The sequence below is a fragment of the Schistocerca nitens genome, chromosome 5 (assembly GCF_023898315.1).
Source record: "Schistocerca nitens isolate TAMUIC-IGC-003100 chromosome 5, iqSchNite1.1, whole genome shotgun sequence".
Lineage (NCBI taxonomy): Eukaryota > Metazoa > Arthropoda > Insecta > Orthoptera > Acrididae > Schistocerca > Schistocerca nitens.
Window position 1 is genome coordinate 433,396,497 of NC_064618.1, and position 144,179 is coordinate 433,540,675.

At 42.3% G+C, this 144,179-nt stretch overlaps 1 non-coding gene across 1 annotated transcript; it reads right to left on the minus strand.

The window, feature by feature from the left end:
• Positions 1-32,782: 32,782 nt before the first annotated feature.
• Trnap-cgg (transfer RNA proline (anticodon CGG)) lies at positions 32,783-32,857 on the minus strand. The gene has a single exon. It is a non-coding gene; the product is annotated as a tRNA-Pro (tRNA).
• Positions 32,858-144,179: the final 111,322 nt, after the last annotated feature.

Sequence of the window (144,179 nt, forward strand, 5' to 3'; positions counted from 1 at the left end):
GAGCGAAGTTCTCCAATGTGCAATGTGCAGTGTATACTAACATCGTCGTCGCTTTTTTCATAATTATATATAGGGAAACTCCTGAAACTTCCGTCTGTACCTACTTTCACACAGTTTTCTTAATTTGTCAGTAACGATAAAACAGTATTGTGTGTGACTGCAGCAAGACTCCATCTCTTTACAAAATCACTGAATGAGATGTTGGTTCTTACATGAGCCTGGTAAATGCGTTTTAAATTCAAATTGTCTTGTTTGAAAGCTATAATGAGATTGTTTTAAAGCCATAATATGATTTGCATTACCCCTCACCAACTGTTTCAGGATTCTGGAATATGTCTGACTCAAATAAAATACTTCAATTCACATATGACGACCAAAACAATAATATCACAAAATTTGAGTTGGTTTTCCACAGAAACATCGTCAAATATGAACGCTGTGTTTGGCTATAGTTTTTCTGTAGTGGGGATTTGATTGCTTTGATTGCATGTCGAGTATGTTGCACCGTTTCCACCCTGCAGTACATTTTGCACTAACTGATACTTTGGTTGAAACAGCATTTTTGAAAATATACATACATGGTCAAGGCGGACTCCCACCAGGTGTGTTAGTAGTGACATGAGAACATCTGCCTTGCTACAGTTGGATGGATTTAAAATTATTGCTCATATGTTATGAGGTAGGAGTATCCCATTCTTCTTCTTCCAGTCTTCTTCTGCACCATCACAGCACCAGTCACTTACAACAAAGTTAAGCTGCTACACCAACCCTGCCATGATACCGAATACATCAGGTTTTGATGTGCAATGGACTTGTATAGAGAAACGAACACTTGTAATAATAATATGTGTAGCCACTATAGCGCAATCATCTTACCAACTGAGCTACAATGGCTACACCGTACATTATGTAATGACAGGGTAGCTATATAAGAACAACAACAAAGATTTGCAATAATATTTTTTTTTAATTTACATAGTAGTGGTATACATCTGTAAGAATTCACTGGCTCTTTCTTCACCGCAACACAGCATTTTGAAATGAAGTTTTCTTGCACGCACAGAACTCAGCGTTTATTTCCCTCGGACTAATGGATGTCCTTTGGCTTCCTCTTTTGACACCGTATTGATGCAGTGTTCTAAATCGTCTCGTGGACACTACACTTACAGGGACAGTTAACAATGTCTCTATACACTTTTTGAACACATAACAGCCCGCAGTTCAGTCTTTTCCTCAAAGGGGTAGCACAGATTTGTGACGGTCGAGTGTTGCACATAAATGGATCATCCTCCAGATGTCACCATCAGTGTCACGCCGTAGTACAATGATGTTATAGACAGCGTCAGGGCAACACAGTAAATGTCTAGAGATGGAGAATACTTGGTCATCTGTTGATAGATATAGGGTTCTGCACAACACAGATTATCCAATTTCAACTCCGTAAACTGCACTTTAACACTTCTTGATGCATTTTCAATCCCTGGCGCAACACACCATTCACTTTCTAGCGATGCTTCTATACCAATAATGAAGCGTTTTGAACCACTAGCTGATAAATCATAATTTGAAATGAAAGGCATTAGAGCACTGTAAGGAACTGGCAGCTTCTCATCCAGCACATCAACACTCTTCTCTTGCAGCAACACCAGAATGTTCTGGGATGCTGCATGCATCGGAGACCAGTACTGATCTGCACTGTGTGGTATAGACCTCCCAGAACAGTTCTTCTCAGGCTAGGGGCTGGCTGGGTGTACTCACCAACGAGTGGCTTGGTAATAGGTGTTCACTGTCCTGCTCCACCATGCTGGTCTCATACACTACCGGATTCCATGGCGATCCAGCTGCTGACCCAACATAATGGATTTCGCTACAGGCCCTGAAGACCGGTGCTGGTTGTTGCCTGTCCAGACACACTGAAGGTTGCAGGAGGTCCGGATACACTGGAGGCCGCTGAACAAAGAAGAAAAAACAATAAGCATCCACAGACAAAGACATGTATTTGAACAAAGAACTTGACAAAGAAGAGGAAGAACCGCTATATGCAGTAATAGTAGCAAAAGCTCATAATGAGTGCTTACTTTTACACTTCGTCTGCAATGCAGAGGCAGATGAGGATCCCAGTTGCTGTTGTCACTTCGTGGGTCCACCACTGACTGACTGTGCATGAGAGCACGTCCGTCTTATGTCCCTCAAAGTCACAATCACGTTCCTGCATCCCTATTAGCTCCCACCAATTCTCATGTTGGGGAGGGAGTGAATGCTGTTTCCCTGTTTGTTCCCCAGGGGAAGTGCTGGGAGCAAAAAGAAACCGTTCCAGAGCCCTCTGCGACAGATTTTTAAACTAGTTCAGTCAGGGCCCATACATTAAGGTGAACACCTCAGGTTCATCCTGTCTGGGGGAGTGGAATAGGACGAAGTTGTCTCCTGCACTGTGGGCCAGTCCTGTGTGCAGTCCTGTCTCCCAATCAGTAAGCACCTATATATTCTAGGCGGTCGGCGCATCTGGCCTGTGGTCAGTGCAAACACGCTATTGGAAGGTTCTTTCGCCACATATTTGTTGTGGTGGTGGACAAGGATGCTTGTGTAATCATCTGTTGGTGCATATCTCAGATATATGAGAAGTGTTTTTCCTGAAAATTGCAACATATGAGACATTTTTCACCAAACATGCAAGCAGTCAAACAAAAGTGCTTCAATATTTGCGGGGAACCGATCGATTGTGGGATCAGTGCAGTAAAGATCTGACTTAAATTCACCAGTGTCCACCAATAGGATGTGAGGAGACAGCATAAGAGTGGAGGTACCTCAACTGAGTTAATTCCCACCTGGGAGGAGACTTGTCTCCCACAAATAGATTAAATAAAGAATATGCAACAATATATTAGTGACACTGATTTGAATTTTGTGTCGTGATATCCTTCCTCTCCAGCACAGAGTGAGTACTTTTCTCACCTATTCTCAGGTAGGAGAGGGTATGGGGGTAATGGAAGGGAGGGCTGGAGTACTTCCCTGGAAGGGGAAAAATGGCTCAGAACTGGACAAATGTCTCTTTTCCCAGAGGAGTGGGGAAGAAGGTGGAGGCTGAGGGGTGGGGGTTTATCAGAACTGATTATTCCTAGGTGGTCATAAATCAACCCTCAGGGGGTCATAGGCCGGCCAGAGTGGCCGAGCGGTTAAAGGCGCTACAGTCTGGAACCACACGACCGCTACGGTCACAGGTTCGAATCCTGCCTCGGGCATGGATGTGTGTGATGTCCTTAGGTTAGTTAGATTTAAGTAGTTCTAAGTTCTAGGGGACTTATGACCACAGCAGTTGAGTCCCATAGTGCTCAGAGCCATCAGGGGGTCATACCATGGGAGAGGGAGGGTGGATGGCTTAATTGATAATTTAATTAATTAGCATATCAATTTCATATCAAAAGTGTGACAGCACCCACTTTATCCTACTACTAACAACCTCATGTTGTGTAAAACTGTTCAAATGGCTCTGAGCACAATGGGACTTAACATCTGTGGTCATCAGTCCCGTAGAACAGAACTACTTAAACGTAACCAACCTAAGGACATCACACACATCCATGCCCGAGGCAGGATTCGAACCTGCGACCATAACAGTCGCGCGGTTCCGGACTGAGCGCCTAGAACTGCTCGGTCACCGCGGCCGGCTGTAAAACTGTTGTTTTGAAATATAAACTTATTTAATTCTTGCACAAAGTATTTAAAACGTTGTGATATATAATACTGTATGTGTGTTGTAAAACTATTGTACTTATATTTAAATAAAATATTCCTAAAATCATTCATCTGCAGCAATAAAAGTAAACAACGCACTCTATGCGCTTTCTTTGAGAAATATTTGTACAAGACGAAATATTGAGATCGGCACCCACTTACTTATTAACTCTCCAAACTTGCACAATAATTCCTAACACTGTCACACGGGCGGAAAACACGTGTCAGTAAGTATTGCGGAAGTTGGGAGGGTTGTTAAGTGAGTGGGTGCCATGCTCTAATCCCAATATTTCGTCTTTTGCAAATATTTCTCAAAGTGAGCACACAGAGTGCTTTACTTACTTTGATACATGACGGTATTAAACACTTCCTTACACAATCTTTCTTGATGTCCCTTCGACAAGGATCTTAAAGTCATCGTCAATTAAATGGGTCTCCAGTCCTTCGGTAGCCCAAATGCAGTTCTCTGTATGCATCCTAGTACGAACTTAACGGTCTATGTAACATTCTAACTATTAGGAATGACAGCTGATTTTATGAACACAACGGGGTGTGTTTCACGTTGTTCGAGCGAAAATGTTGTGAACTGTCTTGGTCTGAGCTTGTTTTCCTAAATGCAATATGGTGGAAACATGGTATCATCCTCGCAGTCTGTTGTATATGGGCTTGTCCGTTCGTAGCACACGCATTGCTTTTGTTGATGTGACTGCCTTTGGAAGATACCGTAAACTGAGGTTACTTGGACCCAAGAAGTGAAATGTTTTGTGTATTTAGTACCACATGATAGTCTAAAACCATTAACTATGCCGATATCCTAAATTCTTTTATATTTGTGATATTTTTCTAGTAGTTTACATCTGTTTCAGACAAAATTATATTTTTTGTATGTGAGTAAAAAATTATTGAAATTTGGGTCCAAGTAACTACAGGCTTTGGCTAACATGAACCCACGCATTATTTTCCTTGTAAAAACCAGTTTATAGGTGCATCCGGTCCAAGTAGTATCTGGGCTCTGGAAATAAAGACATTTACAGATATTTTGGTGTGAAGAATGGTAATTTAATTTGGCATTTAATTGCAAAATATCCAAAAAATACATAATAAATTGTATTTACTGGTTTACACTGTTGTAAATATTCATAATAATAAATTATGGTGCACAGTAAAGTTACTTTATTGTCACTGAAAACAAACCCCTTCTAATGAAAGTGGGTGTGTTAATTTTTCTTTTAATGTCTCACCACTTGTAGAATAAAATGTCCTTTTCTGAAGGCCATGCCCAGGCTTTCCTTGTCGGTGTCATGCGGTCAACAATGGCACCGTTGTCGTAGACGGTCATTACTTGACTTGGAAATAAAACATTATTCCAAGCCACAAGAACAAAATCGTGCTCTTGTAAGGAACCTTTTAGCATTTCATCGTCTTCTTTATTTTTGTTCTTTCGGAGATTACTGCGAAGGGGTAGCATACAAATTTCATCTTCAGAAGAAAGTAAGTCGCTTTCTCCGGAGTCCCTGAGACTATAAGCTTCCTCGTCCTCAGATGTTGACTCGTCACATGATTTTTTCGTGGAGTTTCGTTTTTTCTTCGAAGACGCTTTTTTCTCTGCAGCTGTTTTTATTGTACGTTCATTTTCTCTTCACCTTTTAGAAGATGAAGTTTCTGCTTCTTCAGGCTGAATATCAGAGACACGTATGCTTTCCCCTGGTGAAACTTGGATTTTTCTTTTCCTAGCCTGGGGCTTTACACACTCACACCTCTTTTCTTGAAGGTGAGCTAAGAACGCGTCTCCAACAAGGTCTAAGTTTACTGATCTATCTTGTTTCGGAAAAGGAGATAAAAGCTCATCCTTATTTGTGAGGACAATGCCAGTTTTCTTAAAACCTGCTTTCAAATTGCTTGGCAACTTAGGCTCTAACTCGTTTAATACAGTTTTTAGTAAAATGGTGAATTGATTTTTGGCAAAGATGCTGATTTCTTTCCAACTTCAGACTGTTTCCTTTTGGTTAAAACCTCTCTCCATTTAGCTTTCAAAGGCTTAAAGTAGGCTACATCGAGGGGCTGTGTCATATGTGAGGAGTTCGGTGGCAGGTACACAAATTTTATATTGTGCTCTTCACACAGCTTAACAACATTTAAGCTGATATGAGATCACAAATTATCTCCAATTACAATCTTACTGCCTTCTTGTTTCTTCAGCACAGGCAATAGATGGACGATAAACCAATCTTCAAATATTGCATGGTCAATCCAACCATGCTTACTTCGGTTGTACCTAGCAACAATTGGTCCATTTTCTGTCCATGTTGTCCAAAGGTGTTCTGCTTTATACAAGGGGTCCCAGCTATCTTGTCCACCCAAAATATCTCTGGAACAATAACAATGTAGGGCTGGGGCCATCAATGTACATATTTAGAAACATTCTAAAACGAAAGAATATGTGTTTTTAACACAAACTTATGTTTTTTTAAATGGACCTCCTATATTTTTTCTTCAGCAATCCATAGCATGAAAAAGCACATACACAATGGCGTTGATTGCATCGCAATATTCCCATTACATCCCGAGACACTGAGACGCGAAGTTGACGCTTGAAACACCCGACATGCGCTGCTAGCGCACGTCCTGAGGATCAGGAGTGAACCCCATGCTGCCCGTAATCGCGATGTGATTGACATGTGTAATCACACCTCCATACTTATCAAGAGGTCCGAAACGAATAATACGGTCTGCTGCCATCAACTCTCATAAGCACATAATGGTTTCCCTCTTGCACGTTTTACGTATCTACGTACACAATATGAACCAGTACCGATCGGTGTACACCCGTCAGGTTGTCTTATTTATCCTGCACACCCAAAATAAGGTTTATCTAATGCGTTATATGACCCATTGTGCCTGTCGCGCAGGGCTGTCTCTACCTAGTCAAGTGTCCAACGTAGTTCCCACTACTGCCACAGTTACCACTTCGCCTAGTTTATGATTTGCGACCCATGCAATCTCCTGTACTCCACCACCCTCCGAGCATCCCATTTGTTGTTGCTTTGGCGTGCAGTACACCGCTTGCCAGTGTAGTCGTGCATCAGAGTAATCTAGTGACGGCACGGAGGTAGTACACATTGTGAACAAACTTTGTGTTGTGGAACTTATACAGTACAGTATAATGTACACACATGAAGATATGGTAGAAATGATGCTGATCTATGGAGAATGTACGTTGTTGGGAAATACGTTATGAGATTGCTTGTTTGTTGATAGTACTGTTAGCGAACATTATGATTATTAAGTTAATATGTCTGTTTTCTGCCCTACTCTACATATCTGTACTGTACCCTGTTGTAGGTGGACGAAATGCTGTTCAGGCAGAACGACTGTACAGAAGACGATTCCCTAACAAGCCATCGCCTTCGCGCCGGATGTTTGGTCGTCTCACATCTCGTCTACGTGAAACGGGAAGCTTAAATCCAAGACCTTGACATCGTCCTAGAACACGCACAGATGAACGTGCTGAAGTTGCTGTGCTCGCTACCATAGCTGTGAATCCTCAAATCAGCACACGTCAAATTGAAAGTGAAGTTGGTGTGTCGAAATCAAGTGCACAGCATATTCTTAAACGTCATAAATTTCATCCTTATCATGTTCATTGACACCAGGATCTTCATGGAAATGACTTCCGCAATAGGGTAACATTTTGTCGGTGGACTCAGCAAAAACTTCTGACTAATCCAAATTTTTTTGCAGATGTTCTCTTTACCGACGAGGCATCATGCTCCAACAAAGGAATTGTCAGTATGAGGAATATGCATTATTGATCCGCAGACAATTCAAAATGGCTCCGTCAGGTAGAGCATCAACGTGCGTTGAAAGTTAATGTTTGGTATGGGATTATTGGAGATACCATTATCGGACCTTTCTTTATAAATGGCATCCAAAATGATAGACAATACTCCAGATTTATACGACACAATATTCCTGTTCTCTTGGACCCGTACCTCTGAACCGGAGAATGGTCATGTGGTATCAGCATGACGGATGCCCTGCACATAACGCCTTACGAGCACGACGACTTCTGAACCGTAAGTTCCCTGGTAGGTGGATTCGACGAGGTGGCCCAGTTAGGTGGCCTGCCCGATCTCCGGACCTCACACCGCTGGATTATTTTCTATGGGGAGCAGTGAAGGATGCTGTTTACCAACATGAACCAACAACACCAGAGGACATGAAGCAACGCATTATTGATGCTTGTACAGCCATCAAAGAGGAAACATTAGCAAGAAGTAGGGCATCCTTCATCCGCAGAGTGACCCTATGTATGCAAGCCAATGGGCATCACTTTGAGCATGAGATGTTTAGTATGTAGTGCTGGTATCACAGTGGAAGTTTCTACAAAGGGCCATTTTACCCAGTGATGTTAAGAAACATTTGTTTGCAACAATTTGTCACTTAACGTATTAGATAAACATAACATTGATAATTACGTGCTAATAAAACTAATTGGTTAAACATGTTTACATTCATCTTCTATGTCCTACCTGAACTTCCCAAATCAAAATTTTTTTATCTAAACAACGGTAAAACTTTTAGTCCACTTGCTCGTTTCACTAAAACCATCAACATGAATGATTAACTGTCACTTGCGCTAGATCTACAGTAAAGTAAAGTTTTAACGTTGAACGGCATTACCTTTTTAGTAACGGATTAACGATAAGCGAAGTTAACTTTGTGACTAACGTTGGGTACACAGATATGTTACAGAACCGCATCACCCCTAGCCTATGGGATAAATACCTGCTGGAATGTACGACGTTAATGCAGGATGGCAGCAGACCGTATTATTCGTTTCGGACCTCTTGATAAGTATGGAAGTGTGATTACGCATGTCAATCACATCGTGATTGCGGGCAGCATGGGGTTCACGCCTGAGCCTCAGGACGTGCGCTAGCAGCGCATGTCGGGTGTTTTAACCCCGTCAACTTCGCGTCTTAATATCTCGGGATGTAATGGGAATATTGCGATGCAATCAACGCCATTGTGTATGTGATTTGTCATGCTATGGATTGCTGAAAAAAAATATAGGAGGTCCATTTAAAAAAAAATAAGTTTGTGTTAAAAAAAAAAAACGTACGCTTTCGTTTTAGAATGTTTTCAAATACGTACATTCATGGGCCCCAGCCCTACATTGGTACCGGTGAAAGTCGTTTTCCAATACCTGTTATTGTTCCAGAGATATTTTGGGTGGACAAGATAGCTGGGACATCCTGTATATTACGTAAGGAGGGAGAGACGATCCTGCAGAATTGCCACAAAACATGACAGTCACGTTAGTCTTTGTGGAATTTATTATCCTCTCTGGATATTTGCTACCTCGGCGACATATTATCTTCTTCCTACCAGGATCATCAGACATGCTGGTTTCATCGTAATTGTAAATGTTATCTGGTGGAACGTCTTTAGTCAAAGCACTCAGGTTTTCAAAATACTTGGCAATTACTGATTCATCGATGGCAGCACGGGCTCTTTTTATGTTGTTTGCAAATCTGACATATAACTGGGGAAACCTCTTAAAAACAATTTTACCCACTCAGGGCCAGGGCGGTTGTTTCGGAAACATTGTACTGTTCTTCCATGCATTGCGAGGCACGACTTGACAATAAAACGTAAGTCCATTTCATCCATGGGAAATCCGAAATCACAAATTTTTGTCTATGTGGCTTGCGAAAGCCTGCTCTTGTTCCATAAAAACACGGGAGAACTGCCGGATATCAGTAACGTCCTGCCACGATATTTCGGCGCAGAGTCTTCTGGCCATTTTCAGATGATTGCCACTGTATGGAGCCTGCTCTTCTTCATAATTAAAAATGGTTGGATGTCCTGGTTTATTCATACGGTCATTCTTCAGACTCCTTTTTATCGTAGACCTACTTATTTTGAAGTGTGCTGAAACCACTCGTTGGGTCATTTCTCCAGACCTTACAGCATTTAAACATTCTTGCAATTTTTCTGTTGTGAAATCCGCATACGTTCTGCTCCCAGGGGATCTTTTCTAATTTCGAGTCATTTTTTTGGCTCCGGATCTGCAAATAAATAAACATCAACAGTGTACAAATGATTTAATCAAATAAATTGACAAAACTTAATGATATACATTATTTTGCAGTGAAATTTAGGAGTGTGTAATTTAAATATAACGCTTGGGGCTACTTGTACCCACTGCTGGGCTGGGGTCCAAGTAACCCCATTATTAGGTTATAAGCACACTGTTCCACAAATATATCAATGTTACTGGGCGTTCTTTATCTACTTAATTAGAACAATAGTTATTTTGTTAAAGAATGTGTATAAAACGTCAATTTTACTTTACCTTGCATGCAAATCCAGTGGAAAGCGCGGTGAACATGGAAGTTTTCCAGCAGCGACAATCCTTGGTTTCACTACACAACAATGTAACGTTAGCTGTGAGATGGCAAGAAAAGCAGAGGCAATGCAGAGGGCACAGAGCGCTAGCTAGTGGTTCTACCTGCCGACGAAATGGTCAATCAGGTGTGTACGTGCATTACAGCACACCCAGGACTGATTTAAAACATTTTTTTTGTTTTGGGTCCAAGTTACACCCTAGGGCTCAAGTAACCTCTGTGTACGGTACTCTATCGTTCTCGAAAATATATGGGCCAGGTATTCATGAGTTCGGGGTGCACAGATTTCGTCTCTTTATTCAAATTATTCACGTAATCGACGTGACCAATATTAAATTCTTCTTATCGTTTTCCCACAACATTGTAAATGAACGCGTCTATGTTCCTTACATGATTTCGGTGCGCCCTTCCGATTTTGCCATTGTACATTCGATTATATTTGTTCTGCTTTTGTTTGTGTTCTTCACATATCCTCCTTTTAAGACATTGTACATTCCATTCAGTCGCTCTTCCAAGTCATTTGCTGTCTCTCACAGAATTACGACGTCATCAGCTAACCTCAAGATTTCTTTTCTTCCCCTGATTTTTGATTCCTATTCCAACCTTTTTTTTTGTTTCCTTTACCGCTTTCTCAATATACAGAGTGAATAACACTGTCGGTAGGTTACAACCCTGCCTCACTCCCTCCTAAACCATTGCTTCCCTTTCGTGCCCCTCGACTCTTATGGCTGCCGTCTGTTTACTGTACATGTCGTGAATAGCCTTTCGCCCATGTATTTTACCCTTGCTACCTTCAGAATTTTAAAGAGAGCATAGCAGAGTTGTCAAAAGCTCTCTTTACAAAAGCTATAAATGTAGTTTTGGTTTCGTTAACCAGCCTAGTAAGATAACCCGTAAGGTCAGTATGGACTCACGTTCATGGAGGGTTGGTGGATGCAGTATGATTCTTGTGTGTACGATTCTTGGCTGGACATGTTACCGCCTCCCAGGCTGTAACCTCTGCTGCTAATTTTGGTCCCAGACCTACACCTCCATGACACCACACCTTATGTGGTATGCTGCTGGCACACACCTAAGCGCACTTGTATCTTTAAGTGTGCTGAGGCAGGCCGCGTGACTTCCTGGTGAACCACGGTAGGCTCTTATGTGCAGACTCCTGATCAGCATACCCTTACGATATCGCTATTAGCTCCTGCCCTGCAAATCTTGTGTCCACATTTCTTGTTGTACTCGAGTGTACGATTGAGCATTCCTTCTGCTTCAATGAAGAAGACAGTCCATACTTGAAGATGGCGAGCAATAAATATGATTCCAGACAAAGCTGTTTAACTGACGACTTTGAGCATAATACCTACACTACCTCCTGAGCTAGACCTCGAGCCCCAACAGCATCACCACCTCACCTGCTCACCTTACACGCCCTCTAAAAGGCCCGCACGAGGGTTGACGTCTACAGTATAATGCTCGCGAGTTAAGAGATATTAAATTTTACACATGCTGAGACTCAAGTTAATAGACACAAAAGCTGAAGGCATGTACCTGTGTCAAATAAGAACAAAGCAATTTACGTTCACTTAGTTTACAGTAAATGCAGAGGAATTACAAGGCGAATAAAATCAAATTCATATCCCAAAGTTTAAGTGAAATAACTCAATGAACCCTAAACAGAAAGAAACCATTAAATCTAACACAAAAGAAATCTTACCAAGCGATTGTAAACATACAGGTTATGACGTGACTAGAGATGTGAAAAGTGGTCCTGTTGATCTGACATAGTTAATTGCTGCCCTCCAGACTGATGAATAAGGAAGTCATTATCTACCAAATTAAACAAGAACCACAATTAACACAGTTTATCATCAGGTTACCTTCCATTCGGAAAGTGGGTACACTCAGCGACTGTTATGTGGCTTATAAATTATAGAGTGCAGCAATCAGTCGTCCTTTGTTATGTTTTATTACGCGAATCCAGATTTCGGCTAATGGCTAGTCATTCTCAATGCACTATTTTCTATTCTCGATGCATGTAAGTCCCTGTTGTCTAGGCGTCAGTCACATTTCTTTGAATACTAAATGTGCATGATAACATCACCTGACATACATTGACAAAGCTGAACTAATAGAGCGGTGAGTCTGATTAAGGGATCTGGAGTCTGATTCTAATAATTACATAATATTATAAAACAATTACGTTACTGGCTGAAATGAAGGCAGATAGGGCTAAATAAGGGTATACGTTTGCATCTGTGAGTGAAACTGAAAGCATATTGATCATAGTATCTGTAAGCAGGTTTTCATAATGTAGCCTGAAATGATTGAAACTCAGTAAAAATGTTCTGACTGCTCCTACAGCTCATTTCGCTGCATAGCTACATCTAACAATGTTAATCCACAGGTGGAGGCTGAGCTGGCTGCAAAAACCACTCATTGGTTTCACGCCTTCAACTTGCATCTGTGGCTAACTCATCGAAGTGCCCTATTGTCTGCTTAAAGTGGTGCGTGGCAGCAGAGATGTTCGACTGATAAGGTGAGGAGAAGAATTCTGGCGAAGACGACCCTAGTGTAGAAGAAATGATATTGCACTGTCTGCTTCCTAAGAGGAATACATGTGTTTTCGCATATTTCATTCGTCACATCATTTAGGTTGACGGAACTATGGATATTCCAATCACCGACCTGTAAAAAGATGTCTTAAAATAAGTTGGTCCCCTTCTCTGATTCTTGTTTCAGGAGGTTAACCAGTAACACACCTCCTAACACCTGGTGTGCAAAACTGTGCCCTCCTTTCTTTCTGTCTCCGTCTGCGGCCAAAGAGGTTAGAGCTCAGTCGCACAGTCAAGTTTCTCTCTCCGACTTTTAAATTATTTATTTTAACCAGTCCTGGTGGTTCTTAAATTGTGTTAAACATTAGGTTTTTGTAGTGCGTGCACAGCTCCTCCTTCCACATGCAAGTTCCTAAAACAGACTCTGCTGGTGCCCTTGAACTATGGAAGACCGTGTTTATACCGTGACTTCTGGCAAATGGCGCTGAGGGGCGACTCCTCAAAGCAAGGACTGTCCTCACCAGTGACATTGACCTCCACAGCTGCCGGCGAGCCCTTCTAGGTGGCCTCCCCTGTTGGCTAATGTGACGTGCTGCTCATCCGGTTGCTTACAGTCCATTTCAGTATGCTTACATAGTTGCCTCTTCTTTATGCGAACCATACTATTCTGTACGCAGTTGTTATTTACATCAATTAAGTGCTGGAAACCACTGGTACACATATCAACCTCATCTTCTTAATTCTGATTATATATCACTTTCGGGAGAATTTTGAGAATAATAGTCACGTAAAATCAACCATTCCCGATTTTCTAAATTTATAGTAGTGCAATTGGACTCAAAACATGTTAAACTGGAAGTGCACCAAAGAAATTTGACCTACATGGCACTGAAGTTGTGATGCTCTTTTCAGTCACTGTGTGTGATTAGAATTTTACCAAGGCTGCATATCAGTATTTTATTATATTGTAAAAAGAGAAAAACACTGTTTGAACAGGCCTTGAGGGCCCCACAGTACGGATTGGCTGCCGTGTCATACGGCAGATACATGCAGATACGGAGGGGCATGCGGTCAGCAATATGCTCTCTAGGCTGTTGTCAGTTTTCGTGAACGGTGTCGGTACTTCTCAGTCAAGTAGCTCCAGAACTGGCTTCATAAGTACTGAGTGCACCCCACTTGCCAATAGCACTTGGCAGACATGAAAGGTCACCCATCCAAGTGCTAACCAAGCCCGACAGTGCTTAACTTCGGTGATCTGACAGGAACAGTTGTTACCACAGCGGCAAGGTCAGCGGCCTTATTAGATTTTACACTAACTTAATAAGCCACCATCCATTCACTCTTTTACTTTGGAGGCATAAAGTTGATGTCTTTAACGAAACATTACATGTTTATTTAATGCACAAACTACACTCCTGGAAATGGAAAAAAGAACACATTGACACCGGTGTGTCAGACCCACCATACTTGCTCCGGACACTGCGAGAGGGCTGTATAAGCAATGATCACACGCACGGCACAGCGGACACACCAGGAACCGCGGTGTTGGCCGTCGAATGGCGCTAGCTGCGCAGCATTTGTGCACCGCCGCCGTCAGTGTCAGCCAGTTTGCCGTGGCATACGGAGCTCCATCGCAGTCTTTAACACTGGTAGCATGCCGCGACAGCGTGGACGTGAACCGTATGTGCAGTTGACGGACTTTGAGCGAGGGCGTATAGTGGGCATGCGGGAGGCCGGGTGGACGTACCGCCGAATTGCTCAACACGTGGGGCGTGAGGTCTCCACAGTACATCGATGTTGTCGCCAGTGGTCGGCGGAAGGTGCACGTGCCCGTCGACCTGGGACCGGACCGCAGCGACACACGGATGCACGCCAAGACCGTAGGATCCTACGCAGTGCCGTAGGGGACCGCACCGCCACTTCCCAGCAAATTAGGGACACTGTTGCTCCTGGGGTATCGGCGAGGACCATTCGCAACCGTCTCCATGAAGCTGGGCTACGGTCCCGCACACCGTTAGGCCGTCTTCCGCTCACGCCCCAACATCGTGCAGCCCGCCTCCAGTGGTGTCGCGACAGGCGTGAATGGAGGGACGAATGGAGACGTGTCGTCTTCAGCGATGAGAGTCGCTTCTGCCTTGGTGCCAATGATGGTCGTATGCGTGTTTGGCGCCGTGCAGGTGAGCGCCACAATCAGGACTGCATACGACCGAGGCACACAGGGCCAACACCCGGCATCATGGTGTGGGGAGCGATCTCCTACACTGGCCGTACACCACTGGTGATCGTCGAGGGGACACTGAATAGTGCACGGTACATCCAAACCGTCATCGAACCCATCGTTCTACCATTCCTAGACCGGCAAGGGAACTTGCTGTTCCAACAGGACAATGCACGTCCGCATGTATCCCGTGCCACCCAACGTGCTCTAGAAGGTGTAAGTCAACTACCCTGGCCAGCAAGATCTCCGGATCTGTCCCCCATTGAGCATGTTTGGGACTGGATGAAGCGTCGTCTCACGCGGTCTGCACGTCCAACACGAACGCTGGTCCAACTGAGGCGCCAGGTGGAAATGGCATGGCAAGCCGTTCCACAGGACTACATCCAGCATCTCTACGATCGTCTCCATGGGAGAATAGCAGCCTGCATTGCTGCGAAAGGTGGATATACACTGTACTAGTGCCGACATTGTGCATGCTCTGTTGCCTGTGTCTATGTGCCTGTGGTTCTGTCAGTGTGATCATGTGATGTATCTGACCCCAGGAATGTGTCAATAAAGTTTCCCCTTCCTGTGACAATGAATTCACGGTGTTCTTATTTTAATTTCCAGTAGTGTAATACCTCATTCATCGCTTACTTTGAGACACGTGCACACTAAATGACTTTATAAAACAATGTAATATTACGTTTGTAACGTTACATGCATGGAGGTGAGCTATTTGGCCACCTTGAGCTGGTAGGAGGCAAGATGAATCTGCTCATGGAGCCCCGTGGATCAGGGTACTGCGTGGCCACCCAGCCGAAGCGCCACAGCTGGGAGAGCCACAAAGCCATAGCATCTGCTAAATGCCAGTCAGGCGTAGAGAAGAGCAGAATCCCTGGAAATGAGTAAATCCCAAAACTGAGAATTTGTATGGCTCTTCCTAGCATGACCTTTCTGCAGGAGATCACCAAGAATGACAAAGCGTCAGACAAACTGAAATATGGCTTCTTATAATTCTTTGAGAATCTATAATACTTTATAGTCCAGTGTTAAAGAAAATCTAAATACATCTGCAATCTCATAAAAATAAGGGGCATCCAGCGACATAATAGTAATTTCAGTATCTTTAAAACAACAAAAGTTAATAGTAAATGGTGACAAAATGTTTTCACAATGAACTTCTGAATCAACAACTTGCAGATGCTTAATGCGATTTCAACAAATTATATCTCAGATGATAGCATTACGCAATAGCTATCGTCCCTGAAAGCTACTCATCTGTATGTATTTTATGTGTTGACCTATGTTGTCTTTTATAACTTTTTTATCATGCACATGTTGTTCAGAACATCGTATCATCTACAGTTACACAGTATTTGAATACTGCATGTGTTGTAACTGACAATTCGAACGTTTTTACAACACAACTTTTATTGACGTGAGTCTACATGGAAATGACTGAATAACAACGAAAAGTCACAATCACGAAGTCAGTAAGAATTTCCTACTAGAGGCAACAAAAGATAACTTCTAAGTTTCCCACAAGAGTCCGTTGTAACACACATACACTTCATTCCAAGTCCTACTTCGATGTCGAAGACGTAGTCTTCCGTGGAGACGTCCTAGAGGTCGGTATTCGGCGACAACTGGCGTCCGGTGCTGGTTCTAGCGTTTAAATAGTATTGGCCAGCCAATCAGATCTTTGACTAGTAATACCTCCTGCAGGCCATCTCGAACTCCCTCTGCAGGAAGTAGTACGTGGAATGTCTGTTTCCAAAACAGCCAGTGTTTACCATTGCTTACGCCTTTGGGCATAGGCAACCTCGGTCCTGTGTCGTGCTAGATGTGTTACCGGCCAGCAGGGGCTACCTTGGCGACGGCTTAACAGCATGAAGACCTCATATTTTGTCATAAATGTGTATTTATTTAATGAGAATTTCACTATTTTATCAGCAACGTTCTTCAAATGATGATGGCAAGAGCTCAGTTAACAATGACCAGTCGCAAGTGCTAACAGTAATTACAATCGAAAAGAGAACCGAAATATTCTTCTGTCAAGAAAGCATAGATGATTCTTTAAATAAAATTTACCGAAAATTCGTTGTCATTTAATGTGAGTGCACTTGCACAAGAATACTAGCTTATTTATTTACGAACAAACCTTTATTTGTATTTACTGTGAATGATCTGAGCGTGACCCAATAATTATAAAATGTCTGCATTTAAATATTGCTGTAATATATTAGTTTAGTCCGATAAGTGGTCATGTTGAGTCAAATCATGTCTGTAGAAATGAAGAACGATATATTTTTGGTGGGAACGGCCATCAGCCAATAGTACCAGCAGATAGTACTGGAACATTACGGATTTGAGTGGAGACTGGGACTTTTCGAATGAAGAGCTCAAGGGAGCGAGTCTGGTCACCTTTACATTTGTGTTGGAAGAAGAAAGACCTGTCTATGGGAACGTGCCTGATTCAGATGTATAAGTGACAGATTTGGGCAGTGAACAGCCACTGTGAGGCCTTAATTTTAGAGGACACTTATCGATTACATCTCTAAGGGGTACTTGGATGTCCGTTCTGGAAGAAGGCAGTGGTATCAAGTGGTTTTTGATAGAGTGGGCGATAGCTTCCTAGTGGTTAACGGCCGCTATCTTACTTTCATTTCCCAAGGGACTTTATTTTTCGAGAGGTCTGAATGTGTTTCAGAGTAGGAGTCTAAGATTTCCCGCTTGTATTTGGGAACTGAGGGTAGAGTATGAGTTAATATGCTTTGTATCACGTGTATTAATCTGTAAATCATCATGCTGAACTGTAAACAGTTTTGAGCGGGTAAATATCATGCGTTTTGTGATTACGAAAATGATTTAGTTTTCCGTGTATATCTGATTAAAATTTAGTTTAGGGATTTTCCTGTCATTCTTGTGACACTCTCAACGTAATGTTATTGTATTTTTGAGGCTATTTCCTGTCCGTATTTAAATTAAATATCGTAGGACCTTTGCTCATTTATTTGAGATGTCCTTTCTTCAATGAAACCTATTCATCATAACTATTTGTCGTCTGCATCAATTATAGATGTTAGAATATAATCCTTGTTATTAAGCTATTCACTTAAGTTAGATTTCTTTCTATGTATATTATTAACAGACAACTGTAGCCATTTTGTAGACTGTTTCACTGCAGGATCACAGCTACAGATTATTATTTGCGGCGAATTAGCTGCAGGGCATGAAAACAAACGTGTGCGGCTCTACCCTACGACCACATCGAGCTATTCTTTTTAAACAGAGCCGTGCGTAGTCCAAGCACCTAAAGTACGCCTAATCACTCGTACGGGATGCTGTGTGGCCACCCAGCCGAAGCGCCACAGCTGGGAGAGCCACAAAGCCGGAGCACCTGCTACATGCCAGCCAGGCGTAGAGATGAGCAGAGTCCCTGGAAATGAGTGAATCCCAAAACTGAGAATTTGGATGGCTCCTGCTAGCATGACCTTTCTGCAGAAGATGCACGAAGATTCACAGAGCGTCAGACAAACTGAAAGGGTTATAAGAGTTGCACATTAGCTATCGTCCCCGTAAGCTACTCATCTGTATGTATTTTATATGTTGACCTATGAAGTCTTTTATAACTTTTTTATTATGCAGATGTTTTTCAGAACATCGTGTCATCCGCATTTACACAGAATTTGAATACTGCATGAATACCTCGTACGAGGCCTGTTCAGAAAGTAAGCTCCGATTGATTGCCAAATTGAAACCACAGTGAACATTAGAAACGTTTTACTTGTAACAATTAGCTACACCTTTCAGCTACTTCTCTACGTAGTCGCCGTTCTGACTTAGCCTTTTGTCATAGCGTTGTACCAACTTTTCAATAGCCTCATCATAGAAGGCAGCCGCCAGTGCTTTCCGCCAATTCTCCATGCTGACCTACACCTCGTTGTCTGTGTCAAAATGTTGTCTTCAAAGACAGCGGTTAATGTGACCAGAGATGAAACTCAGGGGGAGACAATTGCGGACTGTATTGTGGGTAATCTCACATTTCCATTTGAAAACGATGCAGGAGCATCTTCATTGCCCCTGCAGAATGCGGCTGAGAATTGTCTTGAAGAAGAAACAGCACGACAGTTATGTATTGTTAGCTGCATAGCTTCAGGCGAAATTTCTCACCAGGCCCTCTTACTTGGCGGCAGACACTATTTTCTAGACATCTTTACGCACTCACTGCGAGCTCAGAAATGAGAAGAGCGACGTGATGCTAACTGGGGTTATACTAGAGACACTACCCAACACATCTGTGCAAAGCTTTATCGGATTTTCATAGTCGTTTCCATTTCGCGACCGATCGGAGCTTACTTTCTGAACGCCCCTCGTATTTTGTCATAAATGTGTATTTATTTAATGAGCAGTTTACTATTTATCAGCAACGTTCTTCAAACGTTGATGGTAAGAGCTGCTAAAAGACACACACACACACACATATATATATATATATATATATATATATATATATATATATATATATATATATATATATATATATATATATATATATATATATATACTTGTCACAGAACAGTGCAGAACTTTAAACACATAGAAAGTGAAGGCTGTAGTGAAACAAATTAAGCATACAGAATACCAAATTCAGTTAATCCATACAGCGGTCACATTTGTGTCACGGAGCATAAAATTGTGCACACATCTCTAAATAATATTTAAAATTTTAAGCAAATAAGAATACACACCAGTGGAGTTAAACAATACTATATATAAATTCTCCTCATAAGTTCATAACATACACAATTTCAAACAACAAAAGTTTACTCACATCATCAGTAAAGTTCGTACTGAGATCTACAACTTTCAGAATTATTAACCATGAAAAAGAAGTACTCAAGAGTTTTCTTCAGTTTCAGGCACAAAACAAATTTGTCACACAAGACTGGCAAAGTCACTGGCTTGGTGCGAAAGGTACATGATTAGTTTGAGTGTTCAAGGTTCATGGAAGTAAGTCGGGTTTGTTGTAGCTCATTGGCCTAAGTTTGACAGGAAGGTGAACTGTTTGCGATCCAAGATCATACTTAGTATAGAGTTTTTCTTTATTGTCTTTTTCGCAAACACACATATGAAATCAGAACTTCAGGTGCTCTTACATAAATCTAAGTCTGATCTGATCACGGCTATGCACATCAGTTGTTAAGTACAGAGAGAGAAATAAGTTCGAAACAAAGCCTCTTCCTTCCTGAATAACGTCGCATTATACACCGGTATTGAAGATTAGTATCACTTCACTCGCCAATCATTGAGAATTTTGACTAGTGTTCGTCTGAGAAGCGACCAGTGGTCTCCGCACACTTCACAAGTCTCACTGTCCGTTTGGTATAAGAGTAGTCTCATTGTTCATTAAGTATGAAGACAAAGTACGTTTACCATCTGGACAACATGCAGTGGTAAGTTGAAAGCCCCACATGACATCATCACCTACGTATGTAAACAGGGTGGTTGGCACTCGCCTTTTTGATAGTAGTGAGATCTCAGGAAATCCACTTGTGTGGTCGTTCTCACGGCGAAACCAAAATGCATTCCGGGACGTCCCTCGGGAGCGCTGCCTGCGTGACGGTCCCATTCAGTAACTCGCAGGTAACTGTGAAGCGTATTTTCCCTGCAGTAAAGTGTGTCGGCTGGTGGGAAGTAGCCTCGGGCACAGGCCTCAGCTGTCCCACCGCTGACCACGTTTTGCGAGCCGTGTGTTTGCCTGACGTCGGCTCGGCCGTCAGTCGCCCTACGTGTTCCAGTCCTCTTGTTCCGTCTACCATTGGCACCACGCTCATGCCTCGTTCCTACGTGTGACTGGTGCGATCTCAAACAATTTATAAAACATTTATCAATAATACAATCCACATAAATACAGATACATTCTGCTACTTTTTGAGGCAATTAAAGTTATCGTAAATTAGATAAATGAAGATAAGAGCTAGAAAACCATTTATCGTGATGTCCAGATTACCATTTAATATCGCAAACTAGATTAAATATATCGACATTGAAATGCTTCCCCTGATGCTTCCAAAACTGTTCGTTACTCTCACCATCTTGTACTTTAGTGGTAATTACACTACTGGCCATTAAAATTGCTACAACAAGAAGAAATGCAGATGATAAACGGGTATTCATTGGACAAACATATTATACTAGAACTGACATGTGATTACATTTTGATGCAATTTGGCTGCATAGATCCTGAGAAATCAATACCCAGAACAACCACCTCTGGCCGTAATAACGGCCTAGATACGCCTGGACATTGGGTCAAACAGAACTTGGATGGCGTGTACTGGTACAGCTGCCCATGCAGCTTCAACACGATACCACAGTTCATCAAGAGTACTGACTGGCGTATTGTGACGAGCCAGTTGCTCACCAACCATTGACGAGACGTTTTCAATTGGTGAGAGATCTGGAGAAGGTGCTGGCAGGGCAGCAGTCGAACATTTTCTGTATCCAGAAAGGTCCGTACTTGACCTGCAACATGCGCTCGTGCATTATCCTGCTGAAATGTAGGGTTTCGCAGGGATCGAATGAAGGGTAGAGCCACGGGTCGTAACACATCTGAAATATAACGTCCACTGTTCAAAGTGCCGTCAATGCGAACAAGAGGTGACCGAGACGTGTAACCAATGGCACCCCATACCGTCACGCCGGATGATACGCCAGTATGGCGATGACGATTACACGCTTCTAATGTGCGTTCACCGCGATGTCGCCAAATACGGATGCGACCATCATGATGCTGTAAAGAAAACCTGGATTCATCCGAAAAATGATGTTTTGTCATTCGTGCACCAAGGTTCGTCGTTGAGTACACCATCGCCGGCCGCGGTGGCTGCGCGGTACTAGGCGCTGCAGTCCGGAACCGCGGGACTGCTACGGTCGCAGGTTCGAATCCTGCCTCGGGCATGGATGTGTGTGACGTCCTTAGGTTAGTTAGGTTTAAGTAGTTCTAAGTTCTAGGGGACTGATGACCTAAGATGTTAAGTCCCATAGTGCTCAGAGCCATTTGAACCATTTTTTTGAGTTCACCATCGCAGGCGCTCCTGTCTGTGATGCAGCGTCAAGGGTAACCGCAGCCATGGTATCCGAGCTGATAGTCCGTGCTGCTGCAAATGTCGTCGAACTGTTCGTGCAGATGTTTGTTGTCTTGCAAACGTCCCCATCTGTTGACACAGGGATCGAGACGTGGCTGCACGATACGTTACAGTCGTGCGGCTAAGATGCCTGTCATCTCGACTACTAGTGATACGAGGCCTTTGGGATCCAGCAGGGCGTTCCGTATTACCCTTCTGAACCCACCAATTCCATGTTCTGCTAACAGTCATTGGATCTCGACCAACGCGAGCAGCAATGTCTCCGATACCATAAACCGCAATCGCGATAGGCTACAATCCGACCTTTATCAAAGTTGGAAACGTGATGGTACGCATATCTCCTCCTTACACGAGACATCACAACAACGTTTCACCAGGCAACGTCGGTCAACTGCTGTTCGTGTATGAGAAATGGGTTGGAAACTTCCCTCATGTCTGCACGTTGTAGGCGTCGCCACCGGCGCCAACCTTGTGTGAATGCTCTGAAAAGCTAATCATTTGCATATCACAGCATCTTCTTCCTGTCGTTTAACTTTCGCCTCTGCAGCACGTCATCTTCGTGGTGTAGTAATTTTTGTGGCCAGTAGTGTATTATTCTCCTCTTCTGACTTATTCGATCTAAATCTTCGTTTAGATTTACAGATCTTATCCACAGAGAAGTTTCTTCAGCTCAATGTGCGGCTCCTTATTTCCTCCTTCAAGCTAACCACGCACACTCCGTAAAGTTGGCTGCTGAATGTCTGTACCATTTGCAAATATAACATAGCATAGGTACTGAGTGCTGAGTGGTTGCGCGGTGTGCTATGGCTCGTTAAACTGCAGTGTCCACAGAAAACAAGATATGGTCGGATCCTTCTGCCTCACGTATATTTCCCCGTACTCTGATAACTCTAAATCTGTCTTCCTGTTTCTAGAGGTACTTTGAATACTGGGGACCTCGCCACGACTAATAATTCAGAGCTAAATTTTCTGCTTAACACACAGTACATACAAATATAAAACGAAACACAAGTCCTATCCCTTCCAAGAGCTCAACGATGATTCTTTAGCTGGACAGCAAGAGACATACATCATCCGCACCTCACGAATGCAAATATCTAAAAGGTTACACGCCAAGAACCTATAAGTTAGTTATTAGTTTAGTGAATTTAATGATTTTTGAGGTAATTGACGCATATCCTCCTGCCGCGTCAGATCACATGTCGACGAATCCTGTACAGGAATCGCCAAAATGTAAGTGTACAGATTGGGATGTTGGCCGTAGGTACTCAGAGTGGCCCTGTTGATCTGACATAACTAATTTTTGCCCCCCCCCCGAACTAATGAATAAGGAAGTAATTATCTACGAAATTAAACAAGAATCACAATTAACTCAGTTTATTAAATAAAAGTGCGCGATAAAATAATCTGACGTACATTGACAAAGCTAGACTAATACCGTAGCAATTCTAGTTGAGGCGTCTGGGTCTAGGTTGGTGGGTAAGTTCATAACGTTTTTACGTATGTTTTATAAACACAAGAGATATACATATCAGAGATTTTAGGCATCAATAATATGTTCACCTTCACTGTTTACAACACCTCTGCCAACGCTGTGGTAACTTTTCGAGACCACAAGTGCAGAAATTACGCGGTTTTGAGGCGAAGACATGTTCGGAGCGCGTTGTCATCCAAAAGAGAAAGTTCCTTGAAGGTTGTTTGATAGAGAGCGGAGAAAATGAAAATCTGAGGGCACGAGATCTGGTGAATAAATCGAGTGCGGAATGACTTCCCAACCTGACTCATGTATAGTGTTTTTTGTCATTCTAGTAGTACGCGGGCGGGTGTTATCTGGAAGTAGTATCTCTTCATGCAGCTTTCCTGATCATTGTTCTTCGATTGCGCTTGCAAGAAGTCCCATTTGCTGACAGTAATGTCAGCATTGATAGTTACACCTAGGGAAAGCAATTCGCAGTACACCACACCGTCGCTGTTCGACTAGATGAATAACATTATCTTCCGTGGATGTGCACTGGTCTCTGTATGGATAGTTGCTGCTTTGTTTGGGTTAAACCATTCCTTTCTTTTCCTTATCCTAGCGTAAAGACACCATTTCTCGTTACCAGTAATGATACAAAATAGGGATGGTAGGTGTTGTCCATGACAAGCAAACTGAGATGCACATAACACCACCGACTGACTTTTGCGATATATTGGTTTAGAGTATACGGTATTCATACATCCGATTTTTGGACTTTCACCATTGCATGCAAATATCGCACGATTGTGGAATGATCACAGTTCGTTACATTTGCACGTTCTCGAGTACACTGACGTTGATAATTTTGGATTAATACTTTTACACGAATATCTTCCGGAACATGGAGAGTCACTAAAATCAAAACGATCCCCCTCAAAACGGGCAAACCATTTTCTTGTTGTGCTCTGTTCAATGGCATTATCACTACACACGGCACAAATGTTTCTGGCTGCCACCGATGCTATCACCACTCTATTGAACTTAAACAGAAGAATGTTCCGATTTATCCACTTGGCACTCCGTTTTCTAGGGTCCATAGCTCTCCAAATGACAAAATAGCCCTACGTAAACTCAAATAGTAGCAGTGAACTAGAAATATATAAAAAAAATAAGAATAGATAAATAAATCCATAGCAACCGGAATACCAATACGCAAAGAAAAAACTCTATGAACTTATCCACCAACCTAATATTTCTATATCAGTATAAAACAATTATATTCAGAGGGTCGTACTATGACTACCAAAATGTTAGTATTAAAAGGCAGATAGTCCTAGACAAGGGTACACGTTTGCATCTGTGCCCGGAGTTGAAAGCATGTTGATCGTATTACCTGCAATGAAGTGTTCAGAATGATACTTGAAATTATTGAAACTGAGCAAGATTCATTACACTGCCCATGCAGTTCACATGTCTGTCACGCGTAGATCTCACCATCTGCAGGTGGAGGATGAAGTGGCTGCAAAATCAGTTATTCGTTTCGTACCAAAAACTTGCATCTGCAGCTAAGTTCAACTTAGCCAGAAAATTTTTTAGGTCCCCCGCTCATCTGCTCAAAGAGCTGCCTGGCTCAGATTATGAGGTTGCGGAGAGGAATACTGGAGAAGGACCGTGGTGGAGGAGAAGTGTGGTGGAAAAGTGATTTTGTTCTGCCTGCTTCCTAAATGAAAAAAAACGTGTTTTCACATTTTTAGTTGGTCATATTACTTAATTTCGCTTAACTATGGATATTCAGAATGCCAACCACCAAAAAGATGTCTTAAAAGAAATCAGTCCCCTTCCCAGTTAACCAGTAACACACTTTCAAGCACGTTGTGTCCTCGTTCTTTCTGTCTGCGTCTGTGGCTAGTGAGGTTGGACCTCGATTCCACAGTCGCGTTCTCTCTTTATAAGTTCTGAATTCTTTATGTTACCCATAGCCAGTACTGGCTGTTCTTATATAGTGTTCAACACTTGTTTTTTTAGTGCCTACTTTCTGTGTCCTAGCGTGCCTTCACAGGTGTCCTAACTTTGAGGTTCTCACGCCATGTTCTGATGTTATCTACAGCAGTCGACGCATTTCGAAGAAATCTGCTTTCTACGTTCTTTTTTCCGGCCAGGGTGGCCGAGCGGTTCTAGGCGCTACAGACTGGAACCGCTAGACCGCTACGGTCGCGGGTTCGAATCCTGCCTCGGGCATGGATGTGTGTGATGTCCTTAGGTTAGTTAGGTTTAAGTAGTTCTAAGTTCTAGGGGACTGATGACCTTAGGAGTTAAGTCCCATAGTGCTCAGAGCCATTTTTACGTTCTGTTTACGATATCGTTCTTCAAGGCCTCGTCAAACACGACATAGCTCCTCCTTCCTTCTGGTGGCCCTGCACTACGCTAGACCGTATTTACATTACGACTTCCGGCAAGCGGCACCCAGGGATGGTTCTTTAATGCAAAGACTGGCATTACCAATTGGCACCGAGAACTTCAGCTGCAGGTGAGTCCTTTCGGGAACTCTTCTGAGGGTGGCCTCCTCTAGCTGCCTAACGTGCCCCACTGCACATCAGCTTGCTTGCAGCCCGGCCCAGTATGCTTAAATAGTGGCCTTTTATTAATGTGACCATGCAATTCGCATGAAAATGCAATCTACTTTAAGTAGTGGCAATACCTGGGGATACACTTCTTATTTTAGCGTGGAGATTAATTAATCCGATTTTATTGGCCTTTTTAACACTGGGTTTATGTGAATTATAGGACAGTTTAGGAAAAATGGTCATGTAACACCATGTAGAAGAGAATAAACTCATGCTCGCTGCATTGTGGTGGATTCCAGAGTAGGCCAATAAAGAACTGTCCAATGGCCATTGCCAATGGACCATTTTATTTCTTTTGTTGATCAGAATGTGGGTGCAGTCCTTCAACTACCTGCATGTATGAAAAGAGTGGAAAATCTCTGGACTGAGAGGTAAGTACTTTGCCACATGTCTTTGGAGAATCTCTAAAAGTTGGCACTACTGTACATGAGTAAAAAGATACTCTCTGTCTCACGGCTGCCATATTTGAAACTCATTCGCTCACACATTCACTTATACAGATACCATAATGGAACAATGTGAGGACGAAATCAGGTTACAGGCTATCAAAATGAATTAAACATGCTCGTATATATTCCCTTACGAAGTACTTTATGAAATAGCAGGGAATAAATCTGTGCAGATAATAACAAGGAAAGAGAAATAGAGAAAAGTGAGAAAGGACTAAAAGAGCAGCCTTGCATAATCTATGTAATAAAATTTACGAATTGGATTAGATATTTGACCAACACTAAAGTAAGCCAGTCCGGTTAGCCGTTCGGTCTAACGCACGGCTTTCCGGTTAGGGAAGGAGCGCCTGGTCGCCGGCACGAATCCGCCCGGCGGACTTGTGTCGAGGTCCGGTGAGCCAGCCAGTCTGTGGATGGTTTTTTGGCGGTTTTCCATCTGCCTCGGCGGATGCGGGCTGGTTCCCCTTATTCCGCCTCAGCTACACTATGTCGGCGATTGCTGCGCAAACAAGTTCTCCACGTACGCGTACACCACCATTACTCTATCACGCAAACGTAGGGGTTACACTCGTCTGGTGTGAGTCGTTCCCTACGGGGTGGGGGTGGGGTGGTCCACCGGGGCCGAACCGCACAGTAATCCTGAAAGAGTGGTTCGTTGTGGAGCGGCTGAGGGGAGAAGTGGACTGCGGCAGTCGTCGTGGGGTTGTGGACCAGTGCGACTGCGGCGGGAACGGAGCCTCTCCGTCGTTTCTAGACCTCCAGTTAACATACAGAACAATACAACACTAAAACATGTAAAATGCAAATAACCAAAACTTCTTATATAATAAATCACTCTCAGCAGACTTGTGCTAATTATTTGATTGGATTTTTTATATCTTTGCCTAGAGTACCACATTTAGGCTTTTAGAAATTGTCAACATCGTCTTTTTTCATGGACGAGGGAATGTTATAAAACTTTTCTTTTACTGTTGGTCCTCTGTGGACGGGATTCTGGGAACGTGAAAATCTATTTTCAATAGTAAAACACAGCCGATGCAATATAATTTTCTTTACCTTTTGTTATTTATTTTGGTCAAGCATCAGAATCTGATAATTCTTTACTAAATAATAGGAAATATTTATGCCAGGTAGTTTAATATTAACCATGCTACTTGCAGTGGTGGATAACGATAAATGGCCGAGGTTTTTGTAACTGCGTCAGTTTCTTTCTACTGCTGAACGCGAGCTAACTTCCTTTGGTGTCGTCTCCATCTTGACACAGAGCTAATTGAATATACTGACAGTAAAATAATTCTTTGCTCTACACATGGCGGACACCACCATCTATACAGAACTGCGTGTGGATGTAAATCTTGCTACGTTGGAGGTGCAAACTAAAACTGAAATACTACGCTGCGGATGGAGAAACATCGAACGAAATTCTGGTATCATTCAGAAGGGGACCGAAGTGTAGTACTACCCGCATCTCGCAGGAACAAGGGGCGCCTTGTGGCAAAAATTCTCATCGCTACGGCGAGTACTGCCGTCTGTTTGAGATGGGTGGTGTCACATGCGCGGAACACCTTGTACAAAGAGAAATCATCCATAGCAGCATCTGTTATTTACTACTGAAACCTGCTGTAGGCTACACCGAAGAGACGTGTCATCTCCTTTACGTATGAAATTCAGCACTGTGTTGAAGGTGTAAAATATTTACGTTTAGGCAGATTTGCATCCCGTTGACTCGTATACTAAGTTAAAGATTTCTTTTGCGTCTTTCAGTGAAGAGTACGTAAGAGAAGCGAAGAAAGAGGATCACTCTCAATTTATTTATCTCGGGTTCGAAAAATAAATTCAGCCTACAGACTAATTTATTGCAGGTCGTTGTTACTCGTTTCAGGCGCCATTGTACATTATCAAATGTCAGGGAAATTTAGCTTTCAGTAGACACGTGTATAATACAGAGCAAATATGAGTGGATGAAGAACGACTGCCAACGCAAAACAAAACTAAAAGGAAAAACCCAAAAACTTAACTATTTCAACAACCAGAAGAACCATGGGGCATCTGCAGAAGGGCACCTAACAAGCTGCACGCCTGAAACAAGTTATTATGTGCTTGTAATACGAGCGATGGGGTTGACAAATTATTCACAAGCTGTCTGTGTTAACGATAGATTGTGTATCAGTACTTTTTCTTCCGTATTTTAGAAGGGGAACTATCATAGAAAGAAAATAATAAGGTATCGTAGTCGGAGATTCACTGGAAATACTGCATTGCTTTGCAGGCAGAACGTTCTTCATAATCGGCCAAGGAGAAATTCAATCGCAGATCTGAAGAAGAGGAAGTCCTCATTAATTCGGAATCACGAAGTAGTCCGTGACATTCAACAGCGGATGAACGATCGATGTCGAAAGACGACGAGGAGGTTGTTGCATCAATTTCGAACAGTGTTTGTGCATAATGAAATTTCTGGAGTTGAAACCATATCGAACAATGTGTTCATGTGCTAAATGAAAGTGATAAGGAACGATGCATTAATTTAGTACTGTGCCCAGTTGGTTAACATACGTTTTACTAGAGAATTTTTCAATTTACTGTTGTGATTTACGATTGTCGAAATTTGGTTTCATTACAAGGGTACGCGAATTCTTTAAATATGCAGTCATCCAATCATCCAAGGATAGAGCAGAGAATAGCTATCCGTTGTTCTTTGAATTAACCATGACTTCAGAGATGTATCTTGTCAACGTGAAGTCATGTTAAGAGTCACTGGCACCGAAGGATAAGCGGGTGCTGCTAACTGTAATGCATTCAGGCAACCTTCCATACGCCCTTGAGTAATGTTTTCGACCTCTAAAATTTTTTACTGAAGAGTGAACGATCAACAAGAGGCTTTTGTAAGTACATGTGGGGAATGTGTAAGAAATTCTACATCTACAACTACATTTATACTCCGCAAGCCACCCAACGGTGTGTGGCGAAGGGCACTTTAGGTGCCACTGTTATTACCTCCCTTTCCTGTTCCAGTCGCGTATGGTTCGCGGGAAGAACAACTGCCGCAAAGCCACCGCGCGCGCTAGAATATCTCTAATTTTACACTCGTGATCTCCTCGGGAGGTTTAAGTAGGGGAAAGTAATATATTCGATACCTCATCCAGAAATACACCCTCTCGAAAGCTGGACAGCAAGCTACACCGCGATGCAGAGCGCCTCTCTTGCAGAGTCTGCCATTTGAGTTTGCTAAACACCTCCGTAACGCTATCACGTTTACCAAATAACCCTGTGACGAAACGCGCCGCTCTTCTTTTACCTTCTCTATCTCCTCCGTCCACCCGATCTGGTACGGATCCCGCACTGATGAGCAATATTCAAGTATAGGTCGAACGAGTGTTTTGTAAGCCCCCTCCTTTGTTGATGGACTACATTTTCTAAGGACCCTCCCAATGAATCTCAACCTCGCACCCGCCTTACCAACAATTAATTTTATATGATTATTCCACTTCAAATCGTTCTGTACGCATACTCCCAGATATTTTACAGAAGTAACTGCTACCAGTGTTTGTTCCGCTATCATATAATCATACAATAAAGGATCCATCTTTCTATGTATTCGCAATACAATTACATTTGTCTATGTTAAGGGTCAGTTGCCACTCCCTGCACCTAGTGCCTATCCGCTGCAGATCTTCCTGCATTTCGCTGCAATTTTCTAATGCTGCAACTTCTCTGTATACCACAGCATCATCCGCGAAAAGCCGCATGGAACTTCCGACACTATCTACTAGGTCATTTATATATATTGTGAAAAGCAATGGTCCCATAACACTCCCTGTGGCACACCAGAGGTTACTTTAACGTCTGTAGACGTCTCTCCATTGGGAACAACATGCTGTGTTCTGTTTTCTAAAAACCTCTTCAATCCAGCCACACAGCTGGCAGCTGGTCTGCTATTCCGTAGGCTCTTACTTTGCTTATCAGGCGACAGTGCGGAACTGTAACGAACGCCTTCCGGAAGGAAAATGGCATCTACCTGGGAGCCTGTATCTAATATTTTCTGGCTCTCATGAACAAATAAAGCGAGTTAGGTGTCACACGATCGCTGTTTCCGGAATCCATGTTGATTCCTACAGAGTAGATCTGGGTTTCCAGAAATGATATGATACGCGAGCAAAAAACATGTTCTAAAATTCTACAACAGATCGATGTCAGAGATATAGGCCTATAGTTTTGCGCATCTGCTCCACAACCCTTCTTGAAAACTGGAACTACCTGTGCTCCTTTCCAATCATTTGAAACCTTCCGTTCCTCTAGAGACTTGCCGTACACGGCTGTTAGAAAGGGGCAAGTTCTTTCGCGTTCTCTGTGTAGAATCGAATTCGTATCCCGTCAGGTCCAGTGGACTTTCATCTGTTGAGTGATTTCAGTTGCTTTTCTATTCCTTTGACACTTATTTCGATGTCAGCCATTATTTAGTTCGTGCGAGGATTTACAGAACGAACTGCAGTGCGGTCTTCCTCTGTGAAACAGCTTTGGAAAAAGGTGTTTAGTATTTCAGCTTTACGCGTGTCATCCTCTGTTTCAATGCCATTTTCACTCCAGAGTGTTTGCATATGCTGTATCGATCCACTTACTGATTTAACCTAAGACCAGAACCTCATAAGATTTTCTATCAAGTCAGTACATCGAATTTTACTTTTGAATTCACTGAAAGCTTCACGCATAGCCCTCCTTACGCTAACTTTGACATCGTTTAGCTTCTGTTTGTCTGACAGGTTTTGCAGTAAAGCTCTCTTTGCTTTCGCAGTAGTTTCCTAACTTTGTTGTTGAACCACAGTGGGTTTTTCCCGTCCCTCACAGTTTTATTCGGCACGTACCTGTCTAAAACGCATTTTACGATTGTCCTGAACTTTTTCCATAAACACTCAGCATTGTCAGTGTCAGAACAGAAATTTTCGTTTTGATCTGTTAGGTAGTCTGAAATCTGCCTCCTATTACTCTTGCTAAACAGATAAACCATCCTCCCTTTTTTATATTCCTATTTACTTCCATATTCAGCGATGCTGCAACGGCCTTATGATGAATTAATCCACTTATCCAGTCTGACCTTAAGACGGACATCGCCAGTGTTATCTGCAATATCTCAAAACGTTTAAATTTACTGTGATGTTTGTTTGTCCAACTATCACAAAAAAATTGTTCTTTCATTGTGTGAGTACTAATGATAGGATAGCTGTCAGTGTTCTTAACCAACACTCGAGCAACTACGTCTACCTTTGCTACTGCCCCAACAGAATAGATCGCAAACAATCTGTTCGTATTTAACTGTAAATGATACAGAAACACCAATGTAAAGCCACGCGGGGTATCCACGCGGTCTAGGGCACCTTGTCGCGGTGCGTGCGGCTCCCCCAGTCGTTGGTTCACGTCCTCCCTTGGGCATGGGTGTGTGTGTTGTCTACAACGTAAGTTAGTCTAAGGTAAGTTAAGCAGTGTGTAGGCTTAGGGAGCGATGACCTCAGCAGTTTGGTCCCATAGAACCTTACCACTAATTTCCTAATTTCCATCAGTATAAATTGCCAGTAACAAAGTTAGTACTGTTGGATTCATGGTCGAATATGTCAAGTGCAGTCCTTCTTTACCATAGAGATATAATGTTATAACTGACCTAATCTCCAAACAAAGTTATGTTAACAAGGAGATAGAAATTAGCAGCAAATCACTTTCCTCTTCTCTTTCAAGTAAAGATGGTTTTCCTACTTGAGTCTTATACAGTAAAGCTAACAAGTGAGTAGCATCTTAACTTTCTCTGTGATGCTCCTAATAGAAGATATTTAGTTTTATTTAGCTATCAAATTCCGGACTAACTAATAACACTCTGATGCATTTTGCTGCTATACTGAAATGTTATCAATATGGTGTTTTCAAGCTCACATACATACACTCACTTCTGTGTATTGTGAAAATGGTTTCTGCAGAGGTGAACAGTTTTTCTCCTCAACTTTTAACACTGTTATCGTTATTACCTGTAATGGTCTTATCTAACTTCTTTGCCTTGTTTTACTTAATGTGATTTCTGTACAACTATGATCTTTGATGTAACATCCAAGTGTTTTATTGATTATTTATGATAATTTATATCATTGTAATTAAGCAATGGATGTGATGTCAAAAGTAATGTCCTGTAAAACAATAGAAATGTTGAAACTTCCTGGCAGATTAAAACTGTTTGCCCGACCGAGACTCGAACTCGGGACCTTTGCCTTCCGCGGGCAAATGCTCTACCAACTGAGCTACCGAAGCACGACTCATGCCCGCTACTCACAGCAGAAGTACAGCTGTGAGTACCGCGCGTGAGTCGTGCTTCGGTAGCTCAGTTGGTAGAGCACTTGCCCGCGAAAGGCAATGGTCCCGAGTTCGAGTCTTGGTCGGGCACACAGTTTTAATCTGCCAGGAAGTTTCATATCAGCGCATACTCCGCTGCAGAGTGAAAATCTCATTCTAATAAAAATGTTATATTCTACTGGTTCGAGCGTAGGGAAAGTATGTTTGTCATCATGTAAAACTTGGAGGGAATTCCCCCGGCAACGGAACTGGCTACGCGGGAATAGAAAAGGTGGATGCGGCAGTCGAACTGCGAGGTTCTTGTGTGGAATGAGTCAATCTTTGGCTAGCAAGCAATTTGCGCGCATCTTATGAACTGAAAGCAGAGAGAATAACTGTAATATTATGTAATACAGCCTCGGATGCGGAAGTAATATAGCGTATTACTCATGGCATACTCTGGTAATCTCTGTGCTATGAAAATCCCACGCTGAGGAGAGAATTCTCAGAGCCGCCTTTTTTAAATTGCATATTAGATCGACGCTGCCTAATTTCGTGTTCTGTTAACTCTGTGTTGAAACACCGTATTTCATCTTTAGTCATTCACCTAGACAGTGTCCTATCCCAAGTGCTACGTCGAATCCGAGTATCCTATTTTCCCTTAACAAAAGTTAGTAAACGTCGTCGACTACAACAACGAAAAACCAGTCCTAAGTTGCAATTTTTTTTTTACTCTTTTGTTCACTAGATGACTAGTTTCGGGCCAACACCCTTTTCAAATCATGTTAACTTAGTCAAATAGACCTCGGTCGGACTCCAGTCACCGAGTGAATAAAAATAAAGTAAAATTTGCAGCTTTGGACTGGTTTTTCGCTGTACAGATTAACAGCTACTCCGGCATGACGGAAGTTCGTAAACTTTGTTAGAGTTGTAAAGTACATAATTATTTAGTGAGCGTAAGTTTTGAAATACTCTATGTAGTTTTCACAAATGGACGGTTAAAGTATTTAGTTCAAAGTTTCTTTTACTGAAACAATAGTGTTTGCAGTTTCATGTGTTACGTGATTAACAGTGTTTTCCATATTGTGTTGTGACTAAAGTGTTCAGCGATAAATTAGTTTCTGGGTCCTCATGCTAACTGTTCAACCAAATTTAAATATCATAGAACAATAACGGCATTCAAGAATAAGCAACTGGCTACAATTATTCAAACTATACTTTATCCACATATTTCTGCGTGACTCTCCCAGTCGGAGGTTCTAGTCCTCCCTCGGGGATGGATGTGTGTGTTCTCCTTAGCGTAAGTTAGTTTAAATTAGATTAAGTAGTGGGTAAGCCTAGGTCCCATAGGAACGTACCACAATTTCCACATATTCCATTTGAGCTAAGCAATGTAAGGTAGTGACTATTCCTTGATAATGCAAATAATAATCAGTACAAAAGATACAATACAATTACTTCTTAACCATTTCAGTATTAGTAATTTCCTATAATAAAACTGACAGAAGAACCTCTTGGCCATATCAGTAGTGATCTACCATTAGTAATCATTTACCTGTAATTATCATTGTCTTCCTACTGTAATGTACAGATAGTAACTGTTATTGAAAGTCAGTTGTCGCCTATACGCATTAATAATCCTCCTATGTAGTTCGAATCAAATCACTGGTATATTACTTGCTAAATTATGCTACTGTCTCGTATATTATCAGCAAAACAGGAGTTAACTTTCTTTATGAACCACGCTATTACTGGGGTACAACGTTGCCTAATTATGCTGGCAACCGTTTCTTTTCACGTAATTACAGTTTACTAGGTAAGTAATAGAACCTTGGCTCGATTCCTGTTTACCTTGCTACCACTTTGTTTCAATAGAAATCTTTAGGGAAACAAAATTAGTCCGATGCCATGCTACGGCACACCGTCAAGGTGTTCACAGGGGTAACATTATCGGAATATTACTATTTTGGTAGTAGCCGGTAGTGTTATAAACCGACACTGTAACAATGGCGACAGCTGAAAAAAAATCACTGATTCCTGGGTTGGCAGACGTTTCTCTTTAGTGGAAAACTGACAATATGGCGATGATCAATTTCGTAAATGAACAATTTAGTTGAAAAATACTATCGACTCGAACTGCAGCTTTGTAACACAGTCCTGCTATTAAAACTTCTTTAATACTTTCGATGGGATTCACGGTTTTCATCAAAAACACGCATTGTTTCTTAATCACAACAATGGATGCGCACACAAGACTTTATTTACAAGGTATGGCGTCAGTTTACTTATAACTTCCAGTTTCCGACTAACGTGTCCTACAGTCTCACAATAACTGTTCAGGTTTATCTGCACAGTTCGGCTTTGGCTCCCTTTAGTGTAAAAGTTCTCATAACAGTCATTTTCCAATTTATACTGTCCATTTATTCGCTATAGTTCACTGTCTCTCCCTTCTTGGCAGCCTGATACCTCCGTAATACACAGTCACCTCTGTTTTTCCGTGCACTGAAATTCCTTCGATGAGAATTTGTACAGTTCCTGTTCTCCTGATGATTTCTTCATTCATTGATGATCTTCAGCGTTGATTGTCTTGACACATCTTGTGCATCGGTAAGCATTAGGCTTTCTGTTTTCTATGTAAAGTCTTCTCCCTTGTCAGGTCCACTTCTCCATCGAAACTTAAAACCACGATGTGTCGCCGTAAAATTTCTGTAGCAACGTCTTCATTGCGCACGTCGCTAAAACTCCTGAACTGCTTCCTACTCTCTCAATACTTCGACTCTGGCCTCCATATTTTACTATCCGAAGTTAACACAAAGAAACAACTTCCCTTCCACAAAAGACAGCTCATTTCTCAACTAACGAAATGCAATGTTCTCTCCGTCCATCTTTCCACTTCACACTCCCATTGTCAACTGTGTCACCCTCCTAGTTCAAATCAGTTGAGGTATGGGCGGATTAAAGTCGTTTAAACAACATATGCACGTTCAAGCTTTCTGGGTCTACGTGAATCGCTAGTAAACGCACTTCTCATGGCTATGATGTAACTAAAACCTAGCTAGACCCGCAATGAAATACAGATTTCTTTGCGACTGATTGCTATATTCATCTGATTATAAAGTGCAACATTAATTGTTGAGATGTACGTAAAGTCCCAGCAAAAGAAACTCATTGTCAAGTTACTGGATCTTAATATTACCGATACACCAGTGTATTTGGTATTTCGTTTACCCTATACATAAGCACTCGTATTCCTTCGAGTAAAGATAGTTTGTTGTTGTTGTGTTGTTTGGAGAAGGAGACCAGGCAGCGAGGTCATCGGTCTCATCGAAATAGGGAGGGATGGGGAAGGAAGTCGGCCGTGCCGTTTCAAAGGGCATTTGCCTGGAGCGATTTAGGGAAATCACGGAAAACCTAAATTAGGATGGCCGGACGCGGGATTGAACCGTCGTCCTCCCGAATGCGAGTCCAGTGTCTAACCACTGCGCCACCTTGCTCGGTGAGTAAAGATAACGCTGGCTATATAAAATAAGTAAGTAGAGAAATTGTGTTTCTCTCCACGCTTCGGTGGGAAGCGTTCTACAGACTGCGCTCGAGAAGGAATGGCATCGGGTCGCAATGCTTGCAGTTCCTCTACTTGCTTAATTGTTCACGTAATGTTATAAAAAAACTGTCTGGATTTTCTGTGGATCTCGTGCAACGCGCCGCCGACTGGAGTAAAAATCGTTGCCAAATGGGTTTAAGGCACAGGTGTATGGGACTGTGCTGACATGTTACGTATGTCCAATATTTGTCACCCTAACACTAAGAATTCTAGTTTTTCTTCAGCGATTCTGTGCAGATGCAAATGTACTGTTGTGAGTCATTGATGCGGAACATCCCTTCCTCTGTATGCCGCACACACGTACACGCATCGACGCCCTCTGCACAAGCAAACACACACATACTGAAACATACTGCATCATTCCTTGCATGTAACTAACACTGTCCCAGAACCTAAGGTAAGACTAAGCAGTATACAAATGGCTCTGAGCACTATGGAACTTAACATCTATGGTCATCAGTGCAGTATACAACTGAAGGCTGTGGACGAATAGATGACACGAGATTTCACTGCGTCGTGGACAGAGGTATTTCTTTTCAAGCATTACACGCTATCTATACTACCGGAATTCGCTCTAATGTTTATCTGCAAGAGGGCCAGAGACGATCAAATAACAAACCGATGTACTTACATAGAAAAGAGAAAAACGTAACTTGGCTGCAAGGGTTCGTAATTACAAAACAACAAACGTCCGGATCCTCCGTAAGTTTGAAGATCGAGTTCGAAGTCACTCTGTGTACAGCGCCATATAATACCTTAGACAGAAAATCAGAAAGTTACCTTTTCGAATACTCTGCGGATTACAAAATAGAAAAGCGCACTGTAAAGGTGATGCATTTCTCGTAAAAGGTAAAATTATCTATGAACAGCATAAACCTTATATTTAAAAGACTACAGCTGCTGCTTAAGTGGTTAAAACGAAATCTAAAGGCGTGTAGACCAACAAATACCAGGAATAAAAACAAAACTGATAAATTTCTAAATGTAAAAAAGAGACAGCAGTGCACCTGAGCAGCCATACCATGAAGGATACATGACAATACTAACATATGAAGTATTGTTGGGTTTCACTGATGAATTCTTCTCGGGTTATCAGCCGAGTGGTGGCGTCGTCTTGACGCAACGTTTCTATGAGTTTCGTTCCCATCATCTTCTGGCCATGGTCATGGCCATGGTGGGTACAAAACTCATTGAAACGTTGCGACAAGAATTCATCAGTGGTATACGCCGAGAAAGACTGCGATTGCATATATTGTTGGGTTCCAATTTTGATTTACTGAAAAGTGACACTAATTTGCTTACGTTGCTCCTCTGTGAATAAGAACTAAAGAAGCAGCCATCAGGTAATAACTTCTTTTGCTGTAAATAGCAGTATTTTCCTGTTCCAACTCTGTGAGCAGGAGAGTAAAATCAATTGCCTTTCATTGCCCATCCTTCGGTAATCTGTAATCTAAGGAAGAAGCTGCATTAATATGAAACACCTTGCTCGTTTGTGTTGCAGGTGTGGTGTCACCGCCAGACACCACACTTTCTAGGTGGTAGCCTTTAAATCGGCCGCGGTCCGTTTGTATACGTCGGACCCGCGTGTCGCCACTATCAGTGATTGCAGACCGAGCGCCGCCACACGGCAGGTCTAGTCTAGAGAGACTCCCTAGCACTCGCCCAGTTGTACAGCCGACTTTGCTAGCGATGGTTCACTGCTTACATACGCTCTCATTTGCAGAGACGATAGTTTAGCAGAGCTTTCAGCTACATCATTTGCTACGACCTAGCAAGGCGCCAAATTCAGTAATTAGAATGAATTCTGAACAGACAATATTATGAATCATGTACCGTCAAGAGCGACGTTCATCATTAATGGATTAAAGTTAAGTATCTAACTAATTATGTCCGCTTTCTGAATTCTCATTCCTTGTCATGTTCCAGATCTCACGTCAGTATAGTTCTTCCCTCCTCACGCCAGCCTGCTCTTCAGCCAACACAACAGCAGGTATAAATATCACCCGTGAAATTAGAGAAGAAAGCCCTAGGTTGAAAGTACAACGCCACCAAAAAATTTTCAAATTAAGGAGCTACGTATATGGAAACCAAAACGGTGGACTTGAAAGTGATAGAAGAACTGCATAGCTACAAGAACAGTTTCAAATTCGAATGGAGGCAGCCTCGTCAGTTGCTAGATAGTGTCACTGCTTCGTACAACGGATGCCACGGTTTCTCGGGTCGCCTCGGTTATGGGCGTGAACTAAACATTTGTCGTTATCGAGTGTGACCTTTATAAACCAGTTATAATTTAAAGTTATGCACTGAAGCACCAAAGAAATTGGTATAGGCATCCGTATTCAAATACAGAGAAATGTAAACAGGTAGAAAACGGCACGCCGGTCGGCAAAGCCTATATAAGACAACATGTGTCGGGCTCAGTTGTTGTATCGGTTACTCGTGCTATAATGACGGTTATCAAGATTAACCTGATTTTGAACGTTGTGTTTAGTAGGCGCACAAGCGATGCGACACAGCATATCCGAGGTAGGGGTGAAGTGGGGATTCTCTGGTACGACCATTTCAAGAGGGTACCGTGAATATCAGGAATCCGATAAAACATCAAATCCCCGACATCGCTGCGGCCGGAGAAAGATCCTGGAAGAACGGGACCAAAGACGATTGAAGAGAATCGTTCAACGTGACAGAAGAACAACCCTTCCGCAAATTGCTGCACATTTCAGTGCTGGGCCATCAACAAGTGTCAGCGTGAAGACCATTCAACGAAACATCATCGATATGGACTTTCGGAGCCGAAGGCCCACTCGTGTACCCTTGATGACTGTACAACACAAATCAAAAGCCTCGCCAGGACCCGTCAATATCGACATTGGACTGCTGATGACTGCAAACATGTTGCCTGGTTGGACGAGTCTCGTTTCAGATTGTATCGAGTGGATGGGCGTGTACGGGTAGGGAGAGAACCTCATGAATCCACGGACTCTGCAGGTCAGCAGGAGACTGTTCAAGCTGGTGGAGGCCGTGCAGTGGTGTGTGGTGTGTGCAGTTGGAGTGATATGGGACTCCTGATATGTCTAGATACGACTCTGTCTGATCACCTGCATCCATTCATGTCCATTGTGCGTTCCAACGGACTTGGGCAATTCCAGCAGGACGATGCCACAACCAGCACGTCCACAATTGCTACAGAGTGGCTCCAGGAACCCTCTTCTGAGTTTAAACACTTCTGCTGGCCTCCAGACTCCCCAGACGTGAACGTTACTGAGCGTATCTGGGATGCCTTGCAACGTGTTGTTCGGAAGAGACCTCCACTCTCTCGTGCTCTTACGGGTTTACGGACAGCTCTGCGGGATTCATAGTGCCAGTGCACTCCGGCACTACGTCAGACGTTAGTCGAGCCCATGCCACGTCGTGTTGCGGCACTTCTGCATGCTCACGGCGTCCGTACACGATATTAGGCAGTGGTACCAGTTTCTTTGGCTCTTCAGTGTCTATACATGTGTGCTACAGTTGTGTAAAACAACATTAGCTTCCTGGTTAAGATCTAGTTTGCAAAATACGATGGATTTGAACTCTGAAACTTGTAAACAAAGTCCACAGAGAAAATGTTATTATTTCAACATTGATTGGTCATAGATAACGTGGAACATGGCCACCTTAATGGCTACAACTTAAAACCCATATTATTTATTTTAAAGAGGCGATCTGAAACACCTGATTAGTGTGAAAAAGATGGCTGCTTCAACCACCGACGGAGAATATGATATGCCTGTGAGATTAAACGAATTGCAACTGAGTATAACAATAATGGACGAGATCAAAATAATAACGTATATTACACGCACGTTGCACAAACACTCCAGGACTAGCTGGAGTTGTGTAGTGTTTTTGCAATCATGGTGACCTGGATCACCGTATCATTGATCCAGTGGGACTAACGACTGTCTTTGTTTTACTACTCGTCGATTTTTTTCAAGATACGAATTGCGTATAGGCAATAAATAGATTTCTTCCCAGTGTAGATGGTCCGCCAATATCTCGAGATCTTTTCCTCGCTTTTGACAGGGCAACTGGAAACCATCAAGGAATACAGAAGAAGCTGTTTCAAAAAAATGTTAGCTGATCAACTTTCGGCGCGGTATCAGGACCAAGTGTTAACATACAGGCTGTGTCCACAGAGACAATGAACGTGATTTTTGTGTGATATGCCAGGAACAATGTTCTCAGCCTCTGCACTGTATTGTTTTGATACAGCTGAGAGCTGTTGTGTGTTCATATGTTATAATGCGATCCATTGTAACTATTGTTCGACAGAAACTCCACCACAATAAACACAATAGAAATGCACAGATATTTATACGGTTCCTTCTTCTTTTTCTATGCCCGTGGGTACTAGCTCTAACGAACAATGCTACACTCGGAGTAACAGGGACAGAGCGGAAAAATGGTACTATCTTTGCTCGGATTCAATTGCACATACTGTCCCAGGACGTCATATATCTTAGACAATCATCTTTAGCTACGATAATATCCACTAGCTGAGCAGTCTTGCCACTCTCTTCTTCTAGCTTATGAAACCGATTTTACGGAATTCAATTACGTTGCGATTTGTTGACATATGAACACGGGGAAACAGTTTAGCCTTTGTAGCTCAAAGTGTGGCGAGTGAAACGAAAGCTTTTCCGCATTTGTAGCTATGTAGCAATGGCTGGAACCAACAAAGTACTATTCGTTAAGAAATCAAATCCGCACAGCCATAATAAAACATGCGCACAATTTAACAACGTTTCTGGGGATTTTTTTCACTTTTCACTTTATTACTTCGCAGCAGACAACAATGTGAGGAGTGAAATTCGTACCGTTGCTTCACCCAGTTGCAGTCAGTATCATCAAGCATCCTTTTTTCCTTTTTAGATAGTCAAATGAAATCAGCATCAGACTCGGAGCTTTACGGCAGCAATTTGCATAAGTTAGCATTACCGCTGCTGGCGGTACAGAGTCGGGGCGCGAGCATGCGATCAGTTTGCAAGGAATGTGTGTGTGTGTGCGCGCGCGCGAGTCGACTGGACGGCGGAAATTAAATTACCTTTGTAGCGACGCATGCGAACAGATTCGCCGAAAATAAATTTTTCTTCCGCCGTAATGTATTCACCGCCCTGCCCAATCTGTTGAACCTCTCTGTACGCTCCCGCGCGTGTGTGTGTGCGTGTGTGGCGACGATCGCGATCGCGAATGCGATACGGTTGTGTAAGCCTAAGCCTAAAGGATAGATTGACTCTGTGTGCGGAAGGGCACGCGGTTTGTGTTTGTCTGCGGCAAACATACACACTCTTGGATGCTTACGCACACGTTCACGCGTGCGGGTACTCACGCATGCACACACACACACACACACACACACACACACACACACACACACACACACACGTAGAGAGAGAGAGACAGAGAGAGAGCACAGTAAACACACACATATCTAAGCGAATAGAAGCATGCAAAGCTGGGAATTGCGCGAGGAATGGTCACAAAAAAAGAAATATGCTGCAAAAAAACGGGGTGGTAGTTTTGTGTGTAGTGGGGTGGACGGGGTGGCTATGAAAAACGCCGCAGATCGGACTAATAAATAACGGACGTGTGGGTGCGCCCGGCGTCGGCGGTGTGGCGCGCTCGCGGAGAACAGGCAGGCGCTGGTGCGCGGTTGCCTGGCGACGAGTGGCCAGCCGCGTGGCGGACAAAGGAGTCCATTGTTGGGAGTGCGAGACACGGCGCGGGGTGGGGGAAGGGGTGGGGGCGGTCGGGCAGCTGCTGATAGCGGAGCTGGCGTGGCGTGGAGCCCGTCACGGGACGGCTGCGCGTTTCGCGGGCGTTTCAAGTACCCGTGATAAGGGGATGCTGGGCTGAGGGGCACGGCACATCAGCAGTTGCTTGTCACTGCAGTTCCTTGGCATTCAGTCTTCGTATTATTTTGCAGCACCTCCCGCCCCCACCACTCCTCCCCCCCCCCTACTGCGTCCGTTAACAGCCCTAGGAAGACATGATAATTACGTTACCAAACCACTTCAGCAAAACAAACAGAAGTCAAGCACACTTGTTACATTCGTAATAAGTAGAGATCGGATTATATGCATTTTTATATGTTGCATATGCATTTGCATATGTGGCTCCTTTTCACTGGTTTTTCCATATTTTAACTAAAAACTAGTGACGATGCGTATTTCAAAAATTCGTATTTTAAAAATTTTGACGGGCGGTCTCTCGCTTGATGTATCCTACTGGCCATTAAAATTGCTACACCAAGAAGAAATTCAGATGATAACCGGGTATTCATTGGACAAATATGTTATACTAGAACTGACATGTGATTACATTTTCACGCAATTTGGGTGCATAGATCCTGAGAATCAGTACCCATAACAACCAACTCTGGCCGTAATAACGGCCTTGATACGCCTGGGCATTGAGTCAAACAGAGCTTGGATGGCGTGTACAGGTACAGCTGCCCATGCAGCTTCAACACGATACCACAGTTCATCAAGAGAAGTGACTGGAACATTGTGACGAGCCAGTTGCTCGGCCACCATTGACCAGACGTTTTCAATTGGTGAGAGACCTGGAGAATGTGCTGGCCACGGAAGCAGTCGAACATTTCCTGTATCCAGAAAGGCCCGTACAAGACCTGCAACATGCGGTCGTGCGCTGTGCTGCTGAAATGTAGGGTTTCGCAAGGATCGAATGAAGGGTAGAGCCACGGGTCGTAATACATCTGAAACGTAACGTCCACTGTTCAAAGTGCCGTCAGTGCGAACAAGAGGTGACCTAGACGTGTAACCAATGGCACCCCATACCATCACGCCGGGTGATACGCCAGAATGGCGATGACGAATACATGCTTCCAATGAGTGTTCACCGCGATGTCGCCAAACACGGATGCGGCCATCATGATGTTGTAAACAGAACCTGCATTTATCCGAAAAAAAGACATTTTGCCATTCGTGCACCCAGGTTCGTCGTTGAGTACATCATCGCAGGCGCTTCTGTCTGTGATGCAGCGTCAAGGGTAACCGCAGCCATGGTGTCCGAGCTGATAGTCCATGCTCTGCAAACGTCGTCGAACTGTTCGTGCAGATGGTTGTTGTCTTGCAAACGTCCCCATCTGTTGACTCAGGTAAAGAGACGTGGCTGCACGATCCATTACAGCCATGCGGATAAGATGCCTGTGATATGAGGCCGTTGGGATCCAGCACGGCGTTCCGTATTACCATCCTGAACCCACCGATTCCATATTCTGCTAACAGTCATTGGATCTCGACCAACGCGAGCAGCAATGTCGCGATACGATAAACCGCAATCGCGAAAGGCTACAATCCGACCTTTATCAAAGTCGGAAACGTAATGATACGCATTTCTCCTCCATAAATGAGGCATCACAACAACGATTCACCAGGCAACGCCGGTCAACTGCAATTTGTGTATGAGAAATCGGTTGGAAACTTTCTTCATGTCAGCACGTTCTAGGTGTCGCCACCGGCGCCAACCTTTTGTGAATGCTCAGAAAAGCTAATCATTTGCATATCACAGCATCTTCTTCCTGTCGGTTAAATTTCGCGTCTGCAGCACGTCATCTTCGTGGTGTAGCAATTTTAATGGCCAGTAGTGTAGTTTTGATGTCTCACAGATTGATGCGCTACCTAGAACTGCGTGCAATCGCTAACCCAGAGGTCACTGCCTAAAAAAAAAAAAAATTGTTCAAATGGTTCTGAGCACTATGGGACTCAACTGCTGAGGTCATTAGTCCCCTAGAACTTAGAACTAGTTAAACCTAACTAACCTAAGGAAATCACAAATATCCATGCCCGAGGCAGGATTCGAACCTGCGACCGTAGCGGTCCTGCGGTTCCAGACTGTAGCGCCTTTAACCACACGGCCACTTCGGCCGGCGGTCACTGCCTAGCGAAATCATTACAGAAAAGGAATAGGAACAGGCAGACAGAGTCAATGTTCCTGCACTAGCGCCACCCGTTAATCACCTCCGCTGTCATACCGTACGCGTCGGCAACTGTTAAACTATTCTACGCAAGCTTTTAGCCGCACGTCCATTGTTCCAGTTTAACTTTCTATTTACTTGTACACAGTTGAACGTGTTTACGACGTGTAGTGTGCAGCGTGTTGTGCGCCACGCTGCCCGAAAAAAGAAACGTCGGTTCGTGGATAGCTGAACATCCTGGAATATTTACATACGACGGAATCGTATTATATTGTCGAGTTTACGAGAGAAACGTTTCGTGCAAAAAAAAAAAAAAAAAAAAAAAAAAATTCCAAATAGACCAGCATGCCAGAGAAGTCTTCATATTGTAGGAATGCAGAAGAAAGTACAACGACATCAAATTCTGACAACAGCAAGTTCCAGTAGCAGGGATTTATCCACAGGTAACCAAAAAGTCGCTTTAACGCTGATCTATGTCAAACATTCATTGTAATCAATATTCCTCTTCACAAACTTACAAACCCTATCCTCAAAGGCCTCCAGCGCAAATATTGCTTAAATCAAAATAAATCAGATGAATCAACACTACGTAAAAATCACATACGGACAATTTATGTGAATGTTCTGGAGGAAATACGCAATGAACTCAAGGACGCCGGCCGGAGTGGCCGTGCGGTTCTAGGCGCTACAGTCTGAAGCCGAGCGACCGCATCGATCGCCGGTTCGAATCCTGTCTCGGGCATGGATGTGTGTGATGTCCTTAGGTTAGTTAGGTTTAATTAGTTCTAAGTTCTAGGCGACTGATGACCTCAGAAGTTAAGTCGCATAGTGCTCAGAGCCATTTGTACCAACCAACTCAAGGACAGAATCATCTGGATTTCAGTTGACGAAACTATAGACACTTGTGGCCGTTACATTGCAAATTTAATTCTTGCTGCTTTCAAAGAAGAGCCTTCTTCTTCCTATTTAACGGCCTGCAAAGAAGTTGATAAAGTAAGTCATTCTACGATCGCCAGATTTGTGAATAAGGGTATTAGAAAATTATTTCCAGAATCTTCTGCAGATGAAAGAATGTTTGTCTTTATTACAGATGCTGCTGCTTATATGATCAAAGCAGGAAAAGTCCTCAGAATATTTTATTCCAATTTTATTCATGTGACATGCTTTGCTCATCGAGTATATCGCCTTGCTGAAGAAGTACTTTTCATATTTGCGAAATGTAAAAAAAAAAAAAAAACTGATTTCATCCACAAAGAAAGCGTTCCTAAAGGCTCCTGCTCACATCAAGACCCACAAACAAAAATTACCAAATGTGCCTTTATCTCCCGAACCAGTAGTAGCTCGTTTGGGTACGTGGGTGGAAGCTGAGCTGTTTTACAATGAACATTTCGAGGGCATTAGGGAGGTAATAAACCACTTCGATAGTGCAGAGGTTTTGGCAGTTTGCCAGTGCAAGGAAGTTTTAATGATTCCGGTATTACAAAAGACATTGCTGGGATTAGCACTCATTTTTCCCATATACCGGCAAGTATTAAAAAGTTAGAAACTCAAGGTCTGGCATTGAACGAATATATTAGTTAGTCAATAAAATAATTCTAGTGATCTCCTCATTGCCGGAGGTATTCCCAAGAAGACTTAAGAAAAGGTTGTAAACATTTCAAACAGTAACCCAAGCTTTGAACACTTTTGCCAAATTAATAGTTTTATTAGTAGGACGGGTGAACCAGAAACAATAAGTGCCAAGATAGCACCCAAATTCAAATACTGCCAAGTTAGTTGATGTAGAGCGGTCCTTTTCTGCTTATAAAAATGTTTTGAGTGATCCAAGACACACTCTTACTATCAAATATTTGGAACAGTTTCTGGTCGTTTACGTTTACGTAGTAGAAAAATGTAAAATAAATTGTAAATGATGCTTTGATGCAATAGTATCAATTAAAAGTTAATGCTGTTCAAAAAAATTCATGATTGTATGTTGTTTTTTAAATAAAATATTACAGAGTTTTTGAGCATGCCTCTGCGTGCGATATATCTCGAAGTTGGTCCTGTACATATCAACTGTTTCGCTGCTACTCACACGCATTCGCTCGTTACCGAAACAATAGCAAAGAGGGACCAATTGTTGAAACACGGTATGCGTCTCCATTCCCAAATTTTTAGAATATAATCCCAGAAATGCCCCCTTCTTAACCTCTAACAGAAATTATTCAGAAAATGATATCAGCGTTCTAAATGTACCGATTTTTCACGTGTACGGCGCTCCTCCTCGTAACTGATACGCAGAGGTTCGTCTTTGAGATAATAATGCACGCAGTAACTACCATGTTTTTTTATTATTTCATCTTGCATATATCGACACTTTTCATGCATTTTTAAGCATTTTTCGTGCATATTTGCATGCATGTTTTAAGGATTTTATGATGCATGTAATCCGGTCTCTAATTATTACTGTTACTCTTTTGTAACACCCCACCCACATCCCACCCCATTCCTTCCCTAGGTCTCCGAGGCGACGTAAATAACGCTGAGAGAAGTAATTTGATGTAAGGCACATGAGGTCGCAAATGTCGGGAAATACCCCAAATGTTGAATTTTTGACGTCACCAGATGAAGTACCTCGCTTCACATTCAGCTATAAATCTGTCGCACCTGATCATCCCAACACGTACAGTTTTAATGTGTCGTAGAATCTGTACAAAGTGACATACTTTATTCTAGTTTGTGGTATTTCATTCATCAACTCCTCAAGTTTGACTCCCCTGTTGTTGACAGGTCTGCTTGACCTTCAGACGACACCAGTGCTGTTTTTCTTCCTCTGTTCACTTAGTTCAGTCCAAGCGTTCGTGGAGTGCAGTGCACAGCAACTCAGCAACAATGTGTACCCCGCAACAGAAAACGCAATGTGTTATTTGGCTTGTGAACGGTTAATCGTCATAATTACAGATTTTTGGGGGCAGAGCATCCATATGAAGTCATTCAGCATCAACGTGATTCTCCCAAAGTTAATGTCTGGTGCGGTTTGATGGAAGATCGGGTGATTGGTCCTTTCATTTTTGTAGAAAAACCAATAAACGGGGACGTTTACTGTGACATGTTGACAGAGTACGTCTTCCTCCAAATGGATGATAATGAGCTTTTCCAACAAGATGGCGCCCCACCTCATTACTGTAACCATGTGCGTGCGGCTCTTGACACTCGCTTTCCAGGAAGGTGGATAGGCAGGGCTGGCTCAATGCCTAGGCCACTACGAAGCCCAGACTTAACTCCACTGGACATTTACTTTTGGGGCCACATAAAAAATGTTGTGTACAGCGAAAAGATCAAAGACATCAATCATTTACGGAAAAGAATCGTCGCGGCTGTTGGGACAGTTACACCTGAAATGATGGTGAATACGTGGCGAGAAGTGGAATGTAGTCTCGACGTGTGCAGGGCAACAAATGGATCCCACGTTGTCATCTACTAACATTAAACAAAACTTGAAAGAATTCTCTTTCATGACAAGTACTAATTAACGTAATTTTTCATTAATTTCCTGATTAAATTTATACTTAAAACTAGTTCCTTTTCAAACACCATAAAGCATACAGCTGAACTGCAGTGTCGTCCCTGGCAAGCACAGTCCCTCTCCCTCGTCCCTAGAGGAGTTAGAAGAGGTTCTGATAAAAGAGTGGCATAAAATTCCACTGGACACTATAAATCATTATATGCCAAGATTCCAAGAAAAATCGCAGCTGTATTAGGTGCAAATGGGTGTCCAACACCTTATTAATAAACCATTCCCAAATCAGTACAGTTGTTCACATTATTTCGCCTGTCACCTGAATTCTTATCGCGCAAAGCTCTTGATCTCGGCATAACCGCTGCACCGTATATCCAACGACTGTTTGCTGCTGACAGACATTGTGTGGACTACTGCATCTGAGATGCGCCCTATGTGAAAGCTTCATTAATGAGTCGCCTGATCCCTGATCTGATTACTCACGCAAATATTACAGTTGCCATATTTTCTTTCTCAGGTGGAGCATATTTCAGGTCCAAAATTACTAAAAATATGTATTCACATTATTTTATAAATAAAATAATTACCCACAATACATTAAACATGTCTTATTTCAGTAATAAGAACGTTAGTGACTTTCACCATACATGACAGCATGTATGTCGTACGCGGACGCTACACATTGTTGAACTCCAAATTAAATCCAATAATAAGAGCCCTCCCGACTTTCAGAAAGATTTGGCGTTTTGTGACATCCGTACATCATAACTTCTAGTTTCAACGACGAAAGAAATTGATCATACAATGTAAACTTTCACGGCCGGTATTGACTTCACTTAAAACTTCCGGGCTGATAGGCCGTGGTCGAACTATAAAACTGTCTCCTAACGTTTCGTCTCCGACTGCGGGAGACATCATCGGAGGTAAAGCGGCGAACTGCGAAGAGGACTCGAGGAGGCGTTGATTATATAGGCAGTACAGAGGGCGCCACTGTCGATCACGTGGCGTCGGCTATGAGATTGTCTCTGGTAATGCCAACATTCACGACTAAAAGTAATCGATCGTCACGCTTGCGGTGCAACGCTGACATCCAAATTTTATCCAGTTTAACACCTTCGTCTTTCCTGTTAAAATTATTACGATGTTTATCAATCTCGATAGCCTCTCTATACAAGCGTGCATAATAATGCGAGGTTTTTGATATGACGCTCGTCTCGCTGAATTTTATTTCATGATCACCTTCCTGGTAAACATGTTCCGCTACGGCCGATTTATCCGTTTGACCTAGGCGGCAATTCCTCTTATGTTCGACAAGACGGGTGTTCACACTTCTCTTTGTGGTACCGATGTAAACCTGCCCGCAACTACAAGGAATTTTATATACCCCCGGTGTAGCCAAAGGGTGCCGTGCATCTTTTGCCGACCTTAAGAATTCTTTTATTTTCCTAGTAGGTCTGAAAATAGTTTCCACCCCATACTTGCCTAAAACTTTCCCAATGCGATCTCTGACCTTGCTAATGAACGGAAGAAAAACTTTGCCCCTGGACGACTGTTGTTCGTCGTTACTCCTGATTCTCTGCCTAGAGCGAAGTGCTCGATCTATATCCTTGCTAGAAAAGCCATTCTTCACGAAAGCTGACCGTAGATGTTCAATCTCACCTTTCAAATAAACAGGTTCACAGAGTTTGTGCGCCCTGTCTACCAAAGTTTTCATTACACCTCTTTTTTGTCTAGGGTGGTGGTTTGAATCTTTGTGTAGATAACGATCAGTATGTGTGGGCTTTCTATACACCTTATGGCCCAACGTTCCGTCCGGTCGTTTAATCACAGACACATCCAGGAAGTTCAATTGCCCCAAAACGTACCCACAGAGGATATTGTAGCAAATATTGAGGCCGGTATCCGTCAGCTTCCACAGCAGTCCGCTGACGTAATTAGTATGGAAACGGCTAGGATTTTACGCACATGTAAGCCACCTAAAAGTAATCTGTCGCAGGCTCAAAGGAAGGCGCTGAGGGATATAAATGGAGGTAAAAACATTATTGTTCTTAATGCAGATAAGGGTAATGCCACCGTCATACTGAACAGTGAGGACTATCATGGAAAAATCAATGATATGTTGGTTCCCCCCAATTACAAAAAACTCCAGAAAGATCCGACTATGAAGATTTTAAGAATGACAAATCGACTGGTGAAAGCGTCTTCATTTGGCTCCGACGATAAGAAGCTGCTTTGTAAAACAGAAGCGTACCCACCTAGACTTTATGGCTTACCCAAAGTTCATAAACCTGGGATTCCGTTGAGGCCAATTGTCAGTGCTATAGGCGGACCAACACACGAGTTAGCTAGACACCTTGCCTCAATGCTGCAGCCTTATGTTGGTAGGACGGACAGTCATATTAAAAATTCAGCTCACTTCATTGACAAGTTAAAGGAAACGAGCGTGGGCCCGGATGATATCCTCGTCAGTTTTGACGTAGTGTCGTCATTTACCATGATTCCGGTAAACGAAGCTATCTTATGCATAGCGGATATTTTTCCCACCGATATAGTGGCATTATTCCGACACTGCCTCACCACAACCTACTTTCAATACAATAGTGACTTTTATGAACAGATAGACGGGGTGGCTATGGGCAGTCCTCTCAGTCCTGCTGTGGCTAACTTATTTGTGGAGACTTTTGAACAACGGGCGTTGCAGACGGCCAGTAAGAGACCAGCCAGATGGTATCGCTATGTCGATGACACGTTCGTAGTATGGACACACGGAGCAGAGGATCTGGATGCCTTCCTGACACATTTAAACAGCATTAATCCGAAAATCCAGTTCACTATGGAGACAGAAAGGAATGGGCAATTGAACTTCCTGGATGTGTCTGTGATTAAACGACCGGACGGAACGTTGGGCCATAAGGTGTATAGAAAGCCCACACATACTGATCGTTATCTACACAAAGATTCAAACCACCACCCTAGACAAAAAAGAGGTGTAATGAAAACTTTGGTAGACAGAGCGCACAAACTCTGTGAACCTGTTTATTTGAAATGTGAGATTGAACATCTACGGTCAGCTTTCGTGAAGAATGGCTTTTCTAGCAAGGATATAGATCGAGCACTTCGCTCTAGGCAGAGAATCAGGAGTAACGACGAACAACAGTCGTCCAGGGGCAAAGTTTTTCTTCCGTTCATTAGCAAGGTCAGAGATCGCATTGGGAAAGTTTTAGGCAAGTATGGGGTGGAAACTATTTTCAGACCTACTAGGAAAATAAAAGAATTCTTAAGGTCGGCAAAAGATGCACGGCACCCTTTGGCTACACCGGGGGTATATAAAATTCCTTGTAGTTGCGGGCAGGTTTACATCGGTACCACAAAGAGAAGTGTGAACACCCGTCTTGTCGAACATAAGAGGAATTGCCGCCTAGGTCAAACGGATAAATCGGCCGTAGCGGAACATGTTTACCAGGAAGGTGATCATGAAATAAAATTCAGCGAGACGAGCGTCATATCAAAAACCTCGCATTATTATGCACGCTTGTATAGAGAGGCTATCGAGATTGATAAACATCGTAATAATTTTAACAGGAAAGACGAAGGTGTTAAACTGGATAAAATTTGGATGTCAGCGTTGCACCGCAAGCGTGACGATCGATTACTTTTAGTCGTGAATGTTGGCATTACCAGAGACAATCTCATAGCCGACGCCACGTGATCGACAGTGGCGCCCTCTGTACTGCCTATATAATCAACGCCTCCTCGAGTCCTCTTCGCAGTTCGCCGCTTTACCTCCGATGATGTCTCCCGCAGTCGGAGACGAAACGTTAGGAGACAGTTTTATAGTTCGACCACGGCCTATCAGCCAGGAAGTTTTAAGTGAAGACGAAAGAAATTATCTGAGAAACAGCCATTTACTACTGTGGCGGAGCGCCATTCATCGCCGTAAATATCTTACGACAGTTAATAGCATCACATAGGCTATGTGAGGCCACTTTGCGATAACAGATGGTTTGGCGTACACCAGACTATTATCTTACTGACAACGTAATATAAAGTACACTATCATAAATTAAATTCCACCTGTGCTATAACTCAAATGGGGCAATACTTTGTAAGCGGTTTATAATGTTATGATGCTGCTAGTAACTAGCATCTATAATAATTTTATCCATGCAGCTACTGTAATTTCAGAGATACACAAAATCACACAAAACAACAAATTTTTAATTTTCATAAGTTCATAAGTCAACAGTGTATGAAGCATTTTGATGAAATTTCTAGCTTTCCAGTAGTGAGGAAAAACACCTGTCGGTAAAACATTATATTTTTCGTAATTGTTTTCGATTTTGCTCACATTAACATTCTTGGTATTACCAATTTTATATATTTACCCTGTTGAACAAAGGAATAAATGTGATATGACACTTCTGAAGTGGTGATTCTTGACTTATTTTAACTTTCTGATTTCTGATACATTCACTCAGTTTCAAGTTGGCATCATTATGGGAGATCTTTCACGATAGCTTGCGGTACCTTGACCTTATGCCACAGTGTAGGTGCCACAGAGCCGAAGGGCCGACATACTTAAGGTACCTGGATGTAGGACGTAATAGTCACCCTTTTTGAGGAGTTTCTTAATTGATATTCGAATCCGTTCCCTAAGAAGCAGCATGTGAAGTTCACTGAGGGGGTCCTGGATCCGGGCCCAACTAGGTGCACTGTGTATGGCCCGAAAGAACCAACTCTGGACTGTCTGGAGGAGGCGTAACGATGAGGGGCAAACTGCCCCATGTCGAGCAGCCTTAAAGAAGCTCCAGGAGCATTATTGCACAATAAAGGCAGGGCCTCGATCTGATCCGTAGTCCTGTGCTGGCCAGTATGAGGTAGATCTGGTGGAGAAGGTGTAGCAGCTTGACTCGTTTCTCTCGTACAAGTGCGTTAAAAAGTAGTTTCCTATAAAAGGATAATACCAAGGTATTTAACTCTGTCCGTCTAGTTCAGTGCTCGACTATGGAGACTCAGGCAGTAGCCGACGGCAGTGACTCGTCGGCTACTCATCAACAAAGCCGTGTCATCAGCAGATTGGGCAAGCACCACTTGCGGCAGAACGGGAAGGTCGTTATTACAGATGACAAAGAGAATCGGTGACAAAACCGATCCCTGTGGGATGCCTTCTGAAAGGTATTTGACACTGGAGCGTTGTACTTCGGTCTTAGCCGCTATCTTCCTGTCCTGAAGAAAGCTTATGATCGACTTGATGCAGTAGTCAGGAAGGTCGTGAAGGTCATACAATTTGGTGGTCAGTTTGTCATGCAAGACCGAGTCGTTCGCCTTCTCTGTATCCAAAAAGATGGCGGCAGTGTAATGAGACACATTTTCAAATAACAAGCGACATATTCTGAGATCCGTAGAAGTAGTAATTCTGCTGGAAGCCGAGGCTGAAATGCGAACTGATCTGGTCTTATCACATCCTGTTCCAGGATTATATGTCGTATTCTGTACAGTAGCAACTATTCAAGGATTTTGGACATTGTTCGCAAGAGACTTATTTGTCTATGATTGGAGGGTTGGCTTAGATCTTTTCCAGGCTTAGGAATAGGCAAAACCTGAGCGAACCTCCAAGATTGTGGTAAGTATGCCAACGGTATGCAGCTGTTGTAGATACATGTGAGCAAAGTAAGTGGCTTCAAGGGGCTTTGCTTAAGTTGGTCATGAGTGACGCCATGTGGTCCCAGGGAAGAGTGAACACTAAGGTTGCGAATTATTCGTCGGCTTTCCGATGGGATCGCGAGAAGTGGTCCTGCTTCCTGGACAGTCTGTCTGATTAATTTTACTCGCTGTCTGATCCCATCTGCGTCACCATCACCCTCTGGGGTGTCCACCTCGTTCTGAGTTTCGTAAGATGAAGCGAAAAGTTCTCCTTTGGCGAGTGTGTCGTAGGCGAGTCCTGAGAGACCCTGGAGTTCTCGATTCAGTGGTCGTGGATTCCGTAGTATGCGATCAAGACTTCACTCGTTTCGTGAATGGAGCAGTAAGGTGGACGTTTTGTCTTCCCATGTTCGATGTTCTAAGGCCCGTCGGCCAAGTTGGCCTGAGAGGTGTTTCATCTCCCTCCGATTTTCGTGGTGGCGATAGCGCTGCTAGCGACGCCTGGCCCTATTCTTGAGAGTTTTAAAATCTTGGACGAGTGGAGACAGGTACTCTCGATAAAGCATGTGGTAGGTGGTGGTGAGTGATTCCTGTTTGTATTTCTTAGAATTTGCCCAGTTAGTTCCTCAGCGACTTCATCAATATGGGCTGCAGATGAAACGTCTGCAGTGGGTCAGGCATTGTTCTGAAGCCACTGTTCAAACTGGTCTCTATTCGTTGACGTTTGTGAAGGGTGTCGCATCAAGTTCAAAGCAACTGTGATCGTGCCCAAGACGGATTGGTTGTTGGAGGTCAAGTCGTTGATCGTTTTCAATTGCAAATCCACCCTCAGATTCTTAAGCGTGGCCACGTCCAAAACATCTGGTCAGAGATGGGGTTCGATGGAATGTATGCTGTATCCTTAGGCGCGAACGTGATACTATCAAGTCCTTCCTCCAAAGCATAGAGTCTCTCGCCCGTCGGATTGTTGCGTCGAGAGTGCTTTGCATTGAGGTCACCACACATCAAGATTTTCTCAAATCGGTCAACTATCGACAGGAAATACCCTTCAATGAATTGCTTGTATGGGCTGAGGTGCACAGAGATAAGCGTTATAGGGCTGTAGGAAGTAGATGGCCATGGCTTCAAGAGTTGTTAGTGCTGGGAGAACCGGTGGTGCATGTGTGATGGAATTCTTGATAAAAATGACAGTACATCCCCCGTGGCCATTGGCACAGTCTATCCTATAGCAGGCCACTTTGTGTAAATTAAAAGTTTGTGTAGGATGGAGGTGTATTTCAGTAACAAATAGAATGTCCACACGATGACGAAGAATAAACTCTCCCAATTAGATCTTCTTGTTTAAAACTTCATTGGCATTAAATAAACAGAGCGAACTTCAAAGAGGACCATCAGTTTGAAGACGATTGTTGGTGCATCGTTAAAATTCTTCAAAGTAGTCGTAATTATGGCAAAGATGTTCCGTTATTGTAACTTAGAGAGGAAGACAGAAATGCTTGAGAAAGTCTTCAGATGTTCTGTGCAGTCGAAGGAGGACTGTTCTTGTGGAGCTGCCGTTGGTGGTCGTCGTTCTCGTTGCCATGCCGACCGTCTTGTCGAGGAGACCGGTGGAGCTTGTCAGGAAATCCTACGAAGTTCTTTACACTGATTAGAGTCAGTGGTGAAGGGGTTTTCGCCGCTCGCGGTTCTCGTAAACGTGCGGGTTGGCCTTGGGCCGTGTAGGTGCGCCGAGTTTGTTGAAATGTGCTGCAACCTCTCCAAAGTTTGCACAAGTTGTTTCTTGCGTCAGAGATTTCGTGCAGTTTTGCGCCTTATGGGGTTCTCCACATCTGACGCACCTTCCGGGAAGTGAGCAGTAGTTTGCAGTATGTAAACAACGCTGGCAGCGTTTACACTATGGAAGACCCTCCTTAGGTTTGTAAGTTTCCATCTTCAATTTTGTGTCCATGATATGATGGATATTACAAATCAAGTCACTCGTTGGGCCAGCAGTGAGTGACACACAGTAGATTTGTTGGGCTATTAATGTATTCGACTTGGTGTCCCTCATCTTGTACTGGTGCACCACAGCTTGTGTAAAACCAGTGGCGTGTAACTCGGTCTCAAATTGCTTCTGTGTGATTTCGGCTGGGAGATATTTAACGACGACCTTGATCATCGTATCACTGGAATTTCGCGAGTATAGAACGGAATTTTTGCGTTCTGAAAGAACTGCAGTGCTGTCAGTTGATCCGCTATCGTTCCGAAGTGATAAGTGATCGATTCCTCTTTATAGATGGCCTTCATTGGTCCAGCCACATGCCTCTTCAGTTCGGTGTTTACGGAAAGATATTTGCCCTTGTACAGTACGGTTGTTGAAGGAATTTTCGTCGGTGGAAATTTAGGTGGCTATCTTGCACCTGAGGTGGAAGGTTGGTGTGCGTCCATCGTTCCTTGGTAGAGGCGTCGCTTTCATTGATTCACCCTCCACCACTTGCAAGGCGGTGAATTAGTTGGAGATTGGTAGAGGAATTTGTGGCTTAGTGACATCAACGATGTTTTCCGAGTCGGCCGTTATGGCTGAGCGGTTCTAGGCGCTTCAGTCTGGAACCGCGCGACCGCTACGGTCGCAGGTTCGAATCCTGCCTCGGGCATGGATGTGTGTGATGTCCTTAGGTTAGTTAGGTTTAAGTAGTTCTAAGTTCAAGGGGACTGATGACCTCAGATGTTAAGTCCCATAGTGCTCAGAGCAATTTGAACCACTTTTTTTTATGTCTTCCGAGTCCTGCCCCTTACCTCCAGTTCATTTGTTTCGGAAAAGTTGGAAACCTGCCTCTTTGTCGTTGTCCGACGGATGAGGAAGTTTTGAATGAGATTCAGAGGCTGGTACTGATACGTGGTCAAAATCAGAAGACTCATCGTGCCTTGGTGTGATTTCGGCGCGTCTAGCGGCCATATAACTTGCCATTTGGTCTCGTCTCCTTCGATCGCCGTCTATTATTCGCTGTCCGCCATCGTCTTCCGCTGGTGGAATGTTGATAGGTGGTGGGGTGTGAGTACCCAGCGTGACCGCCCTTCCCGTGGAGCTGTGGCGTGTTCCAGACCTAGATCGTTGACGTGGAGGACGCAGGCTTACCGGTCGAGGCCGGGCTCAGGTCCTCCGTTGTTGTCCGTTCGCGCCATTCCAGAAGTTGCCGCGTCTACAGCTTTAGTCTTCGTCGCCGAATTTCTTTCCTGCGTGGACATGCTCGTCGTAGACGGAGCAGCTGATAGGGCCACTGGGGGAGCAAGTACCGCCAGACAGCGATCAGCCAGCCCCCTGTGCGGCACCGTTTTCTCCGACGTCGCATATTCGACGCTGAGGCGCGAAGACTGAAACGCGCGCCAGTGGAAAGCAACACCTCTTGGAAGACGGAGCGCCCCCTGTCAACGCTAATTTAACCAACTACCCATCGCTGGTCGGGCCAGTTCGGTGGCAGACTTCGAGAGCACCAGTACTGGATAACAGGAAGACGTTACTTAGCCTGCGTTCTGCAAGTAGTAATAACGAATAACGTAATTGCATGTAGGAGGCACAGCAGGCACAGCAGGCACAGGAATCACGACAAGTTATGTTTCTTCCCTTAATAGAAATGAAGTTTCTATTAATTTGAAAGTGTTTTGTATAAAAGATTTAGGATTCCTCCCACCGGCCACCGCAACTTTTCCCCTTTCTGGTTTGTGTCAGTGCTGACTCCCACAGTAGCCGACACAACATCTGACGACGAGGATTACAGGACCAATGCAGATTCCTTGACTTGCGCCATAGGGTGGTGGGGTTTCGGGTTCCGCTGAATAGGTCAGGAGTTCACTAAGCTGGCGGCTACACGGGTATCGGAGGCTGTGTGGCGTGGACTGGGCGGTTTCTTAGGTTAGAACGCCTCGGGAAAGTACGGGGTGGTCTGCAATCACAAAGGGTGCATGGTAAATGCAGGACGTGCTTGGATCAAGGAACAGTCGGAATTGTAGTTGTAAATTGTTGGAGTTGTGCTGGGAAAGTCGCTGAGCTTCAAGCGCTAATAGAAAACACAGAAGCTGAAATCGTTATAGGTACAGAAAGCTGGCTAAAGCCTGAAATAAGTTCTGCAGAAATTTTTACGAAGTCTCACACGGTGTTCAGGAAAGATAGATTAGGCAGAATTGGTGGTGGAGTGTTTGTGTCTGTCAGTAGTGGTTTATCTTGTAGTGAAGCCGAAATAGATACTCCGTGCGAATTGGTATGGGTGGAGGTTATACTTAACAGCCGACCTAAGTTAATAATTGGCTCCTTCTACCGACCCCCAGACTCTGATGATATAGTTGCTGAACAGTTCAGAGAAAATTTGAGTTTCGTAACAAATAAATACCCCATTCATATGGTTATAGTTGGTGGGGACTTCAACCTTCCCTCGATATGTTGGCAAAAATACTTGTTCAAAACCGGTGGTAGACAGGAAACATCTTCCGAGATTGTCCTAAATGCTTTCTCCGAAAATTATTTCGAGCAGTTAGTCCACGAACCCACGCGAATTGTAAATGATTTCGAAAACACACTTGACCTCTTAGCCACAAACAATCCAGAGCTAATAGAGAGCATCATGAGTGATACAGGGATTAGTGATCACAAGGTCGTTGTAGCTAGGCTCAATACCGTTTCCTCCAAATCCACCAGAAACAAACGCAAAATAAGTTTATTTAAAAAAGCGGATAAAGTGTCACTAGAAGCCTTCCTAAGAGACAATCTCCATTCCTTCCGAACTGACTATGCAAATGTAGACGAGATGTGGCTCAAATTCAAAGATATAGTAGAAACAGCAATTGAGAGATTCGTACCTCATAAACTGGTAAGAGATGGAACTGATCCCCCATGGTACACAAAACAGGTCCGAACGCTGTTGCAGAGGCAACGGAAAAAGCATGCAAAGTTCAGAAGAACGCGAAATCCCGAAGATTGGCTAAAATTTACAGACGCGCGAAATTTGGCACGGACTTCAATGCGAGATGCCTTTAATAGGTTCCACAACGAAACATTGTCTCGAAATTTGGTAGAAAATCCGAAGAAATTCTGGTCGTGTGTAAAGTACACAAGCGGATAGACACAGTCAATACCTTCGCTGCGCAGTGCCGATGGTACTGTTAGCGACGATTGTGCCGATAAAGCGGAGTTATTGAACGCAGTTTTCCGAAATTCCTTCACCAGGGAAGACGAATGGAATATTCCAGAATTTGAAACACGAACAGCTGCTATCATGAGTTTCTTAGAAGTAGATACCTTAGGGGTTGCGAAGCAACTCAAATCGCTTGATACGGGCAAGTCTTCAGGTCCAGATTGTACACCGATTAGGTTCCTTTCAGATTACGCCGATACAATAGCTCCCTACTTAGCAATCATATACAACCGCTCGCTCACCGATAGTTCTGTACCTACAGATTGGAAAATTGCGCAGGTCGCACGAGTGTTTAGTAAGGGTAGTAGGAGTAATCCATCGAGCTACAGACCTATATCATTGACGTCGGTTTCCAGTAGGGTTTTGGTGCATATACTGTAATCAAACATTATGAATCACCTCGAAGGGAACGATCTATTGATACGTAATCAGCATGGCTTCAGAAAACATCGTTCTTGTGCAACGCAGCTACCTCTTTATTCGCACGAAGTAATGTCCGCTATCGACAGGGGATCTCAAGTTGATTCCGTATTTCTAGATTTCCGGAAAGCTTTTGACACCGTTCCTCACAAGCAACTTCTAATCAAGCTGCGGGCCTACGGGGTATCGTCTCAGTTGTGCGACTGGATTCGTGATTTCCTGTCAGAAAGGTCGCAGTTCGTAGTAATAGACGGCAAATCCTCGAGTAAAACTGAAGTGACATTAGGTGTTCCCCCGAGAAGCGTCCTGAGACCTCTGCTGTTCCTGGTCTATATAAGTGACCTGGGTGACAATCTGAGCAGTTCTCTTAGGTTGTTCGCAGATGATGCTGTAATTTACCGTCTAGTAATGTCATCCGAAGACCAGTTTCAGTTGCAAAGCAATTTAGAAAAGATTGCTGTATGGTGTGGCAGGTGGCAGTTGATGCTAAATAACGAAAAGTGTGAGGTGATCCACATGAGTTCCAAAAGAAATCCGTTGGAATTCGATTGTTCGAAAATAGTACAATTCTCAAGGCTGTCAATTCAACTAAGTACCTGGGTGTTAAAATTACGAACAACTTCAGTTGGAAAGACCACATAGATAATATTGTGGGGAAGGCGAGCCAAAGGTTGCGTTTCATTGGCAGGACACTTAGAAGATGCAACAAGTCCACTAAAGAGACAGCTTACATTACACTCGTTCGTCCTCTGTTAGAATATTGCTGCGCGGTGTGGGATCCTTACCAGGTGGGATTGACGGAGGACATCGAAAGGGTGCGAAAAAGGGCAGCTCGTTTTGTATTATCACGTAATAGGGGTCTAGGGGTAGCGTCTTTGATTCATAATCAAAACGTCTCCGGTCCCGGGTGCGATCCCCGCCACTGCCTAAATTTTGATAAATAATCAGCATTGGCGGCCGAAGACTTCCGGCATAAGAAGTCAGCCTCATTCTGCCAACGGCCTTGTCAAAGAGGGCGGACGAGCGGATAGAGGTTCAGGGCACTCTCTTGTCCTAGGGGTGGGAAATTGCCCCTAAAGGCGGAAGAATCAGCAATGATCAACGACATGAGGATGTAGAAGGCAATGGAAACCACTGCATTAAAGACACGTAACGTGTATCCACAGGACATGTGGCCTGTAATTGAAGTAAGTGTCATGATGATCTCTCCATTGGCAAAAGATTCCGGAATAGTCCCCCATTCGGATCTCCGGGAGGGGACTGCCAAGGGGGAGGTTACCATGAGAAAAAGATTGAATAATCAACGAAAGGATAACGTTCTACGAGTCGGGGCGTGGAATGTCAGAAGCTTGAACGTGGTAGGGAAACTAGAAAATCTGAAAAGGGAAATGCAAAGGCTCAACCTAGATATAGTAGGGGTCAGTGAAGTGAAGTGGAAGGAAGACAAGGATTTCTGGTCAGATGAGTATCGGGTAATATCAACAGCAGCAGAAAATGGTATAACAGGTGTAGGATTCGTTATGAATAGGAAGGTAGGGCAGAGGGTGTGTTACTGTGAACAGTTCAGTGACCGGGTTGTTCTAATCAGAATCGACAGCAGACCAACACCGACAACGATAGTTCAAGTATACATGCCGACGTCGCAAGCTGAAGATGAACAGATAGAGAAAGTGTATGAGGATATTGAAAGGGTAATGCAGTATGTAAAGGGGGACGAAAATCTAATAGTCATGGGCGACTGGAATGCAGTTGTAGGGGAAGGAGTAGAAGAAAAGGTTACAGGAGAATATGGGCTTGGGACAAGGAATGAAAGAGGAGAAAGACTAATTGAGTTCTGTAACAAGTTTCGGCTAGTGATAGCGAATACCCTGTTCAAGAATCACAAGAGGAGGAGGTATACTTGGAAAAGGCCGGGAGATACGGGAAGATTTCAATTAGATTACATCATGGTCAGACAGAGATTCCGAAATCAGATACTGGATTGTAAGGCGTACCCAGGAGCAGATATAGACTCAGATCACAATATAGTAGTGATGAAGAGTAGGCTGAAGTTCAAGACATTAGTCAGGAAGAATCAATACGCAAAGAAGTGGGATACGGAAGTACTAAGGAATGACGAGATACGTTTGAAGTTCTCTAATGCTATAGATACAGCAATAAGGAATAGCGCAGTAGGCAGTACAGTTGAAGAGGAATGGACATCTCTAAAAAGGACCATCACAGAAGTTGGGAAGGAAAACATAGGTACAAAGAAGGTAGCTGCGAAGAAATCATGGGTAACAGAAGAAATACTTCAGTTGATTGATGAAAGGAGGAAGTACAAACATGTTCCGGGAAAATCAGGAATACAGAAATACAAGTCGCTGAGGAATGAAATAAATAGGAAGTGCAGGGAAGCTAAGACGAAATGGTTGCAGGAAAAATGTGAAGACATCGAAAAAGATATGATTGTTGGAAGGACAGACTCAGCATACAGGAAAGTCAAAACAACCTTTGGTGACATTAAAAGGAACGGTGGTAACATTAAGAGTGCAACGGGAATTCCACTGCTAAATGCAGAGGAGAGAGCAGATAGGTGGAAAGAATACATTGAAAGCCTCTATGAGGGTGAAGAGTTGTCTGATGTGATAGAAGAAGAAACAGGAGTCGATTTAGAAGAGATAGGGGATCCAGTATTAGAATCGGAATTTAAAAGAGCTTTGGAGGACTTACGGTCAACTAAGGCAGAAGGGATAGATAACATTCCATCAGAATTTCTAAAATCATTGGGGGAAGTGGCAACAAAACGACTATTCACGTTAGTGTGTAGAATATATGAGTCTGGCGATATACCATCTGACTTTCGGAAAAGCATTATCCACACAATTCCGAAGACGGCAAGAGCTGACAAGTGCGAGAATTATCGCACAATCAGCTTAACAGCTCATGCATCGAAGCTGCTAACAAGAATAATATACAGAAGAATGGAAAAGAAAATTGAGAATGCGCTAGGTGACGATCAGTTTGGCTTTAGGAAAAGTAAAGGGACGAGAGAGGCCATTCTGACGTTACGGCTAATAATGGAAGCAACGCTAAAGAAAAATCAAGACACTTTCATAGGATTTGTCGACCTGGAAAAAGCGTTCGACAATATAAAATGGTGTAAGCTGTTCGAGATTCTGAAAAAAGTAGGGGTAAGCTATAGGGAGAGACGGGTCATATACAATATGTACAACAACCAAGAGGGAATAATAAGAGTGGACGATCAAGAACGAAGTGCTCGTATTAAGAAGGGTGTAAGACAAGGCTGTAGCCTTTCGCCCCTACTCTTCAATCTGTACATCGAGGAGGCAATGATGGAAATAAAAGAAAGGTTCAGGAGTGGAATTAAAATACAAGGTGAAAGGATATCAATGATACGATTCGCAGATGACATTGCTATCCTGAGTGAAAGTGAAGAAGAATTAAATGATCTGCTGAACGGAATGAACAGTCTAATGAGTACACAGTATGGTTTGAGAGTAAATCGGAGAAAGACGAAGGTAATGAGAAGTAGTAGAAATGAGAACAGCGAAAAACTTAACATCAGGATTGATGGTCACGAAGTCAATGAAGTTAAGGAATTCTGCTACCTAGGTAGTAAAATAACTAATGACGGACGGAGCAAGGAGGACATCAAAAGCAGACTCGCTACGGCAAAAAAGGCATTTCTGGCCAAGAGAAGTCTACTAATATCAAATACCGACCTTAATTTGAGGAAGAAATTTCTGAGGATGTACGTCTGGAGTACAGCATTGTATGGTAGTGAAACATGGACTGTGGGAAAACCGGAACAGAAGAGAATCGAAGCATTTGAGATGTGGTGCTATAGACGAATGTTGAAAATTAGGTGGACTGATAAGGTAAGGAATGAGGAGGTTCTACGCAGAATCGGAGAGGAAAGGAATATGTGGAAAACACTGATAAGGCGAAGGGACAGGATGATAGGACATCTGCTACGACATGAGGGAATGACTTCCATGGTACTAGAGGGAGCTGTAGAGGGCAAAAACTGTAGAGGAAGACAGAGATTGGAATACGTCAAGCAAATAATTGAGGACTTAGGTTGCAAGTGCTACTCTGAGATGAAGAGATTAGCACAGGAAAGGAATTTGTGGCGGGCTGCATCAAACCAGTCAGTAGACTGATGACAAAAAAAAAAAAAAAAGGGGAGAGAGTGTGGCAGATATGATACGCGAGTTGGGATGGAAGTCATTAAAGCAAAGACGCTTTTCGTCGCGGCGAGATCTATTTACGAAATTTCAGTCACCAACTTTCTCTTCCGAATGCGAAAATATTTTGTTGAGCCCAACCTACATAGGTAGGAATGATCATCAAAATAAAATAAGAGAAATCAGAGTTTGAACAGAAAGGTTTAGGTGTTCGTTTTTCCCGCGCTCTGTTCGGGAGTGGAATGGTAGAGACATAGTATGAGTGTGGTTCGATGAACCCTCTGCCAAGCACTTAAATGTGAATTGCAGAGTAATCATGTAGATGTAGATGTAGATGTAGAATGCTGCCTTCGCACTTCGCCACTCCGTCACAGTGAGTCACTAATATTTCTTGCTGTGTTGGCAGAAGAGCCAACACCGTGTTGCTAGAGGAGGCCGAAATGCACGCGTTTAATTACACGCAGACTGGCGTGAGGTCTGGAACAGTTAAAGGAGTTGAGTCTAACAAGAAAAGACCGTAGTTCTTGGAATACTTAACTTTAATCCATAATTGGTGTACATCGCTCTTGACGGTACAGGTTTTTTAATTTCAATATTAACTGGTAATGGCGCCTTGCTAGGTCGTAGCAAATGACGTAGCTGAAGGCTATGCTAACTATCGTCTCGGCAAATGAGAGCGTTATTGTCAGTGAACCATTCCTAGCAACGTCGGCTGTACAACTGGGTCGAGTGCAAGGACGTCTCTCTAGACCTGCCGTGTGGTGGCGCTCGGTCTGCAATCACTGACAGTGGCGACACGCGGGTCCGACGTATACTACCGAACCGCGGCCGATTTAAAGGCTACCACCTAGCAAGTGTGGTGTCTGGCGGTGACACCACATTCCTCCCACGCAGATCGGCGTACGGTCGTGTTATAAGACTTCCGCCCGCCGTGGGGAGGACCCCATGTTGACGTATGCGACGAGGTGGGGAGCCTAACAACAGGTGAGGCTGTGCCACCCGCTCCCGGCCATTCGGTCCGAGGGGAGCTAGGAAACGCCTGAAAACCTAGTCCAGGGTGCACGCCAACATGCGGTGTATGCGCCCTTAGAGAGACAGGAGGGGCCGAAGGCTCGACCTCCATCGCGTCGGGGTGCCCGACGGGCGAAGACGACATCTGGTCCGGAGCGGGCAAGAGTTCCATGTCGGAGGACAGCTGGTCACGGGAAGCGATCGGCGACGCGTGACCCAGGGAGGCGCCCGGCGGCTGAAGCGACGCGTCCACTGCGGGCGGCGCCGGCGGGAGGACCGGCGGCGGCGGCGGCGCGTCGCCATGGGGCAAAATGGAAGGCATCGTCGGTAACACCTGGGGATGAGGCGAGCCAGTAGATGGTTCCCCAGGGCGCTGACCGGACGGCACCGTCGCTGACAGCAGACGGGGAGCGGCAGAACCCGTGCGACGACAGGCGCAGCTGATTGAGATGCCGACGCACCTCACCAGAGGCCCCCAAAACCAGATACATAGTGCGGCCGAGGCAGCGAAGAATGCGCCCTGCGAGCCAACGCCTTGAACCTCGATAGTTGCGATAGTATACAACGTCACCTGGAGCAAAAGCAGGCGTCTGCCGCTGCACAGGAACCTGATGCGGCGGATGCAGCAAAGACATCAAGGTTTGATGAGGACGACCGTGGAGCAACTCAGCCGGCGAGCGACCATCTCGGGGCTGAGAGCGATACCAGGACAAGAAGAGCAATAACGCGCCCTCCCGAGAATGCGACTCTTTCAGCTTCAACATCTGTGACTTGAAAGTCCGGACCAATCGTTCAGCGGCACCGTTTGAGTGAGGCGAAAACGGCGCGGATGTCAGATGTTGAATACCATTGGCCTTGCAGAATGACTGAAATTCTGCGGACATGAATTGTGGGCCATTGTCGGAAACAATAGTCTGCGGAAGACCTTCAATGCAAAAGATAGCGGATAACGCTTGGATGGTGGCAGATGACGTCGTGGAAGGCATCCAGACAACAAAAGGAAAATTACTGAAGGAATCGACCACAACCAACCATCGAGCATTCCAGAATGGACCAGCAAAATCGATGTGCAAGCGTTGCCAAGGGGAAGTGGCTTTCGGCCATGCAAAGAATTTCCGCGGTGGTGCGGATTGTTGTTCAGCACGCGCCATACAAGAAGAGCACATATTCATAATCGCAGCATCGATTCCGAACCAAGTACAGTGCTGACGAGCAAGTTGTTTCGTTCGCACTATACCCCAATGACCTTGGTGGAGAAGCCGTAAGACAGAGGACTGTAACGAACGTGGGACCACGACCCTGGACTGATCACTATCAGAACGCAACAGCAAAACACCACGTCGAACAAAAAGTCTCTCCTTGTGAGCAAAAAATCGGCGAACCAACGGATCCTCGATCCGTTACTTTGACAACGGCCATTACGTAGCAACAAAACGCAAAACGGTAGCAAGGACAGGGTCAGCAGCTGTGGCAGTAGCTACACGACGAAAATCAATCGGAAACGATTCGACTATGTCATCGGTTTCCGAATCAATGAACATGCAAGCAAGTTCGGAGGAATCGAATGCTCTATCCTCAGCAACAGGCAAACGGGACAACGCATCAGCGTTTCCATGCTTAGCAGTGGACCGATACAAGATATCGTAGCGGTACTGCGAGAGGAAAATTGACCAGCGAATAAATTTCTGCGCTGTACGTGGAGGTACAGGCTTGTTTGGATGAAAAAGCGATGTCAAAGGTTTGTGGTCTGTGATGATGGTAAAGTGACGACCATACAAGAAATCATGAAACTTTGTAACACCAAATACGAGAGCCAAAGCTTTTTTCTCGATCTGTGAATAATGTCTTTGCGCAGACGAGAGCAATTTGGACGCAAAGGCAATAGGGCGATCATGCGATCCATCTTTGTGCGCAAGCACAGCACCGATCCCGAAATCCGATGCATCTACCATCAACAAAAGGGGTTTCTGGGGATCGAATGGCGTAAGGCAAGTAGTGGAAAGCAACGCCGATTTCAACTGGCGAAAGGCGCGTTCGCATTCCGTCGTCCAGACGAACGGAACACCTTTACGGCATAAGCGATGAAGCGGAGCTGAAATGGAAGAGGCATGTGGAACATATTTATGATAATAGTTGATTTTTCCCAGCACACTCTGCAGCTGCTTCAAATTCTGCGGCGAAGGCACGTCTTGTATGGCACTGAGGTGCTCGGGACTGGGATGTATGCCCTGAGCATTGATGACATGTCCCAGATAGGATAAGTCACGAGCAAAAAACACACATTTGTCCTTCCGCAAGCGAAGACCATTTTGGCGCAAGACCTGAAATAATGTTCTGAGATTGGCTAAATGTTCTTCTTCCGTCTTTCCGGAGATCACAATATCATTCAGATAGTTTGCTGCCGTAGGGACCGAGGCACAAACAGTTTTCAGATATTGCTGAAACAATGCAGGGGCGGATGCACACCCGAATGGCAGTCTTTTAAACCGATACAAACCAAGATGCGTGTTAACCACCAAGACGCGCTGGGATTCGTCGTCCACTGGTATTTGCAGTACGCATCTGCTAGGTCCAACTTCGAAAAATATTTACCCGGGCACAGTTTGTCAAAAAGATCTTCCGGGCGGGGTAAAGGATAAGTGGCAATCACTAGTTGTGGATTCACTGTTGCCTTGAAGTCCACACAAAGTCTCAATTTACCGGAAGGTTTTGGCAAAATTACTAAGGGCGATGCCTAGAGAGAAGCCTGCACACGGTCAATCACACCTTTTGATTCCAAATCGTGTAATGTTTTTGCGACCTCATCACACAATGCGTGGGGAACATTGCGCGCTCTGAAAAATTTCGGTTGCGCGTTTACTTTCAGTTCCAAATGTGCTTCATAGTTCTTAGCGCAACCAAGGCCCGGTGCAAAAATGTCTGCAAATTATTCACATAGACGAGAAACACTGTCTGAAGGCACAGTCTGGTTCACGGAGAGGACCTGATTGACTATAGACAAGCTAAACAACTGAAATAAATCGAAACCAAACAAGTTCACTGCAGAAGAAGAACGAAGTACGTAAAATGACACAAGTTTTGTTTGTCCCTTGTATGTTGCAAGAAGGCTGCACTGTCCTAACACAGGCATATTCTGACCGGAATAGCTAGTTAACTTAACACTTGTGGCATGCAACGGAGGTGTGCCCAGTTGTTTGTACATGTCTTTATTGATCAATGAAACTGCAGCTCCGGTATCGAGCTGGAATGGTATGACCTTGCCATGAAAGTCCAAATCTACAAAAAGTTTATTGTCCTGCTGACGACAAGAGCGACTGTCTCGTGCAATGTGAACTGACGCTGGTACAGAATCACTTGCGACTTGACGGGATTTCCTGCGACGTTGACGCACACTTTTTGTGGGACGAACACAGTCACTGTTAGAGAGAGTGGCACTGGGCTGAGTGGAATGAACTACATGAATGTCCATGGACGGAGGCTCACGAGCCCGAGTATTCTTGGTTCGATTCCGGCGCAAAGCAAAGGGCCTGGAATGGTTGGGAGCGTCCGATCTAAGCTTTTTCTGGCAAACACTTTGAACATGTCCTTTTTTATTACAGAAAAAGCAAATAGCTTGGCGTGACGGGCAATTCTCACGCGAATGTCTAGTAGCACACCGCGGGCATGACTTTAGCACTGCATTTGCTTGCTGGCGCGGCAAACGTAGCGGGGAGCTTGGCGACAGCTGCGCGGACGAGCGCGAGGGCTGTTTACTGTTCCGTGCAGCTCGCCCGGCGGGCCGGTTAACGTGACACACAGCTGGCGAAGTTGCAAATGATTCCTGAGCAAAGTCAAGTGTGTCCTGCCGATCCAATATGTCCATCACTTGTTGAAGGGAGGGATTGACTAGTTTCAAAATCTGTTCCCTTATACGAACATCAGAAACGTTCTGTGCAATCGCATCATGCACCATAGTATCTGAATAAGGGAGTCCACATTCACACTCAAAAGCACAATCCCTAGTAAGCCTCGCAAAGTTGCAACCCACTCCCGATTAGTCTGACCGGCTGTACGTTTTGTACGAAAGAACGTATACCTTTTTGCAACGACATTGACTGATTCTTTGAAATATGCATCTAATGACGACAAAATTTCTTCGTAGGACAGAGTTGCTACGTCGCGTCGGGGAAATAATTTCACTATCACTCAGTACGTGGAGACGCCGACGGAAGAAAGCAAAAAAGGCTGCCGCTCATTACCTTGAATACTGTAGGCGGCGAGATGGAATCCAAATTGTCGTGACCACTCCGTCCAGCTTTCCAGTGCCGCATCAAAAGGACGAAAAAGTGGTGCAACTGCGTGTTGTGGCTGTGGTAGCGGTGTAGCGGCGGCTGCCGCATCGTTTTGCAGTGCACGTTGACCCTGGACGAGCTGTCCAAGGGCATCAAATAAGGCCTGCGTCTGCTGATTCTGCAAGCGATAAAATTCGGACAGTACATCTGGAGATTGTCGCGAAGCCATGACAAGTAAATTAGAGCAATACGAACGCTAAATCCTCGTTGCCATGTGCTGTGTTGGCAGAAGAGCCAACACCGTGTTGCTAGAGGAGGCCGAAATGCACGCGTTTAATTACACGCAGACTGGCGTGAGGTCTGGAACAGTTAAAGGAGTTGAGTCTAACAAGAAAAGAACGTAGTTCTTGGAATACTTAACTTTAATCCATAATTGGTGTACATCGCTCTTGACGATACAGGTTTTATAATTTCAATATTAACTGGTAATAGCGCCTTGCTAGGTCGTAGCAAATGACGTAGCTGAAGGCTATGCTAACTATCGTCTCGGCAAATGAGAGCGTTATTGTCAGTGAACCATTCCTAGCAACGTCGGCTGTACAACTGGGGCGAGTGCAAGGACGTCTCTCTAGACCTGTCGTGTGGTGGCGCTCGGTCTGCAATCACTGACATTGGCGACACGCGGGTCCGACGTATACTACCGGACCGCGGCCGATTTAAAGACTACCACCTAGCAAGTGTGGTGTCTGGCGGTGACACCACATTTCTCTCTCTTCTTTCAGAAGCGTATTGCTTCTAATTGTGATCTTCACCGCAGACTAACCGCAACGCTTTCGCTATTTATCTCTAATTAATTTGTTGAGGCACTCCTTTCATTAAAGTAGCCCCTTACACCACCTGCGCCGACGCCTCCGCTTGCTGCTGGCTTTGATCTAATGCAGTCTTTTCAGTTTCAGCCCCACCAAATGTCGCAGCTGGTGACGGCAGTCCAGCATCTCATTAATGCACCAGCCGCTGTGGCATCAACTCCGCCAGAAGAACCAGTCATATCTACGGCACCGCCTCCGTGCATTCCACCGTTTCGAGCTTTCAGTGACCAGCAGGAGGAGTGGAACGAGTACTACGCTCAGTTCAACGCAAATTGTGCTACAGATCAATTGCAAGATACTGTGAAACTTCCTTATTTCTTGTCAAAGGCCGGCACAAAAGTTTACCGCCACGCTCCGATTGCAAGTGTTACTTATTTTTGAAGATTTATTTTCCGCCCTCATTAAGTATTAACGAGGATCAGTTACAGGTTGCTGCTGCTCGTTACAAGTCCTTTCGATTGCGAAAAAAGCCAGAATAGACATACTGTCAGTGGCTGACTGAACTACAGAGCTTGACACAACAGTTCTTTTTTTTAAATTAGCTGTGGACAGTATTAAAGTGACGCAATGATTGGTGATGCAACTGCGTACAATGTGCCAGACAGTATCATTCGTGAAAAAATTCTCAAACATTCTGGTCCTACTTTGAAACAAGTGTTACAAATTATTGACCATCATGACTCGTGATATAGTGCCATGGAAAACTTTGACGTAGCTCCACTTTGCAGTGTAACGCAAAGTGAGAAACAAGTACAGCCTGGCGACTGACCAGGGCACGCGAACAGGCCACCACACAGTGGCCAGGGTAAAGAAGTGTCAACGCAATTGTCTTCCGTGAAGTCAAGTCCTAGCTGTTTCTCCTTGCATAAAAGACAAAACAGCTCTTCGCGGAACGCGACTTGTTCTTCTTGTGGAAAGCGGATCATGCATCGCCTGACTGCTTTGCAAAAGAAAAAGAACTCTATCCACTTTCGCTCTCGTTAAGTACGGAGCACCTTCTCACTCAGTGAATACAGTTTTTCCCAAGCCGGGTACGGCTACTGGTAATGACCAAATTCAGGATGTGCCTTCACCCCGCCCGAGTGGTGTGCAATGAAATTCAGGTAAACAGATACGAACTTAGTCATTGTCGTACGCTGTATGCGACTTCAGTGAGACACCGGCGCTTCCGTTACATTGCTTAATCGTGCCGCTCATGAACAGTTTCCTCGCCACAGTTGACAAAATGTTGCACACAACTTACCGCGTGTAACGGTCGGGACGTTCCAGTGCTTGGTACATGTAGTTTCCCTGATACATTCCAGACTCCCACCAGAATAGGGACATTTATAATTTTGAGTTCTTGAAACTGTGAAAATATTTTCTGGTATGATTAATTTATTTGACCTTCGTATTCAACTCAAAGGATGCGTTAATCAACTGATTTTCCAGTTTCCTGATTTATTTTCTGAAAGACTTGGCGGAACAAATAATTTTGTGTCGCACATTACAATGAAGGACAACGTGCAACCTAATTTTTTCGGGCGAGTGCCGTCCCTCATCCGCTTGGAGACAAAGCTGCACGTGAACTTAAAGAATAGGATGACAATGGTGTTATTGCTCCTGTCCAGGCTACTCAATGGGCTTCTCCCTTAGGTATGTTACCAAAGCCTCCTGGAAGATTTCATCTTTGGGTCCCCTTTAAACCCTCTGTGAATCCATAGTCAATAATTGATAATTATCAGTTGCCTAGCCCTGAGGAATTAATGGACAGGTTTGGTGCAGGCCGCTATTTTTCAATAACCGTTTTACGCGATGCGTATTTACAAATTCGCTAGATGAGGAGCCTCAAGAAGTGTTTGTGTTCAACAAACATTTATGATTCCGCTAGATGAGGAGTCTCAGGAAGTGACTGTGGTCAACACACATTTAGGGTTGTTCAAATTTATGCGCTTATCCTTTGGCAGCGTTTCCGCGCTTACTATATTCCAACGCTACTTAGCTAACTGCAAAAGTTCCGTTCTGTTCGAATTACTTGAACGGTATTGTGCTGCCAGGACGTACACCGGAGGAACATATCAGTAACCTTCGTATGTTTTTCAAGTGATTTCAGCTGCGGATTTGAAGTGTCGCCTAGACAAATGCATTTTTTTTTCAGTTTGAAATTCAACACTTACGCCATGTTCTTAATAGCCAAGGTGTTCATCCCCTTCAATCACATTTCCGGGCTATGCCGCAGATCGTGACGAAATTGCAGCTGGTTCTCAGGAAGTTGACATATTGCATCCGTTTAATACCCAATACAGCCCAGATCGCAGCTCCGTTGCATCGTTTGACCTGAAGAATTTGCTTTTTGTTTGCACCAAAGAGTACCAGTATACATTCCAATTTCTTGTCGAGTGACAGATGCCTTATTCACTTCGATCCCGCTAAGCCTGTGGTTTTCGCAGCAGGTGGTTCTTCGTAGGGAATCGAAGCTGTGGTCTCACACAGATTCGGTTCTCAGGACAGGCCGATTGCTTTCGCTTCCTAGTTATTGACCAAGACTGAGTGTAAGTATTCCCAAATCGAGAAGGAAGCACTCATTATTTTCTATGGCGTGACAAAGCTTAACCATTATCTTTTTGGTCAGAAGTTTTACCTAACGAACTATAAGCCACTTCAGTGTTTGTTTCATCCGTCCAAACGTGTTCCGCCTCGCACGGCTCAGAAGCGGCATTGTCGGGCTTTGTTAATTGTCACAGTATCATACAGCCTACGGTATCACTCATCTCACCAGTGCTCCGTTTCACTCTCGGTCGAACGGAGGATCTGAACGATTTGTGGGTAGTTTCAAGCAACAGATAAACAAACTACTTGCGTCCCACACACGGGAGCGAGCGCTGCCGCTCTTTCTCGCAAAGTACCGCTCCCAGCCCCGAGACGGTGTGTCGCTAGCGGAGCTTCTACATGGTCGGAGCCAACGCACGCTGCTCCAGAATCTACACCCACTACAGCTCACGACGCCTCCCACGCTCCTCAAGTATAGCTTTGCGCCTAATGATTCTATTATTTTCAGAGTGTTGAGTGTTTTCAGAGTGTTGAGAGCTATTGACAAGGGATTTCAAATCGATTCCGTATTTCTGGATTTCCGGAAGGCTTTTGACACTGTACCACACAAGCGGCTTGTAGTGAAATTGCGTGCTTGTGGAATATCGTCTCAGTTATGTGACTGGATTTGTGATTTCCTAGCCGGCCGAAGTGGCCGTGCGCTTAAAGGCGCTGCAGTCTGGAACCGCAAGACCGCTACGGTCGCAGGTTCGAATCCTGCCTCGGGCATGGATGTTTGTGATGTCCTTAGGTTAGTTAGGTTTAACTGTTTCTAAGTTCTAGGGGACTAATGACCTCAGCAGTTGAGTCCCATAGTGCTCAGAGCCATTTGAACCATTTTTTTGTGATTTCCTGTCAGAGAGGTCATAGTTCGTAGTAACTGATGGAAAGTCATCGAGTAAAACAGAAGTGATTTCTGGCGTTCCCCAAGGTAGTATTATAGGCCCATTGCTGTTCCTTATATATATATAAACGATTTGGGAGACAATCTGAGCAGCCGTCTTAAGTTGTTTGAAGATGACGCTGTCGTTTATCGACTAATAAAGTCATCAGAAGATCAAAACGAATTGCAAAACGATTTAGAAAAGATATCTCAGTTATGCGAAAATTGGCAGTTGACCCTAAATAACGAAAAGTGTTAGGTCATCTACATGAGTGCTAAAAGGGATTCGTTAAACTTCAGTTACACGATAAATCAGTCTAATATAAAAGCCGTAAATTCAACTAAATACCTAGGTATTACAATTACGAACAACTTAAATTGGAAGGAAGACATAGATCATGTTGTGGGGAAGACTAATCAAAGACTGAGTTTTACTGGCAGAACACTACGCTTGTCCTTCCTCTTTTAGAATACTGCTACGCGGTGTGGGATCCCTACCAGATAGGACTGACGGAGTTCAAAGAAGGGCGTCACGTTCTGTATTATCGCGAAATATGGGAGTGGGCGTCACTGAAATGATACAGGATTTGAGCTGGACATCATTAAAAGAAAGGCGTTTTTCGCTGCAACGGAATCTTCTCACGAAATTTCACTCACCAACTTTCTCCTCCGAATGTGAAAATATTTTGTTGACACCGACCTACATAGGGAGAAACGATCAACACGATAAAATAAGGGAAATCTGAACTCGTACGGAAAGATATAGGTGTTTGTTCTTTCCGCGCGCTGTACGAGATTGGAATAATAGAGAATTGTGAAGGTGGTTCGATGAACCCTCTGCCAGGCACTTAAATGCATGGTGATGTAGATGTAAATGTACAGTTTTTGGTCGCAGCAGACGCTGGGAGAGAGAAACGATTCTTCGAAATTTCTTGCATGAATTTAATTCAAGGTCCTGCTGGATTGCTTGGCCGCCATCAGAACCAGATTCGTGCTTGTCGATTGCGAGATCCTTCTGCATATTTTCTGTCCCCAGATTCACATCCTACAGAGATCTGGCGACCTACGTGGCAGGCCCTCGGGGCCTCTTTCTCACCGCCTGTGGAACCGATGGAGCTGGACCCATAGCCTTCATCGCAGTAACAACTCGCTCATCCCAACGGCCGCTGTGGCCCCGGCGCCATCGCCGCCGTCGTCATCGCCGCCATTTTTCGTCGGACTGGTTCAGGAAGAGGGTGGGCGCCTTTCCTTTGGTTTTCCAGCCCATGTGTCCCCCCCCCCCCAGAGCACGGGACGGGTGTCGGAGAGTGTCTGGGGGCTCGATGTCGGTGGTCCCAGTTGCGGCTACTGGGTTCTCATACCACCAAGCTTCCTGCCCCCATTGTCTTGAGATGGCACCCTACAGGACAACGGTGCGGCATTTGCTTTTTTTTGGGGGGGGGGAGGGGGGAACGAGCAGTTCTAAAGCGTCGACTACACACCGACCAGTGCAGTGCCGTGAAGTGACATCAAGAAGACCCCAATGGAAAGTGTGCCACACTTCCATGAAGACGGAGTTCAGTGCCTGCTGTCAACGCTGATTTACCCGGCTGCCCATCGCTGGTCGTCCAAGTTCGGTTCCAGACTTTGCGAGCACCAGTGCTGACAAGGGGAGGCCCATCGTTGGGATCACAGATTCACTTCAAACTTTGCATGCCTTTAGTTGGCCATTAAAACAACATAATGTGCTACTAGTAACGTGTGCTATTCTGCGAATTTAGAGATAATCGCAAGAGAAGTTTTCAGCATCTATTTTGCAACTGATGTATCTGTGTGAAGATACCAAATATAAGAGGTCATTGTGCTCAAGTGGTTAGCGTTCGTATGTTGTAATTGGGATGTGGAAAAAACGGGGATTCGAATCCCGAATTAGGATCAATGTTTTTTTGATCACTTGTCACATTATTTAATTTATATGACATTTGAGAAGTAATATAGTTATTTGCATGAACTATTTGCATGAAGTTTCAGTTCATGTTTTCCATGTCTGTATCGCAAATACCATGTGATGTGTAGAGTATATCCGACGAGGAATTGCAGATTACTTGTGGTGTCACTGCCAGACACCACACTTGCTAGGTGGTAGCTTAAATCGGCCGCAGTCCATTAGTACATGTCGGACCCGCGTGTCGCCACTGTGTGATCGCAGACCGAGCGCCACCACACGGCAGGTCTCGAGAGACGTACGAGAACTCGCCCCAGTTGTACGACGACGTTGCTAGCGACTATACTGACGAAGCCTTTGCTCTCATTTGCCGAGAGACAGTTAGAATAGCCTTCAGCTAAGTTAAAGGCTATGACTTAGCAAGGCGCCAATTGTATCAGTGCATGTATCTTACGAGTCTCATTTGTATAGTCAAGAGAGATGTACCACAAGGAGTGATTAAAAGTTAAGTATATTCCACAGACGTATTTTCTTTATAGCAGTCATAACGTATCCTGTTCCAGACTTGACGCCAGTCGGCGTGTGTGTACGCGTGCCTTTCGGCTTCCTCCTCAGTGGGGCTTGACTAGCTTGTTACGCCACAACAGATTGGCGACGAGCGTAAAAACGGTCTTCGTTCTTTTTGCTTTGCTTACATTACTTGTGTCATGGCTTCGCCAGATGTACTGTCCGAATTTTATCGCTTGCAGAATCAGCAGACGCAGGCGTTATTGGATGCCCTTGGACAGCTCGTCCAGGGTCAACGTGCGCTGCAACCCGATGCGGCCGCCGCCGCTTCATCGCTACCGCAGCCACAACACGCCGTTGCACCGTCCTTCCGTAGTTTCGACGCAGCCCACGAGTCGTGGACTGAGTGGTCCCGACAATTTGGCTTCCATCTAGCCGCCTACAGAATTCAAGGTAATGAGCGGCAGCCGTTTTTGCTTTCTTGTGTCGGTGTGTCCACCTACCGTGTGATAGTGAAATTGTTTCCCCGACGCGACATAGCAACTCTGTCCTACGAAGAAATTTTGTCTGCTTTAGATGCCTATTTCAAAGAAACAGTTAATGTAGTCGCAAAAAGGTATACGTTCTTTCGTACCACACGTACGGCCGGTCAGACTAATAGGGAGTGGGTTGCAACATTGCAAGGACTTACTAGGGATTGTGATTTTGCATGTGAATGTGGACTTCCGTATTCAGATACTATGGTGCGTGATGCAATAGCACAGAACGTTTCTGATGTTCGCATAAGGGAACAGATTTTGAAACTAGTTAATCCCTCCCTTCAACAAGTGATAGACATATTGGATAGGCAAGACACACTTGACTTTGCTCAGGAATCATTTGAAACTTCGCCAGCAGTGTGTCGCATTGACCGGCCCGCCGGGCGCGCAGCACGGGACGCTAAATGGCCCTCGCGCACGTTCGCGCCGCTGCAGCCTAGCTCGCAAATACGTGTGCCGCGTAAGCAGGCCAATGCCGTGCTCAAATCATGCCCGCGGTGTGCAACTAGACATTCGCGTGACAATTGCCCATCATGCCAAGCTATTTGCTTTTACTGTCATAAGAAAGGACATGTTCAAAGTGTTTGCCAGAAAAAGCTAAGGTCAGACAATCAAAACCGTTCCAGGCCCTTCGCTTCGCGCCGGAATCGAACCACGGACGATCAGGCTCGTGGACTTTCGCCCATGGACATTCATGTCGTTAATTCCACCCCGTCCAGTGCCACTTTATCTAACAGTGACTGTGTTCGTCCCACACAAAGTGTGCGTCGACGTCGCCGGAACTCCCGTAAAGTCGCTTCTGTACCTGTATCAGTTCAAATTGCATGTGATGGTCGCTCTTGTCGTCAGCAGGACAATAAACTTTTTGTAGACTTAGACTTTGGAGGCAAAGTGATACCATTCCAGCTCGATACCGGAGCTGCAGTTTCATTGCTCAATCAAGACACGTACAAACAGCTGGGCAAGCCTCCGTTGCGTGCCGCAAATGTTCAGCTCAATAGTTATTTAGGACAGCAGATACCTGTGTTAGGACAGTGCAGCCTTCTTGCCACATACAAGGGACAAACAAAACTTGTGTCATTTTACGTTCTTCGTTCTTCTACGGCAGTGAACTTGTTTGGTTTAGATTTATTTCAGTTGTTTCACTTGTCTATCGTAAATCAGGTTCTATCCGTGAACCAGACTGTGCCTTCAGCCAGTGTTTCTCGTCTATGTGAGGAATTTGCAGACATTTTTGCACCGGGCCTTGGTTGCGCTAAGCACTATGAAGCACATTTGGAACTCAAAGTGGACGCGCAACCGAAATGTTTCAGAGCGCGCAATGTTCCCCACGCATTGTGTGATGAGGTCGCAAGAACATTAAACGATTTAGAATCTCAAGGTGTAATTGAACGTGTGCAGGCTTCTCTCTGGGCCTCACCCTTAGTACTTTTGCCAAAACCTTCCGGCAAAATTGAGACTTTGCGTGGACTTCAAGGCAACTGTGAATCCACAACTTGTGACTGCAACTTTTCCTTTGCCCCGCCCGGAACATCTTTTTGATAAACTGTGCCCGGGTAAATACTTTTCGGAATTGGACCTATCAGATGCGTACTTGCAAATACCAGTGGACGAAGAATCCCAGTGCGTATTGGTGGTTAACACGCATCTTGGATTGTACCGATTCAAAAGACTGCCATTCGGGTGTGCATCCGCCCCTGCCTTGTTTCAGCAATATTTACAAACTGTTTGTGCGTCGGCCCCTACTGCTGCGAACTATCTGGACGATATTGTGATCTCCGGAAAGACAGAAGCCGAACATTTAGCCAACCTACGAACGTTATTTCAGGTCGTGCGACAAAATGGTCTTCGCTTGAGGAAGGACAAATGTGTGTTTTTTGGTCGTGACTTGCCATACTTGGGACATGTCATTAATGCCCAAGGCATACATCCGAGTCCAGAGCACCTCCGTGCCATACAGGAGTTACCTTCGCCACAGAACTTGAAGCAGCTGCAGAGTGTGTTGGGAAAAATTAACTACTATGCCAGGTTTGTGCCGCGCGCTTCTTCCATTTCAGATCCGCTCATCGCTTACGCCGTAAAGGTGTTCCGTTCGTCTGGACGACGGAATGCGAACGCGCCTTTCGCCAGTTGAAATCGGTGTTGCTTTCAAATACTTGCCTTACGCCATTCGATCCCCGGAAGCCCCTTTTGTTGATGGTCGATGCATCGGAATTCGGGATCGGTGCTGTGCTTGCGCACAAAGATGGATCGCATGATCGTCCTATTGCCTTTGCTTCAAAATTGCTCTCGTCCGCGCAAAGAAATTATTCACAGATAGAGGAAGAAGCTTTAGCTCTCGGGTTGGTGTTACTAAGTTCCATGATTTCTTGTATGGTCGTCACTTTACCATCATCACAGACCACAAACCTTTGACATTGCTTTTTCATCCGAACAAGCCTGTACCTCCACGTACAGCGCAGAAATTCATTCGCTGGTCTCTTTTCCTCTCGCAGTACCGCTACGATATCTTGTATCGGTCCACTGCTAAGCACGGAAACGCTGATGCGTTGTCCCGTTTGCCTGTTGCTGAGGATAAAGCATTCGATTCTTCCGAACTTGCTTGCATGTTCATTGATTCGGAAACCGATGACGTGGTCGAATCATTTCCAATTGATTTTCGTCGTGTAGCTACAGCCACAGCTGCTGACCCTGTCCTTGCTACTGTTTTGCGTTTTGTTGCTACGCAATGGTCCTTGTCAAAGTCACGGATCGAGGATCCGCTGGTTCGCCGATTTTTTGCTCACAAGGAGAGACTTTTTGTACGACGTGGTGTTTTGTTGTTGCGTTCGGATAATGATCAATCCAGAGTCGTGGTCCCACGTTCGTTACAGTCCTCTGTCTTACGGCTTCTTCACCAAGGACATTGGGGTATAGTGCGAACGAAACACCTTGCTCATCAGCACTGTACTTGGTTCGGAATCGATGCTGCGATTACGAATATGTGCTCTTCTTGCGTGGCGTGTGCCGAACAACAATCCGCCCCGCCGCGGAAATTCTTTGAATGGCCGACAGCCACTTCCCCTTGGCAACGCTTGCACATCGATTTTGCTGGTCCATTCTGGAATGCTCGATGGTTGGTTGTGGTGGATTCCTTCAGTAATTTTCCTTTTGTTGTCCGGATGTCTTCCACGACGTCATCTGCCACCATCCAAGCGTTGTCCGCTATTTTTTGCATTGAAGGTCTTCCCCAGACTATTGTTTCCGACAATGGCCCACAATTCATGTCCGCAGAATTTCAGTCATTCTGCAAGGCCAATGGTATTCAACATCTGACATCCGCGCCGTTTTCGCCTCAGTCAAACGGTGCCGCTGAACGATTGGTCCGGACTTTCAAGTCACAGATGTTGAAGTTGAAAGAGTCGCATTCTAGGGAGGACGCATTGTTGCTCTTTTTGTCTTCGTATCGCTCTCAGCCCCGCGATGGTCGCTCGCCGGCTGAGTTGCTCCATGGTCGTCCTCATCGAACCTTGATCTCTTTGCTGCATCCGCCGCATCAGGTTCCAGTGCAGCGGCAGACTACTGCTTTTCCTCCTGGCGACGTTGTTTTTTATCGCAACTATCGCGGTTCACGGCGTTGGCTCGCAGGGCGCATTCTTCGCTGCCTCGGCCGCGCGATGTATTTGGTTTTGGGGGCCTCTGGTGAGGTGCGTCGGCATCTCAATCAGCTGCGCCTCTGTCGTCGCTTGGGTTCTGCCGCTCCCCGTCTGCTTTCAGCGACGGTGCCGTCCGGTCAGCGCCCTGCGGACCCATCTACTGGCTCGCCTCATCCCCAGGTGTTACCGACGATGCCTTCCATTTTGCCTCATGGCGACGCGCCGCCGCCGCCGCCTATTCTCCCGCCGGCGCCGCCGGCAGTGGACGCGTCGCTGCAACCGCCGGGCGCCTCCCTGGGTCACGCGCCGCCGCTCGCTTCCCGTGACCGGCTGTCCTCCGCCATGGAACTCTTGCCCGCTCCGGACCAGATGTCGTCTTCGCCCGTCGGGTGCCCCGGCCACATGGAGGTCGACCCTTCGGCCCCTCCTGTCTCTCTACGGGCGCATACACCGCATGTTGACGTGCACCCTGGACTAGGTTTTCAGGCGTTTCCTAGCTCCCCTCGGACCGAATGGCCGGGTGCGGGTGGCACAGCCTCGCCTGTTGTTAGGCTCCCCACCTCATCGCATACGTCAACATGGGGTCCTCCCCACGGTGGGCGGAAGCCTTATAACACGACCGTTCGCCGATTTGCGGGGGAGGAATGTGGTGTCACTGCCAGACACCACACTTGCTAGGTCGTAGCTTAAATCGGCCGCGTTCCATTAGTACATGTCGGACCCGCGTGTCGCCACTGTGTGATCGCAGACCGAGCGCCACCACACGGCAGGTCTCGAGAGACGTACGAGAACTCGCCCCAGTTGTACGACGACGTTGCTAGCGACTATACTGACGAAGCCTTTGCTCTCATTTGCCGAGAGACAGTTAGAATAGCCTTCAGCTAATGGCTACGACTTAGCAAGGCGCCAATTGTATCAGTGCATGTATCTTACGAGTCTCATTTGTATAGTCAAGAGAGATGTACCACAAGGAGTGATTAAATGTTAAGTATATTCCACAGACGTATTTTCTTTATAGCAGTCATAACGTATCCTGTTCCAGACTTGACGCCAGTCGGCGTGTGTGTACGCGTGCCTTTCGGCTTCCTCCTCAGTGGGGCGTGACTAGCTTGTTACGCCACAACATTACTCTCGTGTTCTGGCAAGTTGTGCATTACTGTGTAACTGATTGTGAGTCCGCTCCCATTAACTGACTGGTCAGCGCGGCGGAATGCCACGCCAAGGGGCTCGGGTTCGATTCCTGGCTGGGGCAGGAGATATTCTCCGCTCAGGGACTGGGTGCTGTTTGTCCTCATCATCATTTCATTCCCATCTCCGACGAGCAAGTCGCCCAATGTGGCACCAAATTCAATAAGTACCTGCCCTCGGCGGCCGAACCTCCACGTATTGGGGACTTCTGGCCCACAATGCCATATGCTCATTTCCATTTCCACTGATTGTGAATAACGTCATTTGCATCATTATTTATAGAAGTTTGACTTTGGCTTTCCAAGCCTGTCCTTCGTTCTTGAAAATTTAATTACAAATAGTAAACAGTCAATAACATATGAAATTCGGTACAACTTCATGAAAATGCACGTGGTTTTTTTATTATATTACCTCTCATATGCCATATAAATTAAATAATGTGACCAGTGATGAAACAAAATTGATTAAAAATTGAAGCGGCTAAGGGATTCGAACTGCCGCAACCTGCATACTCTTACCTGCACAGCCACAATGTATTCTTGCGATACGGGCCTTCAAAAAGATACACCAGTTCCTTAATAGATGCTTAAAACTTCTCCTGCGATTTTCTCGGAATTTCCAGAGTAATGCACCGTACTACTTGCACATTAAGCTCTTTGAGGGGCCCACTAATGATGTACAAGGTTTGAAGTAAATCCGTCATCCCAACGTCGTGGCCTCCTCTTGTGAGTGATAGGAAGACATTGCTTAGCCTGCGTTCTGCAAGTAGTAATAGCGAATAATACAATTGCATGTAGGAGGCACAGGAAGCACAGGAATCAAGATAAGTTTCGTTTCTTCCCTTAACAGAATTGAAATTTCTATTACTTTGAAAGTGTTTTGTAGAGATGCTTTTGGATTCCTCCCAGCGGCCGTCACAACTTCTCTCCTCCCTTGTTTGTGTCTGCGCTGACTCCCACAGTAGCCGACAGGGAAAATGAATCTGTATCGTCTGTATGAGTCAAACACATCGGAGGAAATTCACGATTTGTAAGGCTCCAGTTTAGGTAGCGAGTAAGTAGCGTGCCTTTTCGAGTCCCATGGTTGATTTCACTGCCTCCAGAGAGTCATTTTGTATGTACGTCAGGCTGTCACCGAGAGAGGGCTGACAGTGCAGTCACATGATTGTCGTTAACGACAACATGGCCGAGTTGGTGTCAGGAACTTACGGCAGAGAGCTCAGTCATCAGCAGCATGTAGAAGAAGTAACTTCTCCCTGATGGTAGCACCGTCGCTGAGGTGGCAGGGGTGAACAAGCCTGCGGCGGGACGTCAGGGACCAGATAGGCTTGGCGGTCGAGGTGTCCGTAATGGCGGGCTGGGTGTGAAGACAGTGTAAACATAGTCATATGCTGCAAGAAAGGAAAGTGTGAATTCTGAGCAGAGACGGGAGCGAGGGCGTTGAGAAACTGGTGTGCTGTGGTACTGTCAGCTGGTCTGCTGCTCTGTACGGGGCGTTGCCACTGTGTGGACACAACAGCCTGATGGAACGGTTGGTGTCTTTCCCATAACAGATGGGCAGTGATCAAGTGTTGGTTGAGAAGAGCACTACTCGAGTGCTGCTTGCAACTGACAGCCTCACGCTGGTGGTTTTGTGGTTGATACCGTGTATTGTGTGGTATGCGAGTGGCGCATCAGGAGTGTTTGCTCTCCACAAATTCTGCTGGAAGTCTATGGTTGTCGTGTGACTAGTAGTGGTTGTTTGTAGATGGCACACAGGAGTGCAGGTGAGTGCTCTGTGTTCGAGAGTAGTCAGAGTTCTAACTAAATACTGTGAGTATTATTAACTGCATTAATCCTAAAGCTTAAGCTGTGCCATGAACGTGATTCAGTTGTTGACACAGGTCATGTTGTTATTTGTTCCACGTGAATAATCAGTTGTTTGCGCTATTGTATGGGAATTTATTAAGATATTTTCGTAAGCAGTATGGTGGACCTTTGTGTGTAACTTGTTATGGTAGCTATCAGGTGATGGTAGTAGTTATAGACCTATGCGTAGTTATGTGTTATGACCCGAGGTAAGTCTAAAAGTTGTATTGCCATCTTATACTTCCCTGATGAAGTTGTCCCAGATATCCTGACTATTCATTGCCAAAGTCGGAGGATTGTAAAATGTTAATGTTGCTGTCCAGTTATGTATGTTGCACCAGAGGTAAGATTTTTTTTAATGGATGACATTTTGTACTTACTGTGTGGAGACTTCCTTAAGGTTGTTTATGGGTTACAGAAATATTTTGATTTAATGAAAATGTATTTTATTCGGTGATGTTAAATAAAATGACTGTCAAACTCAGCCCATCGTTCGCACAAAAGCTAAATCCTGCGACACAGAAAATTTGAGTTTATTTGGTTTTATGAAACTTCTTATTTAATAGAACTGATTTAAAGTAATTTGTTAAAAACCATTCAAAAGCCAAAATCGCACAAAATATGTTTTGTTCAGGACAAACGATTTCAACAGTCTTTGCTGTTATCTTCAGGTCTTAAAGATCTTTTTATAGTAAAACATGTTCATTTTACACTGAACCTCATGGACAAGATGACAAGTAGTTAAAACTCAGCCCATTATAAACGTTTATAATCGCTGAAATATTTTAAAAGAGAAAGCACCTTGTCCAAAAGGCCATGTTCCTATGCATATTGCTCACAATACATATTTATATAAATTGTCCAAAAGGCCATGTCCATATATGAGTACATGGACATAAGCGTATATGGTCATATACATTTACATATATGGCCTTATGGACAAGGTGATGTGTGTTTTTAAGTATTTTAGCGATTACAAAGGTTTATCAAGTGCTGAGTTTTATCCACCTGACATCTTATGCATGAGATTCACCGTAAAATGAACATGCTTTATTACAAAAGGGTATTTAAGACCTGAAGATAACAGCAAAGATGGGTGAAACCGGTTTTCTTTACTAAAAACATTTTTTGATCTTGGCTTTTGAATTGTGTTTAAAACAGATCGCTGTTCAGAACTCTCATAATAATGAAATTCAAATGAATAATTTGGTTATGTGACTGTTTCAGATCGGAAATCGCGGGAATGAATGGATTAGATGTGAAGCTGATTGACTACATTTTAATGCGTCCAATCAGCAGACAGCGATTTTACTCGCTTTAGTACACCAGTCTAAGAAGGACTCACTGCTCTGCTTTTGTGGCGATGAGACGTGTTCGCATTGAGCTCTGTAAATATAATTCTGAGCAGTTCCAAAGTTTAGGAGTATATGATGATGTTTTTCAGAATGTGCAGCTACCTATGTAAGAGACTATTACGTAAATTCCTTATTTTCTACAGGTATGTGAACTTTGACTTATCTGGAAAATCATAACTTTCACGTGGCATGCTATGTAAAACGTAACCACAAACTTTTCCAGTCAGAAGTGAATAAAAGTGAACATCCATAGAGTATTGAGTGAACATTCGATTCACGGACAATCTTTTTGAATTTTCAGTAGCAGGTCAGGATTACATCTTAAACTGGCCACCAAGAATGATTGTGTTGTGCTCCTGAAAATAGTTATTTCAAACCATATGCAGTAGTGACTTGGTAGTGCAAAACTGTAGTTAAAAGAGACAACATATCATAGTTTTAATTCTACGGCTTCCTCCCATTTGGTAGTTAGCTAAACAACATGGAAAAGATTTTGCACCTTGCCGATTCGTTTAGTGCGGCAAGTTTCTATTGCATCTCTTCTAGCCCAAAAACATTTCTCGTATCTCCAGGGCAGGCGTGTCCTGCAGAAGAAATTGTCGAGAGCTGAGTGAATATTTCTTTCGTAGGCGACAAACCGCGCCTCCACATTACCTGTAGCAGTTCAGAGAACACACAGAAACATTGGTATTAATCAGTAAAAGCTACAAGACCTCAATTAATTCCACACACAGCAGGAAGATGCTACCATTCCTAAAGCAACGTGGCTGAAACGTAAAGCTTCACTTTCTTCTACAACAGCAAATTGTATTTTAATGCTAAGCCAATAGCTCTCTGGATTTGGCATATTCTTAGATCGGTTTGCTGAGGCTATGATAATCCAGTTTCATGCTGACACTTCTTGAAAGCTGATATAATTTTTGATAGGTCCGCATTCAACTTCCAGGCAGCTTATCGAATCTCCGAGCAGCTAGCATTACATAGCTCGTAGCTGCAGCGCATTTAATTAAAGCGCCAAAGTTCCCCTTCGGGAACCTAGCTCGCAATCAGGCCACTTCGCGTCCGTCAATAGATAGCACGACTGACGCTTATGTGATTATTATCGCTCGTTACAGATCCGCTGGGACTGCCTTGTTACACGGGCGGATCATCGCACTGGGAGAATCCAATAATTACCATCACCATGAGTGCATCCAACGACTGCATCCTGAATTCTCGCAGCTTTAATTCTAACATTCGTTCTTCCGGCTAGTGACGGCAATGGACTCAGGTACGTACAAGTGATTTATTTAACGCAACGGATTTTATAATGCAATGTGCTGGGTGCTGTGACTTATGTACCCACAGTAAGAGCTAGTTATTTGTATTAATCTAGCAAATTATTAATGGTTTGCCTCTCCATTTCCTAGAATTCCTAGACTTACCCTGCGGATAATCAATTATTCAGGATATGTAGACAGGTTGCCTGTCCCCTTCAAACTGGCTCAGAGGTTATACTACATCAAATAAATCAGAGACAAACAAATTAAATGATCAAGATAAATTACTGCCTACGAAAGTACGAATGCAGCTATGCTCGTCACATTTACTTAATATTGAACCCATAGATATTAAAATCACTGACAAAATTAATATTCTTAGAAATAACATAGAGTAAAGATTTCCCTTGTACTGATATTAGCCTTTCACACGGAATGGCTGACATCACGGGACCCATGACCTCGCTGTTTGATCCTCTCCCCCCCCCCCCCCCAAATCAACCAACCAACTGAACTGACATTACTGTTGTACAAAAATCAAAAGAAATTACTACCCCAATAAGCAATGTGAGGTCTCAGTGCAGAAAGAATAGTACTTGTGATCTCAACAACTGATCATAACGTCCACACGATGCCACAGCGTATGCTACATCACAGTAAAAAGCGGCAATACAGAGCGCTGCTTCTAGAAGGGAATCCGCTGTATTGCCCACGATCGCGACGACCAGGCAGCGGAGACCACCGCCTCTCAGGGTTCGCGACCCTTAAGCTGCTTCCGCTATTCATCGCTCCCCGAACTCCACAAGGACGGCCGCCGTGGACCGCTTGTATCCCACAGCTATGCGTCTCAGGAGCTTCTCAAGAGCTTCCTGGGAGGACAACGGATTGGTACAAGCATACTCTCCCATCCTTCATACACTGAGCTAGTACATTGCTTCTACCCAGTCACACAATATGTACAAACAGTATGAATTAAACTAAATGTACTTGACGATGTCACTCACACGGATGATCCAATAACGAATTGGAACATATTTGATATCTCCTTGTAATCGCTTAATCAAGTAATTAATTGTAAGGTGCAAAGTATTGTCACCTTACAAAATTTAAACTGGGATATGTTCCTATCCATAAGAGGAGTTCTGAACTATTCAGTACGTTTATAAAAGTAAACATAAACAATAATACCAAGCAAGTAATGTTACTATATTACATTAGCCGTTAAAGATTGCAAGGTGTACACAGAGCGTCAAAATCTACAATTTTGGAATGATAAAGAAGAGTCACGCAATACTGTGTTAAGAGCTCCTGTAAAGAAGAGTCTATCAGATCGGTTTTATTGTTAGAGCATCAGGATAATATTCATTTCTCTTTTGATAAGTTGGATTGGCTTCAACGTAACCATGTCAGATGGATCTGGGTGTGGTCAGCGACTGTCAACGGAATTTTATAAATAATATAAATATTTCAATGACTGCCTCTTTGAAATGTAAATAAAAAAAAACAACGTAACCAGTTGCAAAACTTTAATGTTTTCTTATTTACGGAACGTTTAGTAGACTTTGCTCCATGATCGGTTCAGGTTTCGCGCATTGCTCCCAGTAAGCCAATGTCTACGGTACTACGTTTCTTTACAATTCTGAAATTGTAAATAAAAATCGTAAAGTTTAGTGCCTGGTTACGCTGTCCTTTTAATTTGCATCTTAACACGCACTGCTGTTCAGTCACGTTAAACGCACCAACACTAACGTATAATGTTCGTCATTGTATCAAACAACTGCCCCATAGCTCACAGACCAGCTGCGACAGTGTAAAGTCATTAATAGGAAAGTTATCACCCTTGTAATATTACGCTGTTTTATGTTGCGTTCTTCACTTCATATTAATAAACGTTACGGTAGGTATACGTCTTCTACACTGATGTCTACCTAAGTTATACATAGAGCATATAGAATCCATGACTTCCATTTCACATCAGTCCTTACAGTACATAGGCTCTCTGGTGACTAAGTCACAATTACGGCTTTTCTCGTCAACAGGTGTGTGTTTGTACCTGTCATCTACACTGCTTTCATAGAACAAAGTCATAGAGTGCAAATAACAATATTCCTAATAACGTTATATTTGCCATGTCAATATCCAAAACTGAACAACACAGTTATTCTTTATAAAGATTCCTTGCTGAGGTTATTTAATTTCTTCATTTGATTATAGTTGTACTTTATGTCTTTCTCAAACTCGTAGTCCTTCGCTCTCTTGTGCAGGGCGTTCGTAAACAGTCTGAAAAACTTGAAAGGGTGTTTCAGGGTATACTGTGCTGAGAAATAATTATTAAGAAAAAGAAGCGATACTTTGCGCCATTTCCGAGTAAATTAGAGCTGAAGTTAACCATTCAGTCCATTTCACGCGCTAATTCAAGCGACCCGCAGTTTTGATTACTGTCGCTTGTTCCCGCAGCCTAGAGATGCTCGATTTCGATCCTTATTACCGTCTCGTGTCCAATTTTTGTATCGCTTTCTTGTTGGGTGGCAGGAAACCAAATGAAGACCACGTTTGGCGACACGTCTCTGGCGGGCCTCTTGAATTTGCGCGCGTAGTGTCGTCGTTGGCTAACTTCAATACTAATTAATTCGGAAATGGAACATCCAATGTTTTCTTAAGAATTATTTCACAGGGAAACCCATCCTGCAACACCGTTACAAGCTTTTCTGACTGTTTCTCATCACCCTGTATAATGATGTATAGCCAACACCGGGAACAATCCCATGCATAACGCATATTATAAATTTTTAAATTCATTTCAGCATACGCAGATGAACTTAACAGATGCCGAAATATATTTATACAATGTCTTAAATGAGAAGTTGGCAGGAAAGCTCCATATTCCACACTTCACATTTTAACATGCAAATGATCATGTAATTGCTTCTTATTTAAATGCTGAAGTTTCCAACTGACCTGTTGCCCTTGATGAACCTATTATCCCAGTGTGAATATGACCGTGAAGCAATTCTGTATTAAGTTTTATAATCCTAACTCATCAAAATATGAAATCTGCTTTTTAAACACCGTAATTATCAACAGAAAACAAAACTTCTCCAAATGTTATGTACAATCAGAATCAGGAAAACTCACTGAATTTAGCCCATTGTTAGATTTGCAGTTATTTGTCCTTCGTAGTTGCAGTTTAAAACAAAGTAAACATATCCAAAAATTATCGCTATTTCACAATCTGTCAACAGTATCACATCGGTCCAATTTAGAAAATAAACTAAAAATAATTTAATGCTGATAGCCCACTCATTTTCGTTTTTGGTCAACAACTGTCTCACCGGTTTGCTGTGAAATATCACGACTGCCAAACTTGTGTCAATCTTTTCATCTCAGAGTATCACTTTCACCCAACTTACGACTTTCTTAGCACCACGGAAGTTATTTCTCGATGTCTTAACACATCTCCTACCTCTTCCTCTAGTCGGTATTTTACATATATTTCCTTCCTCGCTCGATTTCTGGGGAACCTCCTCATTTCATGCCTTATTTGTTTACTTGATTTTTCAGACTCATTATGTAACACCACAGCTTACAAGTTTTGATACTCTTCTTTCCCAGCTGTCTCGCAGTCCATGATTAACTTTCCGTACATTGTAGTGATCCAGACGTATTCTCAGAAATTTATTCCTCATATAAAGTCCTCTTAGCAGAATTCCTTTAGACAAAAATGCTCTCTTTGCCTGCGACAGTCTGATTCATCTTCCACGCTTCGTCCGTTCTGCTTTATTTTGTATCCAAGGTCCCAAATTCTTCACATGATCCGCTAAATGGTGCCCAGTTTTGATGTCAATCTCATTTTTGGTACCCCTAAGTACCTTCGTCTTTCCTTGGTTTACTCTCCGTGTTCTATAGTAATGATACTGCTCATTCAATTCAACAAGTCCAGTAATTCTGCCTCAGTTTCGTTCCGTTATGCACTGTCACCATCGAATCTTATCATTGATAGCCGTTCATCGTAAGTCTCACTCCTGAAGCTGTCAATTATTTCCTATACTATTTCTGCGATATACTTGTTGATGAGTGTGGGAAAAAGACTGAATCTGGGCTATACGCCCATTTAATCTCATCACTTCTCTTCTGCTGTTCGATTTTTACAGTTTGCACTTGGTTCTTCTACATATTACCCGTGTTTTCATACAGCTTACGCTTATTTTTTTGAGAATTTTAAAGATCTTGCACCATTCTGCGTTGTCTAATTGTTATTTTAAGTCAAGAAATATTATAAACATATCTTGATTATTGTAAAACCTTTCCTCCACTGTCAGTCGTATTTCATCTAACAGATCCTAATTCTTTTCTCTTCTTCTCTATAGCATTGCTGTTAGCAACTTGAGTTCATGAGTGGTTAAATTCATCGTCCCCATTTATTCACCCTTGCTATCTTACAGATTGTGTGGATGATATTCTTCAGAATGTCCAATGATATGTTTCATAGATTCCATACAATAACTTAAATGTTTTGGAAAAATGCAAAGGGTCGTCGTACAGAACTTTGGGCCTCTATCGCTGAGGTTAGAAAGTTGTAGAATTTTGAAACCGGTCATATGCTCACGTATTATAGCATTTATGGAGACCGAAAATCTCGAAATACACTTATGGGAAAAAGTCGCAACACCAAGAAGTAATTAGTATGGAGTAATGTATTTCGGGAATACATTTGTCTAGGTAACACATTTAAATGATTAACATTGAAAATCGCAGGTTAACGTAAGCGAGAGATAAACCATTGGAAATGTGAAATGCTAGCACATTAATAATCGGTGAAACCACCAGAACGCTGAATGCAAGAATGGAAACTGCATGCATTCTGTTATACAGGTACCGGATATTAGTTTGTGCGATGAAGCTCCGTGCCTGTTGCACTTGGTCGGTCAATACAGGGACGGTTGATGCTGTTTGTGGATGACAATGGAGTCGTCGACCTGTGATGTCCCATATGTGCTCGGTTGGAGACAGATCTGGTGATCGAGCAGCCCAAGGCAATATGTCGACATTCTGCAGAGCGTGCTGGGTTACAACAGCGGTATGTGGGTGAGCATTATGCATTTGGAAAAACACTTCCTGGAATGATGATCATGAATGACAGCCACAACAGGTGTGTAGATACATGGTGAAAGACCCACCGGATATGGTAAAGTTAAAATTTATTTTAAAAAAAGAATGGAACAGCGATTGACCATACGCACCGGAAAAGACATTAATTATGAATGCGTGGTAAGGTGCAGCCAACTGAACAAAATTCATCATTCACTTTTTATTTGTACATGATTTTGTTTCACTCTCTCGTATGTACAATGTAATATCCCCGACACTATGTTCTAGCCACAAGATGTTAAAATGAACTAAGTGTACAAACTTCAACAAATATTATCGATACTACGTATAAAAAGACTGTAGCGTGTAAAAATGACACTAATTATTTCGTTATTTCTGTTATAATTTTATTTCTGTGTGAATTAAAATTATTATCAGAGATGGCTCTGAGCACTATGGGACTTAACTTCTGAGGTCATCAGTCCCCTAAAATTAGAACTACTTAAACCTAACTAACCTAAGGACATCACACACATCCATGCCCGAGGCAGGATTCGAACCTGCGACCGTAGCGGTCACGCGGTTCAAGACTGAAGCGCCTAGAACCGCACGGCCACACCGGCCGGCTATTATCAGAGAACTACATTCATAGACAACGACAATTATAATCTTATTTTTGTTACCTGTGATAATTGTGGTTCAGTTGTTCGTTGTTCTTCCTGTGCTAACTGATGGACTGTCCGGACGTGAGACGTGTGAGATCTGTAAAGAGGAAACTTGTAACGATATTGTTAATTATTATTTGAAAAATAGAGTCCCTATGGTCTAGACGTGGATATGTATTTATTTCAGTTGTAATCCAATTTAATTAATGTTTTTAAGTGTTAATTTTCAGCTCCGCAATTAGGAACGTAGCCATTAGCGCTAGTAACTTGCAGCGGAGTTTACTAGGAGCTGGTATAGAAAATATGAAGTAATTTCATTTAAAATTAATAGTGAATAATTTGAAATGCTAAAGAATAGAAAGAAAAAGGCTTAAAGAATTTTATAAAGATATAGTAACTTGATATAAAAGGAATCGAGAATAAAAATAGTCAAATTGACTATCGTCTATCGGCCGCCATCTTAGGAAAATTATCTCTGCGGCAGTTTTAAATCGAGAATTTTAACAAACGTAAGTTTTGTTAGATATAAATGAATGGAAATAAATATCCACCGGTCGTCCCGAATCTACTTTAAAAGACAGAATTCAACTCAGATTGAATCTTTAAAAATAGTGCTCACCCTACGTTACGTAATATCAATTTCTTATTTGCTGATGTATGAAGCCTAATTCTTTCGGTCGGTTTATATTAAATATTTTAATAAGAGACATACGTCACTGTTGCGCGCGGGTAGTATTATGTGACTAATTGTTCCTTTTGCTAGACAAAAGTGCATTCATCTTAAGAAACAGTTGTGTAAAATCTGATAAATAATATGCAATGTAATGCCACTCACACGTCTTTACAGACATTTCTACACGACGTCAACTGCAGATTTCTTTAGCAGAGTGACAAATATTAGCCGGAATAATCATTTCTGAGATCAAACAAATTGTTACGCTGCCAATATGTTACTGGTTTTATATATTTTTTGATCTACCTGAAATATCATTTGTAAGTAATTAAAGTCACGAAATACTATAAACCGGTTCCGCCACAAGGACGGTAAGATGTATAGCTCAAAGTATGAAGTCTTACGGGTGTTATGTATTATGTGTGAATCTGAAGAAGAGAAGACTTAGCAACAGTATTAAGTATTTTTATTGAAGTGAAGTGGAGCCAAGTAAGGGGGATTTTCTTCATTTTCTGACACGCACTGGTGTCCTTGAAGTCGGCTGCCTGCATCTACAATTGAAATGTAAGAGAGGAAGTCCGAATAGCCTGAATTCATATATGCACAACATTTCTAATAATGCAGTTGTACTACACTTTAAATTTCTTTCCACTTATTTTTTATTTATTACAATACAACTGGAGACCTGAGTGCCACGACTTCAGGGCACCAGTCGTAAGTAAGGTTTGTTAACTATTGTTATAGTAAGAAATCATCATCTCATAAAAACTAATTGTCTGCATTTTCTGTTTGCATGAATCACAACGGGGAGCGAGTGAAGCAAAAAGGCAAAAACTAAGTAGAAAATTTTGGAAAGAAATAAGAACTGGACTGAGGTTATGTAAAATTGTCCATAGTAAGCTGTTTTGTTCGGCGCAGCAAAAGTAGGACTGCTAGGCAAGTTGCTTGCATGGTTACGCTTGGTAGCGCGTCTTTTGATGTAGATAGAAACCTTTTCCTCTTTTTCCCTTCCTTGAATTTTATAGTGAAAAATTTACAGGAATTTGTCAGTGTAATACGCGTAGCCAATAAAACATAAGGAATTGCGACACAATAGTTTGGGTATCATAATAGACGTAAAACAGGCTTTGACATCGCGTAAGCTACAATTATCAAATGTATGAAATTTTAACATTTTTTGTGAAATTTTTATTTTTGCATATTCATACAGAATCGCAACAGCGAAAACACAATTAGCCAAGATGGCGTAGAAATGTGATATCGAACAATTGAATTTCAAGCGTCATGCGTGTCCATGCCAGGAAGTTTAAGTAGGTCAGAGATGAGTGTTGTACGTGTGACAAATAATAGCGACACTCCACAGCACAATGTTTACAACTGACGAGACAATGTCACGCACCTTCCAGAGCGCTACGCCGCTCATGAATGAGACTATGGAGACCGATACAAATATGAGTCTTGACAATACTTTACAAACACCATTTGTTCACAACACAAACATTAACTTGGAAAGTACAGCTGAGAACAATCACAGTATTACAACTGAAGCACTGCTATGGCAGTTATTATATAACATAAACACGAAATTTGATAATATGAACATCAATCTCAAGATATAAAACACAATATGTAAATTAATTTCAGTGATATGAAACAAGATATGAATACCAAAGTTGCTAATTTCACACAATCTGAACACCGTCACACAAGATCTAAATATAATGAAACAAGAACAAAAATATGTATTGAAGGATTTACAAGAAACGGTCTCACAGAAGTTCAATGACTTAGCTAAAAATTTTCGCACTGAAATCGACGAAAAATTGAATGATATGAAAAAAATACAGCATGAAGTACTTTCTGAAGTTAATAGTAACATTACGGAGTTAAAACAGAAGGTATATTCTTTTAACGACTATCTTGACCTAGCAGAGCAACAGATAAAGAAATCACAGACGCGAACACAAATATTGAAGCCACACAAAACAAGTTGTGTTCGACATTAAAAAATGTATCCATTGTCATTAACAAACTAAACAAAACTATGAAGATGTACTTCTAGTTGTAGAAGAGCTTCAAGGGTAGCAACTTTAGAAGTTGACTCAGCGTGTGCGAAGAAGGAGAGAGAAAAGATCAATGAAAATCTAAGTAATATCATTACTCAAGCTGAAGCTGGTACGTTAGATAAGAATAATACCATTGCAGAGAAGGTAGTAACCGACCATAAGGTATACACAGTTGTAGTAGCAAAGGCAATCCGGAAAAAGAAAATGAAGTAGTGAACAAGGTAAACCCTAACCTAAAAGCTGCGGAAGACAGGATTCGCCATCTTTTAGAAGAAAATATTACCAGATGACCAAATGTATCAGTGGCCGCCGAGCTACATAATGCAGTTAGTTTTAAGTTAGTTTTAAATTTTTTTTCCTTTCAGAGACTAGTAAATCGTCACTGCGCAGAAGAAGAGAATTACGTCGAGAGTAGCAGGTACTAAATGAAGAAAAAGGCCGCACCTTCAGCAAACAATTTAGTTGTAAGGATATTTACACAAGGGTCATAAGGCAAATGAAAAGAAAAATATGCATCGTCGCAGCATATCTCCATGACATTTACCATTACCTATTCGCTGCAGAGTTCGCTTAAACATTTAAGCATGTGATTTTACAAAAGCTGATTAATTTTTATCGTGTCACGTGAAATTACATATAATGACATTTCCAGGTATTCGAGAAAGTTAAGTCTATGATGGTTGTAACTTCTTCATATTTAACACTAAAATACACGTGAACTGAAGTAAACAGCACTAACACATGAAGATACAACATGATAATGCGTGAATGAGTAGTCAGTACACATAATTTCCATAAAAGGTTTCTTGGAAATTAGTCGATTATTGTATGAGTAACATTTCCTGATACAACCTTGAACCAGTAGATGAGTATTTCCTTTCTTCCTTCCCATACAAAGCAGGCGGCGCCAAGCGTGGTTAGGCCAGCAATGCGTAATGTTTTAGGCATATTTTGAATGTTTTTCTCCCTCCTCTACCTAGTGAAGAAATTAGCTCCCATGAAGAAATGAGCGCCCATAAGTGTAAGGGCTATCTATAAAATGAAGTATAAATGTATCTCATATGCGTGTATTGTACCATAATAATGTGTTATGTAATTAATTTGTATATGTGATGTGAAAGAAGGCAAGTTAAGAAAAACTAACAAACAACTGTAGTAACAAAACCCAGTTAATGAAAATTTATGACATTTTAAAACTTAAAAATTTATGTTCGTGATATAACCGATGGATGGAATGTCAGCCATAGGTATATGCTATCATGCTACGTTTATTGTTATAACTTAATACTTGTATGAATTTTCATTGGAAACCAAACTCCATGTGAAGGAATGACTTTAAAGACAAGCAATTTATACAAAGCTTTGGACGGCTATAAGTGTCTTTCAAACAAGTGGACGTTCGAGTGTGGAGACATTAACATACGCGTGCGACGAAATAATTTCTGAATATTGTCTCACAACGCCTGATACGTCAATAAGTGAACTGTACTTGTTCGAGACAGTACTCACCTCGTCGACGAATGCTGTCGGCCAGGGTTCTCACCGCTGAAAATGCGAGTACGACGGGTAACAATGACGCCCGGGCTGTAAGAATGGAGACCTTCTGCCACAGTGCCGGATTTTGAACAATAAGCACACACCCACTGCACCCAGAATGGAGACAAACGCCACGGTAATTGTTTAGTATGCAATACTCAGGTGAGAGCGTGACACTCAATGTGAAATTAACACTAAGAAAACGAGTGCACGCACGTGTGACGGTAGCAACTAGCATGTTGACCGTTAGCGACTCGTGCTTAGCCGCCAAACCTACTAGTGCGCAAGGACGAAACCCGGCAGCGAGGCCAAAGCAAACTGAACATTACTGTCAGTGCGCTAAATTCAAATAAGTAATGAATTATCATATTACGTACCGGTATATAATCTTTCAATTTATTGTAGAGCTTTAACATACATAGGATAAGCTGGCATATGCATTCCATTAACTAAAAGAGAAGCCGACCTGTTTTGCATCCTAATGCGACTCTTATGCGACTGGCGCGAAATTTGAATAGACTTCATCCTTCAGATGTTGAAACACGCCTACCAACTTTTGTTAATGTCGCACAACTCCTTTCCTTCTTGGTGTAGTGATTTAAAAAAAAACCGTCAGTGTAGATTCCGTAAACAATGTTTGTGTGACACCGACCTCTATGTGTTTGTCCAAGAGGCCCATAAGGCAGTAGATACAGGTGCCCAGACTGATGGTGTGTTTTTTTGACTTCCAGAAGGCGTTCGGTGCAGCTCCGTGCTGTCACCTAATGAACAAAATACGATTTTACGGAATATCAGATCAGCCTTGTTACTGGACTAAAGAGTTAGAATACTGCATGTCATCCTTAAGGGAGAAAAATCTGCAGCTTCGGGCGAACCCCAAGGAAGTGTTACGTTAAACAATATATACAAATGATCTACTCGATAACTTTGTTTCTCAACGCTATTCGCAGATGATGGTGTCATATGAGCAGAAGTCACAACACTTGAAATTGTACCCAAATGGAAGAAGATCTGCAGAGGACCGACGCTTAGTGCAGGGATTAGCCGTTGACCCTGAAAATTAACAAATGTAGCGTATTTGGCGTAAATGAGCACAATGGCCTACTATTGTATTACTACACGACTGCAGAAAATTACTGAAATCTGCCATATCCATTAAATATTTGGAAGTACAATGGGGAGCGATTTTAAGTCGATCACATAAAAATAATCGCTAGTGGGATAGGTGGCAGACTGCGATTCATTGGAAGAATCATCAAGAAGGTTAATCTACCAAAGATGGAGGTAGCGTACAAAATCATCGTAGACCAATAACTGAATGTTGCTCGTCAGTCTGGGATCCGTATCAGATAGTTTTGATGATCAAAGAAAGTGTAGTGCATTTCGTCACAAGGTCATATAGTAAGTGTAAAATTGTCACAGATCTAGTCACCCAAGCACCATAAGGTTGCCTGCGGAGTAGACATGTAGATTTAGAATAATTGATTTTAGGAATTAGGAAGCAATGTCTTCTTTGATGCCAAGTCTTTCACAGCTCTTTAAACTCTGATTATGATACTGGATTTCCAAATCATACAAAAGAACATCAATTTCTTCTTCACCACGTCAGCAAACACTTCCTTCCTCTCGTACAGTGCTCTTCCCAGCAGATCTTACTGCTGACGCCTTTCCTTTTTAATTCACCAAAAGTTGTTTTTACTTCTCTATATGCTTAATTCGCCTTTCGGACGGCAATCAACTTTTCGAATTCTTTATATTTTTTCTCCAGCCATGCCCGTTAAGTTTCCCTGCACGTCCTTTTCATTCCAGACTGACTTATAATATTGTATAACTTTGTTTTCTTGAACACTTTTCGTATTTTCGTCTTTCACTGATGATTTCTTCTGTTACAGTTTCTTTACTGATACCTTTCTTGAACCTATATCTACCTTTTAAATTCTGTGATTCGCCTTGTTAGGTGTTTAGATATCTCTTTAACTGAACTATTTGCTATGATGTCCATTATTGCACTATTTTTACCCTCATAGGAGATTGGAACCACGTCATCAGTTCTCCTACACCTTGATTATACCTGGCGATTCTGTCTAATGTTGCCCTATTATTCATCACTGCTAAACAATGACTTGATTCTAAATGTGCTCCTGGAAACACCTTACAATGCAATATATTTAATTTCCGAATTTCTGTTTCACCATGATCTTATCCATCTGGTATCTTCTCAAGCTTCCACGCCGTCACCCAATATACCTCCTCCTCTTTTAATTCTTCGGTATTGTATTCATGTTACACGTTTCATAACAATTTTTACTTAAGCTTAATAGAAGGCTACCTGATGTTTTGAACTTTCTTCTTTTCAGCCAATATCCCAATAGCTGAGATTGACCAAAGCTGATTTACAATTCGAGATAGTTGTTAGGGGATTTATACGAAGGTGCGCTCAAAATTTTATATACAAAAATTTTTATACAAAAACTGAAAAGTAGTTCCTCCAAATTTTTTATACAAAAACTCTTAAAATGAAGCACACTTTATTAACACTCTACGTCTTAATTTCTGATGTCTACATATTTCTCAACATAGTCAACCTGGCGACAAACACGTTTCTCCCAACGAGAGCAGTTTGTTGACACCGTCACTGGAGAATGTTTAACTTTGTTAACGGAGCCACAACCTCACAATTGCTTTTTCCGCTTTATCACTATCAAAGTGAAGTGCTCAAAGGTGTAATTTAAGGTTTGGAAACAGCTGAGGATTAGGTAGCGCAAATTAGGGACTCTAGGTAGGATGATCGGTGACAGGTAACCCAAGGCGTCAGAGTGTTGCTAATGTCGTACATTACTGATGTCGATAGTCATCAGCGCACACAGCTTTCATTCTTCTGTAAATTTCAGTTGGAGGCACCTGCTCTGCGGCTATAAGTTCGATTACAGCGCGCTGTTTCTCGCGCACCGACATAGTGACGTTACACACCGCCATCTTATACATCACAGTTCGAAGCAGAGGGTTGCAACTTGCGTCACTGAAGCGCGAAAGTAGCCCAAGTAATATGTAACACCGCAACGGATAGCGAGAACAGAATAAAACATTCGGAGGCATTACTTTTCAGCACACACTCGTTATTCCGACATTTCCCTGTTGACAAAGGGAAAGCTTCTGAAAATCTTGATCAGAACAGGGTGACTGATCCTATTATTAGTTTATTTTTGGGACAATAGCGCGTGCATGTGTATGTCTCTCTCTCTCTCTCTCTCTCTGTGTGTGTGTGTGTGTGTGTGTGTGTGTGTTTGTGTGTGTGCGTGTGTGTGTCTGTTTGTCTATGTATGCTAACTAGTATCCCATAGAACAATTGGCCATGAGACAAGGACGCAAGAGTCCTCATGTTTGATGAACGGTGAAATCATGTGAACCGGTATTCTCATTACCATTTATTAAGATAACAAAGCTGTTTCGCTTTTTCCAAATACCTTCTAAACTAAATATGTCTTAAAATTTATAATAATATATCACATTCTCCAACCAAGTTTGGGCATGAATAGAATATTTGTCGAAATAATGGACATAGCGTATTGTTTCAATTGGTGTGTCATCTAGAGATACTGAAATTATATCTGGTGTGTCCCAGGTAATGATACGAGGACTATTACTGTTGATGTTACGCATTAATTATTTAGCATATTCCAATAGCTACAAGATTTGATCCGATAAAAATTGTAGTAATATTCAAATAGATCTTGACAAAATATCATCTTGATGTAGTGACTGGTAACTGGTTCTTAAGACAGAGAAATGTAAACTTCACAAGAGGTAGAAGTACTGAAGCTCTTGACTATAGGAATAAGTTATATCTAGAGCCAGTCAATGATGTAGATACTTGAGAGAAACTATGCTTAGAGATATAAGTGAAATAATCACTTAGAGTTAGTTGAAATTAAAGCGATGCTAGACTTCGATTCATTGCTGGGATGCTAGGAAACTGCAGTTTACCATCAAAAGAGACTGTATATAAAACTCTTGCGTGGTATATGATTTTATGCATAGGTGTCATTTTATCGTTAACTGTGTAATATGTTTTGGAATACAATTCAATCGGAAATTGCAGGACTAGGAAATTTATTTCGCTTTATCGGTTTGATAAAATTAATCCGTCATCTCAGAAGCCTACTAAATATGGAATAGTATAAATTATTAGAACCTTGCAGTATATTTTTGTAAAGTATAATAAGGGTACTACAAAAGCTTATTTTATACACTACTGGCCATTAAAATTGCTACACCAAGAAGAAATGCAGATGATAAACGGGTATTCATTGGACAAATATATTATACTAGAACTGACATGTGATTACATTTTCATGCAGTTTGGGTGCATACATCCTGAGAAATCAGTACCCAGAACAACCACCCCTAGCCGTAATAACGACCTTGATACGCCTGGGCATTGAGTGAAACAGAGCTTGGATGGCGTGTACAGGTGCAGCTGCCCATGCAGCTTCAACACGGTACCACAGTTCATCAAGAGTAGTGACTAGCGTATTGTGACGAGCCAGTTGCTCGGCTACCATTGACCAGACGTTTTCAATTGGTGAGAGATCTGAAGAATTTGCTGGCCAGGGCAGCAGTCGAACATTTTCTGTAACCAGAAAGGCCCGTACAGGACCTGCAGCATGTTGTCGTGCATTATCCTGTTGAAATGTAGGGTTTCGCAGGGATCGAATGAAGGGTAGAGCCACGGGTCGTAAAACATCTGAAATGTAACGTCCACTGTTCAAAGTGCCGTCAATGCGGACAAGAGGTGACCGAGACGTGTAACCAATGGCACCCCATACCATCACGCCGGGTTATACGCCAGTATGGCGATGACGAATACACGCTTCCAATGTGCGTTCGCCGCGATGTCGCCAAACGCGGATGCGACCATCATGATGCTGTAAACAGAACCTGGATTCATCCGAAGAAAATGACGTTTTGCCATTCGTGCACACAAGTCCGTCGTTGAGTACACCATCGCAGGCGCTCCTGTCTGTGATGCAGCGTCAAGGGTAACCGCAGCCATGGTCTCAGATCTGATAGCCGATGCTGCTGCAAACATCATCGAACTGTTCGCGCAGATGGTTGTTGTCTTGCAAACGTCCCCATCTGTTAACTCAGCGATCGAGACGTGGCTGCACGATCCGTTACAGTTATGTGGATAAGATTCCTGTCATCTCGACTGCTAGTGATACGAGGCCTTTGGGATCCAGCACGGCGTTCCGTATTACCCTCCTGAACCCACCGACTTCATATTGTGCTAACAGTCATTGGATCTCTACCAACGCGAGCAGCAGTGTCGCGATACGATAAACGCAATCGCGATAGGCTACAATCCGACCTTTATCAAAGTCGGAAACGTGATGGTAGGCATTTCTCCTCCTTACACGAGATATCACAACAACGTTTCACCAGGTAACGCCGATCAACTGCAGTATATAAGAAATCGGTTGGAAACTTTCCTGATGTCATCAAAACTTTCCTGATGTCATCACGTTGTAGGTATCGCCACCGGCGCCAACCTTGTGTGAATGCTCTGAAAAGCTAATCATTTGCATATCCCAGCATCTTCTTCCTGTCGGTTAAATTTCGCGTCTGCAGCACGTCATCTTCGTGGTGTAGCAATTTTAATGGCCAGTAGTTTATTTGTTTTAGCAGATGTCAGTATTTGATAAATAAAAACGGATTGATAGTTTTCAGTAAATGAACCACATTTATGGAGATAGTCAAGTTTTTTTACTAGCAGCAAGGAACGTGTACCGTTCCAATCTCATTAATGTGACCGCCGACTATGTTCGACCTCAACGTGCATTAATTACTCATAGACAGCAGGTGGCAGCACTAGCAATGGAGAGGTTATAAAGCCTTTTGGGGGAACGCGTGCAGCTGCTGCCGTAATGCGTGAACTGGGCGATTTATCTGACATCAGAAGGTCATGATCATTGGCTTTGGACCAGATATGGCAGCATTTACGAAACGGCTAAGCTTTTAAACTATTCGCGTACCGCCGTGGTTAAAGTATACCGTGCGTGGCGACTTGGCGCTGTCCGAAACTGGCGCCGAAGCAACATTGGTACACTACCGACCATCCATGACAGGTGTGGACGATGACTGCACAGCTGTATACAGACGAACGATGTGCAACTGTTGAGCAACTGACCGCCTGGATGAAGCAAGGCACTACCAACAGTGTCTTCTCAACGATCGTTCAGCGTATGTTGCTGCGTATTTGCCTCTATAGCAGACGCCTGGTTTATGCGCCCATGCTGACTGCCGTCCGTCGGCAATGAAGATTGTAATTTGGATGTCATGCTCCAACGGACAGATGGCCGTTGGCTCGTACGGCCTGAAATATCTGAAAGCAAGTACCCTGCAACAATCAGCGGAAAGGTCCAGGCAAGAGAAGGGAGCGCCATGGTCTGGGGAGTATTTTCAAGGCATTCCCTGTGTCATCTTGTCATATGCAAGGCGAAGTGGATCAACACAAGTATGTATCTATCCTATGGAATCGCGTCCACCGTTACATGCAGTTTGCTATCCTACAATGAGACGTGTCACACAACTTGCAGTGTTCGTATTTGGTTCGAAAAATACCAGGAAGAGTTTACTGTAATGCCAGGGCTGTCAAACTCCCCGGATTCAAACCCAATCGAGAACACATGGGACCACCCGATAGGGCTGTTTGTGTCATGGATCCTCAGCCGAGAAACCTGGCGCAGCTGGCCACGCTACTGGTCCACATCCCTGTCTGTACCTTCCAGAGCCTCAGTGACACTCTTCCTGCACCTCTCGCAGCAGTCCGCGCTGCGAAAAGTGGTTGGTCAGGCTTTTGGTAGGTGATCAAATTAATGTAACTCGACAGTATAACTTAGGTATAAAAATACGTATAATAACTACGTAAAACACGGCACACATTATTTTCTAAGAGATGATTACGATCAGAATAGTGTTTCTTTTTCAATAAAAACTGATTGTTCAACAAGTCTTTGGCGTTTGCATAGGAATATTTATATATTTAGAACCCGTCTAAGCGGTTCATTTTGTATCCCCTCTCAACTATGTGCAAAATTTTCATATTAAGTGAAGATGGGGGAGGAAGAGTGTGTTTCTGTACTGAGAAGAAGATACTGACGTCCGATAAACCAACATTAAGTGGACTCTGACCACAATCTATTGCTTATGAACTGTAGATTAAAACTGAAGAAACTGCAAAAAGGTGGGAATTTAAGGAGATAGGACCTGGATAAACTGAAAGAACCAGAGGTTGTACAGAGTTTCAGGGAGAGCGTAAGGGAACAAACGGCAGGAATGGGGGAAAGAAATACAGTAGAAGAAGAATGGGAAGCTTTGAGGGATGAAGTAGTGAAGGCAGCAGAGGATCAAGTAGGTAAAAAGACGAGGGCTAGTAGAAATCCTTGGGTATCAGAATAAATATTGAATTTAATTGATGAAAGGAGAAAATATAAAAATGCAGTAAATGAAGCAGGCAAAAAGGAATACAAACGTCTCAAAAATGAGATCGACAGTAAGTGCAAAATGGCTAAGCAGGGATGGCTAGAGGACAAATGTAAGGATGTAGAGGCTTGTCTCACTAGGGGTAAGATAGATACTGCCTACAGGACCTTTGGAGAAAAGAGAACCACTTGTATGAATATCAAGAGCTCAGATGGAAACCCAGTTCTAAGCAAAGAAGGGAAAGCAGAAAGGTGGAAGGAGTATATAGGGGGTCTATACAAGGGCGATGTACTTGAGGACAATATTATGGAAATGAAAGAGGATGTAGATGAAGATGAAATGGGAGATATGATACTGCGTGAAGAGTTCGACAGAGCACTGAGAGACCTAAGTCGAAACAAGGCCCCGGGAGTAGACAACACTCCATTAGAACTACTGACGGCCTTGGGAGAGCCAGTCCTGACAAAACTCTACCATCTGGTGAGCAAGATGTATGACACTGGCGAAATTCCCTCAGACTTCAAGAAGAACATAATAATACCAATCCCAAAGAAAGCAGGTGGTGACAGATGTGAAAATTACCCAACAATCAGTTTAATAAGTCACGGCTGCAAAATACTAACACGAATTCTTTACAGACGAATGGAAAATCTGGTAGAAGCCGACCTCGGGGGAGATAATTTGGAATCCGTAGAAATGTTGGAACACGTGAGGCAATACTGACCCTACGACTTATCTTAGAAGAAAGATTAAGGAAAGGCAAACCTACGTTTCTAGCATTTGCAGACTTAGAGAAAGCTTTTGACAATGTTGACTGGAATACTCTCTTTCAAATTCTGAGGGTGGCGGGGATAAAATACAGGGAGCGAAAGGCTATTTACAATTTGTACAGAAAGCAGATGGCAGTTATAAGAGTCGAGGGACATGAAAGGGAAGCAGTGGTTGGCAAGGAAGTGAGACAGGGTTGTAGCCTCTCCCCGATGCTATTGAATCTGTATAGTGAGCAAGCAGTAAAGGAAACAAAAGAAAAGTTCGGAGTAGGCATTAAAATCCATGCACAGGAAATAAAAACTTTGAGGTTCGCCGATGACATTGTAATTCTGTCAGAGCCAGCGTAGGACTTGGAAGAGCAGTTGAAGGGAATGGACAGTGGCTTGCAAGGAGGGTATAAGATGAAGATCAACAAAAGCCAAACGAGGATAATGGAATGTAGTCGATTTAAGTCGGGTGATGCTGAGGGAATTAGGTTAGGAAATGAGACACTTAAAGTAGTAAAGGAGTTTTGCTATTTGGGGAGCAAAATAACTTATGATGGTCGAAGTAGAGAGGATATAAAATGTAGACTGGCAATGGGAAGGAAAGCGTTTCTGAAGAAGAGAAATTTGTTAACATCGAATATTGATTTAAGTGTTAGGAAGTCGTTTCGGAAAGTATTTCTATGGAGTGCAGCCATGTATAGAAGTGAAACATGGACGATAAGTAGTTTAGACAAGAAGAGAATAGAAGCTTTCGAAATGTGGTCGAAAAAAGGCCCTGGGAGTAGACAGCATTCCATTACAACTACTGACGGCCTTGGGAGAGCCAGTCCTGACAAAACTCTACCATCTGGTGAGCAAGATGTATGAGACAGGCGAAATACCCTCAGATTTCAAGAAGAATATAATAATCCCAATCGCAAAGAAAGCAGGTGTTGACAGATGTAAAAATTACCGAACTATCAGTTCAATAAGACACGGCTGCAAAATACTAACGCGAATTTTTTACAGGCGAATGGAAAAATTAGTAGAAGCCGACCTTGGGGAAGATCAGTTTGGATTCCGTAGAAGTATTGGAACACGTGAGGCAATACTGACCCTACGGCTTATCTTAGAAGCTAGATTAAGGAAAGGCAAACCTACGTTTCTAGCATTTGTAGACTTAGAGAAAGCTTTTGACAATGTTGACTGGAATACTCTCTTTCGAATTCCGAAGGTGGCAGGGGTAAAATATAGGGAGCGAAAGTCTATTTACAATTTGTATAGAAACCAAATGGCAGTTATAAGAGTTGAGGGGCATGAAAGGGAAGCAGTAGTTGGGAAGGGAATGAGACAGGGTTGTAGCCTCTCCCCGATGTTATTCAATCTGTATATTGAGCAAGCATTGAAGGAAACAAAAGAAAAATTCGGAGTAGGTATTAAAATCCATGGAGAAGCAATAAAAACTTTGAGGTTCGCCGATTACATTGTAATTCTGTCACAGACAGCAAAGGACTTGGAAGAGCAGTTGAATGGAATCGGTAGTGTCTTGAAAGGAGGATAACATCAACAAAACCAAAACGAGGATAATGGAATGTAGTCGAATTAAGTCGGGTGATGCTGAGGGAATTAGATTAGGAAATGAGACACTTAAAGTAGTAAAGGAGTTTTGCTATTTGGGGAGCAAAATAATTGATGATGGTCGAAGTAGAGAGGATATAAAATGTAGACTGGCAATGGGAAGGAAAGCATTTCTGAAGAAGAGAAATTTGTTAACATAGAATATTGATTTAAGTGTTAGGAAGTCGTTTATGAAAGTATTTGTATGGAGTGTAGTCATGTATGGAAGTGAAACATGGACGATAAGTAGTTTAGACAAGAAGAGAATAGAGGCTTTCGAAATGTGGTGCTACAGAAGAATGCTGAAAATTAGATGGGTAGATCACACAACTAATTAGGAGGTGTTCAATAGGATTGGGGAGAAGAGAAGTTTGTGGCACAACTTGGCTAGAAGAAGGGATGGGTTGGCAGGACATGTTCTGAGGCATCAAGGGATCACCAGTTTAGTATTGGAGGGCAGCGTGGAGGGTAGAAATCGTAGAGGGAGACCAAGAGATGAATACACCAAGCAGATTCAGAAGGATGTAGGTTGCAGTGGGTACTGGGAGATGAAGAAGCTTGCACGGGATAGAGTAGCATGGAGAGCTGCATCAAACCAGTCTCAGGACTGAAGACCACAACAAAAAAGCAAGTACGTTTTTGTAACATATGTCTTACACCACAAATTAAATTTTTCCTGAGACATTTAAGACTCTAATTTACCTACGATAACTTTGGAAGCTGAAGAAGTGGATTAAAATTTGTGCTGCGGCAAAAGTCACACCCAGGCCTTCTTGCTTATTAGGCAGATAATCTGACCATTACACCACCACACTCTACGGCCAACATAGCTGCTCGAACTACTCAAGCCATACACCCTCCCCAACACAAACTCTAATTCGCATCTCCCCTTATATTGTCACTATTACCAGGGCTCTCCGACATTGGAATAGCACCACAACACTGGACGTAATGGGAATGTGCTGTACTACTTGTGATCGTACAGATCTTAAATTAAATTTTCCCTGCGATATTTAAGTCTCTAATTTATCTACAATAACACTGGAAGCTGAAGAAATGAATTAAAATTTGTACTGCAGCCGGGACTAGAACCCAGGTCTTTTTGCTTACTACCACACCATTACAGACAACATAGCTGCAAGAACGACCCAAGTCAAATACGCTTGGGTAGTTCGTGCAGCAATGTTGATCATAGTGCTGTGCTGGTGTTATGGCAGAATATCTGCCTAGTGAGCGAGAAGACCTGGGTTCAAGTCGCGGCCACAGCACAGATTTTAATTCACTTCTTCAGCTTCCAACTTTATGTCTTATACTTTACATACACGTATGGCCAATTTCTATCGAAATATCCCAAATTTTGCGGACAGATTAATCTGTTGAAACCAGTGAAGCGAAATAAATTTCCTAAATGTGCAACTGACGGCTGAATTTTATTCTGAAACAAGCATGGTGCTTCAGTGAATTCCACTGAAATATTTGATGCCCATATTTTATCGGACATCGAGAGAATGCAAAGAAGGGCAGTGAAAATGCTCTTAAATTTGAATAGACTGGCAGATTTTTTTATTAATTGTTATTGCTTACTATCTCGATACACGCACCTAAAATCTAAGGTGGATCAAATTTCGATATATCTACAGAATGTCGTATGCAGCTATGATTAGATTCCTGGCTTCTAGTTTACGTCCGCACAACAACTGGTGGAATTAAATATATTATAAAAAAAGGAAACCCATTGTACTAAATTTTTTGATCATCTATGCTATCATCGTAGTAGATGACTCACTGGCAATTCGTAACCTTAACAATGGATGAAACAGTTTCTGACATACAAATTGATAAGATTTTACATTCGTGTGTATCACAAAATCTTAAAGAAAGGGAAGACACATAAAAGACGTTAAAAGAAGGTGAATACAGAATTAGTGTCATTTACAGTTATATTTCGTAAAAATGCTGATTATTTCAGCTTTAAATCCCGCGTAAAATCTGAAAATTAAATTCAGGCCCAAATGACCACTGGTAGCTAACGGCACTATTGTTGACCAATAATCGTGAACATAGATAGTATTCATACAAAGGAAATTAATTCGTAATAAGTAAATCGGATTTCCTATAAATGTGTGGGTTCGACTTTCAAAAGACAAAATAACCAACGATAGAGCGCTTACGGCGCTCATAGCCAAAAATCACTTTTTCAGACAAATAATTCAGGAGAACTGAAAGGTTGATCATTTAAGAAAATAAAAAGCATTTACGAAAGAAAAATTATAACAGGCAAATGTTTACAGAGAACGAAATTATACCTGTATCGTGCCGTTGCCAATTTTTACTGTTCATTTAGCGTAGCTGTCATATGCCCGCAAACATCTTAACTGAAATGATATCAGAAGGCCATAAGCAGAAATATTACATGGCGGCTTCATGAAAAGGTGTACTATATGGAATACTACATGGTTAAAGAAGTTATGTTCTTCACGAAGCCCCTGCTGCAGAATTCTGCATCTATGAACTATGCTAACATCACTTACGTCCCGCTTCCCACGCCCAGGTTCCCGGGTTCGATTCCCGGCGGGGTCAGGGATTTTCTCTGCCTCGTGATGACTGGGTGTTGTGTGATGTCCTTAGGTTAGTTAGGTTTAAGTAGTTTTAAGTTCTAGGGGACTGATGACCATAGATGTTAAGTCCCATAGTGCTCATAGCCATTTGAACCATTTTTGCCGGCCGCGGTGGTCTAGCGGTTCTGGCGCTGCAGTACGGAACCGCGGGACTGCTACGGTCGCAGGTTCGAATCCTGCCTCGGGCATGGGTGTGTGTGATGTCCTTAGGTTAGTTAGGTTTAAGTAGTTCTAAGTTCTAGGGGACTTATGACCTAAGATGTTGAGTCCCATAGTGCTCAGAGCCATTTTTTTGAACCATTTTTGAACTTACGTCCAAGCGAATCAGTCCTTTATTGCTGGGGATAACACGCTAAATCTATAGATGAGTTTCAGGAAACCAATACCGCATTCCGCCGTCGTCCGCAACCCCGGTGGGGACAAACAGTGGGACTTAATGATCCACCATACTAGATGCCCACACTAGATCCATCCACATAAGTCATCTACAAGGTCTCACCCGGCTGGTCCTGCAATAGCTGCCATGTTGTTGGCCACTTACCCAGTGCTTGTAGTGTCCCTTTTGCAATATTCACCATTATCGAGGTGAAACATAAATAAAAATGACTGTATGTGACTCAAAATGAATTGCAAACATCGATTTATCTGCGAAAGGTAATAACACTAACTGTAAAAATATACAATATAGATCGATATATGCAGAAAAGACGTTATTTTTATTGTATTAGATTATAATGTGTAAGTAATTAAAAGAAGTATTATCATCTTTGTAAGAGTATAAAGCATAATGCAATGTTCATTCTTCTGTCTAGTCTGTTTTGTTCTGTTCGTTCTGGTGTTAGCTGGAATAAGGTACGCAAGCTATTGTGCTGCGCTAGCATTTGCTTCTGTCGTAACGTAATTGCAAATATTTAATGGTGTAAACGGTGTCCTAGTAAGAATACACTAGTATAAAGTGATATTCGCATGTTATTTCAAGAACCTACGCCACATTTATCTTATGAAAAGAATATTTAATGAAAATTATTTAGTATGTTTCCAGCTGCTGCGGAGCGAGTAACAGTGATCTCTGGCTGTTAACAATTAGCCGCCATTACGCGGTACATTTAAAAATATTTTTTCACAGCACAATGTCTGATAGAAAGAAGAAATTATGTAAAAATATTCAGTGAGATTAATTGAAGGAATCCAGTGAAATAATTTTATTAAAACTTGTCTATTTTCTGTGATAGTGAACTGGAGCTGAGTAATACTACGCTATTGCATTTACAGTAATTTGTAGGGAGCCTGGCGCTCGATAAAACCAGATATAATACGTAATTGGCAACTTACGAAATTCATTATTTTGCTTATTATATCTCTTTGGTATTATTTTTGAAAGCTAAACGTTAAAACTAACTTCACTAAAAAGCAGTAACGTATCACGATAAATCAAAGGACAAACAAATTTACTAGGAGAGTGTTTCCTGAAAATAAATAGTTACATTATTTTTTTTAAAAGAGATATAATATGCTCCTGCCCATACTTTGTTTAGGAGCTAATTCCAGCGTCGGTGAATTCTCTGTGAAATTCACTGCACTCAACGGTATTCACGTCAGCACTATTACGTACAATCGGATTTTCTCTTACACCACCTTTCTTTTCTAAATTCCTTCATGGGTACTTCATCTGCTACTTCGTTCACCGGTACTGTTTGTCTGTGTCCTAACAATGTCACATAGTGTTCCAAATTCTGTTATTTGATGCAGATCGTCATAATCAGTGTACTGTAGAACGATAAGATCTGGTGAACCAATTGCGTCACTTGTGCCTATGTTCGTAGCTGTAAGACCTTCTTTGTCTCATGTCAATATTTAGGGTATGGTACACGACCTGTCAGGCGGTGAATTATGCTTATAAATTGGTGTACGTGGCTCATAAGCGTCTTCTCATTGATGTATGGAAATACCTGGCGACCCGTTTGGTACTGCAACACCAGTCCTGAAAAATCTCAATTGTTGTCAAATGTACTGTATAAAAACGTCTCTATCTACCTGTTTTTTTTTTACCCACTTTAATTCTTCAGCCATTATCTTATACGGCCTATGCTTTCAGGAGGATGGCGGTTCAGATCCCCATCCAACCAGCAGATTTAGCTTTTCCGTTATTTCTTTAAATCGTTAAAGACATATGCTAGAGTGGTTCCTTTGAAACGAACACAATCGGTTTCCTTCCTCTCTCGGAACTTATTCTCCGTCTCTAATAACCTCGTTGTCGACGGGGCGTTAGATTCTAATCTTCCCTCCTTCCTTCCTTGTGTAACCTACGTTAAACTTAGAACTTTCAGACCTGCCTAGGCAGCTCTTAAATAGTACGAGGAGAGTCCAGTAAGTAAATTACGCACAGTTTATCACGCTGAAAGAATTTTATTGACATTGTACAATGCTTCTCTTACATTTCTACGTAGTCGCCATGCTTTACCAACCATTTTTGGTCCTGTGTTCTTGAGGAATCTGTGATCTGCCATCAAATGGAATAGTTCTTTACTTTTGTCTCACAAGGTTGTCTTCCTTCATGACAATACTCGACCTCATGCACCTCGAATGCCACACTTAGAGCTCGTAAGATTCAACTGGGAACTGTTCCTGCATCGTCGGTATTCACCAGACCTTACCCTAAGCGATTTTCAGATGTTCCCCCAAATCATAGTCCATCCTGGAGGTAAGCACTTCGACACCAATGATGAAGTCACACCAGCAGCGAACAGCTGGTTGAGAGCACAGAACCGTGGATTAGAACACTTGTATTGCGGTACCAAATATGCTTACACAACGTGTTGATTATATAGGAAAAGTAATAGAAGAATTGTAAAATGTCAATAAAGTTATTTCACTATAATAAATTGTATGTAATGTTTTTTATACGATAGGGGAATTTACTTATTGGACGTCCCTCGTAGTGCGAGGTCGTGATGAAAAGTAATGCTTCCGGACTTTGTTTGTGAAAACTCGCAATACTTTTTAAATAAAACAAACTGTATTAACATTCTACTCTTTTATTCTTCATGTCTACGTATCTGCAGCTCCCTGTCGTATGCTGGAGGGCTTAGAATTGTACCGTGTAACATGGCAGTGTGTAACATAATTACTGTATGTCGGTGTGCGAGAAACAGCGTCCGTTATAGAGTTTCGAATTCGAAGTGTTCGTCCACATATGGAGCGCCCTCTCCTTCAGCATGACAACGGCAAACCACACACGAGCCCAGCGACATCTGCAACAATCCGACACCCTCGGTTCACTGTCATCTATCATTATCCATACATTCCGTATTTGGTCCCGTCCTATTTTCAACTGTTCCGAAAATTTAAAGAACGATGTAACATCCACGAGATAAATTTTAGCTACAGTGCGACGAGAGGATATTATGCCTCTAACAGTTATAAACATTATCTATCCGACATATAGAAAAACAGTGAAATAAAAGAAAACAATGATAAATATTAATTATTTATATAGTATTTTATGATGTAATTGGACATATCGATGTGTATCATACAAAGACAATGATAATTGTTAATTCCTTTTATAATTTGCGTTCGTCTTCCTTTGTTTTTACCTTTTTTTGGTTGGTTTTTGTAGGTTGCGGATGCAAGACGCATATCAAACTGTGTTCTGTTAAGAAATTGCAATTATTTGTTAATTATTACTTGAGAATAGAGTTCATTATTATTATAAATATGAGTGAATAATTATTTGTAACTTTAATTCCTTTCTCAATAGGCATTATCTGTTTAGATATTTCTTTCCGCTGCAAGGGGCGCAGCCATTGATGATAGCGATTTGTATCGCATTTTTATCTGTGTTTCTTGCGAAAGTATCAAAGGTTTGCTTGATGAAAATTAGTCTAAATAGTGCACAATATAAAAGTAAAGTTTTATCAGCATTGATTCAAATACTTATCTTGTTAAAAGGAAATTTGCTCTAACAATAGAAAGCCTCTGTCAATTGTCTGCCGCCATCTTAACAATTATCTCAACGGCAAATTCAAATTATGCAACTCTGCAGACGTAAATGACGAAGGTAATAAAAATGTGTGAAAATAAATGTGCACCGGTGGTTCCGAGCTCATTTTAATGAAAATAATTCGAATCAGATTGCTTCTTTAAAAACAGTGCACATAGCATGATCCATATAACAAACTTTTTCTTGCTACCATATGGACCCGAAATTAATTACACACGAGTTGCACAGAATATTGTTTCAGGTAACATACGTCAGTGTTGTGCGCGGCTGATATTCGGTGATTTTAACCCTAGGATGCATATACAGGGCCTCCGAGGCCCTTGTATGTCTTCATTTTTAAAGTAATTCTGTGATTTTTCTTTGATTTCAAACTGCTTTCCAGTACTCTTTCACTAACACTGTGACATTCGTCCTATCAAGTCTGAACGAGATACTTTTTTAAGTTTTTTGTATAATTCAATACGTTTACCCATACACCATGAATGCATAAGCAGGGCTTCAGAAGCCCTCACACATTTATAAATGTTCTTTAGCCTATATTGTCTTCAACATTTGTTTGAGAGCAGTTATTAGTTCAACAATAACTGTAGTGGTATTTCCAGCAACGGGTGTGCCAACAGCAGCATTAGCTGTAGTAGTAAGAGTATAACTAAAAAGTAATACGCACTACTTTCACATATTGGCGATGTCGGTGTATTATTGATCTTTTTCCTATGAAATGTTTTATTATTGCATAGTATTATTATCCTGTGCTGCTCTTGTCAGCCTCGTTGTTACTGTACCTTGTTTGTTGCTGCAAGGCCCATATTGTTACGAGTATGACTCGTTTAGTGCTGCACAAGCTGCTGTTCGAGAGACACGCCTTTTGCTATGGCTTCAACACGCAAAGCAAGAGAGTCAGCACGTGCAAATGCAGCTAACTTTGAAAGTGTTGTGTGTGAGTAGTTTGAAGATGATGATTCTTGCGAGGAAGGAAATATTTTTGAATATGCAAGTAGTGACGAATCAGCCAATGAACATGCAGATGTGAATATTGAGGCAGATGACAGTCCTTCTAATATTACTTCATCAGAGTCTGAAAATGAAGAACCACCACAAAAAGGTATAGAAGACCACACATAAATTAGTCGGAATGGAATGATTTGGAAATTAGATCCTCCTGCAACTTTTCGTACGCCTGTCCATAATATCGTAAAGAAGGCACCTGGTCCAGCCCGTGGTTTGAAAACCTGTAAACCTAAGGATGCCTGGGACTATTTCATCTCCAAGGAAATACTAGAGGAAATCATCAACTGCACAAATATTGAAGGCAGATGAGTGGCTGCTTTATGTGGTAAAAGGTTTCGCTTGCTGAAATGGAGCGTTTTCTTGGTCTTTTACTGATTTCTGGTGTTGAGAGGAGTTGGGATGTCCCTATTAGAGAATTATTCTTGGAAGAAAAGGCAAATCCTACATATAAGGACACCATGTCAGTAAATAGATTCGAGGATATAAAGAGAATGATTAGATTTGATGATAGGTGTACCCGTGAAGCTCGATCTGCAGATGACAAACTTGCAGCTGTTCGCTATGGATGGGAACTATTTCTTGACAAGTGTAGAAATAGAATGATTCCCAATGATTCGCTCACAGTTGACGAACAGCTAGTCCCATTCCGTGGAAGATGCAGCTTCACTCATATATGCCCTCTAAACAAGCCAAGTATGGGATAAAAATATTTTGGTTATGTGATGCTACATCTGCATATGCTTTAGACGGAATTGCTTACACGGGAAGGAAGCCCCATGAACCTATTCAGAAAAATTTAGGGTTGAATGTGGCGAAAGATCCTGCTAAAAGCATTGAAGGATCATCAAAAAATACTGTTAACAACTTCTTTACTAGTGTGCAGCTGGCAGAAGAGATGCTTCAGAAGCTAATTACAGTGGTGGTAAAAATAAAACAAAATAAACCAGAAATTCCTAATGAGATGAAACCATCTGCCTCAAGAGCGATTCATTCCCCTTTGTTTGCATTTAGAGGTGACATTACAATTGTGAGTTATGTTCCCAAAAAGAAAAAGTCTGTAGTTCTCATTAGCACAATGCATTACGACATAAACATTGATGAAACTCATGCAAAAAAGAAACCAGATATAATAAAGTTCTATAACTCTACGAAGGGTGGAGTAGATCAAATGGACCAGAAAATTCGTTATTACACTTGCATGAGACAAAGAAGAAGATGGCCATTTGCATTATGGATGAATATGATGGACGTCGCAGCAATGAACAGTGAAATTTTATTTTCCGCCCAACATCTGACATAGCATAGTGGAAGAAGTGATAAAAGGCGTTTGTTCCTAAGAGATTTAGCAGAGGAAATGGTAAGACCACTAATGGAACTTTGTATTCATTTCCCTAATCTTCCAAAGAAAATCGTTGATGCCATGCAAAGATGTGGTGTTCAAAAAGATGTCATACTGCGGAACCAACTACCTGTATCAAGAAAAAGAAGAAGATGCAATTATTGTCCATATAATAAACACAGGAAAAGTCCTATGACTTACATTAAGTGTAAAACCAACATTTGTAAGGAACATAGTGGCGTCCTGTGTGCTTCTTGTTTGTCACATGTTGAAAACTAAGAAAAATGCAATTTTATGTGAGCAATGAATAATAACTTTTCGTCAAAATATTGCCTATATACACATATTGTGAATAATGAGTATGTTTTAATTGAAGAAATTGGTTGTAATAAATATTATAAAATGTAAACTGCAACTTATAAGTGAATTAATAAAAATTAATAAAGCATTAATGAGGCCCAACAGATCCTGTTACTGTATCTTAGGAATCTTTCAATATGACAATAAATTTGACAGAAATAAATTTAACTCCAAAGAATGATTAAATGAAAAGAGGAAAATTTTAAATTAGGGCAGGGCCTTGGAGGCCCAGCATCTGCATTCATGTGTGTTTTCGGCACCATGCATCCTAGGGTTAATGATCATTTTGCTGAAGATAATTGTTTCCATCATAATCAACAGTGGTATAGAATCTGTTGTATGGACTGTGATTTAGTGACACTTACACGACTTACAGACAACACTTTAACACAACGTTAACTTGGATTTCTTTAGCAACTTGACCAAATTTTTAGCCCGGAGAAAAAGTTATTTGTAATTACTCACTATAATGACATTATCATTTTCATTTACAAATTAGGTAAATACCAAACAACAGAATATCACAGCGAACGCCACAATGTCTTCGAACCTATCAGTGGTGAAGCGGTGCAAGCAGAGGTGAGGTTGTGGCTCTGTCAACAAAGATAAACATTCTACAATAACAGTATCAACAAACTGGTCTCTCGTTGGAAAGAATGTGCTCTTTGTCTGGGTGACTAAGTTGAGAAATAAATATGTAGATGTGAAGAACAAAGATGTAGAAAGTTAATAACATTTGCTTTGTTTTAAAAAATTCAAGTTTTTCCACATAAAAAAGTTCGAAGGCACTAGTTTTCAGCACGACCTCGTTACACATGAATCTATTCCATTCATTTTCATCGTTTACGTAAATCACCATCTGATGTAAAAATTTCTCGTTAGCAGGAATTATGGTAGATCCCTGTTAACGCTTGTTTTTACTTTTTCTGCCAACTGTAACCATGCGTAAAATAAATACACCACTGGCCATTAAAATTGCTACACCACGACGATTACGTGCTACAGACGCGAAATTTAACCGACGGGAAGAAGATACTGTGATATGCAAACGGTTAGCTTTTCAGAGGATTCACAATAGGCTGGCGCCGGTGGCGACACCTACAACGTGCTGACACGAGGAAAGTTTCCAACCGATTTCTCATACACAAACAGAAGTTGACTGGCGTTGCCTGGTGAAACGTTGTCGTGATGCCTCGTGTAAGGAGGAGAAATGCGTACCATCACGTTTCAGACTTTGATAAAGGTCGGATTGTAGCCTATCGTGGTTGCGGTTCATCGTATCGCGACATTGCATCTCGCGTTGGTCGATATCCAATGACTGTTAGCAGAATATGGAATCGGTGGGTTCAGGAGGGTAATACGAAACGCCGTGCTGGATCCCAACAGCCTCGCATCACTAGCAGTCGAGATGACAGGCATCTTATCCGCATGGCTGTAACGGATCGTGCAGCCACGTCTAGACCCCTGAGTCAACAGATGGGGACGTTTGCAAGACAACAACCATCTGGACGAACAGTTCGATGACGTTTGCAGCAGCATGGACTATCGGCTCGGAGACCATGGCTGCGGTTACCCTTGACGCTGCATCACAGACAGGAGCGCATGCGATGGTGTACTCAACGACGAACCTGGGTGCACGAATGGCACAACGTAATTTTTTTCGGATGAATGCAGGTTCTGTTTACAGCATCATGATGGTCGCATCCGTGTTAGGCGACATCGCGGTGAACGCACATTGTAAGAGTGTATTCGTCATTGGCATACTGGCGTATCACCCGGCGTGATGGTATGGGGTGCCGTTGGTTACTCGTCTCGGTCACCTCTTCTTCGCATTGGCACTTTGAACAGTGGACGTTACATTTCAGATGTTTTACGACCCGTGGTTCTACCCTTCATTCGATCCCTGCGAAACCCATTTCAGCAGGATAATGCTCGACCACATGTTGCAGGTCCTGTACGGGCCTTTCTGGATACGGAAAATGTTCGACTGCTGCCCTGGCCAGCACATTCTTCAGATCTCTCACCAACTGAAAACGTCTGGTCAATGGTGGCCGAGCAACTGGCACGTCACAATACGCCAGTCACTGCTCTTGATGAACTGTGGTATCGTATTGAAGCTGCATGGGCAGCTGTACCTGTACACGCCATCCGAGCTCTGCTTTACTCAATGCCCAGGCGTATCACGGCCGTTATTACGGCCAGAGCTGGTTGTTCTGGGTATTGATGTCTCAGGATCTATGCACCCAAATTGCATGAAAATGTAATCACATGTCAGTTCTAGTATAATATATTTATCCAATGAATACCCGTTTATCATCTGCATTTCTTCTTGGTGTAGCAATTTTAATGGCCAGTAGTGTAGTTTTCAGCACGACCTCGCTATGCATAAATCGATTCCATTCATTTTTACCGTATTGGTAAATCGCCATCTGATGTAAAAATTTCTCGTTAGCAGGATTTATGATAGATCCCTGTGAACGCTTGTTTTTACTTTTTCTGACAACTGTAACCATGCGTACATAAAATAACTAACGCTACATTTGAATTGATGGGTACGTTCTCTGATTTGCTTTACTCGCTACCTCTGATTCTGTGGTACGTACATGTAGCAATTAATGTCGACGCAAGGGAAGTGGCGCAAGGAACTGTTCGGGAAGAGAGGCGAGACTGCAGCTGCGGCCGCGCCTCGGCCAGGCGCAGCAGCCGCAGTCAGAGCAGTAGCCGGGCGTGGCTGAATTATTCCGTCATGGCAGGGGGCTGCCGCACCTAAACATTTCAGCAGGCGCCGACACCCGCTCACGCCTCGACAAGGCCACTGGCGCCTGCCGAACCGCCTCCTCTGCATCCGCATGCCTACGTTAGAACAACCTCACCCTCTACAAACTCTCGCCCAAAATGTGCCTACATTATACAGGGTGAGTCACCTAACGTTACCGCTGGATATATTTCGTAAACCACATCAAATACTGACGACCGATTCCACAGACCGAAAGTGAGGAGAGGGGCTAGTGTAATTGTTTAATACAAACCATACAAAAATGCACGGAAGTATGTTTTTTAACACAAACCTACGTTTTTTTAAATGGAACCACGTTAGTTTTGTTAGCACATCTGAACATATAAACAAATACGTAATCAGTGCCGTTTGTTGCATTGTAAAATGTTAATTACATCCGGAGATATTGTAACCTAAAGTTGACGCTTGAAACCTCCAACGTTCAGTTGCGAGAGCCGGCGGACTGAGTCAAAGTAGTGTCATGAGCATACTGCATCGTCACCGCTTTCACCCGTTTCATGTGTCGCTACATCAGTAATTACATGGTGATGACTTTAATCATCGACTGCAATTCTGTCAATGGGCATTAACAGAGAATGCGTTGCAGTTCTACCTGTTTACCGATGAAGCGGGTTTCACAAACCACGGGGCAGTGAATCTACGGAACATGCATTACTGGTCCGTGGACAATCCTCGCTGGCTCAGACAGGTAGAGCGACAGCGACCGTGGACTGTAAATATATGGTGCGGAATTATTGGCGACCACCTCATTGGTCCTCACTACATTGCAGGGGCCCAAACAGCTGCTACATTCATCGCGTTTCTACAGAATGATCTGCCAACGTTGCTCGAAAATGTCCCATTGGAAACGCGTCGACGTATGTGGTATCAGCACGATGGTGCACCTGCACATTCCGCAATTAACACTAGGCTGACCCTTGACAGGATGTTCGACGGGCGTTTCATAGGACGTGGAGGACGCATAAATTGGCCAGCCCGTTCTCCTGATCTTACACCTCTGGACTTCTTTCTGTGGGGTACCTTAAAGGAGAATGTGTACCGTGATGTGCCTACAACCCCAGAGGATATGAAACAACGTACTGTGGCAGCCTGCGGCGACATTACAGCAGATGTACTGCGGCGTGTACGGCATTCATCACGCCAGAGATTGCAATTGTGTGCAGCAAATGATGGCCACCACATTGAACATCTATTGGCCTGACATGACGGGACACACTCAATTCCACTCCGTAATTGAAAACGGAAACGGAAACCACGTGTGTACGTGTACCTCACCCCTCATGATAATGTACATGTGCGTCAGTGAAAAAGGCCAATAAAAAGGTGTTAGCATGTGGACGTAATGTGCTGTTACAGTCTCTTCTGTACCTAAGGTCCACCACCGTTCCCTTTGGATCCCTACGTAATTCGGTGCTCTCCGATACACACGATCGAACAGCAGAGGAGTGGTACTCAAGCGTCAACTTTAGGTTACAATATCTCCGGATGTAATTAACATTTTACAATGCAACAAACGGCGCTGATTACGTATTTGTATATATGTTCAGATGTGCTAACAAAACTAACGGGGTTCCATTTAAAAAAACGTAGGTTTGTGTTAGAAAACATTTTTTTATGGTTTGTATTAACCAATTACACTAGCCCCTCTCCTCACGTTCGGTCTGTGGAATCGATTCGTCAGTATTTGATGTGGTTTACGAAATATATCCAGCGGTAATGTTAGGTGACTCACCCTCTATATGCTTGACACAATTCAACTATATGGGCGATCTAATGTAATATGAAACGCAGGAGTAAAAAAGTTTAACCTTCAAGATCGCTGATTATAATTTTATTTATGATGAGCGGTTTCGGAATATCTAAGTTGCCATTATGTGATCTTATGCAAAAATATCTCAATACATGTCGGCAATATGTAGGTCTGCAACATTTCGTGCAGGTCCTGACACTTCATGTCAGGAAGATGCATAACATGATACATCGACATGTCAATAATAAAACAAGACTTACGACTAACGGAGGTCATATTCACACAACAGATGAAAGGAGTCTTATGGAATATCGTCTCAGTTATGTGACTGTATTTGCGATTTCCTGTCGGAGAGGCCACAGTTCGTAGTAATTGACGGAAAGTCATCGAGTAAAACAGAAGTGATTTCAGGCGTTCCTCAAGGTAGTGTTATAGGCCCTTTGCTGTTCCTTTTATATATAAACGATTTGGAAGACAATCTGAGCAGTCGTCTTCAGTTGTTTGCAGATGGCGCTGTCGTTTATCGACTAATAAAGTCATCAGATCAAAACAAACTGCAAAACGATTTAGAAAAAATATCTGATCGTTTCGAAAAGTTGCAGTTGACCCTAAATAACGAAAAGTGTGAGGTCATCCACAAGAGTGCTAAAAGGAACTCGTTAAACTTCAGTTACACGATAAATCAGTCTAATCTAAAAGCCGTAGGTTCAACTAAATACCTGGGTATTACAATTATGAACAACTTAAATTGGAAAGAACGCATAGGAAATGCTGTGGGGAAGGCTAACCAAAGGCTGTGTTTCATTGGCAGGTCACTTAGAAAATGTAAGAGACCTACTAAGGTGACTGCCTACTCTACGCTTGTCCGACCTCTTTTAGAATACTGCTGCGCGGTGTGGAATCCTTACCAGGTAAGACTGACGGAGTACATCGAAAAAGTTCAAAGAAAGGCAGCACGTTTTGCATTATCGCGAAATATGGGAGAGAGTGTCACAGAAATGATACAGGATTTGGGCTGTAAAGCATTAAAAGAAAGGCGTTTTTCGTTGCGACGAAATCTTCTCACAAAATTCCAATCACCAACTCTCTCCTCCGAATGCGAAAATATTTTGTTGACACCGACCTACATAGGGAGAAACGATCACCTCGATAAAATAAGGGAAATCAGAGCTCCTACGGAAAGATATAGGTGTTCCATCTTTCCGAGCGCTATACGAGATTGGAATAATAGAGAATTGTGAAGGTGGTTCGATGAACCCTCTGCCAGGCACTTAAATGTGATTTGCAGAGTATCCATGTAGATGTAGATATAGATCTATTGTGTGGTCGTGAGGTAGTGCAATCGGCGCAACATACATGGTATATTATGTACTGTAAATCTTGTTTCATTACTGACATGCTGATGTAACACCTTCTGCATGTTCCTGGAATGCCGTGTAATAACTTATGATTTACTGTACTGTACATGAGATGTTTTTGCATCACATCAAATAATGGAAATCAGATTTGGCGACACCGGTCATCAAAAATAAAGTTATAATCGGCCATCTTGGCTGTTAAACTTTTTACTTCTATATATCTCGTTTCTTCATTGACTTCTGCCTGCAGACGCACTGTTCTGTGATACTGGGAATGTTTACCCAAGACAAAAGGACATCACACAGCTTTGTGTGGATCAAATAATGAGTACAGTTAGTTAGATTCTAGTTGTCTGTACAATGGAAATGAGGCAGGGATGGTCGTTTGACGATATTGGGCCAGGAGGGCTTCGTATACGTCGAAGACATTGGAAAATTTCCAGAAAGAAATTTTCATTCTGCAGCGGAGTGCTGCGCTAACATGACACTACCTGGAAGATTAATAGTTTGTGCCGAATCGAGACTCGGACTCGGCACCTTTGCCTTACATGGACACGTGCTCTACCACTGATCTACCGAGGAACACTGACGAGAGGTCCTCACAGCTTTACTTCCACCAGCACCTCGTCTCCTAACTCCCAGACTTCAGGATGTAATGATGGAAGTGAAGCTATGACGACGGACAGTGAGTCATCCTTGACTAGCTCCGTGGTAGAGCACATGCCCGTGAAAGCCAAAGACCCCGAGTTCGATTCTCGGTCCAACACACGGATTTAATCTAGACAATTTGTTCTCTATTGCATGCGAACCTCGCCGATGTCACACAAACTAAACGTAACTCAAGATACACAAGAATTCTTGCAGAGGACAATTTTCTAAGAGACTAAGTATGCTTCTTTTACCAGAGGGGGAAAGGTGTTACACAAGAGCTATGAAAATTGCTATTAGATAACCTTTGGATTGCGTGGAGCGAGGTCTTGGTGAATAACATGCCGAATTGCAATTTCAGACAATTTTTAATGAAGAACACCAATTTGATAAAATAAAACAATTCTTTAAAAATGGTGTTTATCTGGCCAAAGGTGAGACCAAAAAACGCACAATTTAAAAAGAAAGTACAAATAGTTAATACATGATTTTAAGAATCATTATGAATGATAAATTATAAAATCAGCGACAATTTTGTAATTAAAGGAAATGCAATAGTTGGTAAAAAATCTTAAACAAACGGGCTCTTCAGCCCAGTGAGATAAGTATACAATTTGTACAACCATGACAGTATAACAAATGGCGCTGAAAATTTCTTAGATTATATCCACAGGCCACAAATTTTAATGCATCAGTTCGCTGCGGCCATTACAACAGATCACGTAAAAATAACTGCAGTCTCTGAAACGTAACAAATGTTAGCATTCACCAAACACCGATTCAGTCACTATCTTACCAATTTTGGACCAGTGCCTGTTATATTTCGTCCGACCGAGTCGCTATAATAAACCAATGGCTCTCAAAATTACTGTCCAAATAACAGCAAGAGATTTTCAATCATGTGAATCCATATCGACCATTAACCGACCGTGACTGTTTCGAAAATATGAAACGGTTTTAGAATACCGCTACCAGTCACAAAATTTGTTGACTACCAAAATGTTTATTTAGTGACATGTTTTGAGGTGATACCTCATCATCAGCCTATAGTGGCATTACAAAGGCATTTAACATAAGTGTATAACAGATATTAAAATTTGTTTACATGACGGCTGTGGTCATCTTTGTTCTCGTGGCGTGTGAGTCTTCCTGCGATGTGCTGAGGTATCATTATTTCCATTGCTCTCCTGCACTTCTTCACCGTTGTTCACAAACTTCACTAGGGTGACTCTGAAATACGCTTACGCAAGACAAATCAGCAGTGCAGAAAACAAGATGGCCATCAGCAGTCACGTAAAGAAACTTTAATATCTGTTTAAACTTATGTTAAATATCTTTGTAATGTCAGTGTAGCCTGATGATGAGTTATCACCTCGCAACAGGTCGTTAAATGAATAATTTATCAGTGAGTCAATTTTATGACTCGTAGTGGTATCTGAAAACCTTTTCAAATTTTCAGTATGTTCTTTCAAATTATCAGTATGATCAATAAGGTATATACCAATGCAAACTGGACCAGTTACTATTTTGATACAACCCAGAGAATTAAATAATTTAAAATTATACCCCTTGAAGTTAGTGATGAACAAAATTTCTCTTATCTTCTAAAACATCTTGCCAACCCGATAAAAGAAATCACACTATTCAAAACAGTAACAATTGTAAAATATTTCTTAAGGTGAATTACAATTCTTTCCTCATCCTTCCTGGATGTCTCTGTGGTCCATAATATTAAGTCAGTAAAACATTAGACCTGAGAGTGAAGTTATATGTCCGTCTATGACTTTTTCAATTCGTTGACTTGGACATGATTTCCAACAACGCACAGTGACACGATGTTCAAACATCATTGCCAAAACGGGATCTCCACCTTCGAACTCTGTGTGAGTAACTTGTTTAACGGAACGAAAGAATTACTCAGGTAAGTTCAAATGCAACACCTATAATCACGAAATGGGAAGAGAGTACAGAAGTACAGTTTAGCTAAGACAAGCACTTTAAACACTATAGTAAACGACTGATAATTTTAATTTTCCATGTACTGCCGTGGTGTCATTAGGAAACAATTCCCTTTCTGGCAATATAGTTGCGCGGATGTAATCCACCACCGAATAGTAGTTACTTCTCTTTCAGTAGCAGGGGACTTATGACCACAGCAGTTGAGTCCCATAGTGCTCAGAGCCATTTTGAGCCTTTCAGTAGCCACTAGCCAGAAATGTTGAGTCTAGTACCAACCAACCACCAAGTACAGAACACTGTGCAGCCATACCATACGTCCTGTAATCACTTCTGCTAATCCAGGCCAGCGTTACTATTCCTTGCGGAACGCTTTCTGCTCTCCGCATCATAACATACCGCCCTCTCACTTTATGGTCGAGACACCACCACCCGCAACGGCCTATAGATGGTGCCACCTCCACGAGCTAAAGATCCATATGGTGACTTTAATGTGCCTACAATCGACACAGCTGTCAAATAATATGGCTGTAAACGGCCAGAGCAAATTTTATAGAACTTTGTGAGGGAGATTCTCCTTAATATAAAATACCTTGGTTTCAGGCTTCATAGCAAAGATACTTTCCTGGTAGTCTGGTGTATCCACTTGAACGTCTACTGTGAGGTTCCACCAGAGCAAATCTCTGGTGTTGACGCCGGGGATGCAGTCTCTCCATTGCTGCACAGACTCGCCCAGTGCATCACAGAAGTTCTGATTCCCGGGACATTGTATACACTGCCTGCATGCTCTAAACCACAAAAATAATTTATTGGGGCAACTGAAACTAACTGGCAGCCCCCTCTCCAATACAAAGAATGATTCACCTAAGATCTGCACCACAAATATGGGAAATATTGCGGAAATGGGAAGTGCAACTGACTTGCGATATTCACAGAATGGATTGGTAGTCAAGGGATCGCATTGTTAACCAATAAACATATTCTAGTAGTGAAACTTCCTGGCAGATTAAAACTGTGTGCCGGACCGAGACTCGAACTCGGGACCTTTGCCTTTCGCGGGCAAAGACTCTTGAAACTGAGCTACCCAAGCACGACTCACGCCCCGTTCTCACAGATTTACTTCTGCCAACTGTGAGGACGGGGTGTGAGTTGTGCTTGGGTAGCTCAGTTGCAAGAGTCCTTGCCCGCGAAAGACAAAGGTCCCGAGTTCGAGCCTCGGTCAGGCACACAGTTTTAATCTGCCAGGAAGTTTCATATCAGCGCTCATTCCGCTGCAGAATGAAAACCTCATTCTCATGTTATAGTAATACTTGGAATGTGTACTTTTTGTGCAAACATAAACTTTTTTAAATGGAACAGTGACTATTGACATTAACAAACTAAAAGTAGGGTAAATTAGAAAGTCAGTGGTGTTTGTTGCAGGATTCTAGTGTGAGTCGTTTACGAGGTACGTATTTTGAAAATTTCACACACAGACCTTGTACAACACCTGTAGTAGCACACACTAAAGAACATCACAAGCACATAGATTAGTCATGAGAATTCTGATCAGTAATGTGACACCTGCCTTCATAGATTGTGTTAAAAATGATCACCGGCAGCGGTAGCACACGCTTTCAGTCTGTTACGGAACGACTGCTGCAGGTGAGATGTCCGAGCAGGCTGCAGCAACACGTCGTTGCATATCATGGGATGTAGTTGTTATGTCCGTCTGGACCCACAGAAAAAAGGTTTGCAGGCATCAAATCCGGGGAACAGGCTGGCCGAGGATACAGGTCCTCTGCGTTCAATCCAACGGTTTGGATATAATTCGTGAAGACTTTCTGTAGTATTTCGTCCAGTGTGTTGGACCACAGGTTCCTCCTACAGAGGAAAGTCTTGTAGCATCCGTGGAAGATGGTCTATTAAGAGACTGCAATACTTGTGCGTGTTCAGTATTCCATCTATGAAAAACGGTCCTATTAGCTGATTATTCACTCCCCCACACTACACGTTTACTCTTCGTGGACGCTTAAGCTATACCTGATGAAGCGAAAGTGGATTCTCAACGGATCAATAGGCAGCTTTCGGCGGTTCATCTGACCATGATTGCTAAATGTGGCTTCATCACTAAATAAGATACATCATACATATGGAGTAACCTGTCTTAATGCCCATGTACATAATGATGTTCTCATAACTGTTTCCAAGCAGCTCTTTATGGAGAGAGATGTGAAGGAATGGAACCTATGTCGGTGGAGATTGTGTACGACACCTGCCACTTCCTCATCTGAATGTGCGGGAGTTAACGTGCTGATCAACTGCAACAGCAGAAATAACATTAATTTCACCCTCTTCTCTGCTCACTTGCTTTTTTCTGATACATTGTCTTCGTGTTACACTATCACTTTCATGTAACGGCCTGAAGAGGCGGATAAGAAATTTCTGAGATGGGTGACGTCTATAATAATGGGACAAGAACGGCTTCAGCACATTTTGTTAGTGTGGGTTGCCTACATCAGGGCTAGGTATGCACTCAGGGGCAAACCTGTTGTTCGCCTTTGAGTGACACGTCATTAATCTATTGTTCTCCTTTGATTGACAGCTCCTTAACCTATTGTTCTGCTCAACCTCCCCCTGTAACACCATAGCTCTACTACTCTACTGATTTATTTTCCTTTTGTTTTATTTAATATTACATCGTTGAGCTTCTGTAAATCTGTTTGTTTGAATACATAACAAAAAATTATATACTCTTTTCTTTGTTTAAAACTTTGATGTCGTGGTTTGATTCTATGCAATGTAGTATATCTGTCATTTAAATTCTTTGTCCTCTATTTGGAGGGAACAATTGTAATTTATATGTGAATAACTTTTTGTAGAAATGCTAATATGTGCAAAGGCTCTGTTTATTTAAAATATTTGTTCCCTGTTATGTAAACTGCTGATCCTCACTTAGGGTTCTTAGTTAGTTTGTATGTAAAAGTTGTTGTGATTCCCCTTGGGAACGGAACTGTGTAGCGCGCGCAAATTGTGGTTGGCCTAGGTAGAAAAGGTGGAACAAGAGTCAGTCGGGGACGAGCTACCAAACTGTGCACTGCCATGTAAAAGATGCATATTGTCCTGGTTCCGAGAGAGGCTTTTTCTGCTACTGTCCAATGTCTCGGATGGATGGATAAATAGCTGGAACGATTCTGGATTTGGTATTCATCATCGCCACCAAGAAGGGCCAGAGTCCAGCAATTCTGCCTGCGAATCCACCTACCAACGTGCAGTTGCCACCACGTTGCGCAATCACTGTAACGTAATACTATAATGATGTACAGTGAAGGATCAGCTTGCTGGATGTTTTAGTGTGCACAAATATAAGGTAATTTATAACTGAATTTATGTACCTACCTTAATTTTTCCTTATCATAACACCTCTCAGGTTCCTTTCCGTTTGAACTAAAGTAATTACCGAGTGTCCCTACTGAAAGAACATTAAAGACCAGTGTTTTGCTAATTAATGCCTCTTGAACTTAGTAAAAAGAAAGTTAAAGTTAATGTGGCAAGAGAGTGAGTTAAAGTAAATGTTGTTTGCTGAAAATAATTTTCCTACGGAAACTGCTTATTAAAGTGCTGTTGCCAACTGCAAAATTAAAAGTTCTTAAGACTGAGGCTTATAAAGTTTTGCTTAGCAAATGATCATCTTGATATCTGCAGTAAATTCTAAAAGGTGAGTCAGTTTCTTGCAATTTTGTCAACATTGTGTTTCGCTGTAGTAAAAGTGGAAAACTGCAATAGTAGGAAATTATATGTTCATGATTGCTAAGTGTTTGTCTCTCTTGTGTATTGGAAGTGCATATTAATAGTATAACTGGATTCACAGTTTGTCTATTGTGTTAATGCTCGGTAACAAGTAATGGAAAGAACATTAATTATGAAAATCATAATTTCTTTCTTCAAATGATAGTGAGAAGCAACGTTTCAGTGGATTCCAATTAACTTTCATTTTAAATTGTAAAGTATTTAACTGAGAGATGCCTATATCCAATTAATGATTCTGCAGTGAATATAAATAGTAACGTTATAAAGACCATTCAGTTTGAACAAGCTCTGAAAGTAATAGTGTGTTTCGTCATCTATTATAATTTTACAAATATTTTGTGCTGCTCTAGCTGTTTGTTCTAACCTTAACGTTAATATATGCATGTTTCAGAGTTCATTGCACTCGCGTGTGGCCAAGTCTAGGTTGTGTTTGTCCGTTAAAGTTACGCATACCTACTTTCTTAAACGAGAACGTTAATCTTTCTCTTGCCTAATTAGGCTGGTGACCGTTTTCCTTTTTCTTTAAACAGTTTAGATAGTCAAAAATCTTGTTTGTTACTGTTCGAATGTTTACGTAATTCTGACTTTCATTTTCCGATAAGCCACCTCCATTAGGTACAACACGGTCAACATAGCAAAATTCCTCTCAGAGGGTAACACTGTTCTGTTGCTTTATACCATAATTGCTTTAACAAAATAGTTTTGTTTCACAACCTGTTTCCAGCTTTAAGATTAGGGTACAGCAGTAGCAGACGGTAGTGTTATACCCCTTACCCCTCAGGAACCCTATGACCCACCCCTTCCCCCTCGCTGCTACAGATACACTTTCAAGTCTGAGTTATTTGAATAACCTCCTCTCACCCTCATCAATTTGAATGACTACTTAATTAAATTGATTAATAAACCCCTCTCGCTATGGTAAAGCCGCATCCCTCCCTCTCCTCTCTCCTCCTCCCCTCCCCTGCCTAGAAATTGGCAGCTCTGTGGTGGAGAAGGAGAATCTCACCAAGGAAAATTCAATGGTATATGGTTTATTTACAAAAAAATCTGTTTGCAGGGATTGGACTTCTCTTGCTCATCATTCTCTGCTGTTTGGAAAGATGCAGGTCTTGTAAGCAGTAATTAAATCGATCACCATTCTTGTTATTCCAATCATGCAAGGAATACTGTCACGCAATACACATCACATGTAATTACACTGTTAAAAATCTTTTGATCGCGAAGCACGTGCCACCCGCCGTCCTCCGTCCATCAGACCACACAGAACACCACCACACATGCTGCCAGGAGTCGGAATGAACAGGCGGGCCCCGCATAGTGACAACACGGCTGTCAGCTGCTGAACCACGTGCAGGTGTCAGTTTGGTTCCTGCATGGATGCGGCAGCAGCATCCCCCTCAAACATAACACCTGAGAAGTGCCTGCCAAACACGTGTTCACGTGGGCACCACTGCTGGCACAATGACACATAGCTTTCGCACCTGCACATCCAGCAAGATGGTTACCTAGCAGGTCTCCCTTGCACGTGTATCTAAAAGGTGTCAGTGTTATACTGACTTCACGTGTCGATATAAATAACAGCTGTCTCCCTCTGGACACACTATAGAAATCTTTTCCATTCCACTGAATACATTCTTCCTGATGATCCTATCTGGACAGCCCGTCTGTCACTGAATTTACACATTAAACTGCTCCTGCTGCTGGTGTGGGAGCACCATCCGCCATTGTTTTCTGCAGACGAGACTTTCAGCGGCAAAACTATTTTTTACAGATCTCCATACTGCACCGACAGTTAAACCCCTGAAAAGGGGCCTACAGATTGTCAAATACATCCCACGTACTCAATGTGCCGCAGTGCAGTGCCAACGGAGGAAACTGCCACAGTAAACGTGGCCCATGGCCGCAGCTGCGGAACTCAGCCAGAGAGAAGCCAGCCGGCTGTGGATGACCCGCCACCCCAGCATAACCTGAGTGGTAGAATTTCAAATGCTATCAATACTCCCAGCGCAAACACTCGTCTTATTGAATGGACAACAAATGTAAGGATCACATAGGCTCAACCGCAAGTAAATCAGATATCAGAATTCTGTTTAGTTATAGAATACTAGGGATATGCGACCACTCTACAAAAGGAGATTCCTTACAAATCACTTGTGCGACCCATCAAGTGGTTCAAATGGCTCTGAGCACTATGGGACTTAACTTCTGAGGTCATCAGTCCCCTAGAACTTAGAACTACTTAAACCTAACTAACCTAAGGACATCACACACATCCATGCCCGACGCAAGATTCAAACCTGCGACCCATCGCAGAATATTGCTCAAGTGTGTGGGACCCAAACGAAAGAGGACTGGTAGGGATACTGAACTTATACAGACAGGGCAGCACAAATAGTCACAGAGATGTTGAAAGAACTGAACTGGCAGACTCTTGAAGATAGACAGAAGCAATCCGGAGGAAGTCTACTAACAGCGTTTCAAGAAGCGACTATAAAGGATGACAATAGGAATGTACTACGATCCCTTACATATCGCGTCCCATAAAGATTGTGAAGATAAGATTAATCACACCAGGCACAGAGGCATTTAAACACTTTTCTGCGCTCCATACGTGAAATTACCTAATACCTGGTACAGTAGATGTAGATCAGAAAGTGGATTACTTTGAACAAATCGGTGATATGATTATTGTCATCAGAAGTGACAACAAACAAATACCAACGACAATAACAGGTATACTTGAAGACTTCATAAGCCGAAGATGATGAGATAGATAATGTATACGACGATATTGAACGGGTAATTCAGTATGTAAAGGAATATGATAATATAATAATCATAGGGACTTGGAACATGATAAGAGGGGAAAAGACAGAAGACTGTTACTGGTGAATGTGAGCTGGGAAGTAGGAATGAGAGAGGAGAAATACTGAGTTCTGAAATAAATTTCACCTAGCAATAATGAATACAAGTAGAGGAAATGTGTGTTAAAGCGCCACTTCCGGAACGGGGAGGTGCACGTCCCAGGGTCGAATCTCCTCGCCGGTTAAACGACGACGGTAGGTATGCCGGACAGCCTGGACGTGGTTTTTAGGCGCTTTCCCAGATCCCATTAGTTGTATACTAGGCTCAGTTCCACATTGTTTTTCCAATATTTAGAAAACTTTCGCCCACTTTCGCGGGAATAACGCTACACGCCCACAGTTCGGGTTGACGTATTCCGTCATGGGCGGGGGGAGGGGGAGGGGGGGGGGAAATGGGTGTCGACATGTAGAACATCCAGCCATCCTTAAACTGACTACGAAAAAACCTTTAATAACCATGCCGACACTGTGCCGCTATGGAACAAAGGCGCAAGAAGAAGGAGAAGAAGAAAAAGAAGTGTACTTTGGAAAGTTCTCCAGACACAAGAAGGTACCAGCTGGATAATAACATGTTCAGAAAGAGGTTCCATAATCAGACGTTGGATTGTAAGGTGTGCCCAGGAACAGGTGTAGACTCAGAGTAGGCTGGTATCAGACAGCATCAATATGAAAAGAACTGGAATACGAAAATATTAAGGAATGATAATGCGCATTTCAATTTTTTTGAGACTGTAGTTACTGTGGTAATGAATATTACAGTAGACCGTTCAGCTAAAGTGGAATCAACATCTCTAAAAAAGTGCTATCATAGAAGGCAGACAAATATAGGTTCAAGGAAGCTAACTTCGAAAAAACATTGAGTAACAGAAAAAATAGTTCAAATGATCGACGAAAGATGGAAACAGAAAAATTTACGAGAAAAGAAAGGAGTGCATTAATATAGGCCACATAATGAAATAAACAGAAATTGCAGAGAGGCTAAGGTGAATGATTGCAGGAGGAACGTGAAGAGATCAAAAAAATGGCTCAAATGGCTCTGAGCACTATGGGACTCAACTTCTGAGGTCATTAGTCCCCTAGAACTTAGAACTACTTAAACCTAACTAACCTAAGGACATCACACACATCCATGCCCGAGGCAGGATTCGAACCTGCGACCGTAGCGGTCTCGCGGTTCCAGACTGCAGCGCCAGAACCGCACGGCCACTTCGGCCGGCAGATCAAAAAAGATATTGGGATCGGACAGATCTGCATACAGAAGAAACAAAATTTCCTTTGATGAAGTTAAAAGAAAATGTGACGATGTAAAGAGTGAACGAGGAATTCCGCTGATAAACTTAATGCTAGTAGATTGCCGGAAAGAATACACTGAAGGCCTCTACGAGGGAAAGGAATTGTCGGATAACGTTATAGAACAAGAAATGGAAGTCGATTTGGAAGACATTGGGGATCTAATATTGTACTGTTTGACAGAGCTGTGGAAGACTTGCAGTCAAATACGGCAGAAGTCGTGTATAATATTCTTTTATTTATGAAATCATTTGGGTGCAATGTGAACCTGTCGACTACTTAAATTGGTGTGCAGTATCTATGACACTGGAGATACACTCACAGACTTTCGGGAGAATATCATCGACACAATTTCAAAAATTACAATGGCAAATATATGCGAGAATTATCGGAGAATTAGTCTTACAGTTCACGCATTCAAGTTGTTGGTAAGAATAATGCACAGAAACATGGAAAAGAAAATTGAGGATAGGTGTAAGCTGTAGGGAAAGACGGGTAATAAACGATATGCATAAAAAGCAAGAAGGATCAATAAGAATGGAAAACTCAGAACGATGTAGTCTTCTTATCCTGCTATTCAATCTGCGAATCGAAGAAACAACAAAAGAAGTAAAGAACAGATTCAGAGCTGGGATTAAAATTGGGGTGGAAAGAGATCAATGATAACACTCGCTAACAAATTTCTGTCCTCAGTGAAAGCGAGGAAGATTTATAGGGCGTGTTGAATTGGATAAACAGTCGACTGGGCATAGGATACGGATTGAACGAGATTCGAAGAACAATGAAAGTAATGGGAAGTAAATGAGATTTGTGGGAAGCTTAACGTCAAAATTGTTGACCACGAGGTACACGCAGTGAAGGAATTCTGCTACCTTGAATGAAAAGTAACGTTTGAGCGTGAAGCAAGGAGGACATAGAAAGCAGACTAGCACTGGCCACGAAGTCTACTCGTATGAAAGATAATTCTTAGTTCGAGGAAGGAATTTCTGCTAATCTACGTTTGGAACACAGCGTTGCAAGGTAATGAGACATGGACTGTGGGAAAGACGGAACAGAAGACAACCGACGGTTTTGATATGTGGTGCTACTGAAGAATGTTTACAATTAGGTGATAAGCTAAGGAATGAGGAAGTTCTCCGCAGAATAGACGAGGAACGACTATGCGGGTAACACCGACAACAAGAAGGAATAGTTAGTTATTTCCGTGGTGCTGCAGAGAGCTGTACCTGGATGGGAAGACAGCGATTGGAATACATCCAATAAGTAAATGCTACTCTGAGAGGAAGAAATGGGGAGTCGTGTTACGCCGCATCACAGTAGACACAGACTGATGACCTTAAAGGAACATTGCAACTTTCATGACGTCAAGGACAAATGCAGAAACTTCGGGAAAATAAATCAGTTCTCAACGACTTATCGTGTTGCCAGAGGTTATTACCATCAAGAAAACGCACAGAAAGTTTGATGCATGCTAACTCGACTCAAACTTTCAGAACAGAAGGTAAATCTTAGTGCTGGAGCGTCTTACATGATGATCTCTTTGTACATTTTTAGCAGTGGATTTCATTTCTTACAGTTCTGAAAAATTCGCTAAGGCTGCATTCCATTCCATTCAAATTAAGCAGTGCAAATATCCTTTCTTTTTTCTTTTTTTTAGCACACGCCTGTACGTTGTCTCCTTTCTCATTATTTTTCTTTAGCGTCCTGGCAGCAAATATAGTTATTGAGTTTTCAGTGTAAAAATCAGTGATACAAACGACTGAAATCTGTTAACGTACTCGTAGGCACTACTGCATCGAGAAGAGAAAGAAATTGAATAAAACCTCTTCCAGAACTTCCCGAGCGGTTTCGAGCAAACGGTTAAAATAACGAGGAAACGTCGACAAGGAAGCGGCGATGGGAATATTATTAATATGAAACGTCACCAGCGAAAACCCGAGGGGCGCTGCCAGTGGTATGGCTGGTTCTTCGTCTTGCTGAATTATTCACGCGGAATGATGTATACTGGTGCGCAAAGTAGGAGTTATACCTTGCGGGTGGAAGAAAGGCTGTTTATTTTGATATAGAGAGAATGAATATAAAAAACCTTGTATATTTTTTAAATCAAGAAAATTTTCGCTTGCGGCGAAGGGAAGTTTACCGCGTTTCGTAAACGTTGAGACGATATTTATTTCTCCTCGGGTTTAAACATTTCTTTTCGGTGAAAGACGTGATGTCTATGATTTTAAAAATGTAATTAACTTTGTTGTGCAAAATGTACGGGGCGTATCACAGTTTGTATGGAAAACTGACATTGGTGAAGGTATACGTAGCAGTAAACATAGTTCCGGATAGGAACAGTTCGCGAGGTAATAGCAAATGTGTGGTTTCGAGCTGCCACTGACTTCACTATGAAATATTGTTTTAGTCGGCAAAGATGCATTTAAAATGTAAACTTCTCGCTCAATTCCTCATCTAATGGCCTTCAAATGTCAGCTCTACCCAACGGTTACGGAATACTGTACATGCATGGCGGAGCAACGGCACATTTTTCTTTTAATGTACTGTAAGAAGGCATGTAACGCACACAACTTTAAAACATCAGAAGTGCAAGGTCCTGGAAACAGAGAACTACAGTACTGGTCGTGACCTAGCTGTGAAGTTTGAACACGAGAAAATGTGGCGCAAAAATCCATATTTTTAATTCGAAATATCGATTTACATGACGATATCTTTCATTTATACTGGTAACCAACATGTTTTTGTAACCTTTCAGAGTAATATATTAGAGAAATCTCTGTAAAAATAAACTAAAATTAATTTCTCATGACAGGTGTTAACAGTCATGTAAAATTTTGTAACTGACTTGGTGTTCGCCTTTTGAATGTAAAATTATTTGTTTGTAAAACTCAATATTACAATTTCTTCCATGTGGCCAGTATCAAGTGGAAATAATTGCGTCCTAGCACATGTCTAAAGGTAAAAATTATCTGACATGATACGAAACAGAACCTGGTTTCTTCGCATTGTCCTCCTGATTGCGTTTTCTTGTATGTATTGTACTGCCTGAACTTCATTGTGAATATGTTGCTAGCATTGTAATCCCACAATTTATTGTCAACGTCACAACTTCCAATCGCAGAGATTGTCCTATGATTTTTTTTTTCGCTCTGGATTTGTTTTTATGACAAACTCTAGTGCCTCAGTGCTGTCTTGTACTCTATTCCGACGGATACAATAAAATGTGGTGTTTTATAATGTTGTTTTAAATAAGCTGATTACACTAATATGAATATTTACTTTATTTATTTGTATTATTTAATTTACTCCTTGTCCTCACCTGATAATTGTTATGTTTTTAAACAAATATTCGTTGTTGGTCGCCTTAATACGACGATTCAATGGGTCGGCCATCAGTCCCGCAGTCTTAAGTGCCCACAGCATATTCCATAAAATGAACCTGCCTTCATTCAATCGTATGACAGTGAAGTCCGATACCGATGTAAGAGTGTCATTATATTCCAAAGTTAATTCTGACGCAAAAATTGGTTAACCGTCTTTCCACATCTTTCCACAGTCACGCTTCATCATGTTAAACACAGGCCTACAACATAGGTCCTTTCTCTCTTTTGCCTTTTATATTCACTGCAACCTATATTAGCAACTATTAAACGGAAAGAGCGATTATTATACTATGTCTTATTTTTCTGTGCATCCGTAATACTGAGTGGAGTAAATTTTTCCATTTTGGGTTTGTTTCATATGAAACAAAAGTAACTTTTGTCGCATAGTGTTCTGTGGACATTTGTTCCTGCCTACGAATCCATGTATGAACTGCTCGATTTAAATGCCTTGTAAGTATATTGTTCCCGTTCTACTTTATTTTAGTTCGTGCCCATTTTAGTACTTTCTCGAGTTTAACGGAGAACTCCATGAAGGTAGCTTTTGACAGAATTGGTATTCAGGTCTATATTACACTTTTCACGGAACGAGTGGGGTTTCTGCACTTCTGTTTTGAATGGTGTTGCTTCTTGCAATCGAGTATGCTTTGTAGTAAGAAAGGCAGTCTTCCTTGCAAATGCTAAAACTGCAACAGTTTTTACCCAAAATAATGTGTTCACGTTTTGTTAACAGGCACTAGAAACAATAGAATTTAACAGATATTACTGTAATCCAATCTCCCTCCCACTCCAATGACAATTTAAAAGCAAATAATAGACAGTGTTACGTTCTCTTCATTTGATCTGCTAGTGAATTCTATACAACCAGAGTTGACTAAATGCAGTAGCATTCAGTACGGTGGAAATATATTTACGTTATACAACACAAACCCATGTATAAATGTGTACTTAGATGTAGAATATTTTTGTTTTATAATAGGACCTGGCACAATAACGACGTACTCTGGCATTAACGCTACAAAGCATACTCTACTGCGAGAAGCAACACCATTCAAAGCAAAAATACGTACTCATTCCATGACAAGACGTAATGAAGTGGTTAGCAATTCAGTCAAAAGGTACTAATATGGACTGGTTTACGGTAGGAGTAAGTACGAAAACTAGATGGGAACTAAAAGAAAGTAGACTAGGCACAATACATTTATAAGGCATTTAAATTGGGCAGTTCACACTTGCAATTGTAGGCAGGAACAGATGTCCGCCGGCCGCGGTGGTCTCGCGGTTCTAGGCGCTTCAGTCCGGAACCGCGCGACCGCTACGGTCGCAGGTTCGAATCCTGCCTCGGGCATGGATGTGTGTGATGTCCTTAGGTTAGTTAGGTTTAAGTAGTTCTAGGGGACTGATGACCACAGATGTTAAGTCCCATAGTGCTCAGAGCCATTTTAACAGATGTCCACAGAACAATATCCGATGAAATCAGGTTCTGCTTCATATGAAACAAAATTATGGAATCATTTACTCTACCCAGTATTACTGATAAAAGAAAAAAACAAGCAATACATTCACAACGCAATTCCAGAAGGGAAATACACACAATAAGTCGTAAACATGAAGATAATTCATGTAAGCAGTTTCTCTTTACTACAAGACAAAAATAAGTACTGACGACTATTTTATCTGGGTTTTTCTATCTGGGGTCATCTCAGAATGTAAGCCTACAGTACTCCCATTGGCGTGACTGAAGAACTGGAACAGTGACTTGAGCGATCTTGTGAACATTTATTTGATGATCAGGGGATGTTTGAAAGAGTTCTTAACTCAATGTGTAGACAAATGTAGTAATTCATTCAAACGCAAGGATGACATTTGTGATATCTCCTTCAATAGGTGCTACAATACAGTCAGTTGTAGCACGTAAAGTGTTGAAGCCGCATGGTGTTTCTTGAAATAGTATCTCAAGAATGAAATTTGAGCCGAAGCACAATCATGGGAACTTAATCAAAACAGTTAGATTTCAGATACATTCCTCCTAATTCGGACAATATTTCGTAACCACACCTTGGCAATTAGCTTGTAAAAGATTCATTTGTCGATCCATGTTTACTGCAGCGCTTTTGCTTCTGTTATCATACATTGTCATCCACGTTAACATTCCCTATTAATTATGATATACCTACTATTTTGCTTTCACGCATTTACTTCAGTATTATTCACTGTGTCACGTCCTTCCCAAGCGGTTAAAGGCGCTACAGTCTGGAACCGCGAGACCGCTACGGTCGCAGGTTCGAATCCTGCCTCGGGCATGGATGTGTGTGATGTCCTTAGGTTAGTTAGGTTTAAGTAGTTCTAAGTTGTAGGGGGCTGATGACCTTAGAAGTTAAGTCCCATAGTGCTCAGAGCCATTTGAACCACCTCCTTCCTTATGCCACGTCGAGTAAAGAATCTAACGTTTATCAAGGCCATAATTCTTTTTTTTTTTTTTTAGAAGATGGTGCTCCGCAGCTCATGCATTTGAAAAATATCATATTTACCATCTTGTGCTGCTGGTCTCACCATCATCAGTTTCCTGTATACCAACTAAGTAACAAGGCAGTTACTTTACGGGATTAAACTGTCACGAATCTATTAACTGACGTAAACGTTGACAATACGACACACGAAAAAATATTCACATAAAAGTACTCGTTTAAAATGACTGAGTGCAATACCTAACACAGTTTCTATAGATTGATTTATATTACAATATGATAACAGGTAACCCCGTACATATTTGAAACATTAACATCTTTATGATATGTGATTTTCATAATGAGCCATATTACTGTGTTATGGCATGCTTTTGATTTCCATGTATAATTCATGCTTTTAGCACCTGACGTTAACAATGTTACGTTTCATCTAACGTGATGCTGTGAATCCTTTATGTGAGTACACGAAATTTCATAAGTGTGTGCTGTTGTTAACGTTTACATCAATTAACAGATTAGAAAAGCGTTTCTGAAGAAGAGAAATTTGTTAATGTCGAGTATAGATTTAAGTATCAGGGAGTCTTTTCTGAAAATATCTGTATGGAGGTAACCATGTATGGAAGTGAAACAAGGACGATAAACAGTTCAGGCAAAAATAGAAGCTTTTGAAATGTGATGCTACAGAAGAGTGCTGAAGATTAGATGGGTAGATCACGTTACTAATGAGGAGGTACTGAATACCACTGATAAGAAAAGAAATTTGGGGCACAGCCTGACCAGAAGAAGAGATGGGTTGATAGGTAACATTCTGAGACATCAAGGGATCACTAGTTTAGTACTGGTGGGGAGAGGGGAGCGGGAGGTAAGACCATACAGGGAGATCAAGAGATAAATACAGTTAACCGAATCAAAGGGATGTAGGTTGTGGTAGTTACTTGGAGATGAACAGGCTAGCACGGTGTAGGGTACCATGGAGAGCTGTATCAAACCCGTCTCCAGAGTGAAGACCGCAACAACAACTACAGATTAGAGATAGTTTAATCTTCTAATGTTACTTATGTATTATTTTACTGGTTTATGGCATTTTGATGATGGAATTTTAAATAAAATATTTTACCAGCAGCTCAAGGTGGTAATATGACATTTTACATTTACATTATTCATTACTCCAAAAGAATCGAGGCAGAGTTCAGACGAAATGAACGAAGAATGAAGACTGGTACCGATCTATTTACAAAAAAATTATTGAAATCATATATCCATTTCATTCCTATGAATTGAAATGTTTGGTAATATTAAATTACATGTATCTGCTTTTACAAGCGTCCATTCTCTGTGTTGTGAGTCGAATCATTTCATTAGCAGAGGTATCTTGTGGCTGTCTTTGTACATACGGTTCTGATCCATCAGCTATTTCAAGACTTTAAAGTAATATCACTAATGGGAGAGGTGAGAGACGATACTAACTTTTGTGAAAATTTCAACGCCGAGAGGAAAACGAGTAACAGCAGTGAACTTTATACCCCACATTAGTTACACAACAGTAAGAAAACAGTTAAAATTAAAGAATCATCGATAGATGAATTGTAAAACTTAGTGTGCTGTGAATCTCCCACGCGCGCCAAGAATTGTTGAAAGACTTATGGCTTGGAATCAGAACGGGCTCGACATGTTCCTAGGGAATTTCTCCCCACACAGTTAGTATGCCAGATTACAAGCCATCAGTAGTTGTGGTTGGAGCGCCGTGGCGAATAATCGTATCTCAGATTCATTCAATGGATGACTTTCAGCCTAAAGTGAACGTCAGAGAACCTTTTGGTCTTAGATGGGTGTGTTCATACCGTAACAATCTGTTCCAGGTGCATGTCACAGCTAACGAGACTTCAAACATAAATAACTTATCTATCATTCCAAATCCATCATTCTTTACATCTAAATCTAGATGCAAGCCTTGTGGAGATCTAAATGGCAAATGATATGAACGCTATCGATTCAGTAATCGATTTGGATTCAGAAGTAGATTGAAATAACCGTTTCTGTACGATCCACTTCGGGTACGTACGATTGCTCTTTCGGCTGCCCCAAGGGCACCGATGTTTTGATGGTTCCTTGTCCATGAGAAAGTTACCGCTCTCATCACAGATGGTTTTTATATAGCGGCGACGACCTTGCATCATGACTTATTTCTCGCGAAAACCCAAACCCTCACAGACACAGTGGGAATAGCAACTATATAACTGTTTTGTTGTCAAATCTAACTATCGATTGTAATTTTCGGGACATAAGGACACAGTGTTGCAACCGGAGGTTAGTGCACCTAGGAACACACGATGTTCCCCGGTCGGTGTTTCAGTCTAGTGACAGATTATAGAATCACGTGAGAGACCACGCACTAGAGACACATTAGTAGCTTCCAGCTTTTGTTGTTCTGAGATATGAGGTTGTGTTTTGTGTTGATTTTGCAAATGTTACGAGTTCCACATATTTAAGTGCCGTATAATATATTAAAGCTTTCTTGAGGGTACTGTTAATTCGTCAGTCACGGAGTTTCATGTTGAGTAAAATTATACATGTTACTGAAAATTTTTACATAATGTGTGGACGCTTAAGCCGTACTTCTTAGGTCGTGTAGCACCTTGTGCACTGAAACGGAATGTGCTTTTACCATTGTGAACGTGTTATTTGTAAATGAACTGGGTTTCTTTACTGCCTCAATAATTTCACAGTCTCAAAAATGAACATTTGTGGTAGTTGCCAGCAGCTACTATTTCAAAAGGTTTCAACTTGTTAGTATTTTTTTATAATTCTTCTTCTTAAGCTCATGTCACCTACTGATTATTGATGTGTAGTGGAGTAACAATGTAACACCGACTATTACATACAGTACTGACAAAATTGTATTGATTGTAACACTTTTAAATTTGAACAGAATTTTTGTTCCTAGATACTTACTGAATTGTTTCTTGGAACAGTTTCTCACATGTGGAGAAACGTTAGTGATCATGACTTCTTGAGTACTGAACAGTCTATGGACATACTACATGTGTTACCTAATGGTAAAAAGATGAATATCTTAGAAGAAATAGAAAGTATAACAATTTGTCTCAGGCCCCTGATAGTGTTCTGAATGACCAACAGTATCTTAGAAACGGCATATTCTTAGAAAACTTCACATTCTTGCTGTAACATCCTCTGTAGCATATATAGAGAGAAACAATTCGTCTAACGTTGATGTATTTTCTTGACCATGTTATAGCATTTAGGCTTAATTTATAGTTTGCTACAGGTAGACCTCTTTTTATTCTAGATGGATGACAGTTATTTGTCTTGTTCTGCTCTCCTTACCATGTTTCCTTTCTTGCGTTAGTCTTATCACATAACTGTTATAGTAATATTCCACCTCTAACCTTCTGACACTTCACACAGTGAACAGTTTTTTAAAGACAGTAATTAAAACTATTAAAATGAAACTGAATGAAATCTCCAATGATCCACTGTGGCTGCATTTGTTCAGTTCACTTATAAATCCACATAACCAGTTTCGCAACTTTTGAGTTGCATCTTCTGGTGCAAATATAAATGCTATGTCATAGGCTACAGAACGCCGCAGAGTAACAATCAGCGTGTCAAGGTTAAATTTTCGGCCCTCCTCAGTTAATAAAAACCATCGTCAATTGAGAAAAAGACCAGCACACACTTTGACAACACACAGGATGCACTAAGCTTATTTTGTCAACTGTTCTGTTGGTGGCAAATATACATGACTGTTTCTGCTATTGTCACTAACTGGCCCAGTAATTACCTAAATAACACCTATGAGGGGCATTTTGTTGCTTGAGATAGGTCAAGAAGAGCATGTTTTAGGCGGAAAGGTTTTTTTATCAATTGAGTTGGGGCTGAAAACTTTACCTTGCCACGCCAATTGTTAATCTGCGACATTCTGTAATCTATGACATAGCGTTTATATTTTCACCAGATGATGCAACTCGAAAGTTGCGAAAACCAGTTGTGTGGGTTCATAAGTGACCTGAACAAAAAGAGCTAAGCGGACCATTGGACATTTTATTTACCTTCATTTTAATACTGTTACAGCATATAGGTTTTCGGTCTCTTTTCGTTCTAGGTAGGTGACTGTTGTTTGCCTTGTTCTGCTCTTCTTGCCATGTTTCCCTTCTGGCGTTGCTTTTTGTAACACAATTGTTATAGTAATATTCCACCTCTAATCTTCTTATATTCATTCCTTCACATTTCATGCAGTGATCAGTTTTTCAAAATACAGGTATTGAAACTGTTGAAATTAAACTGTATGAAACGTCCAATGGTGTGTTGTAGTTGTATTTGTCCAGTTCACTTATAAAATCCAATTTTTTTAGAAAAACTGTTTACTGTATGAAGTGTCAAGCTATCATGTATAACTATTTTAGTTGTGGTTGCACCGGTTTTTAAAATTAATTCAGTGGAATAGATATATGACTGTTTTGTACCACCCTTGTCAGTACCCACAACCAGATAATTCAATGAAACACGAGGGAAAAATCTGGAAATATTTAACCCTACACATCATCATGCTACAGGTCCAAGAATCTTTTATACTGTATGTAGAATCTTAACTCAAGTAAGAGTCTGTAAGGGTTTCTCCATGAATGTATTTGGTTACAACTCCAGTAAATGAACATTCTGTAATATATTGCAGCTGATAACGTAAACTTGATTATTTTTGTTTGTAATTAAATCATCGTTGATGTCTCCTTGGCAATGTCTTAATTTGATTTTACAGTGTTCAATGAACTAAAACATCCAGTGTTGGCTATAATCGAATCATGTAACTATTTTTACGCCACTAGCTTCTATGTCACATTAAGGTATATTATACCTACTAGAGATTTCCGTACAGTCCATAATTCTAGCAAACCACCTTTCATAACTCTTGATTGCATTTGTTATCAATGAGATATAATGAACATGTTCAGTCAGGAATACATATTGATTTCAGTTGAAAGCTATTTTTCATTAGGAGGTTTGTCTTACTATGCGTCTGTTACCTGACAGTATATAATCTTTAAAACTTTAATATGTTTCTGAGATCATATCATTGTTCCTATGAATTTCCTACCTCTTGCAATGTACCTCATGTGCACACTTGGATGCTACACAGTGACTTACTGGTACAAATATATGTTACTTATTTTAATTTCTGTCTCTCATGTGCACCATGAATAATATGTTTCTTCAGCTCACAGCAAATTTATAATGGTCTATGCTTTAAATGTTTTGTACCTGTTTACTTGCAGCATACTTGTACTAGCAAAACCAGTATTTTATTATACCTTGGTAGTAAACATTTTCAGGTGCTTGGTGTGGTACTTTATCTCTAAGTTGCCCATAGATTTTTCTAACTCAATTATCTGTGTGTAAGGTTTTCTGGATCAATTTATTTTCTTGAAAGTTTCTGTAAATGAGATTATACGAGGAATATATTTTCATTACCAGTCAGCAATGTGAACATGACTATTACTACTTCTATATTAAGTTATTGCTGACGGCCATTTTGGCATTCTTTTGCACTGAATTCACTATCTCCCTCCTGCAGAGTAATTTTGATAATATCCTAAACTAAAGTGTAATAATTTTTGCATAATTAGCAATATGTTACATTAAGATTTACTGTACCTGCTGGATACTAGAGGTTGTAAAGAAACTGGTTCTCTACTTCTGAAAAAAAATCTTTTAAATAATAAAACATGACCCGCACAAGAAATCTGACTAACCCTGTAAGTCATGGATGAAAAAAAAAAATGGCATAGTCTTTTTCAGAACGTGGGGCCAATAAGACGTAAATTTTAATCTAAATATGGTATGCTAATGTTTACGTAATAAAAAAATAAATTAGGTAATTCAGTACAATTACTATATAGATGCGATAAATCACTTTCACGGGAACCAAATACAGAATTAAAGTCAATATAATTCCAGTAAACCTGCAAAAGTAAAAAAAAAAAAAACATTATTGTACTGGCGTACATAGACATCGCGCATCTGCTAGATGCCCACGAAATACGTAATTTTGTTTTGAAGCTGACAGACAATGAGAAAATAGGGTCAAAAATACTATTGGTCAGTTTTCAAGCAGTAATGTCGGACAGCATCAGCTGGTAATATACGTAATTTTATGGTAGCTAATTTTACTGCAACAAAAAAATAAAATATATACTCCCTCCAAAAGAAGTTATACACAACATTAAAATAAAATTATGATGAGCAGCAAAATGTCTGAGAAGAATATTGAAAGAAAATTATTAATTGAACTTTAATTAGGCGGGTATTCAACACTGTCAACATTGGGAACAAAATTGAACCTTGATATTTTGACAGTATTTTTAAAATAGATAATTTAACTGCAACTGTCTTTAATTTTGAAATGAGAGAGAGCGTAATAATATTCTTTTAATGTCTTAACTGTTGCTGCAGGCAGCGCGATGACGTCAGCGGTGGTCCGCCGGACGCTGTGTGAAGTTAATCCTGGTTCGTGGCGTGAAGATAATGATGGAGCCTCCTGTTTCATTACTGCGCTGGTCCACGTCTCCGTTGTAGTCGAATCAGCTGGCAGCACTGGCGTGATAATAATAGTTCCAGTGTGTGCGTTGTCGTTACGCGCGCGGCGTATTATTATTAAAAGTTTATTAATCACGCGGTGCGGGTAGGTCGGAATTATGCAATGCCTTTAGTATTTACGATATATAGCCCGTTAATGCCAATACTTCACACAGTTCTTTCACCGTGTTGCCACAGGAAAACAGTAACATGTGTTTATCACTATAACAGTCAATTATACATCGAGTTACGTCGTCGTCTTTAAGACATTTTGGATGATATAATAAATGATTCTTGATCAAATCACAGCACTGTTCTTTTACTTAATATTTTGGTTTGTTCCACTTTCACGCAATTCTAACAGTTAGTGTCACCACACGAAAATGGTGTCTGGTTCACAGCTAATTGTCACAAGTTCACACAGTATGTAAAATCGTCACCGCAAACACTCGATATACTTTTCACGTTTTACTGTTCACTTAATAATGCACGATCTCCTATTAACACAGCGGACGCACTGTAATTAATTGTTCCTCCGCGTATTGCCGTCTTTCACGCCGAACTTTAAAAAAAAAAATGGTTCAAATGGCTCTGAGCACTATGGGACTCAACTGCTGTGGTCATAAGTCCCCTAGAACTTAGAACTACTTAAACCTAACTAACCTAAGGACATCACACACATCCATGCCCGAGGCAGGATTCGAACCTGCGATCGTAGCGGTCGTGCGGTTCCAGACTGTAGCGCCTTTAACCGCTCGACCACTTCCGGCCGGCGCCGAACTTTACAATGAAACTCCACCCGCGATCCGGCCAATATACCACAACAACTCGCACTCTCTTTATCGATAGTCGTACGCTCTC